This window comes from Gastrolobium bilobum, unplaced genomic scaffold, assembly GCF_033153095.1.
Source record: "Gastrolobium bilobum isolate Gb01-03AN ecotype WA unplaced genomic scaffold, APGP_CSIRO_Gbil_v1 utg2307, whole genome shotgun sequence".
NCBI lineage: Eukaryota > Viridiplantae > Streptophyta > Magnoliopsida > Fabales > Fabaceae > Gastrolobium > Gastrolobium bilobum.
In genome coordinates this window covers 219,861-345,000 of record NW_026897512.1, presented here as the reverse complement: position 1 = coordinate 345,000, position 125,140 = coordinate 219,861, and the positions used below count along the sequence as shown (strand labels likewise).

At 33.1% G+C, this 125,140-nt stretch overlaps 10 protein-coding genes across 13 annotated transcripts; 5 read left to right on the top strand and 5 right to left on the bottom strand.

Moving 5' to 3' along the window:
• Positions 1 to 12,169: 12,169 nt before the first annotated feature.
• Positions 12,170 to 20,822, bottom strand: LOC133307559 (serine/arginine-rich splicing factor SR34A-like). The gene is made up of 9 exons (XM_061508087.1): positions 20,735 to 20,822; positions 20,052 to 20,098; positions 19,917 to 19,974; positions 13,738 to 13,787; positions 13,598 to 13,654; positions 13,281 to 13,360; positions 13,131 to 13,202; positions 13,006 to 13,042; positions 12,170 to 12,333 (listed from the first exon to the last, which is right to left on the bottom strand). Exons 3-9 carry the CDS (start codon positions 19,966 to 19,968, stop codon positions 12,313 to 12,315), a joined length of 369 nt encoding a protein of 122 aa, XP_061364071.1. The 5' UTR covers positions 19,969 to 19,974; positions 20,052 to 20,098; positions 20,735 to 20,822; the 3' UTR covers positions 12,170 to 12,312.
• A 185-nt stretch (positions 20,823 to 21,007) lies between these two features.
• LOC133307558 (protein EMBRYO SAC DEVELOPMENT ARREST 30) lies at positions 21,008 to 31,402 on the bottom strand. 2 transcript variants are annotated; one of them, XR_009751043.1, is made up of 12 exons: positions 31,084 to 31,402; positions 30,302 to 30,525; positions 30,119 to 30,203; positions 29,450 to 29,520; positions 29,252 to 29,340; positions 28,886 to 29,129; positions 27,977 to 28,089; positions 27,604 to 27,694; positions 27,236 to 27,364; positions 24,060 to 24,613; positions 21,201 to 21,266; positions 21,008 to 21,085 (listed from the first exon to the last, which is right to left on the bottom strand). XR_009751043.1 is itself a non-coding variant. In XM_061508086.1 (11 exons), the coding sequence occupies exons 2-11, from the start codon at positions 30,467 to 30,469 to the stop codon at positions 22,974 to 22,976; spliced, it is 1,890 nt and encodes a 629-aa protein (XP_061364070.1). In that variant the 5' UTR covers positions 30,470 to 30,525; positions 31,084 to 31,402; the 3' UTR covers positions 21,294 to 22,973. The 2 variants fall into 2 exon arrangements, 1 of the variants encoding a protein (XP_061364070.1); XM_061508086.1 differs by lacking the exons at positions 21,008 to 21,085; positions 21,201 to 21,266 and adding an exon at positions 21,294 to 23,319.
• A 3,937-nt stretch (positions 31,403 to 35,339) lies between these two features.
• On the bottom strand, positions 35,340 to 36,864 carry LOC133307547 (large ribosomal subunit protein P1). The gene is made up of 3 exons (XM_061508074.1): positions 36,705 to 36,864; positions 36,388 to 36,609; positions 35,340 to 35,555 (listed from the first exon to the last, which is right to left on the bottom strand). Exons 1-3 carry the CDS (start codon positions 36,771 to 36,773, stop codon positions 35,502 to 35,504), a joined length of 345 nt encoding a protein of 114 aa, XP_061364058.1. The 5' UTR covers positions 36,774 to 36,864; the 3' UTR covers positions 35,340 to 35,501.
• A 1,781-nt stretch (positions 36,865 to 38,645) lies between these two features.
• Positions 38,646 to 39,764, top strand: LOC133307533 (F-box protein CPR1-like). The gene has a single exon (XM_061508056.1). It carries the CDS (start codon positions 38,646 to 38,648, stop codon positions 39,762 to 39,764), a length of 1,119 nt encoding a protein of 372 aa, XP_061364040.1.
• Positions 39,765 to 55,309: 15,545 nt separating this feature from the next.
• On the bottom strand, positions 55,310 to 58,307 carry LOC133307542 (uncharacterized). Its single transcript, XM_061508067.1, has 6 exons — positions 57,475 to 58,307; positions 56,917 to 57,064; positions 56,564 to 56,740; positions 56,389 to 56,472; positions 56,181 to 56,262; positions 55,310 to 56,032 (listed from the first exon to the last, which is right to left on the bottom strand). Exons 1-6 carry the CDS (start codon positions 57,858 to 57,860, stop codon positions 55,596 to 55,598), a joined length of 1,314 nt encoding a protein of 437 aa, XP_061364051.1. The 5' UTR covers positions 57,861 to 58,307; the 3' UTR covers positions 55,310 to 55,595.
• A 16,950-nt stretch (positions 58,308 to 75,257) lies between these two features.
• Positions 75,258 to 79,287, top strand: LOC133307552 (uncharacterized). The gene is made up of 3 exons (XM_061508080.1): positions 75,258 to 75,951; positions 78,318 to 78,394; positions 78,632 to 79,287. Exons 1-2 carry the CDS (start codon positions 75,320 to 75,322, stop codon positions 78,373 to 78,375), a joined length of 690 nt encoding a protein of 229 aa, XP_061364064.1. The 5' UTR covers positions 75,258 to 75,319; the 3' UTR covers positions 78,376 to 78,394; positions 78,632 to 79,287.
• Positions 79,288 to 79,411: 124 nt separating this feature from the next.
• Positions 79,412 to 81,740, top strand: LOC133307554 (transcription termination factor MTERF8, chloroplastic-like). Its single transcript, XM_061508081.1, has 2 exons — positions 79,412 to 79,889; positions 79,994 to 81,740. Exons 1-2 carry the CDS (start codon positions 79,616 to 79,618, stop codon positions 81,265 to 81,267), a joined length of 1,548 nt encoding a protein of 515 aa, XP_061364065.1. The 5' UTR covers positions 79,412 to 79,615; the 3' UTR covers positions 81,268 to 81,740.
• A 10,387-nt stretch (positions 81,741 to 92,127) lies between these two features.
• On the top strand, positions 92,128 to 93,764 carry LOC133307532 (transcription termination factor MTERF8, chloroplastic-like). Its single transcript, XM_061508055.1, has 2 exons — positions 92,128 to 92,418; positions 92,466 to 93,764. The coding sequence occupies exons 1-2, from the start codon at positions 92,155 to 92,157 to the stop codon at positions 93,762 to 93,764; spliced, it is 1,563 nt and encodes a 520-aa protein (XP_061364039.1). The 5' UTR covers positions 92,128 to 92,154.
• A 2,273-nt stretch (positions 93,765 to 96,037) lies between these two features.
• Positions 96,038 to 98,292, bottom strand: LOC133307551 (ribosome-binding factor PSRP1, chloroplastic). Its single transcript, XM_061508079.1, has 5 exons — positions 97,957 to 98,292; positions 97,666 to 97,812; positions 97,304 to 97,549; positions 96,609 to 96,717; positions 96,038 to 96,466 (listed from the first exon to the last, which is right to left on the bottom strand). The coding sequence occupies exons 1-5, from the start codon at positions 98,200 to 98,202 to the stop codon at positions 96,336 to 96,338; spliced, it is 879 nt and encodes a 292-aa protein (XP_061364063.1). The 5' UTR covers positions 98,203 to 98,292; the 3' UTR covers positions 96,038 to 96,335.
• Positions 98,293 to 119,524: 21,232 nt separating this feature from the next.
• Positions 119,525 to 124,205, top strand: LOC133307546 (two-component response regulator-like APRR5). 3 transcript variants are annotated; one of them, XM_061508072.1, is made up of 9 exons: positions 119,526 to 119,813; positions 120,676 to 120,837; positions 120,935 to 121,065; positions 121,176 to 121,358; positions 121,964 to 122,135; positions 122,223 to 122,315; positions 122,436 to 122,559; positions 123,063 to 123,825; positions 123,939 to 124,205. In XM_061508072.1, exons 1-9 carry the CDS (start codon positions 119,594 to 119,596, stop codon positions 124,017 to 124,019), a joined length of 1,929 nt encoding a protein of 642 aa, XP_061364056.1. In that variant the 5' UTR covers positions 119,526 to 119,593; the 3' UTR covers positions 124,020 to 124,205. The 3 variants fall into 3 exon arrangements, with proteins under 3 accessions (XP_061364055.1, XP_061364056.1, XP_061364054.1); XM_061508071.1 differs by having other exon boundaries at positions 119,525 to 119,813; positions 121,221 to 121,358; positions 122,223 to 122,559; XM_061508070.1 differs by having other exon boundaries at positions 122,223 to 122,559.
• Positions 124,206 to 125,140: the final 935 nt, after the last annotated feature.

The following is a 125,140-nucleotide window of genomic DNA, read 5'->3' as shown; positions in this document are numbered from 1 at the left end:
AAGAAGCACACGGACGAAGGTTGAACAAGCAAGCAATCTACGCGTCAATGCAAGTTCCTTCCTTCATCATTTTTTTCGTCAAACCCACACAGAACATAACAACATGTTGTCGTCCATGTTCAGCCACTTCGAGATCTTGCTGGGCCTGGGCCAGAGGTTTTCCTTGGTCGAGGGCCCTGTAAAAGATGGAAATCCTAAGCCCAATAATACAGAAGGCACTGCATCCTCCAAAATCGCCGCCAGAAAAGATCCGAATCCATCTTCAATTGCTGAAGCCAAGAAACACCCGCCCCGTTCGAGGGCCAGGTTTGCGCCTGAGTTGGATGACGTGCACTGTTTTGAATTCATCGTACCCTGTTGACGGATTAATTTCACAACGCCAATCTCAATTTGTTTATCCTCACATCATATCAAATCATATGCGATTCAATTTTTTTATTTTTTTTTTATTTTTTACTGCATAGTTATATCAATCGTTGAGAAAGCTACCTAGTGTGTGCGTGGGTTCGAATTATGTCTTTTTGTATTCTGTAATATCTTTTTTGACACTTTTTTTAAAAAAATTCGGTTATGTTTATTATTATATCTTTTGAGTAATGACTAGTCTATGTAGCGCTAGTCTCGAATGCTTTTGATTAAGACATTTGTAAAGACCTGACCTCGATGTTGTGTTGTAGTAATTTACTACTACCAGGAGAGGAATCAATAAACAAACACTAACCCCTCGATCATAAATAAGGAGTTTATTGGATTTAGATTTTAAAAGATTTCAATGAATTATTTTTTTAATAAAAAATTTATTGGTATATAATTGAAATTTTAAAAGATTGAAAAAAAACTTACGTGATATTCAATTTGGACTTTAAAAAATTATTTTAGAGTCCGTCCAAGTTCGTTAATATTTAATTAGGATTTTAAACAAAGAAAATAATTTTGTGGTATTCAAAATCTAATGATTTTAGTGGTTTATGTGACTTTTTAAGTGAGAAGTTTAAATAGAATATCTCTATCTCAATAATCCTAGAATTTCTTGATATTTTTCTATTACAGTGTCTTCTTCTTTTTTTGGTGGGTCGATCCGCTTAAAATTGAGTTCCGCCGACGTAGCTTCATTAAAGCTCATAAATAATATTTTTAGCGATTTTTATTACAAAACAACCCATACATAATAACCTAACAAGATTCTAATTAATCCATTTCAAAAACAACGTATTTTTGAGCGATATTTTAGAGTTTTTGGAAGTTTAAAAAATTATTTTTAATATATGGGTCACGATTTTTCTTCTCACAAAAGATGTAATTTTTTTTTTCAAAACAACATAAAATAGTGGGAAAACAACAAAGGAACAAAAACCCTCAAACCAATTTTCCATTTACATTAATGAAACAAGATTGATTTAAAAAAATATTGAAACTTTTATAATATAATCCCACAATACATTCTTTCGCTGTATGAAATGATTTCAAACAATTTTTGTGTCAATCGATCACTAAGTATTTGTTTTTCAAAATCAATTAAAAATAATTCAATTTTTTTTTCTAATCTTTAATGTAATAAAACCGAGAAATTCATATTCAAAATTTTCTTAGAATACTAAATGAAAATATGCATATGGTATATGGTTAGAAAACTCTTATCACGCAGAACAAAAATCCAAAAGTTTCTAAGATCAATTATAAAAAATTCCAAACGAAATTATATCATGAATCTTAGGTTATATATGCAAATTTATAAATATTTTATAAATAAAAAAGTGTGGATCTTATAATCATATATGCATAGCTTTGATACCAAATGAAGAAGATAATTTTCAATCTATTGATAAAACCCACAAGCAGAAACGAAAAAATGCTGATGAGGGGAGGGCTAATATAGATATGTGACGAGCTGGTGCTTAGTAGGACATCAAGTTACGGATTAAGAAAATTATATTAGGTTTTATTTTATTTTATTAATATCATTGTATTTCTTTGTTTTTTTTATTGATTCTTGTAATTTTGAATGTTTGTTAAAAATTTATATAATATTTTAAAATCTTATAAATTCATATTGTCCTTTTAAATCTTATAAATTCTATTAAAATAATTTAAAATCCAATCTTATAAAATCTTGATTGTTAAAAAAATCTTTAGAGTCACTATAATTCTATATAGTCTTTTAAAATCTGTAAAAAAATTATCTCAAAAAAATCTTTTAAAATCCTGATCCTTAAGCATCGTGCAGACAATTGTACGTACAAATGTTAAACGTCTTGTTATACTTCAGCCACTTCTACACCACATTTATGGAAATTAGCCCCCCTCCACACTTTTTTTCTTGGGTTATATTTTAATATTAATAAACAATTATTTCACATAAAAGCTTAAATTAGAAAGTGAAGACTCATCAATAATTTTATGTTATATCTTTCTAACAAGCCCCTTCACATTAGAGTCATTTGGGCTTGAAGTGTAGATATTGCACAAGTCCTTTTTTTGTTTTACCTTGTGCTAACTTAATTTCACTAGAAAATAGGAGGCAGTGAGGACTGAAGTCTTGACTTCGTGATCATCGGCTCTGTAAAGAAATCATCTCACTCAACAACTCAAACTGTTGTGTAGAGCAATATTAATAGTTTTATATTTATCTAACAAATATTAAATCAAAATTTTATGAAGGGAAATTTTTTTTATGGAGTAAACTTTGAATTTGGTAATGAAAAATGTGTGGCCCCTAATTCGTCCAATAAGGATTGAGCTAGATCATATATGTTTGAGACTAGTCCAATAGCTATTTGGGTCTTATTTGGAGTGGATGTTGTTGAGGGATGCCTCCATAAGATGCAAATTCTGGTGTTGGGTTGTCTTGATTGACTGGGACAATTGTGAAGTACTTGTAAGATACTACGATGCTCAAGTCAATATGTGAGCAATGAGCTTAAGTCAAGATAAATTAGATGATCATACTTGAGCTTCAAACCTATGTTATATAGTAATTGATTGTCTTACTTATGCCACATGAGTATGACGATCTCATTGGTGGATAGAAATGACTCTTGCAGACTATCACGTGTGTACGATATCTATTTGTGGGTTATGCCTTATAGGTGTAGCTGGAATCATGTTTCGTACCTTTAGCTATTGGCTACTATGGTGCTTGTTGAATTCTAAACTGCTAACACTGGTATATTTGCAAGGTGAAACCAACCGACCGGGATGAAAATGTTTCCTCATCTTAAACCATTCATGAATTGGGCTTTATATCTCATATGAGAATGGTCCAGAGAGAAACAATATCACTAAAAGCTGAAAAAGCTATCTTGAGTTTTGTTTTATGTGTGAAGCTATTATGGACCAAAAACCTGAAAAAGTGGAGGGTTTTGGCTTGTTTGAAAAAAGATTAACAGCATTCAAGTTCTCATAAGTGGTTGAGTGATTGAATAGGGAAGGGTTAGCTGAGCAATAATACTTTTTAAGTTTATTCAAGTCATTAGTGATTAATTATATTTTTTTTTCAACCCCTTTAAAATTGTATAAATTTTAGTTGTAAATATCATTTTTATTTTATTTCTTTTACAAACACATATAGTTATTTTCTTTTTTGGAGAATAAAACACATATAGTTATAACTTTTAAGGAAAAACACTTGCAATTTTGCTCCTCTTTTCTGGCTCGGTAACCTTAGCACGGTGCATATTCCAGACAACAAGAAGGAATTGAGAGAGAGAGAGAGAGAGACATGTTATAAGGAGTAAGAAATATTGAGGATGAAATTTCAACTTAATTAAGTTAGTTGGCTTATTTTTAATTAAAAATTATATTTAAAAAATGTGCAAAATGTGCTATGGTTAGATGATTTTTTTCTAAAATTTAAAACTATTTTTTCTAAATATAAAAAGCATATTCTATTTTTTTTTTAAATATTCCAAAAAAGATTCTTCTATAAATTTATCCACATTATACCACAAAAAATTCTACTGATAATTTTTTTTTAATCTAGATTTTAAACACTGCTAAAATTGAACTCTCCCAAAATTTCTCTCCAATTCCATACCAAACATAGTAAGGTGATAACAAAGTAGTATTTTGTTTGTAAATATTATGGTGTGCATGACAACCTTCCCGGAATCAATTTTTTTTTTTAATTTATGTTCAAGGAAACAGAAATGGATAGCAAACTCGTTTGTTAAAATCGTTTTTTTTGTTCCCGGGATGAACCGGTTTATTTTTTATGCTGGAGAACAGAAAAAAGAATAAAAAAATTTCTGCTTTTTTGTTCCCGGACACAAAATGAGAAACACTTATTTCTCTCAATTACTCTCCATCACTATCATCATTATCATAACCACCATCATCCCGACACGACCACCGCCACCATCCACCGCTGTTGTTGTACCACCAATGTCGTCATCACCACCACCGCAACGCCACCGCCACCATCACAACCACCACCTCCACTCATCACCACCACCATCATCGCCATCACCACGATGCCACCTTCACTAACCACCACTACCATCGCCGCAGTCACTGCCATTACCACCAGCACTACTACCATCACTGTAACCACCACTGCCATCGCTATTGCCATTGCCATTGCCATTTCCTCCACCGTCACTAACCACCACTACTATCGCCACAGCCACTGTCATTACCGCCACACCACCGTCACCAACCACCACCACCACCACCACTGTAGCCACTGCCATCACCACCACCACCACCACCACTGTCACCAACCACCACCATTGCAGCCATTGCCGTCATCGTCGCCGCCGCTACCACCGCCACCAACAACCACCACCATCACTGTATCCCCCGTCGTCACTACCACTACCATCATAGGAGATTTGTATTAAATAGATTAATTTTCTTATTTGTAGTTGATTGGCATAATCATAGGAGATCTGTATTAAATAGAAATAGTAACAGGTTATTTCATTTCTTTATTCATAGCTGATTGACAGCTAATTTATAATAGACCTAGAGTCCTCATTTATTTATATAATTACCCCAGTAGAGGAAGAATAAAAAAGCAGAAATATTCATAAGATGGCACCATTGTTTTGACATGGTATCAAAGCATTTCTGATCCAGGAACCTATTTTCATTAAACCTCCCACATCGTATTGTTCAATTTTCCTGACTCGAATTTCTTTTTGTTTTATCCATTTCAAATTTCTATTTTTCCATGAACAATCCCAAAATCTCCTCTGAATCTTCAACCCCGCTGGCCCATAATTCTAGCACTGGACAACTTCATCAGTCCGAAAAATTCCACGTGAAGCATCTCTCTAGTTGCAGTTTCTCCTTGGTTTGCTCTCATTGTGGTGATTCTGGTCATTCTAAATAAATGTGTTATGAGCTGATTGGGTATTCTGAATGGTGGGATTTCAATAAACGTCCCCGGAAGAAAATACCTGCCAAAGCTATGACCATTGTCTCCGCTACAAATGCTCCTGTCCCTGCTGCCAATTTTACTCAATCCGGTATTTTGGGAAAGTCTCTTGCTTTCTATACATTGTCTAGGAATAATATTTGGATAATTGACATAGGTGCTTCTGATTATATGATAAAAGATTCTTCCCAGTTGTTCAATCTCTGTAATTCTTCCCAATCCTTTATTTCCACTGCCAATGAGGGTACCTCAAAAATTACTGGTCAAGGATCCTTAACCCTTTCTGATAGCTTATTTCTAGACTCTGTCTTGGTTGTACCCTCTCTTGAATACAACTTACTCTCTATGAGCCAATTAACTTCAAAGCTTAATTGTTCAGTAACCTTTTTTCCCTCTCACTGTGTTTTTCAGGACATCCCTACTCGGACTACTCTTGGTTATGGTGTTAGACGTGGCCAGTTTTACTTCTTGGAGGTCCCTGATCCTAGCCATCCTTCTTTGGCTACTACATGTGCAACAACCGGTCCAGAACAGTCCCGTGCTACCATTTGGCTTTGGCATCGAAGACTTGGTCACCTTTCCTTTAGTTATCTGAAAAAGTTATTTCCTCGGTTGTTTTCCCATTTTAGTAATGCTGATTTCAAATGCAGTACTTGTGAATTGGCCAAGAGTCACAGAGTTCCTTATTTTCCTAGTACTAATAAAAGTTCTATTCCATTTCAAGTTGTTCATTTCGATGGTTGGGGCCCTGCAAAGGTGCCTTCTTTCTCAAAAGCTTATTATTATGTGACTTTTATTGATGAATGTACCCGGATGACATGGTTGTCACTGTTAAGACACAAAAGTGATGTTTTTGATGCCTTCAAAAATTTTTATAGCATTGTCCAAACCCAATATCAGTCTAAGGTTCAAATTCTACAATCTGATAATGGCATGGAATATTTAGATGGCTGCTTTATTGATTTCTTGAGTACACAGGGGATCCGACACCAAACCTCTTGCCCTTATACACCCCAACAGAATGGCCTAATTGAATGAAAAAATAGACAACTACTAGAAGTGGTTCGTGCCACCCTTTTTGGTATGAATTTGCCTAAAACATATTGGGGTGAAGCTGTTGTTTCTGTTGCCTACCTAATCAACCGTACTCCATCCGGCGCCCTTCACTTTAAAACTCCACAACAGACACTGGAATCTTATTTCTCCATTTCTCACATTCCCAACCTTGAGCCTCGTGTTTTTGGGTGAACGATGTATGTCCATATCCCTAAGGTATTACGAAACAAATTGGATCCTTGTGCTAAAAAATGTGTATTTATGGGTTACTCTGATGTACAAAAAGGTTACAGGTGTTATGATCCCATTCTCCACAAAATGCATGTCACCATGGACGTGTCTTTTCGAGAATTGGAACCATATTATTCCGAGGAAGATTCTGTTACTTCTTCTCAGGGGAAGATACCTATTACTGGAGAAGAAATTATAACTCTTCAACACACTGCTGAACCAGATGTTACCCCTCCCACGAATGATTTTGCTACGCGTCTAACACCTATAACTGAGGCATCGTCTCTAGATGTTCCTGAATCCATACCTGAGGTAAACACTAATCCTACTCCTATTTCTTCAAATAGACCTTCTATTACTAGTATAAATGGTCCCATCTTACCTGTTAGAGTGTCACAAAGACCAAATAAAGGTGTACCAAAACAACTATATGAACCAGATCCAAACTCTAAGGTCAAATACCCTATCAGTAACCACATGTCCAATCATAGGTTGTCAGAATCATATATTGCATCTGTTAATCAATTGTCTAGTATATTTGTTCCTAACAATGTGCAGGATGCTTTGAATGATCCAAATTGGAAGGAAGCCATGAATGTAGAAATGAAGGCCTTACAAAAAAAACTCAACGTGGGACCTGGTTCCTTTACCAACCGGGAAGAAACCAATTGGATGCAAATGGGTGTTTACTGTGAAGCTTAAAGCAGATGGCAGCCTTGACAGATATAAAGCCAGATTAGTTGCTAAGGGATACTCACAAAAATATTGGGTTGATTACCAAGATACATTTGCACCAGTAGCAAAACTGAACACAATTCGTATTCTGATTTCTATAACAGCTAACAGGAACTGGCCACTCAAGCAATTTGATGTAAAGAATGCATTTTTAAATGGAGACTCAGAAGAAGAAGTGTATATGGAAATTCCACCAGGCGCCAAACATGCCAACTTGAAGGGAAATGAAGTGTGTCGATTAAAAAAAGCACTATATGACCTCAAGCAATCGCCTAGAGCTTGGTTTGGCAGGTTCTCTCTAGTCATGAAGAAGTTTGGATACAAACAAAGTAATGCAAACCACACCCTATTCATAAAACATAATGGAGGAAAGGTAACAGTGTTAATAGTGTATGTTGATTATATGGTTTTGACTGGTGATGATTTATTTGAAATGGAGTTATTGGAAAAACATTTAGCAAATGAGTTTGAAATGAAAGATCTAGGATCATTAAAGTACTTTCTTGGAATTGAAATTGCTAGATCAAATAAGGGAAATTTTTTGTCACAAAAAAGTACATTTTAGATCTACTTGCAGAAACAGGAATGACAACATGTAAACCAGCAGAAACACCAATCAAAATGAATTATGTATTGGGTTTATATCCTGATCAAGTACAGACTGATGTTGGTAGATATCAAAGGCTAGTAGGGAGGCTAATTTATTTAACATACTAGGCCAGACATTGCTTATGCAGTTAGTGTTGTGAGTAGATTTATGCACAACCCAAGTGAGGATCACATGGCTGCTGTGTATCGAATATTGAGGTATTTAAAAGGGTGTACAGGGAAAGGTCTGCTTTACTAAAAAAATAATAGTCCTGGAATTAAAGGCTACACAGATTCAGATTGGACTGGAGATAAAACTAGCAGACAGTCAACTTCGGGATATTTTACTTTTGTTGAAGGCAATCTAGTTACTTGGAAGAGTAAGAAGCAGAAAGTTGTGTCTAGATCGAGTGCAGAAGCAGAGTTTAGAGGAATGGCACATGGAGTGTGTGAATTGTTATGGATTAAGAGCATCCTACAAGACTTAGGAATCTGCTACAATCAACCTATGGAGTTACATTGTGATAATAAAGCTGCTATTGAAATTGCTCATGATCCAGTTCAACATGATAGAACCAAACATGTAGAAGTGGATAGACACTTTATCAAGAAAAAGCTAGATCAAAAAATTATTCAATTTTCTTATATCAAATCTGAAGATCAGTTAGCCGACATCTTGACAAAGGCTGTATCAGGAAAAGTGTTTGAAGAAACAATTAGCAAGTTGGGCATGATTGATATTTATGCACCAACTTGAGGGGGAATGTTGAAATGAGATAATATTTGTTGAGTTGTACAATTGTTGGAATTTTAATCATTGTTGTACAATTGTTGTTAATTTATGCTACTTTAGTAACTCTACATTTCTATTCTCGGGTATGTAGCGTTATTTTTGTTGTCCAACTTACAAGCGAAATTGGGCTCAAACCTTGGTTTTGTATTTTTTATTTTATTGCAAACCTTGAATTTTATTGTTCCTTTCGAAAGTACTTTTAGCTTCAATTTAAGACTAATTTTATTCTATCAAGCTCAAAATCGTGAGAATCAATTAAACTTACCATTACTTTTTTATACGGGAAATACAAGTCTCTTGTCGTAGGAAACTTATATCTTGTGCCATAAACCCTTTGATAGTTGTGCTGTCATTCTCTCTCTCTCTCTTTTAGTAATGGGCCTCGTCACTTTGTGTCTTAATATAAATTATGCTATCTCATATTACATGAGAATAGACAAGTTCATTTTATATAGGGGAATGATCTGTTTACAAACTTTTTTTTACAAATTACAGTAAGTATGACCGATCATACACTTTTGATTGAAGTATACCGGTCATACTTAATATAGTTTATAAGAGTTTGTAAACAAAAATTTTATAAATATAACCTTCCCCTTTTATATATATATAAACCCGACTAAATCTTATGTGCTAGGGAACATGTTAATACTTAAAGTCCATTTGGTGGACAAGATCAGGGGAGTAGAATAAGATATAATATCTAATCTCATTCTTATTTGTTATTTGGTGAGTCAATAGAATATGATAAAGTTATCCTATTAACTCATATTATTATACTCTCAACCTAATAACTAATCATGACAGTGAGCTGGGTTAGAGTCAAAGAGGATAAGATAAAAAAAATTTCCCCCAAAAAACCCTTTGCCTCTTGGGAACATAAGCACCCGAGAGCTATCCCTATCACAGTCAGCCACCGCCATCAACCCATCGGCCAGTCACTGCCATTGGCTACCATCACCGTTGACGAACCCTTGATACCAGAGTATGAATTAGCATAGCGCATAAGAAGCACGTTCACTGCTACCATCACTGTCCATGATTTTTGTTCTGAATACGGTGAATTGTTGTTTTTGACTTGTCTAATGCAAGTGTATGAAGGGACTTGAGGTTTCGTGGTTCGAGAATGAAGCATTTGAAATCAGGGTGGAGATCTCATTCAAGATCTTCGTTTTTGGGTGCGAAGATTGAGATATTGTGTGTTCCCAATGTGTCTTCTAGTTTATGTAAAAGCATGACTTTTTCAACTAACTCTACTAGTACTGTCTAATGCGAGTCCAGAAAAGTCATAAGGATTGAGTTTTAGTTTATCTGACCCTAACCCATTGTTGTTTTATTGATGAGAGGGAGGATGTGATGGTTGGTAGAGGAGAAAGAGGAAAGTGCATAAGATGCGGAGCTTCGTGTCGCCATACGTTTTTGAATATATTTTATTTAAAAATTATGTTTTTAAAATTTATAAAAAAATTAAGATAATAACTAATGTATAAATAAGTGAAAAGAAAAAAAAATAGTTTAGAAATCAATTTTAAAAATAAATATATAATTTTTATAGAGGGTATTTTTGTATATTTATATTATATCTCAACATTATCTGTTTCATTTCAAACATAGGATGAGATAATATAATCATATTATACTATTTATTCAATGCGCATTAAACATAAGATAAGATATGAGTTTATTAAGCTCTTATCATTTCATACTCTTATCCAACCATGTAAAGATTATCAAAACGTTAATCACTTTAGGATTTTCAATGCCATGTCAAATTAATTATCCAAGAAATTTAAGCGGTTAGTTGTAACACCCAAAGTGCTTTTTACATATAACACAAAACTCGGTTATTGATTGTATAATACAAGCCGTGATTCCTAATAAGGATTCCTGTATACGATGCAAAGGATATTTTTCTCTTATTTTTAATACAGCTTACGGACATACATATACATAATGGGATCTATTTATCTCATATTGTATGAGATAATTATCTCATACAACAGAGATAAAATAGTGGAATCTACTATTTTTTTTAAAAAGAAAAAAAAAATAGTACACCCCACTACTTTGTCTCTATTGTATAAGACGAGAAAATTATTTTCCATACATAATTATATAAACATGGACTGTTTTCAAACTCTCTTTTTTCCTTTCTTCCTAAAACTCATAATTTTGTCTTCAAAGCGCAAACGGCATATTTAGCTTTGAATTCTAATACGCTAAAATAACGAACTGCTTTAAATTAGATTAGAAGTGAATATACTGAGCACTATAAAAGTAAACTAACTGCTAAAAAATTTTACTTAATTTTTTACTCCCAAATTTACCATCATATATAAAATCCTGATTTTACACGGACTATTGCGATATGACCACACCCATTTTCCCTTCAAACCTCAAACCCCATCCGAGTATTTTATAATCAGTTTAACCAATCCAACTTAAAAGACCTTATTACTTAACTTTGAAGATGCCTAACGCTACATTTAAATAGCCCCTAATCTAACATTTAGAAAAATAGAAATAAGAAAAACAAACGAGAACGCTTATTTTAACATTAGAAAGGTGAGTCAATTTAGTTTACAACTCATAAAAACTAAAAACAGACAATCCATAAGATTTTTACAGTGAAGATACCCAATTCAAAACAATCACACCTTTTTTTATCAAAATACTGCCAACCAAATAAGTGGAAATATGGCACAAAGGTGTACTCAGACGTATTTTTTTCATAGACATAATCTCTTGTTAAACACAATAACAAAGATCTACGCTGGTTGCACTCGAATCAACACCAAGTATCAAAACATTGTTGGCCGCTCAAATGCGGCATATTGTCACAAGATCGTAATTTGCATCGAACTAGCACTTCACTCATCCCAACGGATTAAGTTTAGATGATGGTGCGCCAGTGAATCTCATTAATTTTAGAGTAAATACCTTTTTTTATCTTCAGCACATTTTACGATGCCCGTTTTAATCCCTAACAAATAAAAAAGACCTATCGTGATTCCTAAGAAATTCAAAATAGACTCATTTAGTTGAAATCGTGATCTCTCACAAATTCAAAAAAGACCCATATTAGTCCTTAAAAGGACTAAAATATGTCTATTTTGAATTTCTTAAAGACCACGATGGACCTTTTTATTTGCTAGGGACTAAAGCGGACATCGTGAAATTTCCTGAAGACCAAAAAAAAAGTATTTACTCTTAATTTTAAAATAAATTTCCTGCTTGCAAAACTTAAAAAAACATTTAAAATACATTATCAATTTCATACTAACTCGTTGAAAAGTGCAACCGGTAGGCTGACATCCAACATTCTTGTTTAAACGAAATAAAGCCAAATTGGTAGCAGCACATCAAACAAGTTTAGGCCCTACAGAATCAGCAAACGGATGAATTACCAAGAAAACAATTCTGGTACATTAATGATTTTCCATCAAACAAATTAAACCAACTCAAACATAATGCCAATACTGCCCAAGAATGGGACAGTAACTCCAGAGAACCACCTGCTTTGATCCGTAAATCAACCGCTACCTGACAGCACCTGCAAAAAAGTTCATGCTTCTTTTAAATAACCATTTCAACCCAAAACCTTAAAGTATTGAGTGAGGGCCTTTTCAATAGTTTATATTATTTTCTAAAACACCCCCTCACGCAAGAGCCATTTGGGCTTGAGGCGTAGATATTGCATAGTCCAATTTTTTTTGGTTTAGCTTATACTTATTTAATTCCACAAATAGGGGGCAGTGAGGATCGAACTTGTGACCTTGTGATATTGAGTAGGGGCTTTTTCAATAGTTTATATTATTCTCTAACACTTCTTAATTCAGATATAGATAAAAAATTTCTATAAGAAATGTAAAAGCAAAAGAAATATACAAACATGAACTAAAACAAGCGTGATTTACATTCTGTTTCGGTAAAACAAATCAAAAGAAAAAATGAATTTATCACTCAGAAGTTCAATCCTCACTTGAACTTCGAATAAGCATGTTATAAAAACGTGCTTTTTATAACACTTAAAATTTCAGTTGTTCCAACTTTCTGTAATCTTAGTTCTAAACAAAAGAAAAGAATGCGTACAAAGTCGAGAAGACACAAGTTAAATCCTAAAATACATTGATTTATTGGAAAAAACTTTCAATTTTTGAATCACTACTTCAATCAAAGAATCTTATGGTGATTATCAATCAGTTAATTTAAAAGTGTTATATACCTGGCGTGGAGATCCAGATCGTGAACGTGATCTTGGCCTGCAAAATTGAAGAAACAATTCAGGTGCATAAATATGGTAGATTTAAAGCAACACAACCATATTTAACAAAAGTATGCTTTGTGTACCTGGAAGATTTGATTGGTGATGCTGATCTGGATCTAGATCGTGACCTAGACACAGATCGCTCCAAAGATCTGCTGCAGAATGAAACAGGACCTTCCATAAGTAAAAGTAATGTCTAAACAGGACAATGAACAATAAGAAAGTGGCAATACCTTCTAGCCCTCTTTGGACTTCTGCTCCTGCTGGGGCTTCTGCTGCGGCTCCGTGAACGACTACTCTCATACTTCCTCACCTGCACAAATACCACTAAAAATTATTGTCCACAACTTTTATTCAGGCATAACTCTCCAGAAAACACTTCTTCACACAATCCATGAAATAATCCTTCACTTCGTGCTTTAAGTGAGGGTGTGCAAGATCTTTTTATAGAAAAAAAAATAAAGATAAAAGAAAGAAGAGTGCAGGATCTATCAACACGTAAAAGTTGAAGTTTACACATGCGAAATTTTATAAATATAGATCTAGTTACCCGAATATAAGCTCTAGCCCAAGGATTTCTAAATTCAGTGTCATCCAGTTTCCGAATCTGTGAAACAGAAATGTTAGGAGAGAGATGGAAGTGGAATCTAGTAACAATCTTGGTATGATTCACCAAGATGAAAAACTTACAGCATATTTCATGTCGTCATAATTAGTGTAGTCAACAAGACCAAAAGTCCCTAAACAGAGATCAATAGTATGAGTAATAAGCCTTTAGCATCAAAATTTGCTGAAATAAGAATACATTATGTAAGTTCTAATGTTAGAAGTAACCAATTCATATAACAAAGGCTTATATAAGTTGAGGCACCAGTACATGACAATCTCCAGGAAAACGCTCCCCCACCTTTCTAATCATTATATATATATAATCAACTGATTCCATAGAATCTTAATTCAGCATAAGCAAACATCAAAGAATGAAGTTCAAATGGCATAGATTGCATCATGCATGAAAAACCAGTAGACCAGATTATCTACTATGCTTGATGCCCATTAAAATAAATGCACTGATGCATGGACTAATACAAAAGGGTGTTACATGTATTATATTTAGAGCACTCAGCTCCAAGTCTTCAATCCTACAAATTGTAATTTACCAGCTTAATATCATTCCAGACATACAGAAATTGGAATCATTCAGGTTATTTGAAATTACTAAGCTGCATGTTTGATCATTCTCTTCACACATCATACTTATTGAGATTCTGAGACATAAGTAGAAAATCCTTTCACAACTAGGCCAGATATTAAGAAGACAGACACCACAAAACTAGAGTTATAAAATAAATAGGGCATTAAATTCTCAGCTCTATTCATCTCTCAAGTCTCATCAAAGAAGTGTGATAGGAACCCCACTAATGGTTTATCATAAGAATGGCCACAGGGAATTATTTAAGAAGGATGAGTCAGCTAATAAAAGGAATATTCAAGAGGTAAGGTTGTTGGAAGGCTCTAATTCTGTTAGAAGTGATGAGGTGGCAAAGAGAGAGTTTGGTGGTTAAAAGGCAACAGGGAAGGAAGGAGAGTCATCTTTGGGCATTTGGAACTTTGGGCACCTTAGGGTGATTTGGGAGAGACTAGCTGCTCTATAATTCCTCTAGAGTTTTAGCTTATGTAATTAGGATCAGTCACTGTAATTTGTCTCTGTTTTCCATTTGTAATTGTCTTTTGGTTTCTTTGCATTCAGTGTAGAAAATTAGAATTCAAACATGTTTCCGTTTTTATTTCCTATTAATTAGGATTGATTATGATTGATTAGGATTGATTATGATTGATTAGGATTTATTGTGATTGATTAGAATTGATTGTGATTAGGATTGTGATAGGATTGATTAGTCATCGCTTAGTCATTCTTAGCGATTCTTTCTTGTATAAATACTCACTCATGTAATTTATTCAATATCAATATACAAAAACCTCTTTTCAATATGGTATCAGAGCGGATTCGTTCCTACCCTAATTCAAATCTGAAATAACCATCCAAACACTTCCATCACCGTCAAACACCTCCTAAACACCGCCTTGAATCTGTCCAACACAGAAACCTAGTTTACTGACCTCCGATAAAAAAAGTGAGGTGACCATTCGACTCAGAAGGATCCGACGAGTCGACCGCCGCTGGACCCATCGCCGTCAGCCGCTGCACGCGCCACCACGCGCCGCCTTCCAGACGTTTTTTTTCCGTCGCGACTTGCACAGACCTTCTCGCCGGCTTCTCCCCTTCCTGTTCCAGAGGTCAGATCAAAAGTTTACAAAACTTGATTTTTCATCAACGGTCAACCCTTCTCTTTTTATTCATGGCTTCCTCAAAACACTCTTTTTATTACCACGAGCAACCTCCTAAGGCCACTAGTCATGTGGTCCAGCAAGGTACAACTTTCCATGTTGATAGTCAAAATCATTGGATCCTTGATTCTGGAGCCTCTGATCATATGACAGGTAATCTTGGCTTGTTTTGTTCATACACTCCATATTCTGAACCTTCTCGGGTCAAGATCGCCGATGGCAGTTTTTCCCAGATTGCGGGACACGGAACCATTAAACTTTCTGAGCTGATTACTTTGACATCAGTTCTTTATGTTCCTTCTCTGACTTATAATCTCATTTCCATTAGCAAGCTCACCTCTGAGTTGCATTGCTTTGCTAAATTCTTTCCACATGGTTGTGTTTTTCAGGAACAGGACTCGGAGAGGATGATTGGCAGTGGTAGAGAGGATGGTGGACTTTACTACTTTGAGGAGGATGTGACTCATGAAGCTGTTTTCGTAGAAAAAAACTCTATGTTTCCTTTTGATTCATGTAATGATGTTATGCTGTGGCATCGTAGGCTAGGCCATCCAAATTTTATTTATCTTCAGAAGTTGTTGCCAAACTTATTTATTAATAAAAGTCCAAGTTTGTTTTCTTGTGATATTTGTCAACTTGCCAAGCATACTCGTGCTCATTATCCTTCTAAAGTTCACCATGACTCTTCCCCATTTTCCTTAATTCATAGCGACATATGGGGTCCAGCCCGTGTTAAAAATATTTCAGGTACTCGATGGTTCATTACCTTCATTGATGACCATTCTCGAGTTTGTTGGGTGTATCTTCTAAAGGATAAGTCTGATGCTGCATCCGTGTTTAAAAAATTTCATGCCATGGTTCAAACCCAATTCCAAGTTGCTATACAAATTCTTCGTACAGATAATGGCAAAGAGTATTTTAACTCTATTCTTGGAGAATATCTTTCCCAACATGGCATCCTTCACCAAAGCTCGTGTCCTGACACACCCCAACAAAACGGAGTTGCGGAAAGAAAAAACCGACATCTCCTTGAAGTTGCTCGGGCTCTTATGTTTACCACGAGTGTTCCTAAATATCTTTGGGGAGAGGCAGTTCTCACTGCCTCGTATCTGATAAATCGAATGCCATCTCGCATTCTGAAATTTCAGTCTCCTCTTTCTAGTCTTGTTCGTATCTTCCTTTCCTTCCGAGGTGTCTCCTCCTTACCTCTCAAGTTATTTGGTTGTGTTGTATTTGTCCATATTCCCTCCCATCAACGGTCTAAGCTTGATCCTAAGTCTCTCCAGTGTGTCTTTATTGGTTATTCTCCTACTCAACGTGGCTATAAGTGTTATTCACCCTCTCTTCGTAAGGTCTTTGTCTCTATGGATGTCACTTTTTCTGAGAATGACCCTTTCTTCCCCTCGACTTCTCTTCAGGGGGAGTCTATAGGAGTAGATGAAGATCAGTCATGGGAACCTATTAATGCCACAGTATTACCTCTACTTTTGGAAACAGGGGGAGCTACAGAATCCTCACCATCAGGAGCCTCCTCAAAATGGGGACAAGTTTATAGCAGGCGAAAGCCTCCTCAAAGTGTGAATAACCCAGAGCCTCTACACTGCCAGGATTCTGAACCATGTTCTAGTTCCAGCACCCCAATACTTGAGTGTCATGGTGAAAATGATCTACACTTGCCCATTGCTCTCAGAAAAGGTACTCGATCTTGTACTACTCATCCTATTTCTAATCATATTTCATATGGACAGTTGTCCCCAGGGTTTCGTGCTTTCAATACTATGTTGGATAGTACAAAGATACCGAGAAATATACATGAGGCTCTCAATGATAAAAAATGGAGGGATGCTGTCTTTGAAGAAATGAATGCTTTAGAAAGAAATGGAACTTGGGAGATAGTGACCCTACTCAAAGGAAAAAAGGCAGTAGGATGCAAATGGGTGTTTACAATAAAATTCAATGCAGATAATAGCATCAACAGATACAAGGCAAGATTGGTTGCAAAGGGTTTCACTCAGACTCATGGGATAGATTATCATGAGACTTTTGCTCCGGTTGCTAAAGTCAATACCATCCGAGTTCTCTTATCTCTTGCTGCCAATCTAGATTGGCCTCTGCAACAGTTAGATGTGAAGAATGCATTCCTAAATGGTGACTTACATGAAGAAGTCTATATGGATCCTCCACCTGGTTTTGAAAAGGGAAATGGATCAGTGTGTAAACTAAAAAAGTCTCTATATGGATTGAAACAGTCTCCCAGAGAATGGTTCGACAAATTCACAGCAGTCAAAAGAAGAGGCTTCATTCAAGCACAGACTGATCATACTCTCTTCCACAAACACTCTAAGGATGGTAAAATTGCTATTCTTATTGTATATGTAGATGATATAATTCTTACAGGTGATGATATTGAGGAATTGAACACCTTGAAGAAATTTCTAGCAGCTCAATTTGAACTCAAAGACCTTGGCACTCTCAAATATTTCCTTGGTATGGAAGTTGCTAGGAGCAAAACAGGCATCACTCTAACACAAAAGAAATATATTCTAGATCTTTTGTTGGAAACAGGAATGTTAGGGTGTAAACCTGCTGAGAAACCTGTGGAACCTAATACCAAGTTAGGTATTGAAGATGAGAATGAGGTGGATAAAGAACAATATCAGCGATTGGTTGGTAAACTAATCTACTTATCTCATACGCGTCCTGACATTGCCTTTGCGGTGAGTATGATTAGTCAATTCATGCACTCACCCAAGGAGAAGCATCTTAGTGCAGTCTATAGGGTGCTTAGATACCTCAAGAATACTCCAGGAAGAGGATTATTCTTTAAAAAGGGGTATAAAAGGACAATTGAAATCTACACTGATGCAGATTGGGCAGGCTCATCAGTAGACAGAAGATCTACCTCAGGCTATTGCACCTATGTGTGGGGAAATCTTGTTACTTGGAGAAGCAAAAAGCAAACAGTGGTTGCAAGTAGTGCTGAAGCAGAATTTCGAGCTTTAGCTCATGGAGTTTGTGAAGGAATCTGGTTGAGAAGACTTCTTCAAGAGTTGAAGATTTCATATTCCCTACCAATAAAACTATATTGTGACAACAAGGCAGCTGTTAGCATTGCTCAAAATCCTGTGCATCATGATCGAACAAAGCACGTGGAAGTTGATCGTCACTTCATCAAAGAAAAATTAGATGATGGAAGTGTGCATTTGATATATGTTCCAACCAAAGAGCAAACAACAGATGTCCTTACCAAGGGCCTACACCGTCCAGCATTCGAAGACTTGATTGGCAAGTTGGGAATGATCAATATTTACCTCCCAACTTGAGGGGGAGTGTAGAAAATTAGAATTCAAACATGTTTCCGTTTTTATTTCCTATTAATTAGGATTGATTATGATTGATTAGGATTGATTATGATTGATTAGGATTAATTGTGATTGATTAGAATTGATTGTGATTAGGATTGTGATAGGATTGATTAGTCATCGCTTAGTCATTCTTAGCGATTCTTTCTTGTATAAATACTCACTCATGTAATTTATTCAATATCAATATACAAAAACCTCTTTTCAATATTCAGCATTATCTTCAGTGAAATATACTGAAAATTCAGATATTTTCTGGGCCAAACACTGCGCATTCTCTTTGTTCTCTGATTATATGATTCAGTTTCTATCAAAGTGCCTTGGGGAAAGATTTTACTTTCACATGAAAGAAAGGAAACCTCTAATGAGGTTTTTTGGGATTGGGAAGGTGGACTTTAGTCCCTTCAAATGGTATTATGAAATTAAGAACAAAATCAGATATGATGCCGTTGAGGCAAAATTTAGATCCTTGCTATTTTAAGTCATCATTGGGCTTATATAGCCTTGAGGGTAGAGAACTTCACCTATGAACTGTGGACTCCAAACTGATAATAAGGATGATTACTACTTATTAGAAAGTGTTGCAGGTTAAAAGTAACGGGTAAAGATTATTTTGTCCCTTCATTACAAAGATAAACAACAATTTTAAGGAGTTAAGCACCCCAGTAGAAACACAACAAAAAGACATTAAAAAACCTGTGCCTACTAAGAGAGCCGGCTTTCATTTTTATTATGCTCCTTTCTTCAATCTTAATCTTACTATTTCAAACAATAGAATCTGAATCATGAACATTCATTTTGCATTTGTATGTTCCTAGGTTATTAAATTCAAGTCCCTGAAGTCTCATAACAATATTTTTATTTTTCATATAAGTTGACTTTTGCTGATAAAAGGTATAGAATCTAGGACAGCTACCGGCAAATTAAGCTTCAAGAACTAAATTTTGCAATGAAAACAAGCAGAACCCAAAATTAAAACAAAATAAAGGGAGCATCCAACTACATTATTTATGTTTTATTAGGCCGTGATTTCTTTTATATTTCTCAGATGTACCGAAATATACAAAGCATCACAACCTAACTCCAATGTAAACATAATAATTCATGGTAACAGTCTAATAAAAACATAGCAAAACACAAACAAAAATGGAAGTTTACCTTCACTATCACGGGAAACCTCAGCAAAACAAACATCACCAGCTTTTCGCATATGATCCTGAAACCAAATATTCAAAACATAGTTAAGTGATTTAAATATACTTATTGATTTTTTACGTATGAAAATTCCAATACCTTCAAATCTTGCCATGATGCAGAAGATGGGAGTCCACGAACAATAACTGTAGACAAAAATATAAGGTGTTACACAATATCATGAAAAATATGAAACCAGTAATACCTTGAATAACTAGGGTCGATTTGTAGTAATACACATAAAATAGTTATCTCGTAGATTACAAAACATATAAAGCAAAGAAAACACATGCAAAACAATTTTTTGAAAATGGAAAAACTTATACATATGCAGTCATAGTCTCGGAGCTTGCAATGACTTGGAATGACAAATATGCATCTAAAAAAGTTTGAATTCTTAGTTCAAAAATGATAAAAATAAAATTAAAAAGCAAAATGGGTGAACAGTCTGAAGGAAAAAATCATTTAGCATATGCTCCTAATCCTTTTCTGTATCGAAGAAAAGGATTCTCCAATTAGACACACAGATATTCAGAATGTCATACTTGTACACATACAGTTTATAGTCATGGACCATGGTTCCAAAGTTCTAAGCATTAAGACTGCCTTGTAATGACTTGGAATGAGATACAAACAAAAATTCATTTCTTAATTCAAAAATGAAAAATATAACATGAAAAAGCATAACTAAATGGGTAAACAGTCTGAAGGAAAAAAATCATTTATCATATGCTCCCTATCCTTTTCTGTATCAAAGAAAAGGATTCTCCTAATAGACAGACCTCGATATTCAGAATGGCGTGAGACCCCAAAACGCCCCCCACCACCTCCATCACCGCCGCCGCGGCCGCCACCGCCACCACCACCTCCACCACCACCTCCACCTCCACCTCCACCACCACCTCCACCTCCACCTCCACCGCCACCGCCACTGTATCCCCGTCGGTCACTTGATGATGGCCCTCTACTGCCATGGGCAAGCTCCACCTACAACAAGAACATATTAGACACCAAAAAAGTATTTATCTAACAAGAAAAAAGTCAGTACAGCTCCTCACCCTTAACCTACAACCATCGAAGTTGTATCCATCTCGACCCCGAATTGCTTCTTCTGCATCTCGAGCATTGTCAAACTAGCAATGCCAACAAAAAAGAAATAATCAAATGGCAGAAGAAAAGATAACCACACACGTACACAACCAGAGAGAACTGAGCACAAACAAATACAAAAGAGAATAAAGACAATACCTCAACAAAGCAATAACATGGAGGGCGGGGAGGGATCTTCAATTCAATATCCATTATACGGCCATACTGCAGAGGGAATACCATTGTAGCGCAACTACATTAGTACACAACTAGGACAATCCTGAAAGGTGTGAATGGTGCTTTCTGCATTTCTTAAGACATCAAGAGCAGGTGGAAGATGAGCTCCTTTTTATCCTTTTTCATTAGTTAGAAGATTGTCACCTAACAATAACCATAATCCTTTGTGGTCCATCCCATTTCCAAGATGACTTTACTTTGGGTTTGAAGTAGCAGAATTATGCTGCACAAGGAGGGAGTAAGCTGATTTGAGATTAAAAACTCCATCGTTGGACAAGTTCAAAATAACTCAATCTTGGGAATAACGATCTTGTGGGGGCATGATGTTAGCAATATGATCTACTGCTTCCTTAGGAATTAAGTGCTGGAATTTGTTCCAGTCCCAACAGCCCTGACCATTAACAAAATCAACCATCTTTAGACACAACACAACAGATTAGGTTGAATTGGTTAGGAGGAGAAGTTGCTCAAGGTTGGGTAGCCATTTATTACTCCAGAAATGAGCTAGTTGATCATTTCCAAGTAGAATCCTAGAAGCATTAGTAATTTTGTCCCAGTTCAGTGAGATTCCTCTCATTTATCTTGGGGATAAGGTCCATGCCCAATCTTGATATGTGACTTTTTAATGATCATGACTTGATCCCCAAAGAAAGCTCCTCGTGTATTTCTCCACCTCATTGCACGTACCCAAAGGAATGAAACTAGTTGGCATGGAATAAGAAGATAGAGCTCCTAAGACAGGTTGAGCCAGGGTAAGCCTTCATGCCAAGGAAAGGCTATCTTGATTCCAAGAATTAAGCCTTTTCTGAACTCTGGAAATTATGTGGTGAAAGGAAAATCTCCCTACTCTTTTTGTGGTGTAAGAGAATTCCTAGATACTTGTTCAAATCAGATGTGAGATCAAATCCCAAGGCTTCACTTATTTCACAAGCTCTGTTATGATTGACATTTCTTGATAAACAGAATTTGATTTTTTTTTCTTGTTTTGACTTTTTGACACAAGGAACAACAAAAATAATTGAGGGTGTCTTTAATGATTTTAGCTTCATCGAGGGAGACTTTTGCGTACAGTAACAGGTCATCCGCAAACTGCTATTCATCACTAAGTTGTGTTAGACTCTCCATGCATACAAATATAAACTAGTGAAAGAAAGAGGAATGTCCTAAGTAAGATGACCGCGACAACGAACATCCACATAACTAAAAACAGAGAAGATATTACAAAACAGAAACAATTGGAATATAAACTGTAGACACACAATCTTGGAAACTTTATCTGTTGTGCTGCAATTAAGCCGACGGCTGATCCTTTTTCCTTCATTTTGTAATGTGTATGTTACAACAAAAATTCTGTTGGAAGTGGTAAGTATAAAGTGAAAAAGAAAAAAAGAAAAAGAAAAATGTTCTCTTTGTCCACGGAGAAATAACCCAAAATTAATGAAAGAATAGATTTGAATAACCCATATGCTCAGCAAAGATAGCATTGAGACATGTACGTCGCCGAAGCATGTTATAACCTATGCCTCTCAGAAATTACGGAAAAATTGGATGCTATATAACTATAGGCTATAGCTACGATATGCTCATCCACTTTTAGTCATTTGGATCCATTTCCACATCTTGATCCCACTGTGGAGTCTGATTGGTTTTGCCATCGACTTTATCAGATTCAGATTCATCAACAAAACCATTACTTTAATAATCTGGCAGACCATCGTCTTCGGATTTGACCCCTTCTTTCCCCAATGAACCTGCCTTATCAGCACTCTGCATCCATTTGGGGCACTGGTCTTCGTCTCCATATAGAAACCGGCTATCCTCACCTCTGACACGATTGGCAACCTTGGTAGAAGCTATTCTACAGGAGCATTCTGGAAGTGGATGTGAAAGGAACATAGCTGGTTTTGACAAGAGAGATTGCCTTATGAGGCCTTCTTCTGTCATACTTTTGTTAAGATGTTCATGGACTAAAATTGTCCAATTATGCTTTGGATGGTACAAATTTTCACGAGTGATGTTGAAAAGTTCCGCAATAACTTTCCTGTTGAAGACCAGATAGAGTAGTGTCACAATAAAATGTAAAATGCAGGGATATATCGATAGATAACTTCAACAGAGAAATTTCAACTACTAACTAAAAACAAAAGCAATCACGAAGGAATGGAAAGTCATCACACTAATCACTTCAGATACAAATGTGCATGCAATTCTCGAGACATCAACTGACACAAAATCAAGAAAAAGAAAAGATGACTACATTCAAAATGCACATGTGGAAAGGAGGGAATACCATGCAAACATTTGATTATTTGGCTAAATGCGATGAACAAGTACAAAAATGTACAAAAATTTTACCCAGGAAGTTCCACAGTTTGCTATAAGAGAAGTGTCATGTCTAGTATTGATTTTCAACAATTCAAATCTGACTCGTATGAATGTCAGAATCCAAACATAAGAAAATTGTAAGAGTGTTCGTTAGATAAATAACATAGGATGAGCCACCTCTCTGGAAGGCATTGCTAGTTATCGAAGTGGAGTAAAAGGTATAAATGTGGTTTGTCCTCCCTACAAATTTACCCTTTGCCTCCCCCCACCTTGTTCCAGCCCAAAAAGCAAAACTTCCTGAAACTATGCCATCTTTTACAGCCTTTTCAACTAAGCAACTAGCCATTTTGGTTCCGTAATAAAATAAGGGAATTAAATGCTTTTAATGAAACCTATTTATATCGTACCTCCTTCATGAATATCAATAAATTAATTCCAACTCCCAGTGCATTTTACCTGTCTGGTCGGTATGTTCTAAAAGCAGCATTCTCATACAGTCGATGTCCCATGACAAGGCTTGAAAAATCTGGCCATCCACTGCCATCATTGTTAAATCCAGGAAAGAAGACATCTGCTTCCAACGAAACAATGTAATCAAGCGCATCCCAAAGTAATCTGTGTGCCTTCATCCTCAGATCCATAGGTGAAGGATCAGGTTCTGTAGGGGTCTCAGTGATCCAACCATACCAACCTTCTTTTTCATGTCGGTAAATTGGTCTATCTGGAGGTGGAGGAAGAGGCCGAGGTCGAGGACCAGCTCTCTTCCATTCTTCTTTAAGTTCTTCCTCACTTTTTGCAGGAGGTGGTTGAAAAGTATTTTGAGGAAGAGGTGTTTCTGGTCCAACCAAGTCAGACAACTCTTTCTCACTGCACAAGGAAGTGCAGTCCACTATATTGGAAAACATGGACCGCAAAGGAATCAAAACACGTTGACCTCCAAATGTTTCAGAACCAGCCAGGTAAATGATTGTTTTGGAAGGATAACCCATTACTCGAAGGAGAATGCCAACCTGCAAAAGTTGAAACAGCCAAAAACCAACATGTAACCTCTGTATAGTAAAATTTTGAAATTCCAAAAGACGATCCATATTTATTCACAAAATTGGAAGCAATGTTCCCAAAAGGCCACATTATTTTACTACATTTGTAATAAAATTGGTTGCCCTCAGCAGAGGCTGAGATCCCACATAGTCTCCTGGGAGCTATTAGCATCTTAGAAAGTTGCTCTATGCTAAATTGGACTCAATCACATATAACTAGATTTTGTACCCATGCGATGCACAAGTTTGTAAAATATATAATGTTCTATTCTTACATTATTAATCATTCAAGGTTTATAAAAAATAATATTAAACAAGCTTACTATAAAAAAAACTACAAAAACCACTCCCCGTTAAACCCGACTAGTGAGTGTGGAGTGAAGGAAATCCTTGTATGCAACCTTACCCTTGCATAATTGCAAAGAGGCTGTTTCCTGGATTCGAACCCATGACCTTTCAGTCATGAAGGAACAGTTTACTATACATTTCAATAAATAGAATACCATAATTTACTTAAGGAAAAAAAGACTAACTATCAACTTGGTCCTCTAAGGGTTGCAAATGACATCAAAACGGCCCTTCTATCAGGTTACCATTCATCAAAATACTATGGTAATAGGAATGTATAAAAATGTTTGGAGGGCTAAATTGATAGTTTAAACTTTAATGTATAAAAATGTATATTATATTTTTCATATACTACGGTAATCACATTAATATATATTGAAATAATGAAAACTATTAAATATGTAAAAATAGAAAAATAAACTTCATTTACTAACTTCACAAAAGGACTGAATCCTAATGTGTTTTAATTTTGTACTAATGTTCAATCAAAGTATCAAACCCAACAAAATTCTTTATAATTTCAACCCCATACAAAGAAAACAGAAAGTTTGAGATTGAAGGGAAATACTTCCACCATCACATTCCCTTCCCATTCCTAAATCTTAAACTTTGTTTTGTTAACAAATTTTTAAACCCTTAAATAAGGAAAAATCTTCATTTGTTACCAATTTTCCTTCAATTCCCTTATCACTATTATCAGAATACACATTGTGGTTGGGTGATGGAAGAGCCTAATACCATTTTTTTTAACTCATAACCTAGTCTTCATATTTTTCATTTTTAATAAAATATTTTACCCTCAGTTGTCGGACAACAAACTCTAGATTCTGATGCTGTATCTGTAAGGTGCTCACTGGAACTAAAATCTATTACAGTTGTTGGCAAGGAAATTCTGGAGATGAGTTGCATTAACCTTAGTATAGAGAGGCCTTGTAACAAGTTTAGGTTGACTTTAAATAATTCAAACTTTCCCAGTATACAACCAGGGACTTTGTACTACAACTATTTGTGAACGATTTGAATTTCATTATTTTCGATTTTAAAGTTTTTGATCAAAATACTTCTATTTCCTTACTTTAGTCGAACAAGGTATTTGTGTTAACGTCTTAATTTACTTCATCCAACCACAAAGTTAGGCATCAAGATTAGGATATGTACTGATTTAGAGATGTTATGGTTCCAACTTCCGAAGGAAAGCCACAGCAGCCATTTGAAGTTGTCACCATGTGACCTGCGGTCATGTGTTTGAGTCGTGGAATTGGTCTCTTGCAAATTAAAGGTAAGCATGCCTATTAGAGACCCACATAGTGGGTCGAACCCTTCTCTAGCACCAGGCTGCCCCTTCTTATGGTCCCAGCATCCAACGAATAACAAGTTTAATGTACTTCTTTAGGGTTCATCTTCCTATTAATATTAGAAATAAAAACACCTTGGATTTAATTTATAAAATCCTAATTATTGTCATTACCTCAGGGTTGACTCAGCACTACTAATTCCACCCCACCCCACAAAAAATAATAATAATAAAAAAAATCCTGAATCACCTCCACTCCTTTTTTCTCTCTCCTTATAACTACTTCAACTCCATCATTATCATCCATGAATTTGTTACTTAATCTTTTAGTTCAATAGTTTTATCTTATTTGTAGCCCTACAAAAAAGACAAAAGTTGATAAGGATAGTTCATCTTTTCTCACGTGTTTTTACCAATTCTTCAAATGGCTCCAAAATAGATTTATACATTTTTATAGAATGAACCACAATTTCCTCTTAGAGTAAGTTAGTCATAAAGGCAAGATCATAATTCTGTGTTTTTCAAAGTGCATGAACTTGAGTGAATTACATGCAATATTCTAGACAAGTTCAGCAGGCATTTAATCAGTTCACATGAAATGGACCGCCCTCTCCCATTAATGATGGTATCTACTACAAAAACTTGAATATCCTGTTTTTTGGATCTGTTCAAATGCCATTTACCTTTTAAAATGGTTGCAAGGAAGTAAGAAATTAAATCCAAGCAAACAGTATCTGAAAAAAAAATCTATTTTGATTATACATTAGTAGAATCATTCCTTAAAGATGCTAAAACTTTGCATACAAGCATGACATCCATTTGTTGGTCATTCTCCTCAAGTGCAAAAGGCTATTTTAAGAAAATATTAGAAGCGACAGCAATTATAACTGAAAATAGCACAAGAACCACATCTTCATTACCAGTTAACCCTAAGGTAAAATTTAGCATACCTCTTCAGGCATGAGCGGACATAGACCTTTATCTCTTCGCAAGTGTGAATCCACATTCAATTCCTCATCAAGAATTCCTTCCTTTATCATTTGAGCCCTTCGATGTTGTATGAGTTCAGTGTGTACGTCCTAACAAAACAAAACCTTAACAAAATAACAGGAGAAAGGAAAAAAGAAAAAAAAAGGACGGACAGAGGAGGAAAAACTGAACATTGATGGCTTAATTCAAATATTACCAATTTCTAATGTACTCTATACTACTAAAAAGAATTTAGAAGAAATGATCCCCTAAAAGATAATGCACTGTAGAAGTAGAACAATAGCTCCATTAGTTCAAGGCAAATACAAAAGAGAAAAACAGAGCAAACCTGAAAAAGTTCTGCGCAACCATTGTATGCCAAGGTTTCTCTCAGTAAACCAGGATTGAATGCTAAGAAGGGTTGCCCCAATGCTCTTAACCTTAAAAAGACAGCAGAAATCTCTTATTCATCAACTCCATGAAACGTTAGTGACTTATGGACATAGCATGACCACCATACAGAAAATCCATATAAAACTCTACCAGCAAGCTAAACCCTATAATTTCTAACCCTCATATTCTATGTCATAATAAAGCAGACAGCATCACAAATTTTAAAGATCCCAAAAAGGAAATTTGGCAGTGGCCAAAAAGCAAGGGTGTAATCTATGTGATAATAAAGCAAATGCAGATCAATTTGTTTAATTGAAAGGTATTCATACTTGTGAACCATCCGACGGCCAAGCATTTGAATTTCTGGACGAAATTGAAGGGCATGGAAAGAAACCCTGCATCTTAGCCTCTGAATCTCTGCCATGCTAGGAGGGAGTATTGACTGCAAAAATGTATATTGTTCTCAAGTTAACTCTAGCAACTTTGAAAAAATACACATGCACAAAAAAAAAGTGTAAGAATGGAAATTCTAGTATCTAAGAAGCTTCAAGTACACTAAACAAGCAATGCCCATGGGACAGTGAAAACACAACATAAGGAAGCATTTGAATAGAGGGAAAATGCATGGGAAGGTTACGGTGATGGCAAAATGCTGAAGGAATTAAATCCCTTCCTTCATATTTTTAAAGATCAAAATGTATTTTTTTTTTATATATACAAAAAAAAAAAGGATCAAAATGTAGCAAATAAAAAGAAAATTGACCAACATGCAACATGCAAAGCCCAAAATATATGATGAATTTCTGGGAATCTAAGAATCAAATTATCAAGCATGAAGAATTTGATAGAGAGTAAAAGTTCTCCACTTCTTATATGCATTTATTAACTTGTTCAAACTTTCCTGGTTTGCATAAGAATGAAGCTAAGCTGATAAAGTATATCAACATAAGTACAAAGTCCATGACGAGTAAAGAAGTCAGCAATAATCACACGAAAAGAGATGCCAGGCCAATAATAAGATCTCAAGCAAAGGTTACTGCAAAACTTCAAGATTCAAACTTCTAAGCACTAAGTACTTTTGATAGCATTCAAAGATGAATAATTTACTAACTTTCTTTTATATAGATAAAGTTATCCACAAATAACAAAAGACCGATATTTCCTGCAGTAGACAACAGCATCTACAAGACTGCAACAATAACTTAACTTTAATTGACAATTTCAGAATATTGGAATACCTGCAGAGCTCCACCATTGGCAATAATTAATCCAATAACCTTTGATTTCTTTAGCTTTGGTAAGATTTCTTTGATGTAAAAGTTTGAAGAAGCTGAACTTGTGGGTTTGAATGTAGGAAATTCATTTCTTCTTCTCCTTTCAATCAAACTTTCAGGCAGGGTCTTTGCAATGATTACATCATTTTTGAGATATGCTATGAACTGCTCCTCATTATAAAGATAGGAAAAACTCTTGAACTTTGAGCTGAATAAAAATTTAAAAACAAATAAATTATGTATACATGCATCATAGCAAGAAAATATTAATAGCATAAAGCACAATGCCGCATTAATGAGTAATGACTGCAGAAACCATGCAGTACCTACCTAATTCCTTTTGCGCGAGTACTTTCTTGAATTTCTGGAATGACAAGGGTAGCATTTAAAAGCCTAGATATGGCGACCAGATCACAGATCTGTAAAATCAAGAAAACTGTTGTTAAATTACAAACAATAATAGAAAATGACTTTTCAATCTTTAAAAAAAAAAAGAAAAAAGAATTCTACATATCTGGTGGATCATACCGATGATCTTATCTTTGCGAACCCACCAGAAACTTTTGCATAGATGAAACCATTTCCCTGCTCCTTTGGAACTACAAAGAAAAGAAACACAAACTTGAAGTGGAAGATGTAGAGGATGAAATCAACACACGTATGAAAAATGAAGGAAAAATATATAATTTTAATACAGTGAGTACAACAGCTCTCTGTTAAAAAATTTCAAACATCAAAGTCACAAAAAATATTAGCTCAATAACGTACATCCTTAGACAAACTTAAATTCAACTCAAGGTTATCCTACAAATCTTTAGTTTTCGACTCTAGTTACACTCAAATAAAAATGTTTCAAAACAGATAATAAGCAAAATCTTATTTTAAAGATCTTTTAAACAACGAAAGTAATTTCTATGAAAAATTAATCATCTCCAAGATTGTATAGAGCACAGATCCCCATAATCCAGATTCTAGTTACTTGATAATACCTATTGCAATGGAAAAAGAGTACGGGAGATTAGTTCTTAGAACTTATATATGTCAGTGAAAACCAAAAACAGATCATAATGATGTAAAATATTTACACTTCAATAAAGTTTTATGCCATATCCACTTAACTACAAATGTAAATTGCATATTTCCATTCCTCCCATGTCTCCCTAATAAAGAGCTAAGAAATTTGAGCAAAATTTTTACCAGAATAATTGCTTCTAGCATTGGCATTAGGCTGCAATGCTTCCAATGACTTTACGGAACCCCATAGCTTCTTATTCTTTATACCCTGTAGCATTTCAAGCAAATAAAGTCAAAATAACTTAAGTGAAACACAAAAGACATGACCATACACGTGCAGCGGATACATGTATAATCCAAACTAACCTGTCTTCCCAACATGGAAGCAAAATCTTCGGAAAGAATAGGCAGTGCTTTGTACTGCCCTATGTTAACAGTCCACAACTTTGTCAAAGACAGATGAATGATGATAGATGCCACAGATAAAGTGAATACAGACAGAACAACCCATTTTATCTTAGTTATGAATGCCATCTTGGCTCAGTGACACAACATCACCAACCAGCTGACTTTGAACTTAGCTGCAACATCTACAAGAAAATGTACCAACAAACTGGTTCATCAAACAAACATACAGCACAGAGCACAAGCACAGAGTTGATAAGTACAACATCCAAAAAGAATGTTTTACATCTGTGTACCTCGATCCAATTACCAATTTCATCACAAACTTCATTTAATATAATTATATCCTTCAAATGAAAACATTTTTCATAGTAATCCTAATCCTAATCCTAATCCTAATCCAACTGCCAAAAGGATCGAAACCAGGAATTACTCTAAACAAAAATTAAAAATGATGTTACTGAAAAGACACATTGTTTAACTAGTCAGATCATAAGAAAAAAGTGGATGACATACGATAAAAGTCTTGGGTGAAAAAAAATTAAAAAATAAATAAATGAGAACCAAAGCAGCATATGCATATATCATTCGGACATAATGAAACATGCAAACACAGTAAGTGCTTGACAAATAACAAATAAAGGCACATAATCTGAGATAAAGAATTAAGCGTATGCAAATTGGCGTTGACCAAATAAGATAACTAGGGATTTGCTTCTTACAATACAATAAGAAAAGCGTACATGAAATTAATTCCTTTGGAGCATGCGGAACGGTGCAATTTGGGGAATAGCAAAATAAGAAAGTTTTGCACTCAGCAAGTGGCTTTGGGAGTCTCAGCTGGATGCTCGATTGGATCTCCTTCTCAAGCGCTCTTCTTCACAGTGTGTGTTTGGAGTGAGATGTGTTCTTCTTCTCTTGTATGATTCTGGAATCTGGAATTATAGTTTGCGTGAATGCGGCTTCTTCGATCCAAGATCACGCTCACGCTCACTATCATGGATCTTTTATTCAACTATACTCTCCCGTCTTTTTGAGTATTCAGTTGAGAACATTCTCACTATCATCGATTCATGAATGGTGAAACGGAAGATACCATCCTAATTACAAATTTTAATTGGAATAAATTGATTCACGTAATTTTATTTATTTATTTTACAATAGAAACTTATATTGGTAACAATAGGTTTCAGATTTTTATAATAATTAAGATTATTTCATCGAGGAAGGTTATACTTATAATTTTTTTTTTTATAACTTTTTATAATCATACATCGTAACTGTTGATTTTCGTTAATCAACGGTTGTTATTTATTATGAATTAATAATTAATTAATAAAATTAATTTGCGAAAATCATAACCGGTGATTGACGAAAATCAACGGTTATAATATATGGTTATAAAAAAAAAAAATGTAACTATAACCTCTCCCTATTTCATTACGTTATTTGCCTTAAAATTGTTCGATAACACGTTTTGTATTTTTCATAAAACAACCCTTTTGCTTTCCCTGCACTTCACTCTTTCCATATGCCTTTTAATGCGTATAGCTGAGATTTTTTTTACCTCTTTAATCTATTAACAGGGTCTAGTAAAAATAAAAATACCAATTGCACCCTGAGTTCATGAGAACTTGTTATTGAAATTTTTTATCATTTTTTTTCAGGCGTTATACTTCATTAAAGTTTTGTTATTTATTTTCGGGTTGCTTTGATAAATTGCATTTTAAACGTTCCACTATGATTTGTTTCCTATTGAATTGCAAAGTCATTGGCTCTTTTGCATTATCATCTTTGATAATTTGTTCATTTTGTTTCATCATCTTTCATATTTTTTTTCTTTTGTCTTCCTCACCTTTGATAATTGTTATTATTAATCAATTTTTTTTATGTAGTCTACTAAAGTCGGCAATGTAAAAATAAATAAAGAGAATTTGACTCGCCGAATTAAATTTATAATAAATGTATAAATTGAAGTAGATCTATGTAAGTCGTAGTGAACTTTGTTAAAATAAAAGCAAATTCCACACCAAAAAAAAAAAAACAAATTGATGAGTTTAATGAACAATTCTAAAATAAAGGAATCAAGTTTCTCAAGTTTCTTGAGATAATCTTATCTCCGGCTACTAAATCATAACCGTACAAAGATGGATAAATGGTGATAAAGAAAGAGAGAGAAAAAGAAAATCATAACCATTCAAAGGTGAATCAATTAATATAAAAAAAAAATAAACAAAACGACGTAGTTTTGTGGTGGCCGGAAATAAACTTATCTCAAGTTGTCGGAGAAATGTTTTTCCCTATATATATATATATATATGGAAAAAATATTTCTCAAGCAGCTTTGAGATAAGTTTATCACCGGCTACCCAAAACTACGTCTTTTGTTTATTTATTTCCTTATATTAATTGATTCACATTATGATTCCCTTTTTCTGTCTCTTCTTTATTACCATTGATCTATCTTTGTACGGTTATGATTTGGTAGCCGGAGATAAAATTATCTCCGGCAGCTTGAGAAATAATAAACCTATATATATATATATATATATATATATATATATATATATATATGAGATGAGATCCTTTGACACTGGTGTCAAATTTAAAGTTTGACACATCATCTGAGAGCCGTTAGATCAAAAAAGATATATATATATATATATATATATATATATATATATATATATATATATATATATATATATATATATATGGGGCAGATTCTTTTTACACCGCATAAGACTAACAAGTCTTACACCACATCTCAATCGTTGATGGACGGAAATTATCGGTTGGTATTTGTAGTATAATTAATGATTAATTAATATTAATTAATTCATATGATTTTCTAAATTATAACTGTTGGATGTAGTAAAATTAACGGTTAAGATATGGTGTAAGACGTGTAAAATGATCCTGATCCTATATATATATATATATATATTGAAGACAAAAACTAAAAAAAAAAAAAGTAATTTAGCTGGTTTCCTTTGTTTATTGTACATGAAAAAGTTTTAAAAAAAAATTAAATTAGACATAAAGCCAATTTTAGCAAGTAAAAGTAGAGCTGATATTGGATCTAGTAAAGGTAGGGTATCTAAACACCCATTTAAGTACGCGATCCCATTCTTAGTCCGGTAGACATATTGTTAAACATCTCCTAGGGGTATCTAGTGGGAATTGGGTATTTAATGATTCTTGACATAAATAGGGATTTTACCTAAAATCAAAAATAGGATAAAAAATTGTAAAATGTAAAATTTTACCGTAAAAAAAATCATAAAAGCGTTTGTAATTTTGATAAAATTGTTATGATTGAAAAAAACCATAAAATCGTAAAATTGCAGATTTAAATCGAGATTTTAACTAATATGTACCACAATTTTATACTTGTACTTGTTCATTTTTAGGGGGTTTTAATTAGGCGTATTTTTTACACTTGTTTTTATGGAAATGAAAACAAAAGCTAAAATTTTCATATAATATAAACATTTAAAAAAACTACAATCGTATCTATATAAAAGAGGGGAAATACATTTTTTCACTTAAATACGTTTTACATTCTAAGTAATTATTTTTTGATTTAAGAATTTTTAAAAATGAAATAAATTAAACAATAAATATCATAAAACCTTCCAAACATCCTTTACTTTTTTTCTTTTTTTGGAGATAATCCTTTACTTATTTTATAATTTATTATATAGTTCTCCTAATTTAGAATAAAAATAATATCACCCCTTTTCTACTCCTTAAAAACTTTCCGTACAACATTTTCCTAGCACTATATGCTAAACAAAAAAAAAAAATAGATTTTATATAAATTAAATCGGTAGTTAACCGATCCAAACACGCCCAAACATTTTGTTCCCAGTTTCCCACCAAAAATATATTTACAAAAACGCAAAGAGACACCAAATAAAAAATGGGTTTGTTTTTTCTACGATAGATAATTTATCTACATTGAGTCTAAAACATCATTTTCATGTGAAAATCAAGATATTTTTGTATTTATAATTTATTTCAGGGTTATAATTAGGAATGTAAATAGGCTAGGCTAGACTTTGGCTTAAATAGGCCATGTCTTTGTAAAAGCTTATGTAAGCCTCAAATTACAAATTTGACCTCATCTATATTTAAAAAATATAAGCCTTAGCCTAGAGCTGTTTAAGTCTATTAAACATTCAACAATTAAAAGAATAATTAAAATAATATTATTATAATATTCAAAATTATTAAAATAGTAATTTTATTTATTATATTTTAAATAAATAATATAATATAGATTAACATGTAAGCTTATAGGCCCGACATTACAAAAAAAGTCTATAACCTATTTTCTAAATAAGTTTTTTTAAAAGTTTAAGTCTGTTCTATTTTACTATTTATAATAGGCCAAACCTAGCCTAATATAAGCTAAGCCGTAAGCCAACCTAGCTCATTTACACTCTTAGTTATAATAATCTTTTTCATTCTATTTTTTTAATTTTTAACCCAAAAAAATATCATTTTAAAAACTCTACATTCACTGTAAAAACATTAAAACCATGAAAAATAACTCGTAACCCAAACTCAACCATCACAAATAAAGAGCAAGGCCTTTTAGCCTAAACGAGAACATAGTCATTGCCAATGATGCTTCCCTTGCTAACTCAAATACTAAGGACCAAGAACTCATCAAGCGGCCGTTCATAAAAAATAAACGAGAACTTAAGTTTATCTTTATTTTTACACCGTCGGCTTAAAGAAAAATAGAACAAAATAAATGCAACATCGATATACATTCTATTGCAAGGGGTGTGCCATAATCCCCGTATGATTTTTCCTATAAAGTATTGTTAACATTTATTATCAATGTCGACGAAAAATTTTGTTGGAGGTAATTTTTTAAAGGATTTAATGTTTCACCTTTTGCTGAAAAAAAAAATTCTGGCACACTAAAAGTGAATGGAGAGACATGCCTAAATATGATGACAAACAGAATAAGAAAATAAACAAGTCAATCAGAAATTCAGATGCCACAAATATATTAAAAAAACCCACCAAAATTCAACAATTAATTATGATAGTCGATAAAAATTTTATAGAACAAAACAAGTTTCATTCACCCACCCCTCATTAAAAGGAGTACTAGTTTGACTACAAAAACTAAAAGAAAGACCTAATCAAATAAGCTGAAACCCATGTCATCGTCACTTTCTTCCTTAGGCTCTTCCTGCAAACACAAATTCAGAAGTGCAAGTTCAATAATAAAGCAAAAGCAACTTTGAAGACAAAAATAACCAAATTCAGCTATAAACACAAAAATAAGTAAGTTAAGCAATGAACACAAATTGAGGTAGCGGTAAGTATGTTACAAAAAAATATTAGTATACCCTAAAACCTAAAAACAGAGAATGATAAAGCACATTGCAAAAAGGAAACACATCACTCGAAGCACAACGCATGCCACACAGAAAGCTGCGAGATTGTAAACATAATTCATTGTTAATGGTAGATTAATTGTAAATATAATATATCCAAAGCTGTCCATTCTTTAAAGGTGTATAATCTTAACTCAATAGCTGTAGTTCGTACAGCATCAAGCTATGATACTATAACAAACTTAGAAGTTACTCAAAAAGCTTTAATGCTTATGATCATTCTTCATTCTCAAATTTCAATAATAAATTGTTTTCTACTATTTCATCATTCTTCAATCTGTTCCAATATTGTGGTTCATTTGAGTTGTTAGAGTGAGCAAATATGGAAAACAATTGTTTTATGAAGATATGTGATCACCCGAAAGCACAATGAAGCCCCTAATTGGCAAGTCAGGTACATATTTATTTATAACTTAAACGCAGCTAATTATACAAATTTCTTTGTCCCACAACTAGATCAGAACATAAGTCTACTCTCAAACCAGTAACAAAAGCCAGCAAAGTACTTCAGATCAGATCCAGAAAAATAAACACAATAAAACTAACAACGCATCAAGATTAATATAGCATTCTCGAGTATCATCTGAAAAGATGAATATTCATTAAAGGAATCAAAATTTGTACCTTCTTTTCCTCAGCGGCAGGTGCTGCAGCGGCGGCGGCACCACCACCGCCGCCACCGGCGGCAGAAGGAGCAGCAACAGCAACGGCTGCACCACCACCCGAACCAGCATTCAAAACAAGGTCCTCGACGTTCCTCTTCTGAGCAAGCTTAGCGAATAGGCTGGGCCAGTAGGATTCAACGGTGACGTTAGCCGCTTTCAACAAAGCGCTAATCTTTTCCGCCTATAAAACAAAGGGTTGTTATTAGAACACAGAAATCGAAACCTGTCATGGACGGATCAAAAAAACGAAGAATGGTAAGGAGATAATAGACTCACGGTGATTGGGATTCCATCATCGTGGAGAATCAAAGTGGCGTAGGTGCAACCCAACTCGCTGGAACCCATTGCTGAGCAGAGATCCAATTAGGAGCTTTAGTGGCACAGAGAGTCAGAGACGATATTAGGGTTTGGAAAGTGAGAGCTGCGATATATATAATGTTGGCACGGAGATGATCCACTAGGGTTTCTTCTATTTTGGATACCCATTACATTACATGGGCCTTCAAATTAATTTGGGTTTTTTTTTTTCCTTTGGCTGAAATTATATATCCAAACAGGCTTGGGCTAAGCTGTAGTATAATGAAACATTTAATTAGGGCCCTGCCCAATACATCAAAAAATTTATAAAGGCAGATTGACTAAAAAGGTATTTAAGAAAGGGAAAATTGTTTGTCCTTTTAAATGACACAACTTATATCTTTTCACTCTCACAAAGAGGTGGGATCCACACCTTTATATTTTTTGTCCACTCTCTCTCCTCCTTTATCTATCTCATTCTCTCACTTAAAATGACACAACTTTACATCCTTTAGAATGATACACACTTTACCTTTAAGAAAATCCCAAAAGAATGTATAAAAAAACATTTTACAAAAGATTGAGAGTAATATCATTGTACAAGATGTCATTTTTATTTTTTATTTTGGTACAGGAGGAAGGCACTAGCCCAAAAAGAAAAGGAGACTAAGGATCCATTTTGATGGGTTTTTTTTTTCTTTCAAAAGCTGTTAAGAAAAAAAAAACTTCTCACTTTAAGTTCATTTAGACATTTATTTTTTTAAAAAAATAGAAATCACAAAAAAAAGTCAAAAATTTACTTTTTTTAGAAGCTAAAAATTTTAACTTCTAAAAAAAGTAGAAGTCAAAAGTTAAATATTTATTTCAAAAATTAAATATTTTTATAAAAATATAAATAACTTTAACTTTTATCAAAAATACTTTTAAAATAAGGAAGAGATAAAAGTTACTTTTTCTAAAAGCTCAAACAAACAGGCTCAACAAAGTAGCCTTTGAAAGGCTACACATAATGTCTTTAGTAAGTAAATTACATAAACTTAGAGGAGGCTCCAACAAATCATGATATATTAAACTAGTCGTAGAGCCTAATTGTGCCAACCAGTTAGCACATGAATTTGCTAATCGAGAAACGTGGTTGCTTTGTAGAATCCAATTATGGTTGATCCATCTTCGAATCCAATGTGGTTTCCTAAGATGTCATTTTTTTAAAATAAAAGTGAATTAATATTGTAAGATTATAAATAAATGACTCACTAATAGGAGTATTCAAAAATTTCTCCAAGATCTGATTCATTCTCATTCCTCTTACTCAAGTTATAATGTCATTTTTCTCTCTTTTTATTTTCTCTTATTTGTCTCCATTTACATTAATGTTACTAATTCAATATTATTTTTTAGTAAATGTGAAAGGAAAAAAAAAATGACTCAATTGCATAGGATAGGGACGAATATAATCCCAATAGGCACAAGGCCGACCAAAAGAAAGAGGTCCAATGCGCACGAGTTCATAGAATAAGGATCAAAAGATTCAAAATCTCTCTTTTTAGCTTACTTGCATCCGTGGGAACAATGAACAATTTGGAGAGGGCAACTATGCGACGGCAAATATAAGATATTAAAATGGTGATGGAAAAAGAGAGCATAAACATATATATATATGAAGAGTTGAATGCTGATTGTTGATTGTGATATGCTAATAAAAAATGAATATATTGCTTATTGTAATGTCATATGAGATTTTCACATTGACATTTGTGGATTTAATCTACATTATCAATGATTAGTTAATGAACGGATTGAGTTGAGATTAATTTTAAATTAATGAGGGATTAAATTAATAAATTAATATATAAGAAATTAAGGATGAGAACCATAGTCCCAAAGAATCTCTCTATCACAATTATTCATCATCAAACACTAATGAACTTACCGCTGGAGATTATAGCTGAAATACTTTCATGGTTACCAGTTGATGCTATTCTGCGCTTACGTTGCGTTTGCAAGACATGGTACTCATTCATCAAACAACCCCAATTCATCAAACTCCATCTTCTTCATTCTGTTAGAACCCTCAATCCCAACCATGGCATGCTTATCTTTGAACAATCGCGTTACGAGAATGGAATCCTCTGTTTAACACCCTTTGATGATGATGCAATCTCGGGCTTCCCTTTAAGGGTTCATCTTCCCTTTAGAGAAGATCGTGTTCGAATGTGTCATTGCGATGGCCTTGTTTTGGTCACCAAAGCTTGGGCCAATGAATGTGTGCTTTGGAACCCAATACTGCGGAAGCAAAAGATGTTGACTTTACCTGGTTTCGAGTGTCGTGGATTTCCCGGTAGTGTTGTTTTGGTGGATTTTGGATTTGGGTTTGACTTAGAAAGTGGTGATCATAAGATTGTTAGGCTAGTGCTTTATGCTGATTGGTATATATATGATTATTGCAAGCATAATATTTGGACCTCCGAGGTTAAGGTTTATTCTTTTCGGAAAAATTCATGGACAAAGGTTCCTGACTTGCCTTTCAATGATTTAAAGCTTTGTACTCCCTCAGTACATGCCAACGGTGCTTTACATTGGTTGGTTTGTGACAGGGATTCAAGCGAACGGGTCAAATTTGTTATTGCTTTTGATCTTGCAAATGAAGGGTATCACAAGCTTCTTGTTCCATTTAATGTGGAACGTGTGTCTCTCTCGTGTTTGACTGTTCTGGATGGCCGTCTCTGCATGTGTCTGAATGATAATGCAAAGGCTCGTCAAGAGGTTTGGTTGATGAAGGAGTATGGAGTGAATGAGTCTTGGTGTAGACTCTTCATTTTTGAAAATTGTGCATTGCCTTGCAAGCCATTGGTTTTTTCCAAGACTAGTGTAAAGGTGCTTATGGAAAAGGAATCCAAGGAACTATTTTGGTATGATCGCATCAGTGGGGAAATTGAAGAGGTCAAGATTAGTGTTATGCCTTTAGGCTTTAAAACAATGGTCTGTGCCAGAAGCCTTCTCTTGCTTGATGGTGATGGTGTACAGGATGCTCAATTGTAGAGCTAGAAGAAGAGGTTAATGACATTACCCTTATCCTTGGTAATTGCTTTATGTACTCTTTGCAATATTTTAGTGTGGGATTCAGTTAGTTCACTTTAGTGTGGTATGTAGGTGAATGGGTAGTAACATAGTAGTGTAGGCATACTAAAGTGTTGTTGTCATTTCAATATCTCAATTATTTGTGCCTTTAACTTTTTATGATTTTACAGGGATTATAATCTGCTGGAAGGTCTTGAGTTGTGTAAAATGCTATAAAAGAAGAAGCAAGGACCAACACTGAAACACAGCAAACTTTTTTTGTTTTGTATTTGCTTAATCTTTTGTTTCTAGTAATTTATGAATGACTGTCTCTTGGTTAAGAATAGCTTGTTTATATGTTTAGTATATGAAAGAGACCTTATCATCTTTGCACTAGAAATTGCTAGTTTCTTCTTTATTATCATCTGCATTTAAACTAAAGCTTTATTCAAATGTGGTAATCACAATCTGAAATGTCTTTTATGCAACGTGCATTTGATATAAAAATCCAGTGAGAATTCAAGGCTATATACCGATGCGCTAATAGTAATGTTATTGTCCTGAGATGTTAATTGTATGGGTGTCTGAATTTGGAATGGTTGGTTAAAAAGCTATACGAAAATTTTTACATCCTGTTGAAACATTCCTACATAATGAAACTGGTTGCAGCCTTAGGTTGCACATAGACCTGTTTTCCGTCAGTTCTTATCAAACTAAAAGCAGACTAAATTTTTTTCGGCGGGTGTTTGATACAAGGTATTTTGTAGGATTCCCGAGAAATTAAATTTTTCTAAATTTTTCTAAATTTTTCATTTTCGGATATTATCTTAAACTGAATGTTTTTATCATATTTATGAAAATCAAGATTCCTGGATAAATTTTTTTTTCCTCTACCAAACGCTCCCTATAGAAAATTGTGGGAAAAATAGTTAAGAACTTTACTAATAGTTGTGTTTAATATTATTTTGTGAAACTAAGTTTGATGTTTGATGGTAAAAATGATTTAGTTTACAAGCACATGGATCAAATAGCTTACTTAGTAATTTTGAGTTCAAGTCCTAAGTGCGCAATTGTGTTAAGAATTTGGTACGAATAATTTTGTTGTCTTTTTAGTCCTGCCACAATGGAATTGATCGATTAATTGATGAACTATGATAAATCCCAAAATAATAATAATAATAATTTATTGCATACTTGAAGTTGAGAGCTCAACAAAGAAGTTTTAAGGCTCATAATGAATCAAATGCATGTTAGTTTTGGCCTCGAATCAAGTTTGTAGTGTAGATTTTGTACGTTCCTTTGAAAAGTTACCCTATGTCTATTTTTCCAAGCATGGAATTTGATCCTTGGTTTTTTGTTGGATTTATATGGGCTTTGATCTTACATTGAACTTCTTTGTGACTTTCTTTGGGCTTTATAGATATTTTATTATCAATTAAATGAAAATATTTTTGAGTCATTTTAAAGGAGTTATTATATAATTTTAAACGTGACATGATATATATACCTGGGATGGTGTATCATATAAGCCTATAAAATTTAGGATTAAACCGATTGAGGTGTGATTCCCCCACTAAGGCTTGTCTTTGCGCTCACCCCCTCTGTTGCATGCGTTGATCTCGGATCTGGCGGAGCACTCGAGTTATTGAATTTAATTAATTAAAAATTTAATTTTATCATTATACATTAAATACAAGTCTAAACTAATTTATCAACATACATTAGATTCAAACAAGTTCATTAAAATATATCAAAATACAAATCTAAATTTTAAATTTATTTTCAATTCCACAATATGTCCAAATTTTCAAGAAGAAATTAAGTTTGACTTGGGATATAGTAAGAAAGTTTCTAAATGAGTATGGATAATATGAAAATTTCTTAAGCAAATAATAAATATTATTTAAAAAGATATAATTTTAGTTTGATTTGGATTAGATGAATTTTTTTAATTTGGATCAGAAAATCAATCAAGTTCAATTAATTTATCTCTTTTTATTTTAATTTTTTGATTCAAATCTTTTGGTTTTGAACACCCCCATGTACATCTTATTTATAAGACAGACTCAAGCATTGGATATATTTTTGCTTAATTATTGTCATAAGATTTAGGATTGAGTTCTTGAACTCTTCTTTCTTTGGATCTATGCAGATTCTTTTTCTTTTTCTTTTCGGATACAAATCTATGCAGATTCTGAAATCCTTCGCCCCTGGATGAGAGAAAGCCCATTAACTTCAGCAAGAGCCGTATCCTACATATAAATATCATAATTATAATATAATAATTATTCTGGACAAACATAATATATTCCATAGGTTGTAGAAGATGAAAATAGAAGTCAATCTTAATTCAAGATACGAATCATTGATAATGAGATTTATTTAATTAAAATTCTAAATCCTACTTAGACTCTCCGATCTTGAGGTAAACTTTTTCTATAAATACAGATGTTAAACCCTTATATATTCATCTTGATTTTACACCACCACATCTCTCCCCAATAGCACACACGGTCATCATCGATGAATCAATAGCTACACGGAATCACACCATCAACAAGCACAGGTAAATTTTATATTCTATCTGAACAATAATATTAGTATATAGTTGGTCAAGCACATATAGAGTCACCAAGAAAGTGATCAGAAATTCAATTGAATCAAAGTTGGCTTACTCTCTTTAATGACGAGTCAAAAAGGACGAAGGTTGAACAAGCAAGCAATCTACGCGTCAATGCAAGAGACTTCCAGGCCAGTCCTGAGTCCACGCGTACAAAGAAACTTCACGAAAATTCCATATGAATCTTCCACTATAAATACTAACCATCATCGCTTTATTCATGCAGGCACACCTAATTGATCACCGATTAAAGAAGCACACATATCAACAAGTTCCTTCCTTCCTTCCTTCATCGTTTTTTTCGTCAAACCCACACAGAACACAACAACATGTTGTCGTCCATGTTCAGCCACTTCGAGATCTTGCTGGGCCTGGGCCAGAGGTTTTCCTTGGTCGAGGGCCTTGTAAAAGATGGAAATCCTAAGCCCAATAATACAGAAGGCACTGCATCCTCCAAAACCGCCGCCAGAAAAGATCTGAATCCATCTTCAATTGCTGAAGCCAAGAAACACCCGCCCCGTTCGAGGGCCAGGTTTGCGCCTGAGTTGGATAGCGTGCACTGCTTTGAATTCATCGTACCCTGTTGACGGATTAATTTCACAACGCCAATCTCAATTTGTTTATCCTCACATCATATCTAATCATATGCGATTCAATTTTTTAAATTTTTTATTTTTTACTGCATAGTTATATCAATCGTTGAGAAAGCTACCTAGTGTGTGGGTGGGTTCGAATTATGTCTTTTTGTATTCTGTAATATCTTTTTTGACACTTTTTTTAAAAAAATTCGGTTATGTTTATTATTATATCTTTTGAGTAATGACTAGTCTATGTAGCGCTAGTCTCGAATGCTTTTGATTAAGACATTTGTAAAGACCTGACCTCGATGTTGTGTTGTAATAATTTACTACTACCAGGAGAGGAATCAATAAACAAACACTAACCCCTCGATCATAAATAAGGAGTTTATTGGATTTAGATTTTAAAAGATTTTAATGAATTATTTTTTTAATAAAAAATTTATTGGTATATAATTGAAATTTTAAAAGATTGAAAAAAAACTTACGTGATATTCAATTTGGACTTTAAAAAATTATTTTAGAGTCCGTTAATATTTAATCAGGATTTTAAAAAAAGAAAATAATTTTGTGGTATTCAAAATCTAATGATTTTAGTGGTTTATGTGACTTTTTAAGTGAGAAGTTTAAATAGAATATCTCTATCTCAATAATCCTAGAATTTCTTGATATTTTTCTATTACAGTGTCTTCTTCTTTTTTTGGAGGGTCGATCCGCTTAAAATTGAGTTCCGCCGAGGTAGCTTCATTAAAGCTCAGAAGTAATATTTTTGAGCGATTTTTATTACAAAACAACCCATACATAATAACCTAACAAGATTCTAATTAATCCATTTCAAAATCAACGTATTTTTGAGCGATATTTTAGAGATTTTGGAAGTTTAAAAAATTATTTTTAATATATGGGTCACGATTTTTCTTCGCACAAAAGATGTAATTTTTGTTTTCAAAACAACATAAAATAGTGGGAAAACAACAAAGGAACAAAAACCCTCAAACCAATTTTCCATTTACATTAATGAAACAAGATCGATTTAAAAAAATATTGAAACTTTTATAATATAATCCCACAATACATTCTTTCGCTTTATGAAATGATTTCAAACAATTTTTGTGTCAATCGATCACTAAGAATTTGTTTTTCAAAATCAATTAAAAATAATTCAATTTTTTTTCTAATCTTTAATGTAATAAAACCGAGAAATTCATATTCAAAATTTTCTTAGAATACTAAATGAAAATATGCATATGGTATATGGTTAGAAAACTCTTATCACGTAGAACAAATATCCAAAAGTTTCTAAGATCAATTATAAAAAATTCCAAACGAAATTATATCATGAATCTTAGGTTCTATATGCAAATTTATAATTATTTTATAAATAAAAAAGTGTGGGTCTTATAATCATATATGCATAGCTTTGATACCAAATGAAGAAGATAATTTTCAATCTATTGATAAAACCCACGAGCAGAAACGAAAAAATGCTGATGAGGGGAGGGCTAATATAGATATGTGACGAGCTGGTGCTTAGTAGGACATCAAGTTACGGATTAAGAAAATTATATTAGGTTTTATTTTTTTTTATTAATATCATTGTATTTCTTTGTTTTTTTTATTGATTCTTGAAATTTTGAATGTTTGTTAAAAATTTATATAATATTTTAAAATCTTATAAATTCATATTGTCCTTTTAAATCTTATAAATTCTATTAAAATCATTTAAAATCCAATCTTATAAAATCTTGATTGTTAAAAAAATCTTTAAAGTAACTATAATTCTATATAGTCTTTTAAAATTTGTAAAAAAATTATCTCAAAAAAATCTTTTAAAATCCTGATCCAATACATCCTTTTGGTCTTGTATTTATTTGAGCATTGTGCAGACAATTGTACGTACAAATTTTAAACGTCTTGTTATACTTCAGCCACTTCTACACCACATTTATGGAAATTAGCCCCCCCCCTCCACACTTTTTTCTTGGGTTATATTTTAATATTAATAAACAATTATTTCACATAAAAGCTTAAATTAGAAAGTGAAGACTCATCAATAATTTTATGTTATATCTTTCTAACAAGCCCCTTCACATTAGAGTCATTTGGGCTTGAAGTGTAGATATTGCACAAGTCCTTTTTTTGTTTTACCTTGTGCTAACTTAATTTCACTAGAAAATAGGAGGCAGTGAGGACTGAAGTCTTGACTTCGTGATCATCGACTCTGTAAAGAAATCATCTCACTCAACAACTCAAACTATTGTGTAGAGCAATATTAATAGTTTTATATTTATCTAACAAATATTAAATCAAAATTTTATGAAGGGAAATTTTTTTTATGGAGTAAACTTTGAATTTGGTAATGAAAAATGTGTGGCCCCTAATTCGTCCAATAAGGATTGAGCTAGATCATATATGTTTGAGACTAGTCCAATAGCTATTTGGGTCTTATTTGGAATGGATGTTGTTGAGGGATGCCTCCATAAGATGCAAATTCTGGTGTTGGGTTGTCTTGATTGGCTGGGACAATTGTGAAGTACTTGTAAGATACTACGATGCTCAAGTCAATATGTGAGCAATGAGCTTAAGTCAAGATAAATTAGATGATCATACTTAAGCTTCAAACCTATGTTATATAGTAATTGATTGTCCTACTTATGCCACATGAGTATGACGATCTCATTGGTGGATAGAAATGACTCTTGCAGACTATCACGTGTGTACGATATCTATTTGTGGGTTATGCCTTATAGGTGTAGCTGGAATCATGTTTCGTACCTTTAGCTATTGGCTACTATGGTGCTTGTTGAATTCTAAACTGCTAACACCGGTATATTTGCAAGGTGAAACCAACCGACCGGGATGAAAATGTTTCCTCATCTTAAACCATTCATGAATTGGGCTTTATATCTCATATGAGAATGGTCCAGAGAGAAACAATATCACTAAAAGCTGAAAAAGCTATCTTGAGTTTTGTTTTATGTGTGAAGCTATTATGGACCAAAAACCTGAAAAAGTGGAGGGTTTTGGCTTGTTTGAAAAAAGATTAACAGCATTCAAGTTCTCATAAGTGGTTGAGTGATTGAATAGGGAAGGGTTAGCTGAGCAATAATACCTTTTAAGTTTATTCAAGTCATTAGTGATTAATTATATTTTTTTTTCAACCCCTTTAAAATTGTATAAATTTTAGTTGTAAATATCATTTTTATTTTATTTCTTTTACAAACACATATAGTTATTTTCTTTTTTGGAGAATAAAACACATATAGTTATAACTTTTAAGGAAAAACACTTGCAATTTTGCTCCTCTTTTCTGGCTCGGTAACCTTAGCACGGTGCATATTCCAGACAACAAGAAGAAATTGAGAGAGAGAGAGAGAGAGAGAGAGACATGTTATAAGGAGTAAGAAATATTGAGGATGAAATTTCAACTTAATTAAGGGTTAGTTGGCTTATTTTTAATTAAAAATTATATTTAAAAAATGTGTGAAATGTGTTATGGTTAGATGATTTTTTTCTAAAATTTAAAACTATTTTTTCTAAATATAAAAAGCATATTCTATTTTTTTTTTAAATATTCCAGAAAAGATTCTTCTATAAATTTATCCACATTATACCACAAAAAATTCTACTGATAATTTTTTTTTAATCTAGATTTTAAACACTGCTAAAATTGAACTCTCCCAAAATTTCTCTCCAATTCCATACCAAACATAGTAAGGTGATAACAAAGTAGTATTTTGTTTGTAAATATTATGGTGTGCATGACAACCTTCCTGGAATCAATTTTTTTTTAATTTTTGTTCCCGGGATGAACCGGTTTAATTTTTATGCTGTGGAACAGAAAAAAGAATAAAAAATTTTCTGCTTTTTTGTTCCCGGACACAAAATGAGAAACACTTATTTCTCTCAATTACTCTCCATCACTATCATCATTATCATCACCACCATCATCCTGACACGACCACCGCCACCATCCGCCGCTGTTGTTGTACCACCAATGTCGTCATCACCACCACTGCAACGCCACCGCCACCATCACAACCACCACCACGATGCCATCCCCACCACCTCCACTCATCACCACCACCATCATCGCCATCACCACGATGCCACCTTCACTAACCACCACTACCATCGCCGCAGTCACTGTCATTACCACCGGCACTACTACCATCACCGTAACCACCACCGCCATCGCCATTGCCATTTCCTCCACCACCACTTCCACCACCGTCACTAACCACCACTACTATCGCCACAGCCACTGTCATTACCGCCACACCACCGTCACCAACCACCACCACTACCATCACAGCCATCACCACCACCACTACCATCACAGCCATCACCACCACCACCGTAGCCACTGCCATCACCACCACCACCACCGTCACCAACCACCACCATTGCAGCCATTGCCGTCACCGTCGCCGCCGCTACCACCGCCACCAACAACCACCACCATCACTGTATCCCTTGTCGTCACTACCACTACCACCTCCACAGTCACCAACCACCACCACCACCACCACCGCAGCCACTGCCATCACCACCACCGCCACCGCCGTCACAACCACCACCATTTTCGCAGCCACCACCGCCACCACCATCGACACCATTACCACCACCACCGCCCCCGCCGCCACAACCACCACCACATTATATGGAAAGGAAAGTGATAATCCGAAAAAAAATTATGCTTAATAGGAATTATTTTTTATTATATTATTTGTTGTCTTATCAAACGCAATTCTCATTCTCAGAATAAAAATAGAACATGTTATTAAATACATTTTCTTTCTCAGAAACTGTTCCAAGGCGCAGAAATAGAAAAGAATTATTTCTTTTCAGAAACAGTGCCAAGAAACAGAATGATTGTCATGCACACCCTTAGAGTTAGAGGTGTTCAAAATATCCAAAAGAACCAAACCAATCCATAACCAAACTACTTCATATTTTAAAAATCGGCTATTTTTAAAAATCGATTTCATATAAAATTGTATTTTATTTTATAAAATGGTTATTTACCAAACCATAAAAATAATTAGTTATCCACGGTTATCTATAACCAAACTTCTTTACAATTAAAGAACCAATAAGTATTATATTCTATCATGCCTATTATATTAGTCAATTGACTCAAACTTCCAAATAATAAATAAACAGAAAAAGTTGAGTAGCTCTAGTAGAAAATATTTACTTAAAAAAAATTACACATAAATCGAAATGTCACATCCTAAGAAAGCACTTCTTATGTAACGTAACAACTTTTTTCCCCAAAAAAAAATAGCCACATATAGACCTCCGGGTAAACTCACAACTTGACAAGGCGAAGGCTTTGAAATGACAAAGATGAAGTTACATAATCATAAACAAAGACGGAAACGAAATTAATCAATTGGCTTAACATCTATGAGATGTTTAAGATGATGAATCAGCACCATGAAAAGGACAACTCACAATGAATTTACTTATTTGTTCTTTAATTGTAGAGCAATTTGGTTATGGATAACTAATTATTTTTATGGTATGGTAAATAACCAGTTTATAAAATAAAATAACGTGTACATATTTACAACTATATTTTATTTGGTAAAAGATATTTAATCTTTGCATTTCAACAGAAGAGTGAGAGAGAGATCTTTGCAATGGTGAGAACAAGAAATGAACAATTATATCACAGAAGATTCAATAGAAGAGCGAAAGTTATTAATTACAATTTAACCGTACTTGATGTTACAATTGAAAATACGAAACTTCAATTTGTCAAAGCCCCACTGATATGCCTCCAACATATATATGATTTTAAGCCAAAAAGAGAAAGAATCTTGATCACTCTTGGATAAAAAGGGCTATAATTGTTATTAAATTGATAAATCTCAATCAGATATCTTGTTACTAATTTTCTTCTAACTTTGTAGGAAAACAGGACAAAAAGAAGCCCAAATTAGAAGCACAAGTCTGAAGCCCCGCACTATTAGCGCGGAATAGGCGCTAGTAGCGCCAGAAGAACTTTTTAAGACAGAACCTCCACGCTACTAGCGTGGAACTGGCGCTATCAGCGCCAGCCAATTTTGCCAACCGCGTTATCAGCGCGGGATTCACGCTAGTAGTGCCAAGCTACTGATTCAAGAACAATACTCCCACGCTATTAGCGCGGAACTGGCACTAGTAGCGCGGGAGGTGCGTGGTGATTTTTAACCTTGATTCATACTGTATCAAAGGAGATTGGACCAAGATATACGATGAAGATTTGATCAAGATTTCTAAGCAAGGGTACAAACTCTATAAATAGAGACTCAGACCCCAGACGACAAAATCTTTGGCTGGAGAGAATTGTGAGAATTCTTGGAGGCTCACGCTGGAGATCAGGATTCCGATGGAGTTGAAGACCGAAGACCATTGATCTTCCATCTTCTTCTTCTTCTTTTTTATTGCTTTCATGAATACTTTTTATTTATTTAATTTGTTTAAGCCAGCTATGTCTGGCTAGTTTCTTTTTGTAGCTAGGATCACGGACCCGATGCGAATCCTTTATATTTTTCTGTTTTACAATTTTTAATCAAATTCATATTTTCTTTCCATTCTTGATTAATTCTTGCATGCTTTTTAATATTATTGTTTTTAAATTCTGTTTTAAAATCCCAAAATCAATTACTTTCACAATACAAACAAATTTTCTTTTCCAACTTAAGGGGGAATAGTTGAATTAATACTTGGTGCATTAATCCTCGAGGGAACGATATCTTACTTATCACTTTATTACTTGAAATGAACGGTATACTTGCCGATTTCGCAACACCCACTTTAATGCATATTGCGTTCTATGTAATAATTATTAGCAGACAATTACATGAACAAATCAATATAGCATATTCTTAACTGGCAACCTTCATTCGCAAAATAGCATATTCTTAATACTATATTTTTTGGTTTTTCATTTATTTAAATACTGATTAAATAACTATAAGTTTGAAACACTAGGATTTAGCAACGCTAATCTGAGGAAGTACTTATCAATTTCTATAAAAATCATTTTGTATTGAGAGTTCTAAAACAATGAAGATTCTTGCAAGAAATAGTTGGTCAACTACTTATAATAGGGAGAAACAAACGACTACTTATAAAAATAGCACAATTCATCAAAAACTGATTTTGAATTTGTTAAAAAACTGATTTTGAACTTGATAACCGATTTATGGTTTATAACCGATTTTGATTTAAAACCGATTTTGAATTAAAACCGGTTTTAAATCGGTTTTAAATCAAAACCAGTTATAAACCATAAACCGGTTTTGGAACCGGTTTAGAAAATTAAAAACCGATTTTAAAAGAAGAAAATCGGTTCAGTTTGAAAACCAAACTGTTTAAAACCGATTCGGTATCGTTTTTGTTAAAATCGGTTATGAACCGCTCCATGCACACCCCTACTTAGAGTACAATATAAGGGGAGGTTATACTTACCACCAGCTAAATTTATCAACCTTACAATCAATCTAATCACCGTTAGATTAAAAGTAAATCTAACAGTGATTAGTTATCCCTTATAATCTTAATTTTTTCTCTCATATTCCCTCTCTTTCTTCCTTTCTCTCTCTAATTTTCCATCCACACACTCTTTCTCTAGGTTTGACAATCACCTCTCTCTAATACAATTCATTAATCGTTTTAAATTGTTCCCTCTCTATGTTTGGTGTAATCTCTGATTCCTTTGTTGCCAAGCTTATTTTGCACCCCCGTCAAATTCCTCCAAAATAACATTTTTCAGGTTTGTTCATTGCAAGGTTATTAGATTAATCTTCTTCTTTTTTCACTTTGATTTGGGAATTTAATGTTCCGGGTTTCGGTGGGTATTCCTTCATGTTCTTCAGGCTCTTTTGATTCCTTCCTTTTCTTCATTTAATTGATTTGATCATTGATTTTTCTGATTTTTTTATTGATTACTTGAATGATTCGATTTTCGAAGTTCGAGTTCCATTGTTTCCTTAATGTTCTTCTTTTTTCAAGTTTGTTCATCACTCGAGTTCCATTGAGCTAATCTAAAATCTTTCAATATACTTACCAATCTATCACACAATCCAATTTTTTTGCCTTTCTACGCAAATCATGAAAAAAACAACTTTATCACAACGCAGAAATCCAAGAAAAATGAACCAAAAATAAATAGAAAAGTAAAATAAAATTTACTGTATAATATACCAAAAATAAAAAGGACAAAAGCAAAAGAGGTAAAAATAGGTGGCATGTTGGTGATTGAATCGATTAATGAATTGTATTAGAGAAGTGATTGTCAAACCTAGCGAGAGAGAGTGAGGTGGACAAAGAGGAGATGTGAGAGAAAAAATTAAGATTATAAGGGGTAATTAATCACCGTTAGATTTAATTATAATCTAACAGTGATTAGATTGGTTGTAAGGGCGGTAAGTTTAGCTGGTGGTAAGTATAACCCTCCCTATAATATAAATCATTAAGAAGGCTCTCACCCAATTGCTTAAGCTTTTGTGTTGAAATTGGTTCTTTACATGATATCAGAATTTCTGTGTTATGGGTTCGATCCTCAGCGCCCTTCACTTTCTCTTGTGAAATTTCTTAACACAAGTAGATGGATCTATGTATTATCCACCCTTAATGCCCAGTGAGCTCTCGTGTGAGGGGCATGTTAGAATATAACATAAACCATTAAAAGGCTTTATTTAATAACTTAAGTTTTTGGATTGAATTATTTTTTTACAATAATTACCTATTTTATTTCTATTTAGTAGTAAGTATAATATGAAGAACGTGCTGATTTTATTTTCAATAATTAATTTGACCAAATATTCACACACATGATGCATGCTATTTGTTTGGTGCCAAAATTGTATCCTCCTACTTTTTTTCCCACTGTCGACTTGAGCCCATTTCAATCGCATGGCAGAAACCGACCACGACTCCAATGGGTGCATCTTTTTATAGGAAATAATTGTTAGATGTTAGTTGATTAGAGTCAACAAAGAAGGGAAAACTTCAGTTTTCTAGAAAATAAGTATATATAAAAATGGAAAAAGGTGTGTCATTTTAAATGACACACCTTATATCATTTTATTCTCACAAAGAGATGGAATCCATATTTTTAAAACTTTTTCACACATTCTCTCTTATGATTTATCTCTTTTTTCACTTAAAATGACACAACTCTATATCTTTTAAAATGATACACATTTTTCCCGTATAAAATACAGCAGAAAATAAAATAGGAAGAAGACTGAACAATAAGGAAAAACATTGGATTTTGAAATTGCAACTTCTTAGCCTGCGCCGACCTTGGAGGATCGGAAAAAGTAAGAGCTAAATGATTGAGATGGTTACTTTCTTTAATGTTGGTATATGCACTTCGTGCAAGGCTATGTGTTTATCTAACCAGCTCAATAAATACTTACCTATTTTGTCATTGTGAGAAGATTATGAAAAAAGTATAGAATTTCTCTCATCTTATAAATACACATAAAATCTTTTTGTAATACGTTAGAGATTTTGAAGCTTAAAGTTTAGAATTTGTGAGTATCTCTAGAAAAAAACTTGAGTGATATTTTTAGATACGTTTGAAATTACCATTATTATTAGTGAAGTTTGATTATATCTCTAGTGTAACTAGAAAAACTTGACTTTTATAATCTTCTTTTTTATAGTAAAAGAATTTTTGGATTAGTATTCTGCAATTTTTACTTCTTCACATTAAAAAAAAAAATTCATGTTAAAAATTTGTTGTGTCTCTCTTACTTTGCATACTTTTATTTCTTTGCGTGTTGGTCGGCCTAGTAACTACATATTGACTTTAAGTGGTGTTTGGTTCCATTCTTTTCCATATTTTTCTAGGCAAACGAAGTTTAGTTTTTAGAAAATCAATGTTTGTTTCAACAGCTTTTGACCAAAACTCATCCGTGTGAAATGCATAGCTTTTTGAGAAAGATATGAATTTGCAATGTTTAGAAACCGAATTTGAGGGTGATTTTTTTGAGAAAATTCGGATAAAGCACTGTTGACACACTTTTTGTCATATATTTCCCTGGTAAAATTTTGTCAAACCAAACTACTTTTTTTTAACTTCCTCATCTATTCAACTTTCCCTATGGATACCTAGTAATTAAATTTCTCTAGTATTCTTAAAATTTATCTTCGACCAAACGCCCCTTAGAGTGCCCGAATTTTGAACTCTGAATTGTAAATCATTTTTGCGCTAATTTGAAGAACCGGCGTCCCAACAGTGGACCCCGTCCCAACACTAAATGCATGCGGTTCTCAAATTTGAATGACATGGCTTTCTTTCTGCAAAGCTTAATGCAATGACTTCAAGATAGGGTTATCCTCATATCAAGCTTGCTCTTATTTTGCACATGGATGGAGTATCCAGCAACGGGTAACTTATATTTACCACTCGCGATATACGATTTCCACGGAGATAATGAAATTGGCATGATAAAATAATGAAAAAGAAAAATAGAATCTACATTTTCTCGATCAGTAATATGATGACATTGGAATTATATGACTTTATACTTATATTAATTGTTGTAATTTATTTTATAAAAATGATTTAAGAAGATAATTTAATATCTTTCCAACGAACTCATATAAATACGTAAGTTAATGTGAGTTTTGAGAATTACTGTATATAGATGTATTTATCAGATTAAGACCTGATTGACAAGCATGCTAGATTATTAATATAAGGCCAGGTGAGCTTAAAATTCATGATGAATGGACATTAGGTTATTGGCGTTGTATTAATAGTTTAAGGTCTTCAATTAACTACATATGGTCACGCTTCTAAGCACTATTAAAGTGACTGTTGTAATTGAGAAGGAGTTTAAGTGAAAGACTTTATCTGCTCTTCTTATCAAATTGATTAATTGACAATACTAATTTTAAAAGGTATGCAAATTATATGTTTTATTAATATATTAATTCCTTCTGTAGTACTTTGCAGTAGGGTGAATAAATTCAGTAAAATAAAAAAGGATTTAATGTAATTTGTTAACGCTTGGGGGGGAAATAAAGGCTTGTTACAACAGTAATAAAGCAAGTCGTGTTGTGATATATGTTCCTAAATTCCTTTCATTTGAAGTTTACTTTTCACAAAGTTCAAGACATCCTAAAGACATAAACCTTATTGGCTTTTTATTCATTTCCCCACTTTATAGACCATTGTTTGCTTCTCTTTATCACCAAGGCATCTTCTCAAATTTCTCTCTCTCAACCATATATGTGGCTGAAAGAAGGCTAGTGGTTCATTGCAAGAATTCAGCTTTCAAGGGGAGAAATGGCTATGGGAAGTATCTATGCAGTTGTGCCTGCTGTTGCTGCTGCTGTTGGATTTTATTTCATCGACAGAAACTATATCAAGGTAAGAAAGGCTACATACATGTATTTCTTTATATCAGCATTGAACAACGTTAGGGTATGTCAAGGTTTGTGTTTTTTTTATATACCTAAAGTTCAAGATGTCTCATCTGTAGGGAATCGAGAAAGGGATTTCGGCATCCAATCCAAAATTGATACCAGAAGTGAAAGAACAATCAAAGACCCTGCAAAAGCCAAAATTGGCACCACAGCTCGATGGTTTGCATTGTTTTGAAACCTTGGTGATGAATTGAATTCTCTTCAAGCTGTTTGTACCTAACTAGTGCTCATTGATGAATGGAAAACTATATATTTGGTACTTATTTCCTCCCTACAACCTCAACCAACTTTTTTCAATTTATTTCAAATCACATCCAGTTCCCTCTTCACAAGGCCAAAGATTTGAAAATGTTGAAGAGAATAACAAGTGAAACACACAAACATCAGATATCAGTAAGAAAAAAAAATATTCATAATTCATAATGTTACATCTATATTTAAGCTTCAATATTTACAATATGTTAACATGTCATATGTCTAAAAATGAAATGAAAAAGTTGAGAGAAAAGAAATTATATGTGACAAAAGCATCTCAACCTGAATTTCTTTTTTCTTTTTTTGAAAATTTTAAAAGTTCTAAAAGACCAAATGTCTGTGTTGGTGTGTTTTTTTATTTAAAATTAAAATGTGTTTATATCGCGTTCCCTATGTATTTATATCATGTTCCACCGTGACTGACCATTTTGATTAGTATTGGTAGTATATCATGTTAGACACATGAACTAAATAATATGTCCGTGCCATACAGGCAACGATAGATGACAAAAGAGGAATGTATCCCTATTTAGTATTTACACAAAACGAACAATAAACCGGGATCATCGGTATGTATGAGCCTCATTAGCTTGATGAATAATTATATAATAAGAGGAAATGAGAAAAATGGATTTTTTTTATTGCTTCTGAGTTTATACAACCATACACACAGCCTTGAAATTCTGTAGTCTTGACCAACAATTATTCATGGTCCAAGAAAAAAAGTTGGAAAAATCATCAATTACTAGCCCCACCAAGCAAGGGACTTTCTCATTTACCTTGATTTTGTTTTTTAATTATAAATGATTTCGCCCTAAAAAGAACCTCTAAATTTTCAAGTAATATATAAGCTACAAGGAAGGAGAATGTCTATCATCCAAAACAATGGCATTCAAGAGATAGCTTCCACCTATAGTTTTACTATCTTCTACCTATATTGGCAAATCTTCTAGCAACACCAAATATAACATACTTGGTCACTAGTCCCCTATCAAGACTACAAGCAAGAGCAATTGCACCACCAATGACTAGTATCTTGGGTATATTCACGCCCTGTGGTTTGTCAGCAGGGATCACACTTTCAGTCTCCGATGTATTCTCAGAGGCTCCAATAGATTGCAAGTATTCAGGATTTATTTTTGTGTTGACCTGAGCCATAAAGGCGCAACGAGAGAGTGGAGCTCCAGAAGCTCTTGCATCTTGATAGGCTCTCAAACCAGGCTCAATCTTCTGGACTGTTCCCCACATCCCTTTCCGTACTCCAAGCTTTGCAATTTCCCATGGAATACCCATTTCTTCATGATGGAAGAGTAAAACTTCACATGCAGTCAACTGGCCATGGCCTCTCTTTGATTCCACTGTCAACAAAAACAACATATCAGTCATAACAAGTCTAATAGTGAAGGAATGGTTAGTTGAAAATGTGGGTTACAAGAGAAAACTTCAAATTCAAAATTAAATCTTATTTGATTGAAGTAATTGAATAAATAGGATATAGAAATAAACCTGCTCGAATGCACCAACTAGAGTAGTACACGTCAACACGTCTTGGTTTGTCATGTCTTGGGATTGAAGGACAGTCTACTCCCTAAAAGAAAAAAATTGGAACATCAATTAAAAAAGAACAACAATGTAATTCTGCAATCGAAATATAACCATCATCAATCATTATCTTCAAATATTCCAATAGAAAAAGAGGACATTCTTCTTATACCTTTGTCACACAATAGTATGATCTTCCTGATTCCCATATTCGACGACCGATTATGTATTCTCTGTCTTTACAGAAAAATGGGAACTGTACCACATAGAATAAGCAACCATAAGCACATTGAACCAAGACAATAATTTACACTTGAATAGATAAATCAATTGCAGAGGATTTGCACCTTCCGTATCCATTGCACTTTCATGGTTCCAGTAGTGGGACACTCTTCTATGGTTGCCGACCTTGCAAGCATGTCATCCCATCTAGGTCGGAACTCATCATCCCAGAATAAGTCCCTCACTATCTCAGGAGTTGCATCCTCAAATATAGTACTGCTTCGATATTCGGGAGGCCCATTCTAACAAATCAGCAAGACAAAATTCATAAAACTAATCAGGTAATTTGAATAAACCCAAATTTTTTCACAGATAATAGCGATAGCAATCATCTACTGTATTTTAGAGATAATCATTTTAAATTAATCTAAAGAACAAAACTCTTCAAACTAGCAAAACAACCAAAAAATTATCATACCTTTGGTTCTCTATGCCATGCTTGGTATCTCATGGTCGGGGTAGAACGATCCATCATCTGTATCCAAGGGAGACCTCCATCTTTCTCCTCCACAAGCTGGCATAGATGATGTAAATCCTCCATCGTAACAGCATCAGAAGTTTCTTCACTGGATTGGGTGGACAACATAGTAAGCAAAATGAGAAATAACGTGGTATGGTATACTTATATCACATTTAAAGATTTGAAGAGCAATGACAGTGTACAAACTACAAACCATTTATTCAACCCAAATATTCAAACTTTTAAGTTGTCAATTTGTCATTCAAATGGATGCAGACTGAAATAACAAGTCAAAAGCACCATCCGTAGACTGATTCATGGAAGGGTTTAATTTTAATTTAATAAATTAATTAGTGTTTCACATCTTAATTCCGCAAGGTAATAAGAACAATAGCCCCAATTCCTAACAACATAAATGAATTCAAAATATAGCTCTAAATTTATACAATTATTTATCCAGATAACTGAAGATTGGTAAAAAAAAATAAAAAATAAAAAATAAAAAATGCTAAATACCTGCAGGAACTATCGCATTTCATCGGTGTGGAAGAGGAAGAGGAAGCCTTTTTATCCGTTTCTTTATTTAGGGCCAAAGATTCAGGGTTTGGACACTGCATTTTGATAGAACTAAGGCAAGGAGAAGAAGCATAGCTTTTCATGGGCGAAAATCCAGACTTTGAAGGCGAAACCGAGGATGGTGATGCAAAATCCAAGGACTTGGCCAGGGAACTAGTCAATTTTTCTTTCCCTATGCTCGCCCATTTTGGTCTCCATAACCATCCAACAACAACACCAAAGAAAAACGCTACCAACATAGGACTAATAAACACGACAATCGCTGCACCCACACCCAATATTGCGGGATTTTCCAACATATCATAAAAAGGCTGTGGCAAAGCCATAACAATAAGAAAAATAGAATTTCCAAAACCTAGAAGGAAAATTAAAAGGGAATAAGTAAAAAATCACCAGCAAAATCTGTTCAGCTCCTTACAAAAGTTCTTTTATTTTTTTTTTTTATTTTTTTTTTCTGATAAAAGTTTAAATGGGGTTTGTAAGAAGGAACTGCAGAAGATTCGAGGTTAAGAAAAATCAGGCACAGGAAACGAAAAGGAGACAAATTTGGCGAAAAATCAGAGGGAGACAAAGACAAAAGGATATTTAGCGTAGATGGGTAGATTGATTAAGACACGTAGGGTTGAAATGAGAGAAGAAGAAGAAGGAGGTGGGTTTGGGTTTGGGTTGGGGTTTCAGCCTAAGACGACGCCGTCGTGGGGCGTAGCATCAACAATGACGGTGGTGTTGGTGTGAGTTGGAGTATTGGTGGATAAAAAGGGATAAGTGTTATGTAACCAAAAAAAAAGGGATAAGTGTTTTTGAAGAGCCAATGAGCGTGTAAGAGAATCAGAGGACAAATAAAAAAGAATGGTCTCAAACGAAGAGCGTGTGAATTTAACTGGGAACTTGGAAGTCTAACGTTTGTCAATTTGACGGTGTTTGTTTGTTTGGTTGGTTCTAGGAAAAAAGCAAGTGGACGGAGGCAATTCGAGACTAGAATTGCATTGGTTTTTATGTTTTTTTTCCTAGGCCTTGTTTTTCACGTTGTGGGAACTCGTTTTTCTTACATTTTTTATGTTTTAAACTTTTTCATGTGCGATTATTTCATTATGTTATTGGATTTTATTAAGGGTTTTGTTAGTCTCTTTTTATATAAAATAGTTATCTTATGTTGTAGGCAGAAAATAAGTAAGTCCTATCATTACAAAGTAAAGAAAATAAATGGAATGCGAAAATCAAAATGAAAGAACACGAGAGAAGTTACCTTATGTGAAATGAGAGTAATATTTTTTTATTAATTTTATATTGTAAAAAAAACTAAATCCATTCCCGCACTAATAAAAATTTGTAGGTTCCACTAGCTTAATAAACAAAAGGAAACACAGCAATTGAAGGGTATTGTTTTTTCCTCCCGGCTAAATTTTTTTTAGGAAACACAGCAATTGAAAGGTATTGTTTTTTCCAGGAGAAAAACAACACCCAATGTTATTTCTATAAATTTAAAAAGTTTTTAGGACAGAGTACTCATATGATGAGAACATAAAAGATTATATGTAGTTCCCCATTTTGCACTTGCTAAGTTTTTTTATATTAATTATGGATTTAAATCTTTTCACGTGAAAAAACATAATATGATTATGTGAAAATTATAATCATACAAAGGTAGATCATTGATAATAAAGTAAGAGAGATAAAAATATTAAAATAGATAATTATAAAATCATAACTGTTGTTTCACCTTTGTATGATTGTGATCTTTTAACATGACTATATTGTATTTTTTATATCTAAAAGGATACAAATCCATCAATTACACTTGTATTGAATAATGCTCGTAATATATTATTTGACATTCTCTTTCTAATTTACTTTTAATTAATGAGTAAATTTCATATAAATTTTCCTAAATAGAGAATAAACACAAATCATGTACATTTACATAAAATTCATAAAATAAAAAATATATATTTAAAATTAAAATTAAAATTAAAAAAAAAATTCCTTTTTCCTTTGCCGCTGTCTAGTGTCTAGCAAAAGTTTTCAACACAAACAAGGTCCGATTACGGCGCCGACCGGTTTTGATAGCTAACGTTGTACAATTAGTCCTTTGTTTCATATTACATTATATGACTTGGCTAACGACTGTTGGTAGAAACCTTTACCACCAGCATGCGTAAAAAATAAAAATAAAAAAATCATGTCATATTGGTGTAAGGCGACATTGACTTCATGTTTTGGCTTGAGAAGTGCCGTGAAAAGTACGGGCGTAAGGCAATGTAACAAGATCTACAACTCTTATATATATAGTTTTTTTTTTTTTTTATAACATTATATATATAGTTAAATAGAATAGGATTAGCTTTCCAAAAAAATTTATTTAAAAAATAGTTTATAATTTTTTTTATAAGTTGGACCTATACTATATTATTTATTTTAAATAAAATAAATATATAATTATTTTAATAATCTTGAATAATAAAGTAATATTATTTTAATTATTTTTTTGCTTATTAAATATTTAATAGGTTTAACCAGACTAACAAAATTAGGTCAATGTTCTTATTTTTTTAATATAGGTCAGCCCAAACTTATAATTCGGATCTACATAAGGTTTACATATTAAGTTAAGCCTTGAATCGCCGGCTTACTAGAAAGCCCAATATGTGACACCACATGGGATGATATGATTACTATAGGGTGTACTCAATGCAGCAAGACCAGCACTATACAAGGCGGTCCCAATACAATGAATATATAATGGGAGAAGGGGAGACATACAAAGACTATGGTAGCTTTCTATCTTGACAGAGTAACGGCTCATAAAAATTCGTCCTCTAGTGTGGTGAGAAAAGGGGTATATATAGGTTTCAAGGTGATGGCAAGATATGCCAAATCAACTGTTGTGGGGAAGACGAATAGGAAGGCCTTTTGCGGCCGTTGCTATGTGCCATGTAGGAATAAAGTCGAGAGAATGATATATTGGATGTCATTGGAGACACAAAGGGAGGAGGGAGTCCCCCAACATATGACATTTTAGTGTCTTACGTTGGAAAACTGATTTGCTTTGTAGGCTTGATAATAGTACCAACTGGGTGGTGAATTTAGGGTTGAGGTGATTTGGGTCTTCAGGATCGGACCTGCCCTATTGGACTAATACTTTGGGCCAACCAGAATAGGTCTAAAATATTTTTACAACTTATTTAAGTCAAAGTCTAACTTAGCTTATTTATACCCCTATTATGAAAAGAGATAACCTGGCAACGTTAAAATAAAAGTTATGCATTATTCAATGAGTAGGGTTATATTTACAAACTTTATTTTACAAATTTACAAACTACACTATGTCTGACCGATAATACTCTATTCAAGAATGTATTACCGGTCTGACATAATGTAATTGTAAGAGTTTGTAAACAAAAAATTTGTAAATATAACTTTACCTTATTTGATATTCACTTTACGGGAAAAATTAGGCAATCCATCCTCTTATATTTTTTTCAAAAAAGATTAGCACTCGATCACCGATCAATAATTAAAATAATAATTTTGTGATGTTAACGTATCAATAAACCACTGAAAATTTTACAATCATATTTAAAAGAGATATGCAAGGATATATATATATGGAGAGAGATCATTTGACTCTAAAGTAAAATTTATAAGTCTTGTTCCTTATCTCAGCTCTTATTTCCGTCCATCCAACGGTTATAGTTTAGGAAGTCATATTAATTAATTAATTATTAATTGCATTACAAATAACAATTGTTGATTTCCGTCTATCAACAACTAAGATGAGGAGTAAGACTTAAAAATATTATTCTGAAGTCAAAAGAACTCTCCCATATATATATATATAATTAAAGATGGTGTAGCAACCATTTATCTTTCATGTTAAATTTATGGTTAAAATTAATATTATTAAATTCGAATCAATTATCGACTCTCAAAGTAATAATTAATGAATAACTATTGAATCATTTAATCAAATTTATGTAATAATGCAAATAGGGGAATCATTTTAGCATCTGTCCCATAAAATATTTTTCTGCCACAGACACAATAAAAATGAGCTCCGTGTTGATATTTCTCTTTTTTATCATTTCTCTCTCTAAAATGTTTATGTCTGTAGCAGAAAATAATTTCTACCACAAATGCAGAAATAATTTTCTGATGTAAATAAGTATGAAATTAGAAGTATTATGAGAAACCAATAGAGTTAGTTTAGGGCTGATAAACTTTTCCTCATTTTTTTTTATACAAGTGAAAATTGAACACATAATCTAATAAAATCTACACATACCCCTCACCATTAGACTAAACCTAATGACTCTTATTTCCCTCATTTCTTAAACTACACATGTCAATCTATTTTTGTTTGATCAAAGTTCATTGTTATTTGCTTGAGTAAATATTAGGGCATTAAATTAGCTAAATTGACCAAATTAACATTAAAATACAAATTATTGTTAAATTTATTAAATTAAATAATATTTAGAACCATTAATAATTATCAATTGTCTCACACAAATTTCTAAATCCTTTTGAAAATTTAAAAGCATAAAATTATTATCAATAATAATAATATTACTTTTTTTTGTTCATCAAAAACAAGGAAATAAAAAATAAAAAACTAATTATTATTTTTGAATTTGTAGAACTTTAAAAATATAATTCTCATTTATTCAATGCTATTATGAAATCCTTGTAAATATAAAAATATCAAATTTATTATTTATATTGATAATTTATTATTATTATTTTTTCTTTCCGTCAAAAAAATTTAAATTACTTTTTTTTTTGTAAATAAGGATAACAAAAATAAAAAGCAATTTAGTTAATCAACCTTGGTTTAGTGATAAAAGTTGGATGCATCACTCATCATGACCCACTTTTGATCGTCAGGTGTGCATATTTTCAAACATTTTACACGGAATTTCTAAAAATCAATTTAACTAGAAAATTCATGCTGGTTAAATTCCGGTTTAACAATTTACAAAAAATAAAAATAAAAAAAATCCGGTTTAACATGGTTCAGAAACAGTTTGACAATTTCATAGCGGGTCAAATATAGATTTGTTCCAGTAATTGGACCGGACTGATTGGGTACTGATTTTTAGTTGAACACTAAGACAGACTAATTTGATAATGAGTCAATACATAACCCGATATGAAAAGTATTTTAAATTTTTTTCATGAAAATAATAAGGACCAATGCTTAAAAATTGAACTTTGGTGGACGGTATGTAATCTTTAATCGTTTTCTCTGCAAAACGTTCTCTTATATTTCTGAAATCAACTTCTTTCCTCGATTTTTACCTTTTCAACAAATTAGGATAAGTCTGTAAGGTTTTTTACTTGTACATAAATATATTTGCTCAACTATCACACTGAATTAATTATTAAATTATTTCAACTACTCAAGAATTTAAAGTTGATGATTTGCCGAAGTAATCAATCAACTAACTGTTAAACATCTTTAACTATGAATTTAAAAAAGAGTTTGGCAAATAGTTCATAACTTAAATTTGTGATTACGCAAATGCATCGTAATTAATTTAGTTTAGTAGTTAATTAATTTATTCTATGTTAGATGCATGAAGGTATTATCATATACAAATAAAATCACCCCTAGACGTAGTGTTCGAAGTTCTAACTTCTAACACGGGACAAACAGAGAGTGAGAGCTAGCTGTTGACAGAGAGGGAGGGGGAAAAAAATAAAAGATGATAAATTTTGTGTGAAATCCGCTTAAATTATTATTAATTAGTGTAAATATCTTTAGTGTTTATAATAAAAAAAATAGCTGTCGCATTCAACTAGTGAGTTGGGAATGAGCTTATAAAAAAAAACTAAGTAAAAAAATAAAGAAAGCATAGTAAAGGAAGATAAAAACGGAAAGGGAAATAAAACATATGAATTAGTAAAAGTTGAAGTTCTTAGGAGCATTCACGTTACTACATATTCAATTGATATTTAATGCCTGGTCAACGATAGATACCTCTGTTATGCTTCGAATTGGAGGGGGTAAGCAATTCTCACCAATTGGTCCATGTTCATGTAGTTGTTACTAGATTATCAAATTGGTGAGTCAAGTCTAAATTGTGCTTTCTACAAAGGAGACATGGTAAAACTACACGAGCAGCACAACGTATAACTAATATAATTGTTTAATTAACTTTATGGTTTGAGGAAACCAAAGTGGATAGTTGACACAAAGGAATTGATCCCAAAGGGTGACTTGATGCGTCGATTTGAAATATATATTTCAAGTCTAATCTATGGTGTAACACAAAGTATACAATAATAAATTGGGTCATCAAACACGGTTTTGAAGTATTGTTTATTTCCTGAATGGAAACACGCATTTTGACCAAAATGACACTAAAGACTAAGGTTGCATAATGAGAAGGGAGAAAAATATCCACACCTACCATGTTCCACATGCATTATTGTGATGAAAGATTGATCAAGCGAGCATATGCTAGCCGCACTGTCTGCAACATATATGTGGAGGCTGACACTACATACATAGAGAATAGTTTGCAACAAAAGTGTTACAAAATAATATAAATTATTAAAAAGGTTCTCACTTAATATCTTAAAGTTTTGGATTAAAATGATTTTTTATATGGAGAAAGATATTGTGACAACCAAGTTGTGTTACTACCAAGTGACTACCAATCAATCTCACCGTTAGATCGATTATGTTGATCCAACAGTTATATTTATTTCCATCTTTGTATGATCATCCATATTTAAAGTGAAAACATTAAATATGGGAAATCATAACCATACAAAGGTGAAAATAAATATAAAGTATTAAATTTGGAGAATCATGACCATACAAAGATGGAAATAAATATAACTGTTGGATCCATATAATCGATCTAACGATAAGATTAATTGGTAGTCACTTGGCAGTAACACAACTTGGTTGTCACAATATCCTTCTCCTTTTTATATAGTATCAGAGTTTCAATGATTACAACCCAAGTGTGGTGGCTCAGTTGGTAGCATGGGGACTGAGTGGTGGGAGAGGACTTCAGTTCGAATCCCACCAAGACCATCTGGGAAGGGGCATAAGTACCGTAATCCTTGGACTCGCACCCGAACTCTGGATTAGTCCAATAGGTGGCTCAAAGAGTCGAATCTGTGGGGATACCAGGAGATTCTGATTCGCCTCAAAGAGATAATTAGGATCAGTTTCCAAAAAAAAGTGTTTCAATAATTACAAGATCACGAGTTCAATTCTCACCTTCCCAACTTTCCAGTAAATCTGTGACTTAATAATCAGCACAATTTTCATCGTTACTCCTAAAAGTTGAATGTTACAGCTGAACTTACTGTAGTTTTTTTTTTTTTTTTTACTCATGTACATACGTTAAAAGCCTCTTTATATTGTGAACATCACAGTGCTCTTAGATTGATATAAGTTATGAATGATTTTTCTAGTATCATTACGTGAGCTAACTAATTGTGGGCCAACTAATAATCATCACTAGATTAATTCAAAAAATAATTAGCATATACTATAAGAAATCATTTCAACCCAACAACTTAAGATGGTGGGTGAGGCCTATGATGCACCAACACTGACACGGGACGCGACACGACACGACACGCCGACACGTTAATTCTAAAAAAGTCATATTTTGTCACGTTGGGACACATTTTGATATTAAATAATATTTTTAATATATATAATATAATCTTAATATATATAATCTTAAATCCACCATTGGAAACTTTGCTGACGTGTCGCTCTGTCCTTCATTCTCAGCTTTGTGTTCACACTTGAGAAGAGTTTGAAAAGTTGCCTCTTTTAGAAATCTTTTACTTTTCGCAAAAAAAAAATTGTAAAAAGGGTGGGATAATATTTGAAATTTAAAATTCATTGGTGGCAGACAACTGTATAACTTTTCCACTATTTCCTGCATCGGTAATGGTGAAGTGTATTCTACAAGCACTCATATAATGCATTGAGTTTTTGTATAAATAGGAAAGTGTTGCTTCTTCTTTTTTGTCTTTCCTGCATTTTTTTTCTATTCATGTGTGTAGGGATTGTTCTATTGGTATAATTTTCGGTTTCTTTATGAACAAACCCTATGAATTCGTTTTCATAAATTTTCTACTGACACTGATTTATTCATTTTTTAGGGTGGAAGAATTCATGATATTGTGAGTGGTTATTTACATATTCAGCGTCTTCCACCTTCCATTGTTTCGATCCACCACTACCAAAAAGAGATCTTTATTCACAGTACTAATTCATTCTTCTTCCACGGCGGCAGTGAAGGTCTTTATGCTTCCAAAGTCACCTCTTTCAACGACACTCAACCTTTGAAGAAAAGTTCCTCAATGGTAAATCCTTCATCAGGTATTCCTTCTTATCTCTTTGTTGCCTCGATTTCACTGCCATTAATAAAATAAAAAATATTTAAAAATAAGTTAATCTAACTTCTTCTTTCATTTTCTTAGCCACCACATCTCATTTTCTCAGTGCAGAGGTAAGATTTGTTTTTTAAATCGTAACAAAATTTTCTCACTGCATCTCATTGTTCTTTGTTCCTTTTGAATTTGTGAATCTGAACTTTTTTTTATTGAATAATGTTCAAAGCTCTGCATTCAAAGATTTGTGTGGATAGATCTGCATCTGTTATGGCTTTAAAGTGAAAACAATTAAAAGGTAAAATCATAGAATATTTTTCTTAGATCTGATCTGCATCTGTTATGGTTTTTTTATTTTCCCACTTCTCTCTCATTTTTCTTCCAATTCATCTTTTGCAATCAATCTTGAACCTGAAACCCTCTCGATCCCGCTCCGACCTTCGAGCTTCCTCATCTAACCCATCGGAGCAGATCATGCAATCGACGAAATGGCAACTCCCGTTCTCGTCCATGAAACCACCTTACATAACTGTGACGTTAAAAAATGAGACGTTCAGAAAGGTGTGAAGAGATACATACAGAGATTATCATCGTCTCGCCACCGACCACCGACGAGGCTGAAGCAATCGTCGTGAAGTCTCCCGTCAGTATATCCTTATTTTATTTTATTTTAAAAAAAAATTTGGATATTTTTATATATTTTTTTGGTGGCTGCTGAGTTTTTAGAATGATATTATTATATTTTTTTTGAAGTAGAACAAAAGGCTTACCGATGTATCTCATTTGATGATGCATAATAGTCAAATGAGAAACAGATTGAGTTTCGTCCTTTTCTCTTGGAAGTGAGTCGAGAAAATTGAAATATATATGACTTTCCTCTTCATCAAACCTGTCTGAACGTTGACCGCGTGTCGAAAAAAGTTGTCCGCGTGTCGGAAAAACGTGTCAGAACGTGTCAGAGAGTTGACCGCGTGTCCCCAAATGTTGACCGCGTGTCGGAGCGTGTCCGTGTCGGACACTTGTCAGACACGCAAATTTTGAAAATTTTAGCGTGCTATGCAAACGGCAACAATAATTTCATTCTTTTTTCTCTGGACATCGCACGGATAATTCACAATTGCATGTTGATAGTTAGAGGTGGCAAACTAGGCTCGGCCCGAAGGGCCGGCCCACCAACACATTTTTATAGTTAAATTAAAGTTTTATACTTCTTTTTTTATAATTAAATTCCTAAATCTGATTTTAAATTTTGTAAATACAAATTTGTAAAATTCAAAATATTAATGACACAAATTCTTGCAAAAAAATAATTATTTATATAAAACGGTGACAGTTAAAGGTTGCAAACTGGGCTTGGCCCAGAGGGCCTGCACGCCCCGCCTGCCAACACGTTTTAATTATTAATTTAAAATTCTACAATTCTTCTTTTATAATTAAATTCCTAATTCAGATTTCAATTTTTGTAAATACAAATTTATAAAATTTCAAATATTAACTATACAAATCCTTTCAAAAAAATAATTATTTACTATTATTTTGTAAATTTAATTGTAATAAATGAAAGTTCATCTCTGAGATAAAATATAAAATCCTAGACGCAATTATAAGAGCCTTTTTTGTGAATAAATATAAAAATATATTACATGCTAATAGTTATAGGTGGCAAACTCGGCTCGGCCCGGAGGGCCTGCCTACCAAATGTTTTTATAATTAAATTAAAATTTCATCCTTCTTCTTTTATAATTAAATTCCTAAATCTGATTTTAATTTTTGTAAATATAAATTTGTAAAATTTCAAAACAAACGACGCAAATCCTTGCAAAAAAATTATTATTTATTATTATTTTTTAAATCTGATTGTAATAAACAAAAGTCCATCTCTGAGATAAAATATAAAAACTTAGATGTAAATATAAGAACTTTTTCGTGTGGATAAATATAAAAATTTATTACATGCTTTATATAATGCTGACAATTAGAGGTTGCAAAGTGGAGTCTGTCCGTAGGACTGACCCGCCTATATTTTTTTGTAATTAAATTAAAATTTTGCTATTCTTCTTTTATATTAAACATAATAACTCAAAAATTTGCCAACTCTATATGTACAAAAAGTTGGAGTTAGGTAGCTAACAATATTGATTTAAATAAAATGCAAAGATATATTTTTATGATTTGCATTAACTTTTACGAGACAGACAAACAAATTTCTTTTTTTCCCGTGCAACGCACGAGTTATACTTAATTTTGAAGGAGTTTTTTTATGTAGGGTGCTGATTTCTAACATTATCCAAGAAAACTTAACGTTCTTAATGAAAAATTCATTTTATTTAAGGTCAACGTAAAAAAATAATTTGGATTCATATAATGAGCCAAGATATCAAGTTTCAAGTGTTTGAAGCAGCGAAGCTATTGTCACCTCATTCTTTAAGTCTTTGGTGGACCCAAATGTATGTTTTTGCTTTTTAAAAATTTATCATTGTGGGTTCTTTATATTGTTACAAGTTTTTAGCATGTGTATTGATTTGATGCTGTTTAGACACATTTGTTCCAATGTAAGCAAAAAATATGATTCATACATGATCCTTTGGTTAATTTGCTTTCAAATCCCTTTCAGACAACGTTTTTTGGGTTCTAAAAAAAAATAACCTTTTTTTTGCTGAGATTATTACTTCTGGGTGTTAACATTTAGCGTAATTTATTTAATGAGCATTTGCATTTTGTATCGTAGGCATAAATATGATGGTAGAAGAGGATGTCCCTGGTAATGTATAAACATATAAAATCACATGTTTGGTATGTGTTGAACCCATCCCTCCAATAATTGCTATAGAATGACACTGAATTAATAGCGTTTTCTTATTATAGGTACAAGCTGATCTTTTAATTTCATATTTGCTCGGTCTGCTTGTTACCTTGATTTTATTAGTGGCTGTTATAGTTAGCAATAAGTTGTATGCATTTTTCTTTTTTTAGCCATCCTCATTTTAACAGTCTACTATGTCGTATTTATTTTTTACATAACTCATCGAGTAGATAACTATATTTGATTTGCATAATATTAATAACTCTGGATAACATATTTTTGTTTATGGTTGATATTTGCAAAGTTATGTGTCAATACTGTAGTTTTTCCACCTGAAATATAGAACAAGATAACAACAAAGGTTTTTGTAAGTATATGGTTTGCAGTGAGATTAACCAACCACGGCGGACGACAAATATTTTGTTCTTTTTCCCCGTGCATCGCACGGGTAATTTACTAGTTTATATTTAATACATATAACAGTCCATAATAAGTCTTAAACAATCAAATATTCAAATTTCATAACATAAATATAAAAAAAAAAATTCGTACCTTATTATCATGTCAAATTTCGTAACAGAAAAAAATGATTTATAAATTATTTTTTATGTTTAGTTAATAAAATAAATAAATAAAATTTAGACCTAAAAAAAAAATGTGTCGGAACGTTGATCGCGTTTCGTAAAAAGTTGACTGTGTGTCGGAGCGTTGACTGCGTGTCCCAAAATATCGACAACGTGTCGAACGCGTGTCGGTGTCCGACACGTATCCGACACGCACAAATTTAAAAAAAGTGTGTGTCCATGCTTGTTAGGGTGAGGTTATATTAATAATTTTATATATCTCTAACATGTCCCTTACAAGAGAGTTCATTGAGTTTGAAAAGTGATTAATGCATCAAACCCAATTTTCATGTGTTCTAATACTATATAAAGAATCATTTTAATCCATTAGCTTAAACTGATGAGTGATGTTATATTAATGATTTTTATATATCTCTTGACAATTATTACTAGATTTACAAGGTTTAAATAGAGCAATTATCTTTCTTCCGACCAAAAGATTAAAACAAATATTTGCTAATTAAAAGTAGCAAATGACGACAATTATCTCCGCCAGAGTAGGGATAAAAACAAATTGGTTTGCCAAACTGATAGGGACAGAGCAGAGAAGGTGGCCTTCTTGCATTTTCTAACATACCCCTCCATTTGACAAAGGTGGAAATAGAATCCAACTGTTCAGACCAGATGATGTTAAAAAAGAGGCCTAGCCTGCTGGACAAACCAAACACAAAATCTCCAAATACAATTATTGTAACCAATTATTACATGTTTTAAAACAATCTTTCCCACTATATTTAAGTGTATTGTCTGTAAGTTAACTCACATGTTGATAAGTTCAAAGCAATTGAAACTTTTAATTAATAATATTGAATATTAAACTATGCGTCACAAGAGTTACACAAGTCATTTTTATTTGTCTAAAAATTTAAGAGGTGGATAAAATCAAGACGAATAGCACCATAATTAGTAACTAGTTATGTAATCATTTATTGATGCTTCATATACGAATGATGATTTTTTTTTTTTTTTGATATTACATGAAATCGAACAGCAAACCTAACATCCCCTAAACACACCCCACCACTAGGCTATCCCTAGTGGTAGAATAAATGAACGAACGAATGATGATTCTCTAATTCTTATCCATGACATTTCTTACTAGTATTATTTTACTATGGATAGGAGATGTGACGGAGAAATAATAGTTGGATGAAAGAGAAATATATCTCAGCAATGCTAACAAAGTATATATTCTTCATTTATTGGTGTGTAATTTTTGCAGCGTGATTATCTACATGTATTATTATAATAATCTATCCTAAAAATTAATTTAGTAAAAAGTTTCCCACTTCTTGCCGAATAATCCGTCATTAACTCATTTGGAATAAAAATAGAAATTATCTTCTTTGTTTCTGAAGAGTAATCTATCTATACTTAATTCTAATACTTGTAACCTAGAAGATTAAGTCTTTAACTTTTATCAATTTGTAAAGAAATTTTCTAATTATGCGCCTCTACTTTTTTGAGTTTGTTGTGTTTTTTGTCTGCCTGGAATTTAATTTTGTCGTTTGAAGACTGAAAGCGAAATATGAACAGAAACACAGGGAATTCAGAACGAAAGAAATCCTCAATCATCTCATTTTCACATGTCATGAGTATCGTGTTCGTTAAATTGTTGGGAATTCGTAGGCTTATTTTTAACCGAGTAAATATTTTTTTTGGTCCCTAACAAAAAATATAGTTATCATTTTAGTCCTTTATAAAAATAAATTAGTCAGTTAGTCCCTAACAAATTCAAAGTGTACCCATTTAGTTGAAATCGTGGTCCCTTACAAATTCAAAAAAACCCATATTAGTCCCTCAAAAGAACTAAAATGGGTCCACTTTGAATTTGTTAGGGACTAACTGACTAATTTAACATTATAAGTATAAACCCCTTATTTTATAGCGGTAGGTTATATTTACAAATTTTTTTGTTTACAAACTCTTATAAACTATACTATCTTCTTCCGGGAGAACACTGGTTACACTATGTTCTCCCGGGAGAAAATAGTGTAATTTGTAAAAAATTTCAAAAAAAATTTGTAAACAGATCATTCCCCTATTTTATATACATACATTTTAATCATGTTACTGGTGACAAAAGTACTGTAATTTTTTTTTTTGGTAATAAAAAATATCGTACTCAATATTAATATGGGTGTTATATTTACAAATTTTTTTGTTTACAAACTACACTATGTCTGACCGGTCATATACTAATTAAGAGTGTATGACCGGTCATACTTAGTGTAATTTGTAAAAAAAAATTGTAAACGGATCATTTTCCTATTAATATATATCAAACATTATTTATAATATACACATTAAAACATAAATAAAATGTTTGACATATCGAAGTATTTATTATTAAAAAGATATCTTTTGCCAAATGCTTTAAGAATATTAATCAAAAAAACATTTATTGAAAATTTTAATTATTTAAAATAAAAAATAAAAAATCTAAGCCATAAAAATTGATATATCTTATTAGAGTTTAATGTTTCTGTTTTTGTTAGGGAGTGTTTGGTAGAGGAGATATTTTTTTAACTAGGTAAATGTGATTACCAGTAATATGGTAGAACAATGAGTTTGGTAGAAAAGTTAAAAAAAATTGTTTGGTTGGTCAAAATTTTATCAGAAAAATTGGGCTAAATTTTGTGAGTCTTTATTTGGTTGAAAGTGAAATAATGATAGACAAATATGTTGAAATACCGAAAATAACCTTTGATATTTCAAAAATGTAGACATGTGTACTTAGAAGAGGGTAATATATTTTTTTTTTTGGATAACAAAAAAGTTTAAGTGGGGTTAGACATTGGTATCTCAGTAGGGTCAGAGAAGACCCTCCAACCTCTTTGAGAATTTCTGGGAGGGATTACATATCACCCACCAACAAAGTCCTCACATCGGCCAGCGAGGTTTGAACCCACGCCCTTGAGGGGTATGGACCAAACCCTTAGCCAACTATGCCCACCTTTGTTGTTTTAGAAGAGGGTAATACTTTGCAATTTAGCTAGTTTTCTACAAATACCACATTCAAAGTGGTAAAAATCTATCATGATTTGCTATTGGTTTTGCACATGTTTGGCAAAGGATGGGGAAAAGAGAAGCATAGCTTAAGTTTTTTAAATCTTTCTACCAAACAAAGCAATCATGAAATACCAATTCAAGATAGATGGGGAACCAAATGAAAAGCTTGAACTAAACGCCCCCGTATGTAGCAAAAGTTTCTCTATCACACAAACATAAAAATAGGTGGGTCCCATTGTAAAGAAAGAAGAGAAAAAATATTAATGAAATCCATTCAATTTTATATAAGTGTGGCATAAAAACTTTTTCTATAATAAAAAAAAAATATTTTTCCCATCTTATTATTATTTTTATTTTGATAAACCACATATGAGAAGAGTCAAACTTATTCAGTCGGGAACATTCATATAATGGTTGGGCTAACTCTTTCAAAGAGGATTTTTTGTATTCAAAATACTTGAAACCAAGATCTTACTTAAGCGAAATCAAATATCTATCTCTTTCTCACACACACGCACACATATGTGTGTGGGTGTGATATGATCAACTTATATCGGTATAAGAATAACAAGTCTTACACCACATATTAATTGTTGATTTCCGTACATCTAACAGTTGAGATTTATTATAATTAATAATAATTAATTAATTAGACTTAATAATTCTAAACTGTTACATGCATAAAAATCAACTCTTCGATGCGCTTCGTGTCTCTGTTTGTTCGTCCTTTTCATGTAGCTGATTTATGTGCAGCAGTAACAAATTTTTCATATATATATATATATATATATATATATATATATATATATATATATAGGTTAAAGTATTTAATGAGGGGAATTATAACCATATAAAGGGTGAAAACATTAAATATAGAGAATCATAACCATAGACCTATCATCGTTGCACGTGCAACAACTTTAAATATGATTTTACATATATAGATAGATAGATAGATATACATATAGACGTATGATACTGGTGTTAAATTTAAAGTTTGACATGTAATGTGAGAGTCGTTAGATCAATGGTGTCACATGCTTACAAATCAGAGTCGTTGATTTTTTTATCTAACGGTTGTGAGATAATGTATCAAACTTTAAATTTGATATTGGTGTCAAAGAATCTTATATATATATATATATATATATATATATATATATATATATAAGGTAGGAGGCAAAAAAATTAATTTATTGTTTTTTAATAAAAAATTACGAATAAGTAATTGTTTTAAAATTAATTACGAAAATATAGCAGTCAAACACGCCCCAGAGGGGCGTGACCGGTTGGAGAGAGACACGCCCAATGTTGGGCGTGACCTCAGCGTGACTCACGCCCACATGGGGCGTGACCAAGTTGGAGAGAGACACGCCCAATGTTGGGCGTGACCGAGGAGAGAGACACGCCCAATGTTGGGCGTGTTTCACCAGGTGCTGCCACGTGTCACAAAAGTCAACAATTTGACCGTAAAACTTTGGAAGTCCATAACTTTTGACTCGGGTATCCGAATTAGGTAATTTTTTTTTATTCCACATAACTTTTCGAAATCTACGTAATGACACCTAATTTGACCTATTTTGTCTGTCACAAAAAAATTTGAATTTACAACAATGATACCATAATTATTAAAAATGACATGACTTTGTTACCTTATAATTATTACTAAAAATAATCTAACATTTTTATAATCATGAACAAAAACTTAAAAATCAAAATAAAACGAAAAGCACTCAATTAACTTTTTAATATAAATTATTCGATATTCTGTCACCGACAGATGTTAACTTTTATTAATTATAAATTTCATAAAATTCTTCATTCAAAATTTTAATATATATCTCAATAACATACATAATTAACCTTATCATAACTTACCATAATCATAAGGATCTTTATTATGAATGTTTCTAATCATAACAGTGGTTTTCTGTCCATTAATTTTTGTTTAAACGTTCTTATGGTATCATTATTGTAAATTCAATTTTTTTTTGTGAGAGACAAAATATTCCAAATGAGGTGTCATTACATAGATCTCGAAAAGTTATGTGGATTCAAAAAAAAAATTACTTAATTCGGATACCCGAGTCAAAAGTTATGGACTTCCAAAGTTTTACGGTAAAAATGTTGGTTTTTGTGCCACGTGGCTGCTCCTGGTGAAACACGCCCAACATTGGGCGTGTCTCTCTCCTCGGTCAGACAGTCACGCCCAACATTGGGCGTGTCTCTCTCCATCCGGTCACGCCCCTGTGGGGCGTGTTTAACTGCTATATTTTTGTAATTAATTTCAAAACGACTACTTATTCGTAATTTTTTATTAAAAAAATAATAAATTAATTTTTTTGCCTAAGGTAGGATCCTTTCACCGTGTCAAATTTGAAGTTTGACACCTCATCTTACAACCGTTGATTTTTCTGATCTAACGGCTCTCATATGAGGTGTCAAACTTCAAATTTGACACCGGTGTCAAAAAAGATCAATGGTGTCACATGCTTGCAAATCAGAGTCGTTGATCTTTTTTGATCTAACGGCTCTAAGATGAGGTGTCAAAATTAAAATTTGACATTGGTGTCAAAGAATCCTACCATATATATATATATATATATATATATATATATATATATATATATATTTCTTAATTAAAAAAAAAAAAAAAAAACTTCGAAAAACTTCGATGAACGTCTGTCAGTAAAACTCGTACAGAAAAGTATTCACCTTTTTTTTTTTTCTCAAAAAAAATAAAAAAATTCTTTGTTTGATTTTTGTGTGTGCTATGTATTGGTCTGTTTGGTGCAGAGGGTATGTGCAATCAACATTTCCGATGTTTGAATTTTGAAACAGAGGCAGAACCCGTCACTGTCCCCACGTGTCAGTCACCGACGAGTGACTAGCTTTCCCCTTTGCCATTGTCTCCCATTCACATTCACTTGTTAGGAATTTCCAATTTCTCCAGAATCTTCTCTTTCCTCCGGCCACCATGCTCTGCTCGGCTCGAACCGGAAAATCCGGTTCGAATTGGCTCGACCGGCTCCGGTCCAACAAGGGAATCCCCACCGGCGACGACCTCGACCTCGACTCCTTCCTCCTCACCACCCATTCCCATTCCCCCCAGCCCCGCCCCAATAATCCGACCCGGACCCGCCCCTCCGAGATCCACGACCCGCCAATGAGCACGCTCCTCGCCGAGCTTTTCAACATGGGCAACGCCACCCTAACCCAAACCTCGAAGAAATGCCCCAGGAAGCAGACGAACCCTAAATTCTTCCTCGCTTCTTCCTCCACCGACACCCGCAACGTCACCGCCGGCGGCGGCGCTGTCCCCTCCACCCTAAGCGATGCGGCGGAGGCAGAAAGAGAAGAAGAAGAAACAGCCGTGGATCGTGGGGAGGAAGAGGAGGAGAACGACAATGACGGAAACGAGTTGAAGGGTTTCACGAGGAGTGAGGTGACGGTGATTGACACGAGTTGTACCGGGTGGAAGGTGGACAAGTTCGTGTTCAAGAAGAACAACGTTTGGAAAGTCAGAGAGAGAAAACCGAAGACCAAGTATTTTGCGAAGAAGAAGAAAAGTAACGGGACCCTTGATATCAATGGAATTGAAACTTCCAAGTAAGAGCGTACGTATGTTGTGTTTCACAAATTAAGTTACTTTTTTGTTATGTTTTAAACATGGAAAGTTATTCATAACTAATACTAATACCCTTTCCAGCGCTCTGTACAACTATAGAAATTTTGCTTGCGTTTAATTCTTGAACTGTGTTATTTTTACTATATATGATCAGCGACGCCAATTTCTTTCCTCTCTTTTTTTTGTGTGTTTCTATGTTGGGGGTTGCTGTTATGGAATGTCTTTGTTGTCTGAACCGTTATTGCATGCTGGGAAAATGATGGTGTCTTTATATTTTATGTTGGTTTCGGCATATTGCTCCTTTTCCTATTCAAGAGTTGTGCTGCTGTGGGAATTTAGAATGATAATATCAGTGCTTGTTTAACTGTTTACGTTGGTTTCACCATAGGTTTAACTTAGATTTGACAGCGTTTTTTTGAACAATTAAATTGCAACTTCTGGTGCAATATGGATAAATCTTTAATTTCCTTGCCTTTTATTATGATTTCATGGGATCTCACTCCCTATTTCATAACCCTTTCTACCCTGGGGTTCGGTATCTTACCTAGAATTTTCTCTTTTAGGTTTGTTTCAGATACCATCTGATTTCCTGTTCTGATTTTGTTATGTTAAGCTTGATAAGGTTAAATGTTTGTAGAATTAACCCTTAGAGAATTTCACGCTGCAGCTCATATGATGGAAATGTGGGTGTTATTTAAGAACTACGAAAAATTGATAAATCTTCTCATTACAGATTCATATCTAATTCCTTTCCCATGTTCATAATCTTTGCTTAAGAGCACTTTGTGTGCTCAATTATAACTTAGCACTGTAAGTTATTGAAGTCTAATATTCCATGTTATTTACAATTAATTAGGTTCCAATATCAGAAATGTCAGTTAAATTTTATGTGACATTTAGAAGCTTGTGGTGTTGACAAGGGTAAATTGTGTTAACTTCGGTAAAAATTTATTACATCCACTGAACGAACTTGATGGTATGTTTTAAGCGCTTTGTGTATATTGAAGCACATGGTGTTGAATAAAAGGTTATAAGGCTTGTATTACCAATTGAATCAGAGTGCTCCTTTTAGGGCAGTCGTGTTCAGCTTTTTTTTTCATTTTCCATTTTCCTTTTGCTACTTAATTACTTGAACAAGAAAATATAAACCACTCCTCATTAAACCTCGACTAGCAAGGGTAGGGGATGATGGAAATCCTTGTAGGCAGTTTTACCATTACACATTTACAAAGAGATTATTTCTTGGATTCGAACCTGTGATATTTCAATCACAAAAAAACTGACTTTATCCAGGCCTGTCCTCTTAGAACCAAGACAATATAAGGGGAAAAAATATATATCTAAATATAAATGGAAAAACTGCCACCTTGCAAGGGTGGAGGTTGATGTCGTGCTTATGGCCTCCTAACTGCCTTCTATTGAGAATATTGTCCTAATTCTCTTTTTGATATAGGCTATGAGATCTGTTAATATCACTTGTATTGTCCTCTCTCAAATATAAGTATGATGATAATTCCTTTAACTACATACTACTGTTGTTGGTTGACAACAACACCTGACAGCCATAAGTAAAATGAAAAGAAGGAACAAAAGAAGGTAATGTCATGATGATTAATTTCGCTGCTAGGAGACTCTGTTATGTATAAGCTTCTAGCTGTGTTTTGATGATAAACCCCTCTGAGCAGCTCAGTTTTCTTTTTGCTCTTATATTAAGCTGTTCATAATTAATTTGAGTAATGATACTCTCACACGCATCTCACTCTTTCTCTAGAAGCCATCGTATATTGGACTAGCCCTTTTAAACTTTTTCTAAATGTCTCAAGTTATTCACATACAATCATTATGGCACGGTTAATCATCATCTATAATTTTGTCCCTTGCCATAAAAAAAAGAGAGGATTGCATAAATTCCAATCAATATTATCGTCTTTATATTTTTTAAATGAGTTTTAACACATGTTGCAATTGAGCTTGAAATTTCCATGTGTTTCAAGAAATTCAGGCTGTTTTAGTTCAATCTGCATACTCTCGCATCATTAGATTTATATGAATTCTGTTCTTGGTGGTCATTTTGTTTTAATATTACCATTCTATACCTCCCTCTCAATTTCCAAGCTTTTTGAGAAATTTAATAAGGCATCTTTATATTGTCTTGATCTAGAATTGAGACCAAGCTAGTTTTCTGTCAACAGCTGTTGATTTGTGCACCGTGCTGTTAGGGAATTCCCTTGACTATGGACATTGTAAAATTTCTACCAGTTTGTCTTTGGTGATATTTAACTTCGCTTCGAGTACACATAGTTGTGCAGTCCTGAGAATTTTATATTTCTTGTGCTGCTACATTCAGGGACAATGTAGTCAACGTGATAGGAGAGAAGCCTGCTAAGACACACAAGGTGATCTAACGCCTCATCCCAAAACGAGGCAAGTGCACTTACTGTGAGCTGCTTTGTGGTTACTGATTTTTCTTTTGATGCTTTAATGAGGCTATTTTGGTAGAAAGTATTTGAAGAGTAGTGAAAGGAGTGAGATTGATGTAACTAGACTACAAGGTTGTCCGAATAGATCGATCTTCTTCCTTTCATTTCTACTCTTCAAATACTTTTTGTTTCTACATTGATGAGAAATATACATAACACCTTGCAGGTTCTCTTTTTCCAGGTCTTCCGAAAAATCTGGAAAGAAAAACACATCTGTCATTTTAATAAAAGCCATTGCTTCATATAAAAGTGCAAAGGAACAAGAACAAAGTCTAACAATAGCTAAGAGAGTCAGAAAATAATTGAAGTCTTTACAAGCCATTTACTTGAAATTTTAAGTTGGCTGCAGCAAGTTATGATGCAGGCTTCGCCTAGATGCTGTATGGCGGTGGCACTATTGGTCTTCCATTGGCATTTATCAATTAAAAACAATGTTTATTCTTGAAAAGAGCTTAATTTGAGTCACTTTTGGAATTCTAAACATGCATTGTAGTGTCAATAACATTTACCTTTGTAAATGTCTCTTCCATTTTCCATTATTTGAAACATTATTTCTTCAATATATTTGCAGCTTTATGTTACTTCGTCATTTTTTACTAGAATTTTTTCTTGTGTCCGATGGAACTCATACTTTGGGATAATTCTTTTAAAGCTGAATTGGTTTAAGTTCAGCTAAGCCATTAAGAAGTGCTAGTGGGGAGTGCCATTGTACAAAAAAATTGGATTAAGATCATCTTATGTCACTAAATAATATGAGATTGTCACGTTATGAGATAAAAAAACATAAATAATTATAATTGAATTTACCATTATTCATGTAGGCTCTAAATTAAGGGGTTGTATTTGTTAAAATGTTAACATTTATGTTAGAATATTAGCATTTAAATTAGAATATCGGTTAAATTAATCTTGAGGTTCTTGAACTGTTTGGAAATTTTTAATTATTTTTTTATATTTTAGAAGTTTGTACTAAAAATTTTTAGTTGGTTCCTGCCATTTAAATACTCCTAGAAATTTTTTGTAATAAATTAAAAAGAAAATAATTCTCCAAGTTCACTTTTTTTCTTTTTTTTCTTATCCTTATTATGGTCCGTGATTGCATATTTGCACCTCCAAATAAACCATACGCGCAGAACCATTGTGATTTGAGCGCCACTTTGCAGAAATGGTGTTAGCACTCGCTCTGTTCACAAATAGTTCATGTTCTTGTTCTTCTATGATGTTTCATCCATACCCATTAAACCTTTCGCATTCCCTTCAACTCTCACTTCATTCATCTTCAACCTTGTATCCTCAACATGAAGCTCAAGCCTTGTTCTCCGTCACCAAAACGAACATCAAATCACAACCATTCAACAAGGAGTGTTTCCGATCCTCCGTTCATGCATTCTTGCAGTGCTGCTGCAGTAGCTCACTCGCCATTACTGACGTTGAATTAGGTGAAAAACTCTCTGAGTCAAATTCTCAAACATATAAAATGCAGCTATTATAAACCCATGTACTGTGTCATGTGTGTCCATTACTGACTCATGTTTTGTTTCAGGGACGCTCTTCTCTTTGTTTCGAGAAATGGGGATTGTCTATGAGGAAACTCAATTGCTCTTGCTCAATAACCCTGACCTTACGTTGGTGTCAATGGATTCATTGCGTGCTCGGGTTCTATGTCTACAGTCTCTCGGGTTGGATCGTGTTGCCCTGAATTACTTGGTTATGAAGCGTCCAACTGTGCTAACAGATAAGGAAATTGACACCTTGTTAAACTTTTTGAGAGATGAATTGGAAGGACAGCTTGAACAAGCACAGCTGAAGCGCTTTTTATCCGTTACTGAACCAAGATTCTTTGTGGGTTTTCCTCAAAAGATCCAACTCCTTGTTGATCGAGGAATTCCTGTTGATAAGGTTGTCCATGTGCTTAACAAAATAAATTTGACAAAGGCACTTTGTCATAGGTCAATGGATGAAATTGATAGGATCATAACTTTCCTGGAGCCCTTTGGTGGTATTAGTTTGATTATAAGGTGGCCTGCAATTCTCAACTACGATTTGGATAATCAGCTGATTCCAAAAATCAAAGTCCTAACTCAGCTTAATGGTGGAGATGTGCGTGACGTTGGGAAAGTGCTGCATAAGTTCCCAGCAATTTTGAGTTATAGTGTGAAACATGTGGAGCAACATGTTGAGCTCCTTAAGTCTTTTGCAAACCTTGATGACCAAGAGATATTTAAGTTAATACTTGAATTTCCAGCTATAGTTACTAATAGCAGAGAGAGGAAACTGCGTCCTAGAATACAGTTTCTCAAGGAATGTGGGTTAGATTCAGGTGATATCTTCAAGTTCTTGATTAAAGCACCTTTGTTTCTAGCGCATTCATTCCGTGAGAACATTGCCTGTAAACTTGTGTTTCTGGTCAAGATTGGGTATAAATATAGGACGAAGGACTTGGCAATGGCAATTGCATTTACCACCAGGTCAAGCTGTGAGAACATACAGAAGGTCATCACTCTATTTTTGAGTTATGGGTTTTCATGTGAAGATATTGTTAATATGAGCAGGATGCAGCCACAAATATTGCAGTATAATCATACTTCATTAGAGAAGAAGATGAAGTACTTGATAGAGGAGATGGACCGTGACATTGAGGAATTACTAGTTTTTCCAGCATTCCTCGGTTACAAATTTGACGACAGAATTAAGCATAGGTATGAAGTAAGAAAGAGTATAAGCGGGGGAGGAATGTCTCTCAATAAGCTTTTAACTGTTTCAACTGAGAGATTCGACAAACGAAAGAAGGCCTCTGCTCTAGGCAATCTGAATTAAAATAATGGCGAGTGTAAGTTAATTTATTTTCCTATTATTCCTTGTGCCTCAAGGTCTTTCCCAAGAAACGTTACTGGAAAGAATAATATCATTTCCTCAACACTTAGAAGACAACTATCACCACTACTTAGGTGTTGACAGAAGAAAAAAAAAATGAAGTGAAACCATCTACAGTCAAATATAAACACAGGCAATTGTGACCTTTGAAGCTATAGCGTGTTAGAAGCAACATTTTTCTAGTGCAAAATACCTTATTTTTCACTGGCAACTGTTGCGGATATTTGCTGCTTGTGCTGTGAATATACAAACGACAAGTTGATTTCCTTTAAGCTGTGAAGATATTGGTTTTGTTTTATCGTGAGGACAAGTAACCGAATCAATAGACGTAGTTCAATTAGACTAGTTATTCAAAGTTTGCGGCTTTGTAGAAAGATATATCGTTGAAAGACACCTACCGTTACGCATTCCTAAAAATGGGTTACTGTCATCGGAATTTCGGCTATGGTGTGTATGTATATGTGGCTAGCTTCTCTCTCTACTAATAATTGTTTACTAACCAAAATGTTATAGTATTAGTATATCTTTGTTCTGTGGCATTGAGGAAGACAGTAGAGAAGGACCTTGTTCTGCCTGAGGCAGATGTGTCCGACCGTAGGTCGTAGGTCGAGTATTTGATGTTGGATCTAGTGTTTTCTCTCTAAATATTTATGAGTTAGGTACCTTGGGAACAACGAATCACTAAACACTATACGATGGCCTGAGCCAGAGGGGGTGTGTGTGCATGTCGTGATTGCATAAAATAGAGTTTTGCTGATTGGGCTTCTCGTAAGTATGGGCCTTTTTCAGGTCCATAACAGACCTGGTTTCAGAGATTTTCAGAAATTATTCCAGTTGTTTATGAAGATCAAAGATTTCATTTTTTGAGGAGGATAAAATGTCCGTTTTGCTTTTTTAAGAAATTATTACGTTTTAAAGTTAAAAAAATTGAGTCACCAAATTTTATTTGGAGTTTTGCTGAAAAGGAATCAAGGAAAGGAGTTTTCTGAAACCACGTCTACAAGGATATCCATTATTTACATCCTCTGAATAGCAATTACGTATACGATTTTGTAATTTTATGCAGATAATGTAGTATAATCTTCGTACCTTTTCTAGATAAGAGGATGAAATACTTGATATAATAGAACGTAGTGATATTGAAGAGTCAATGGTTTCTCCTGCATGTGATTACAAAAGTCTATTACACAATTTGAACACACAATTTAAGCAGTTATGAAGTAAATAAAGAGAATAAAGAAGTTTAGGCATTTACCTCGAGTATATACCGCAAAAAAGCAAGAGTACAATGGAAAAAGAATGTCTCTCTCAATGTGTAAGTTTAGCTAAAGTTGTCGATCTGATTTGCAAATTGGATTCTTAAGAAGCTATTGAACGATAACTGGGGTAACTGTTGATTTACACGAGAATACGTAAAGAACCTTGGGATACATCCTCTTAAAAGCTAGCTCAAAGGGTGAGAGTACCCAAGGCCTTATAAACTCTACATTAGTTGTCCATACAACTAATGTAGGACTATATATCTCAACACGCCCCCTCACACAAGAGCTCATTGGGCTTGAAGAATTGATGATGCAACAGGCCCAACCTACCTGTACTAAGAAATTCCACAAGAGAAAGTGGGGTGTGCTAAAAAATTCCAAAGAGAAAGTGGGGGGCGGCGAGGTTTGAATCCGGGACACAACACGAGGCTCTGATACCATATACCATGTAAATAACCAATTAAATCCAAAAACTTAAGCTAGTGGGTGAGGATTTTTTTAATGGTTTTATATATCTCAACATGCCCCCTCACAAGAGGGCTTGAAGTGTGGACAATGCACAGGCCCACCTACCTGTGCGAAGAAAGAATTCCACTAGAAAGAAAGTGGGGGGCAGTGAGGATCGAACCCGGTGCACCGAGACTCTGATACCATGTAAAGAACCTTGGGATACACCATCCCAAAAGTTAGCTCAAAAGGTAGGAGTGCCCAAGGCCTTCTAAACTTCACATTAGTTGCCCATACAACTAACGTGGGACTATATATCTCAACAGAATATACTGGGTTTACGACGGTTGTGTACCCTGGGGTACAGGAATTGCTAAATCCCTCCTTAAATATGCATCATATCTATACCGGTCCTAATGCTCATTTATTCACGCCATTCACTCATTTCACTGGCAACAAGGCTTTGGACGCATGAATAAAATTAGCACTCTATTGGACAAAGACAATGTTTTCAACATACATTTAGGGAAGGCAACACGAGTAGATTGGCTAGCCAATTTCTCTCTTCTTCAGTATTCAGAAGAACCTCTTATTATTTTTAATCAGATTGTTCTTAGCTGATTTAGTAGTTGTAGCTGGAACTCGTTGTATTTGTTTGATTTCATTGTTTTGTTTTACCTGGGCTTCACCCTTTAATTAAACAAAAATTAAAAATCTTTTCGTCATAGAATTTTTCAATTTCCAGGCTTCCATCGAAGGATCTTTGCCTCAAATGAGAATTTTTATTTTTATTTTCAAATGTAAATATCTAGTAACTAATTTCGTATCATCTGGAATTATTGCACGATGACTCTATTGTTAGAAATATTTGAATGCGAGTGTGTGAGCAGTGGTAAGTCTCACATCGGTTATAAATGTACCAAATAAGAATCACATAAATGCAAAAGACCCATAGATATATAGCTTTAAAATTTTAAGTTGAGATATAGTGTCAACTCACCTATCATCATTTGGCTTATTGGTGAAAGAATCATTTGTAAAAGATTGTGGACTCTCCCATATACCAATTCACATAGTAAAGCACAAATATATCTTTAATTCCCTTTATTGTTTTTAAATATCTAGTAAGTAAAGAGTGGAAGATATGCAATAATATTATAGAATGAGATGAAAAAAAATTATTATACCATTATTTGAATATTTTATGATGGAAAAGAATAAATTTTTTATTCTATTGTGTATAAAGTAAACGAGATGATAAAGGAATTAGTGAATAACAAGTTGATTTATTCAATTTCATCCTGTACCCCAAAAGAAAAATAAAAGTATAAAATGAAATAAATTAAATATATTCTATAATGTTGCATTATATTCCATCTTATTACAAACAATTTAAATAATAACAATTAATACCGTTATGTCCAAAGTTTGAAATTGAAGGGATTGTATTTGTTTATTCTTTTATGATGTTGATGTTTTGTTTTACGGTAAAAGTTATATTTATAATTTTTTTATTTATAAATTAAATTATATTTTATCGGTAAGATATTTTTGAGTGAAATCTTACTGGTAAGACATATTATAATTTATTTGTTTGTTAAAAAAAATTGTCAATATAACTCTCCTCTTGTTTTGTAATGCAGTGTTAAAAGATGCATATCAGATATCAAATGATGGTAATTCAGTTAGTGCATGAGAACTGAGCAGTGGAAAGAAAATGGCTTCCATTCGATTTCCACATACTACCTTTGAGGGGGCTTAAAATCTTTATTCCTGATTCATTCTGCATTTCAGATTAGTCTCGTACTGGCTCAAAAATCATAGTTTATGAGGATATTGAAAAAAATCTACTTATCTCAAAGAGATAATTAGTGTAATATTTCAGAAAAAAACAAAAGAAGAAAAAGAAGACGCAGATCAGGTGGGAAACTGATTGTGTGATCTGAGTAACATATTAGATCCGTTATGCATGAAACTGGACATGACTAAGTCAATTTTCACCAAAATTTGTGACTTTGGCAGTCTATACAAAACTTCTCGGGTCATGCACTAAAAATATTATAAACAAGTAGTTTGTTTTCTATAAAGTTTTAAATGTTTCAACAATTGGTCCACGTTTAATGGCTGAAATTTTCTTGTTATTTTTTCAATCATCCCGTCAAACCAAACAAGTTTTCCCAAAAGTTGGGCATTCTGGATTTTCATCCAGACTTCATCTTCATAATATCATTTTAAAATTGTTGGAAAAATATAAAATTTACAAAATGAGTGTCTGGTTTCTTTTAGAGTTATAATTTTACTCATTAACAAATAATTATGAAAACTGCTTTGTCTTATCTTATTTTTCTCAAATTAAAAAAAAAGGAAAATAATAATCTTAATATAAAAAATAAGACAAAATGTTTTAAATCAAAGATTTTCTTTAATTTTTTTTAATAAATCCAGTTAATTTTTAGAAAAAGGAATCAACTTTGTAAATAAGACAGACTCAACTTTGTTGAATTAACTAGAACAAAAAAGATTCAAATCCCAAAACACCTCTAAAATTTAGGCCAAAAATTCAAAGTGACTGGTGTATGCTTTTTATGCGAGTTTTATATCTGGGTTGAGTTCTTGATAGAATTGCATGATACTAGAGGGTTCTTTTTATGCATCATAAAGTGACAATATATGTGACTCACTGTTTACTCGTCTCTAACACTGACGTGACCCCTTAACAAATTTCAATTATTAACCGAGAAATGTCACATTCAATATATATATATATATATGGACTTTACATCTCTCATTTTAACATGAGGTTAGAAAATCTCCTACACACACATAATTTTAATGGGTCCCACCATAAACAAAAAATAAAAAAAATATTGCACGCAAAACGAACTCTCACTGACATGAGAAAATAACTCTCATATTAAAGGAGAAACTGTTTTTCGTATATATATATATATATATATATATATATATATAGGGGTTTGCATTTGTCATTTAACATGACACAACAAACTTTCCTACACACACAATATTTTGTGGGGCCCACACTTTTTGAAGAAAAAAAAATTACGGCACGCAAAACGAATTTCTATAACATTACACAATCATTTTTCCTATAACATAAGTCTTATAAAATTCATATATATATATATATATATATATATATATATATATATATATATATATGTATGGGGAGAGCTATAGTTACATTTTTTTAATAAATTCTTACATATTATACTATATAATAGGGATAATATATTGCGTGTTAGAATGTATTACCTTAATATCTCTAGTACATAGTATAGTTTGCAAACAAAAAAATTTGTAAATATAACTTTCCTTATATTTATATTATACATAAAACTTGAAATGTAAGTGTTATTGAAATTGACTTTATTCTAGAATATTTAAAGTACATACGGGTGTAAACGAGACAAATGGTTTGTTAAGGACCTACAATTTAGTTGCCTTAACTCGATTCATTTTTAAAATAGTACATGTTTGAGTTCATTGAAGTAGGGGTGTTTGCGGTCTGGATTGGATCGGTTTTGGAAGCAAAACTCATCCGATCCAATTCCTTCGGTTTGATCATGTAATCATCCATTCGGTTTAGATTTTTTTTAAATCCGATCCGATCCAATCCAATTTTTTTCGGTTTGGATTGGATCGATTTTCGATTTTTTGAATATCCTAAAATTAGTTTCATGATTATTATGCAAATAATATTTTTTGTATATATTGGCTTTGTAAATTATTATTTTTTGAAATACAAAAATATTAGTAAACAATACTATAGTTGATGAGACGTGACTAAATTTTTTCTTGGGTTTAGTTGATGAGTTAATGAGTCTTAGGTTTAGAAATTTCTGGGCTATAAGGACCAAGTAAGTAGAGGAGAATTAATATATTGGATCGGTTTGGATTGGATCGGTTTTCATCAACCCATCCGAAAACCGATCCAGTCCAATTAAAATTTGCGGTTTTTTTTCGGTTTTCGGTTTTTCGGTTTTCGGTTTTTCGGTTTTCGGTTTATTCGGTTATCGGTTTTTCGATTCGGTTTCTGCGGTTTGAATCGATTTGGATCGGTTGATGAACACCCCTACATTGAAGGACTTGTTTAAAAATCAAGTCACAAGTTTATTTTAGCATACATGTCCTTTAAACTTACAGGTCCAACTTCTATTTTTTAATAAATAATATTTTGTTTTTAAAAAAATTATATATTCTTTTTTATAAAATAATATCCTGTTATTTATCAATATAATTAATGTCTTGTTATATTGTAATAAAATAAAATCTTATAATTTTTCATAATTTTTTCTCTTATCACTTGATAAACATGTTTTTCTGAACCTTAAATTCCTTCCCCATCACCGCTATTCCATGCCCTTATTGTTTTGCTTTGAATTAGGGGTGTTCGGTCTGGATTGGATCAGTTATGAAAACAAAAATCATGTGATCCAATCCCTTCGATTTGATTATATAATCATCCATTCGGTTTGAATTTTTTTTTAAATCCGATCCAATCCAATCTCATTTTATTCGGTTTGAATTAGATCAGTTTTCAATTTTTTGAAAAGCCTAAAATTTATATGATTATTATTGTGCAAATAACATATCTTTTATATGTATTGGCTTTGTAAAGTTTGTATGATGTTTATTGTGCAATCTAGAAGCATAAGGTTACGATAATCATATTTTCAATATAGTACAACAAAAAGTTGAATTACCATCTTTTACCTCCAATAAGAAATTTACAATGTGGTTGCCCGATATATGGAGTAACCCAAATTTTCATTCTATAGAGGAGGAGTTGTACAACAATAACTTATGCAATAAAAATATATGATGTATTTTACCCAAAAAAAAATATAACATAGATCAAACACAACCTACTTTCTTTTGAAATTAACAACATTGTTTACAAAAGCATAAAAGCATTGTCAGCAACAATTAGACATTAAGGTAGATTTTTGAAACTGAGTATGTTAATATGGTAGTATGGCTGCATACTGAGCTTAAGGGCTGCTCGGAACTGCAAGCAACCAATATAGTATGGGTAGCCTGCCTTGCAACTGCCTTGAAGGTATCGACACCTGCATCACGAATAGCTTCAAGTAAATTACTTTTATTCAAGTAATAATTATCATTTGCATGAAACCTGTTGAACAGTTTAGAGTATACACGCAAGGACAATAACAACCGCAAATAAAAAAACTAGATAGTGTAGTTCTCATAAACAAGTTTGTTCTTACATCATCAACTTTTAATCAGAATTCTCGTCAAAATCGTCATCAACTTCTGTATTTGGAGAAATATCTAAAATAATTATAATAAAATATTGTTAGTAACTTAATAATTAGAAGATAAAAAAACATGATATAAAATAAAAAAATATTATACAAGTCAAATAAAATAAATTACCTATCTCCATCTCCATCTTTACAAATTCTTCTATAAGCTCCTCTACATCATTGGAAAACAAAGTGGACCAGAACCAATTTTGTACACAATCTTGGGTTTAGAATTTTGCTATATGATTTTGGGCTATGATTGGGGGAATAGGCTCAACTAGGTAGAGGGCAAGGTTGGGAAATCATTGGATCAGTTTTCACCAACCAATCAAATTTGATCCAATCCAATTAATTTTTGCGATTTTTTTGATTTTTTGATTTTTGATTAATTCGGTATTAGGTTTTTCAATTCAGTTACCGCGGTTCGAATTGATTTGGATCGGTTGATAAACACCCTTACTTTGAATTACTTAAACTCCTATATTTTTTTAATCACTTACCCTCCAATAATTTTTTTCATATAAGTCCATTTTTAACACCGTTAGAATTTAATTATTCTATCCATTTTACCTTTCCTAGCTACTATAGGGTATCCTTTATAATTTCTAATATGGGTCCCGTTTTTTCTACAGCAATGGTAGAGAAGAGATGTCTTAAAAATGGGACCCACTAGTTTTTTTTTTAATAAAATTATCATAATCTGTGTCGAATCCTCGTAAAATAAAAAAAAATTGTGTCTGTGGTAGACAAAACTATTTCTCAAGTAAAGGCAGAAATAATTTTTCCTTCTAATATATCTAGTTTGTAGTGCAAATAACATGACAACTTAATATCTAACTTCTTTATGTTAAATTAATTTAATTTACAATATTTCTTTTGCATTTTAATGAAGGGTTCATTATTTCTCATGTGGTAAGAAATAAATTATTTTCTACTAGTTTATTACCCGCGCAATGCACAGAGAAAAAAAGAAATAGGATTGTTTGTCTCGTGAAACTTAACGCAAATTTTAAAAAAAATTATAAATAAATTTTCAAGGGCACAATTATTAAAGAAATAATTAAAAGATAAAATAGATAAAGAAGCAACAGTAAATCCCTTGTAAGAGATTTCAGGGGCATCTATCTTTGTTTCTCAATCATTCCCCACTTTGCAGAAAATGAAGAATCAGTCATAGAACGAAGGTTCGGGAAAAAAAGAGGAATATCAAAAGGTTTCATAAAATAATCAGGATAGACAGATGATACATATAAATTAAAAGAGACTACCATGTGGTTTAGAAAAAAATAAAATAAAATAAAACAAACTTCCTGATACATATAAATTAAAAGAAGTCAGTTGAAGTATAGATACATGAATAATAAAAAATTTAATGACAAACATAGTTTTACTATGCAGAATGTGTCTCTTCATTTTATTTTTTAGTTGAAGATGATTTACCATAAATGTATTTTATTAAAAAAAATTTCGTAATCAAACAAAGGAATAAATTTTTCCAAATTTGTTGCCAATTTTTTTTTCCAAATTTCAAGTAATAATCAAATTATTGTATATTAATTATTGCAGAAAATTAACTTCAGGAAACGAAGAAGAAAAATAAACGCACAAAAATTAAATTATATTAAATATCATAACGTCAAATTATTAATGTTTAACCTCATATTAAACGTTAGATAATCATCCACAATTGTTCACTCAAATGTCAAATAAATATTAAAACATTGTTTATTTTCTAACTGTCTAATAATTCTAAATATATAGTTCAACAATGCCCAGAACAATGTTGATGCTACACAACTTCTTTCCCAATAGCTCTCTATCCATACACAACTTCCCTTTCTCAAGGAAGGTGTCTCCGACTTCAGCAATAGGTCTAATTAAAAAAAATTGTTGGGATCTCTATACCGAATTAATGATATAGAATATAGAAATAATATGTAGTAAAAAATTATAAACACACAAATAATGGGTAAGTATTTAACTTTTTCTCTATCTTAATTTTTTTTTTAGGACGATTAACTAAACAATTAAAATCTTCTTCCTTGACAGCATCAAAATTTATAATCAACGATGACAACAAAGTGAGGAAAGCATCACCAACATTGGCACTATCACATATTTGACTCTCATCATCCTAGTAAAACATTAAAATTGTATAAAATTATGAAACGTTATAAATAACGCAAAAAAATATTTAATTGATAAAATCTAATTTTAATTGAAAGATACCAGTGTCGCAAGCATTATCAAATACTGCTTGATCTTGAAAATTAAAAAATATTTGTAAAACTAATACAAAGTATTAATATAATCAAATAACGTTTGAAAACGAAAAACAACATACATTCGGGTCAACATGCTGACAAACACAACCATTTTTGTTTTTCTACTGGAGACAACATGTTCACGAACTTCCTCAATTCCTAACGGTAAACTAATGACGTCTACAAAACAAAGATGTTGAATATATGATAATCTTAAAAATAAAATAAATAAGTGAGTAATATTAGAGACAAAATATATTACCAACTAAATAAGGACAGTCAGGTGCTTCTTTCTCAATAATGTCAAAATCAATAAAATCGAATCCATTGTTTAACATTTGTCCTCAAGTTGAAAGACAGACGATAACCATGCCTAGTTGGCCTTAAATTGTCTCTATTTAAACAACTCAAAAATTTATGATAAAATAGATATCTCCTTCACGAATTTTATTCCAGACTTGTAAATAACATTTCACACTAGCATGGACCCTTATGCTACAAAACACACACATTAATAAAATAATGAAAATCAAATTATATCATTTCACAGTAGTTATGCCATATAGAAACCAAAAGTATTACCTGTTCTTCCAACAGAACCATCTCTACATTGTCATCAAAATATTTTCGATACAACTTAGGAACAATCCAAGTCCTAACCACTCTAACCTTAATCCTCCACTCCTCTTTGGTAGGATTAAAATTCTCTATAAAATCATATTTGGAATACATAATGCACAAGAATAGCTTGAGAAGAAGAAGAAGAAAAACATATAGAGAATAGAAGAAATGTATGCATAGAAGTCAACTCTCCAAAGAATGGAGTAATTTTCGGCTAGGATTTTGGATAGAGCAAAATAAGAAAAATGTCTCATTTAAATAAGAAAAAAAAGGAAATTAAATATGATAGTTAATCAATCCCTGTATTAGTGCCCCTTCACTTCCCAATCGTATTGGGTATATACTTTTTTTTATCCAATAAATCCAATTGATTAGTTTCTCTAATTTTATTCGATCAATCTAATTAATTGATTTCCTTAATTTTCTTCATTGTCATCAAATATAATTTCATGACTATATTTAAATTCAAATTTTAAAATTAGAATTCAAATTATTATTATTTAATTTAACATTTAAATTAATTAGATTGCACCATGGATTAAGTATCACTTGACTCATGACACATAATTTAAATTTTATTAGAAACTTGCTTAAAATAGAAAGTTTACACTTTTCAAAATAATTCAAATCATTGTATGAATTATACGTAGCAAAACTTTTCATAGAATGACTCTTAATTATAATACAGTATAGATATACACATAAAAATGTGTAAGACCAATATTTTCTCTTTTTCTTTACTCTTTACACAAGTTATATAAGTGCTACACATTTTTACGTGCGTAAAAAATAAAAATTATTTCCAACCAAACATAAACCTTTTAATGAATTAAAAAGAAAAATTTCTCATGTCACTTACGATATCTGGTTCACGAGTACATATTTGCACCTTCAGATAAACCGTACGCGCAACAACATCCATCGTGATTAGTCTGCCATTTTGCAGAAATGGTGTTAGCACTCTCTCTGTTTACAAATAGTTCATGTTCTTGTTCTTCAATGATGTTTCATCCATACCCATTAAACCTTTCGCATTCCCTTCAACTCTCACTTCATCCAACTCCATCCTTGTATCCTCAACAAGAAGCTCAAGCCTTGTTCTCCGTCACCAAAACAAACATCAAATCACAACCATTAAACAAGGAATGTTTCCGACCCTCCGATCGTGCATTCTTCCAGTGTCGCTGCAGTAGCTCACTCGCTCTTACTGACGTTGAATTAGGTGAATAACTCTCAGAGTCAAATTCTCAAACATCTAGACAGCAGCCATTATAAACCCAGTGTCATGTGTGTCTCTTATTGACTCGTGTTTTGTTTCAGGGACGCTCTTCTCTTTGTTTCGAGAAATGGGGATTGGCTATGAGGAAACCCAATTGCTCTTGCTCAATAACCCTGACCTTACATTAGTGTCAATTGATTCATTGCATGCTCGGGTTCTTTGTCTGCAGTCTCTCGTGTTCGATCGTGTTGCCCTTAATCACTTGGTTATGAAGCGTCCAACTGTACTAACAGCTAAGGGAATTGACACCTTGTTAAACTTTTTAAGAGATGAATTGGAAGGACAGCTTGAACAAGCACAGCTGAAGCGCTTTTTATCCGTTATTGAACCAAGATTCTTTGTGGGTTTTCCTCAAAAGGTCCAACTCCTTGTTGATCGAGGAATTCCTGTTGATAAGATTGTTCATGTGCTTAACAAAATAAATTTGACAAAGGCACTTTGTCATAGGTCAATGGATGAAATTGATAGGATCATAACTTTCCTAGAGCCCTTTGGTGGTATTGGTTTGATTGTAAGATGGCCTGCAATTCTCAACTACGATTTGGATAATCAGCTGATTCCAAAAATCAAAGTCCTAACTGAGCTCAATGGTGGAGATGTGCGTGACGTTGGGAAAGTGCTTCATAAGTTCCCAGCAATTTTGAGTTATAGTGTGAAACATGTGGAGCAACATGTTGAGCTCCTTAGGTCTTTTGCAGGCCTTGATGACCAAGAGATATTTAGAATAATACTTGTATACCCAGGAGTCGTTACTGCAAGCAGAGAGAGGAAACTGCGTCCTAGAATACAATTTCTCAAGGAATGTGGGTTAGATTCAGGTGATATCTCCAAGTTCTTGATTAAAGCACCCTTGTTTCTAGCTCATTCATTCCGTGAGAACATTGCCTTTAAACTTATGTTTCTGGTCAAGATTGGGTATAAATATAGGACAAAGGAATTGGCAACTGCAATTGCATTTACTACTAGGACAAGCTGTGAGAACATGCAAAAGGTCATCTGTCTATTATTGAGTTATGGGTTTTCGTGTGAAGACATTGTTACTATGAGCAGGAAGCAGCCACAAATATTGCAGTATAATCATACTTCTTTAGAAGAGAAGATGGAGTACTTGATAGAGGAGATGGACCGTGACATTGAGGAGTTACTAATTTTTCCTGCTTTCCTTGGTTATAATTTTGATAACAGGATTAAGCATAGGAATGAAGTAAGAAAGAGTATAAGCGGGGGACGAATGTCTCTCTGTGAGCTTTCAACTCAGAGATTTGGCAAACGAAAATGAAGGGGAATAAGTTAAATATATTTTTCCTTTTGCGTCAGTTTTGCTGCCCCTAGTAATTTCCTGTTATTCTTTGTGCCTCAAGGCCTTTCCCTAGAAACATTAGTGGAAAGAGTAATGATACGGCTGTGATTAATATGGTAGTGATTTGTTTCTCGACTTTTGAATCCTTTTGTAACTTTTCTCACACCTCACCGTTGGTCTCTTGGGCAAGCAGGTCTTGGTGAGATTGTACCGAAGAGTGGGTTTGACTTGGGTTTTTATGGTTATGTAGGAGTTCATACAAATATTGTTGCCGAACTTAAAAAGAGTTACTGAGCAGGGACTCTTGTTGCTTCAGAGGTAGAAAATCAGTGTTTGATTTGTGACTTGGATTCTCAAGAAACTATTTGAACGGTAACTGAGGGTATTACACGAGAACATACAGAGGTACACGAACTGCTAAATCCCTCGGTAAATATTATTTGCGAATGGCATTTATTCATGCCATTCACTAGCAACAAAGCGTTGGACGCATGAATGAAATTAGCACACTTCTAGGCTAACAAAATCTTTGCATCCTAGTATTTTTGCAACTTTCATTCTATACCCCTAATTGGGGTAAGAAAAATAAAAGTATTAAATGGAATGCAATAAAATATATTCTATCAGATTGCATTCTATTCCCTCTTATTTTAAGCAATTTAAATAATAACAATTAATATCATTTCATCCATTTTCATTAAGCATAGCTCACAGCTCCAATTGTAATGCAGATACCATAATGCTTCCGCTCAAGCAGGTAAAATCACCTTCTTGGAAACTAAATTAAACATTACTCAATTTTTATAACCATTTAGTTTTTGCATGATAAAAATTTGGGTGGACCTAGCAGGCATCCCTACTGTGAAAATTTTCCAATTCAAAACTCATACCGGCCGATTTGTTTCAACCGGAAATAGCAGATTTTCCATCTAGAAGGCATAATTCCATTGCCGTGCAATAGTGGTGTTAATAAAACCTAGGGATACCATGGCAGCATGTATATGACTCGTCAGAAATCAACATATATATAGAACAGCCTGATAAAGCAGCTTCAGGTTTCAATCTTATAAAGCAGCTTCAGGCCTCAATGACTCAATGTAGTAGCAGCATTCTCTTCTGATGATACTTCACAAGAAGCTTCTTCACTGTTAAGTCGGGAACTCATTGAGTCACTGGGCACCGTTATACTGCTTAAATGCTCCTGCTGCTCTCAAATCAGTCATAAGTGAAATTAAAAGTTCCTTGCTTAACTAAATATTCATTGGAAGAATTTATCATCTTAAAGCTTTAACTAGTGTATGACATAGATACAACTGATCCTGTATATGACATGGTTTGCAGTAATCCACAATTTCCCACCTTATGGAACACCTATGCCCTGCCCAGTGAACAACACTAAGCTAGACAATAACCTCCATTCAAGAACCATTCCATCTCCTACAACCGTAACTAGCACTGTCGCAAATTTTGGACCAGTTGACTCAATTTATAAGGCTGTTATAGATCCTCCACTTTGGTATATGTACTCATGCTGGTACATAGATGTCTCCCATGGAGGGTGAAGTATGTTGATATAGGGGTGTCCATAGTAGCAGTGGTAGAGACCAAGGTACTAGTGGAGCTTCCCATGGTGCATAAGGGGGGGCGGGGGGGTGTATGGCAAGGATGGCTCTACCAAGTGGGTAGAGTGACCGCATAGTCAAGAGTGGAGACCAAAATCCCTTCTCCCTGTGTGAGGGGGATATTTAGAGAGGAGAGTCCTCTTTTGGGGGAGACCGTTGGTCCTCCCTCTGCTGTCTCCAAGCCGACATGCAGCTCATGTCAGTGTACAGGGGCAGCTGTGCAGGAAGGGGAATGCCCCAGTGGTGAGCCTTTATGGCTTGCCATGGGCGCCTTCTAGAAGGTTCTACATGTGGGCTTAAGAGATTGGACCCAACTGATGGGCCTGAGGTGTGGATCCGGAACAGTATAATTATAGAATCACAACCAGATACATTATTTTTCAACTCTACATTAAAGATCAAAAGTATAGCAGTACAACCAGATCTATTAAAGATAAATCTTACCATCTTATTCCATCACATACCCTTCCGTCAACAAGACTACTAACTAGAAAACTCTCTGATTGTGTCCTTATCACATGGATTTCTCTTGCCAGCCAACATTTGCCTAATCAACTGTACACAAAACACAATAAAATTTGCTAGACAAATAAAGGGCTGAAGGAAAATATAATTAACATTTTATGGTGTAATCTGAAAAAAGCAATAGACATGAAGCAGACAAAACTAATGATAAAAGAAAGTAGGTTGCATTGTTAGAGGAAAGGAGTACTCTGGACATTATGTTCAGTACACAAAATGATGTATCTCTTTCATTTTACAATCACTAGTCACCCAAGTGTACATCATACTTTAAAACCTGGTTTGCACTTAAAGCACCAGAGCCTCCATTGAAATTGCTTTATGACTATAAAGAAATTTCCGTTAGTATCCGCTAATCATGTACAAGCTCGCACGTTCTAACAAAAAGAGTTTTCATGAATGCCTTTCATTCTTTCAGGGATGGTTCTCTAGCTTGTTCAACCACTGCAGGATCCAATTTCTCTGGTTCACCATCTCCTTTGGGTATAATGAGTCCATAACCTCCTTCTTTTCTTTTGTATACAATATTAATCTCCCCTGAAGCAGAGGGAATCCATTTAGTTCCCAGAATAGCAAAAAATAGATTATTGATACTAAAAGGAGAGGAGGAAGGGGGGGACCAAGAAAATGATGGGAGAAACAACGCCAAACGAAAGACAGCTAAACAGTAATTCCTCACCAGTTCCTTCATTTCGAAAAGCGTAGAAGTCATGATCAACATTTTCAAGCTGCTCAATTGCATCATACACAGACAATGGCGGCATGTCAAAGTATTTTGTGCGGACAACCTGTAAGACAGCCTCACAACTTGAGTAGGTGCAATGCAAGGAAACAAAAAGAAAGCACAATCTCATGATAAGCAATAATATATCTACCGAAAGAGAGCACAAGAGTTTTCCAATATGCATGCAAGATTTTGAATCACTCGCAATAAAAACCCCATCAAATCTACTTCCAAACCAGACAATTCCAATTTTCTATTCTGTGTGAGTAGAACAGTTTCACTTTGACTTCTAGAATATATCACAGCCTAATATTAGGTATTTTTTGTGGAGGAGGGTGGGAGTTTTCCTGGTCTATTGGAGAGGACCTCAATCTTCTTTTATGGAATCAATGAATACAGTGTAGACAAATAAACATGCAGGAACCCAATTCAAGATGTGCACACATATACGAATAGGGACTTATGCAGGGCCCTGATAGATCAAATTTGAGAAATAGATAAACAAAAGCCAAAATCTAGGTAAGTATAACAAAGCAGACGAACGAAGTAGGCATGACATGGATGAAAAGGAAGCTAAAACTAAAGCAGAGATACAATGAAACTAAACAAGAACAATGATAAGTATTAAGCAGTAAGCACTAACTACCAACCTCGTCAGTTGATTCTTCCTCCTCCTGTGAGGATATTTCATCCTCATCCAGGGGTAGTTGCTCAACTGGCTCTCTAACCTTCAACCTATTGAAACCCTTCATGTGGCGACCATGATCTGACTCCTTTTCCTTTATCTTCCTCAATTTCCTCTGAATGATTGATGACACCAAATCTATACTTCCATAGGTAGTTTCAGCATCTTCCTCAGCCCGCACCACTCCATGCCTCTTTGTAAACAAAGTCACCTAATGCACATTGGAATCAAAGAATTGAACCCCCACTTGGTGTTTGAGTATGTTATAATGCTGCAACTCCATCCCAGATTACAAAGATTGAAACTTGAAAATGGAAATAGGCTTACCTCACATCTACGGGTCCTGGGTCCTCGTCCAAACTCTCCTCCTCCTCGAATAGATAGCCTCACATCAACCTCTCTCACTATGTGGCTGTGCTTCTGAATCGCCTTCCCCACCTTGTCCTCCACATGCTGCTTCACCACATCAGTGAGCTGAAAAACACCAAGACAGATAGCAGATTAGTTCAAGTTCAAGTTCAAGTTCAAGAGAGCTTGAAATTCTTGTTCCGAAATTGTTGCTTTTTTTTGTGAGTGATGAATTGAGGTAGTGGTGTTGCTAGCATGGGATAACCATACCTCAAGATTTTTACCCTGTATGATCAATTTGACGGAAGAGAGTGGACCGTCCCATGACATGCGAACGCCACGTTTGGTTGTGAGTGGGGTGGCATTGGCAGCATATTTGAGCCTTTGGACTTGACCCAAGAAAGTTGTGGACAAGTGAGGCGGAGCAAGTAAAGAAAGTGTACAAGATAATGATGATGATGGTGAAGGGAGATAAGAAGGGCGAAGGATGGTGTGGAAGTTAAAGGGTGTGGCCATTGACAACAACAAGAGAGTGGATGAACTGGGAAAGGAAGTTCGAGGGGAAAGATTTTAAGTATATAGTTGAAGGAAGGGGATGATGATTTTAGTGACAATGAGAGTGACAGCATTAAGTATACGGTGTGTCTTTTCTTCTTGTCGGATGAGGATGAATATTCAAGAAGCAGACGTGGCCATTTTATCCATAGAGATTCGGGTGACCCTATTCTCTCTTGTAATTTCTTTTTTTTCTTTATGAAAAAGGCCCAATACCTATTTTTGTGACTCTGGCTCTGGCAGAGTCCTCATAAGTCTCTCATAACAACTTCATTGGATTCGGAGAGATGTGAGAATTAATCTTACCACCCTTATCTGGAGATTATTTTTTGTGCATTTGTAATAGGTACATTTGTCATTAAATAAGTGACATTTAGATAAAAAAAATATTTTTCTTTTCTTTTCATACAACATGAGAGTCATTTTTCATTTTTTATTAGATAGATGCACTGAGAGAATGATACAACAATGATACCATAGAGATTTCCCTTCTTCTGTGCGCCAACTCTTGCCACTAATGCTCTGATGATGTATATATAATCAGGTCAATTGATTCTAATCCTACGTGAATGAATATAAGGACCTAAGAATGTTTTTATGAGTATATAGAATATTATTAGGATTTATCATCTATCATTTAACATGACCATAAAAAGTTTTCTAGACACACAATATTTTGTGGGACCCGTAGCAAAAAAAAAAAAAATTTGGCACGCAAAACGAATCTCTATAACATAACACAATCACTTTTACTATAACATAACTCTTATAAAACCCATATTATTATATAAAGACTTTCTGAAATTTTATGGGTGGAAATGAATATGTTTCCTTTTAGAGATGTAGTATACTAATGTAATAGTAATTTAGTGAGAAGAGATATGAATTCAAGCTCAACCGTGAATCTCATAACTCATAAGGAAGATTGAAAATTAGGAAAAAATATTGAACACGATGACTTTTGAAGTTGTGTTTCAGTAGCATAACAATAAGGTGGATATTTTGTGCATAATGGTCCTCGCTGAATGGCGTGTGCACGGAGAATATGATTCTATTTTATGTAATGAGACAACATTTATCTTACTTAAAGAATATAGGAATTGTTATCAAAAAGAAAAAAAAAAAAAGAATATAGGAATTTATACCAAAAAAAAGAATATACGAATATGATTTTTTATATGGGCTTTAATGACCGACCCAATGAACTGGATCTTTATGGCCAATCCAGAACATTTTCAAAATTACTTTTTCATATAGAAGACTAATTAAATAATTAAAAAGTATATAAAATGATTTTTAGATCTTCTTGTATACTTCATTTAATGTTTGTGTTTTTTACTATTTTCCTCAATTTTTTAAGGTGGCAGTTGTCAAAATAAGTCGAGTTTGTTTGCTAAATAACTCGTGTGAGTACTTTTTTGTGATAGTTCGTTTTTGCCTTCCCTACATAGGACCATGCTAAGATATTATTTTTGCTAACCCAATTAAATTTAAGCCAGTATGATTGTGCAAAAGACAGCTATGTTAATGTTTTCAGAAATTGTACTAAAAAAAAATATTGTTTTCAGAACTAGATCCAACAATGGGCCAGACTTCCATTATAATTTACAAGTTGACTTTGTTTGATTTTAACCGATTTAAAATGGTTTTACCATGAATCCAGTCATAAAGAGTGCTGAACCATAATTGATTGAGTGATTGATTCGCTGTATAAACACATTAAAATGTTCAATGACAACATTAAATTTATGAATTAAACAGGAAATGTCATTTTATGACAATTTGCAATTTAAGAAAAAAAGATAGGGAATAAAAAAATATTTATTATCATGTTAATTACTTAAAAATACTAAATAGTTTTCAAACTTTTAAAATATTAAATATTTATTGTTCGTAAATGCATTTAGGGGATGTACACTACCAGATTTGTTATGTTAGAATTCTTCAATCAAGGTCATCTGCGGCAGAGGGAGGATCTAAAGCAAATATTTCAAAGCCCAAATCAGAATAAGTACAAGACAGGTTGAGTTGAGTTGAGTTTTAAAGAGCATGTTGTTTGTTATACCTAAACCCGGTAACACTTACAATAGAAACATAGCGTACTATGGACATTGTGAACTGTATTCTTTCTCCCCTCATAATTGCAATATAGGGGAGAAATTTGTTACAATTCTCTTATATTGAAAGTTATCACCTTAGAAGATTTCTCCCCTGGTTTGTGCAGATTCACAATTATAAGAAAAAATTTCCTACTAAATTTTTGACACAATTATATATCCAAAACTTAAATTCAAAATTATTGATAACAACCTCAATGTACGTATTTCGTGCTAATCATCACTTTCTACATATTTGTGATGTATGAGTCAAATGACTAACTAGGCAATGATTGTGTTGGCACCAAACCATCACCCAAAATATTGCAATACATAAAATAGCGTGGGAAAGAGAGAGTGAAGACATAAATTTACCAATATTCATCTAATGTGGGTTATGTCTAGCAATATTCGTTATATTCTCCTCACCGCACTCATTATAAAGCACTATATTTACAATAGGAATACAGATAGGTTTAGAAACTCAACCTTAAATCCTAAAATCAGTAACTATTTATGAACCCAATCACAAACTACTAAAAATAAAATTAAATAAACTAAAGACTCATAACAATATCAAGCCTCTGTGGATGAATGCGAAGTATGAGTCATATCTAATATTTTCTCACTTGGCAAATGCTTCGCATGCTTCTTCAGTCCCAATGCAATTGTACATCATTCAAACTTCTCTAAATTCACGGCCTTAGTCAAAAAATCGCATTATTCACCTTTGGGTCAACTTTCTCTAGCACTACAACCTTGTCTTATATCTTCTCTCTGATAAAGTGGTATTGTATGCCTATATGCTTGGTCCTTGCATGGAAGCATGGAAGCCTGAGTTCTTAGCCAAGAAAATAGTACTCTAACTATCACACCCAACGACCATATCTTCTTGCGTAAAACAAAGCTATTTGCACAACCTGCGCAACCAAATAACCTCCTTGACAGCATGTGTCAAGGCTAGGGGTGATAATAAGGCCAGGGGCCTTAGGCCCAGCCCGTTTTGGCTCGACTCAGCTCGTCTTTTTTTATTATTAAGTCCAGATTTATACTCATGCAAAAGCTTTTTTATTTAAAAGGCCTCAGGCTTCCATAGCCAAGCCCGGCCTTGAAGCCTTGGAGGCTGGCCCGTATATATTAAATTTATTTATTTTTTATATTTTTATATTAATCATTTTAACATCCTTTTCTCAGTTTTCTGTCTCTGATCTATCTCTTCTCCCCGATCTAAGTCATCGTCCCACCAACAGGTAAATGAAGTCATGTTCATCATCTATTTTTATAAGCCATGCGGATTCCACGGCTTATAATGATGCTTATGGCGGCGACCGTGGAAGAAAATTTAATGTAAAATGTGGAAGAAAATTTATTGGTGGGGTTCAAATCTAGTGTAAAAAATCTACAATATTAAGGAATGTGGAAGAAAATTTAATGTAAAATATCTAGAATGTGGAAGAAAATTAAGGAAAAGCAACGTAAAATAAAGTAAAGGTGCTGTTGTTATTTTGATTTTTTAATATTAATGTTTTCTTATTATAAAAGAAACAACTATTATTTTCTTACAAAAAAATACATATCAGTGCATGATTAATGGGCTAAATACTGCTACAAATTGGAAGGTAAGGTTTTTATTTTTAATAAATAAACAGGCCACAGGCTTGAGACAGGCTTTTATTTTTTGTAAACGAACCAGGCCACAGGCTAATATTATATTCGTAACAGGTAACAGGCTAATGCCAGTCTGACACGTTTAAATACAGGCTTGGCCCGTTAAGATCAAAGCTCGGCTCGGCTCGGCCCGTTAACACCCCTAGTCAAGGCCATGTACTATGCCTCTATAGTAGATAAAATAATTATGTTCTACCTCTTACCCATCCAACTGATAGTTTCGCCGAATAAGGAAATAACAAATCATATTGTAGACCTTATACTATCAATGTCACCTCCCCAATCAGCATCCACAAAGCACTTCAACTTTAATAGTGATTAACCCCTTGAGCCCTTCAAACCTTCAAGGAAAACCCAAGGGCAGATGTACCACGAAAATAATGGAACACACGTTTCACTGTCATCGAATGCTCCTTTCCTGGCTTGGACATATACGTGCGCAATAAAGGACGAGTACAAATCATTGTATACATCAAACTCCCAACTGCACTAGCATAAGGAACTGACATCATCGCTTCTTTTTCTTCTTTAGTCTTGGGACATTGGTCAATTGATAACTTTGAACCTGCAGACATGGGAATCAACATTGTTTGCAGTCAATCATATTAAACTTCTTCATAACATCCTATATGTACTTCCATTGACTTAACCACAACCTTCCTTTATCACGTTCCCCCTTAATTCGTATGCCCAATATCATATTCGCAAAGCATAATATTTCATTTCAAACTACCTTGCCAGCAGTCATTTGACAGTGCTGATCATCTTCAAGTTGTTCCCAACAAGCAACTTGTCGTAAACATACAAGGTTAGAATAACAAAGTCACTTTCTAGTTTTTTCACATAAACACAATGATCAGCATTACAATGATTAAACTCAAGTCTCAACACATAAGTATCAAATTTCAGGTACCACATATTGGGATATTGCTTCAAACCATACAAGCTTACAGACTAAGTCTTCTTTACCTCTTATTACAAACCTTTCTAACTGTTTTATATAAATAAACTCTTCCAAGTCATGCAGTCTCCATATCCAGTTTCACCTTAAGATCATACTGAGCTGCCACAAATAAAACAAGTCTTGTGGAATTTAACTTTGCAACAAATGAAAACACCTCACCATAATCAACTCCTTTTGTTTGTGAATATCACTTTGCAACCAAACAAACCTTGTAATTCTCAACCTTCCCATTAATAGCAACCTTTTCTTGAACACCCACTTGCAACCAATTGCCTCCCCATCTGCAGTTAGTTTCACCAAACTCCAAGTTTGGTTTTTAATCAGAGAGTTCATCTTATCTTCCTTGGCCTCCCCCACTGTTTGGCATCCTTTGAACTCCTGGCTTGATTTACAGTGCTCAAACCATCACCTGTAATACTCATGGCATAACTTTAATTACTAGCATAAATGATATAAGTGTTAGGTGTATATGTCTTATATGATTTTCTTTCCCTCACGGACCTCCTCAACACTAATGCTTCAAATTCAGCCTTGGCTTCAGAATCTACATATTCTACCCTGTTATATTCAACAACCTCAGAATTTGAATTTTTCACTCCAACTTGTGTGTTTATTGCATTTTATTTCAAACCAACATCTAACTCCATTATTTGTGGCTTTTCAAGAGCTTCCAGAAAAATTTGATTCGGCTTGGATTCCCTGAATACAACATCTCTATTGTAAGTTACACTTTTAGTATTTAGATTCCACAACTTATACCTTTTAACGCATACTTGTACCCTATAAAAATACATTTCTCTTATTTACTGTCAAGAATTCTTCTTTTCTCCTTGGATATATGAATATATGCCTCACAGTCAAACACTATGATATGAGATACGCCTGACCTATTCCCAAACAGTGCTTTAAACAAAGTCTTATCCTTCAAAGCCGATGTAGAAGACTTGTTTTTTCATATAACAAGCAGTGGACATTGCCTCTGCCCAAAACTCAGCTGTCAAGCCTACACCACTCAGCATACTTCGTGTTTCTCTATGAGAGATCAATTCAACCTCTCTACCACCCCATTTTGTTGAGGTGAATAAAGCGTGATCTTTTGCTTTGCAATCCCACTGTTCGCACAGAATTGATCGAATTTTGCTTAACAAAAATCCCTTCTATTGCTAGTTCTTAGCATCTTGTTTTTTCTGTCAAATTGATTTTCCATCAATGCCTTGAACTCGTGGAATCTATCAAACAAATCACCCTTACTGCGTAAGAAATATATCCATACATACCTTGAAAAATCATCAATAAAAGAAACATAATACCTTAATTTTTCATGTAACGCTATAGGTGTGGGCCCAAACACATCGTTGTGTATCAAGTCTGGTATCCCTTTAGCTCTTCCTCCTATGGATTTAAAAGACACTCGATTTTGCTTCTCATATAGGCAATGCTCACAAAATCAAAAACCCATAGAACAACTTGGAATTTCGTATACCCACTTCTTTGATGTCAAAGTCTCCAGACCTTTTCCACAAATATAACCCAACCTCCTGTGTCATAACATTGTAATGTCCTCCTCCTGTTCAGATATGTAACTCTCACATTGTACACTGCGTGACCTAGTAATTTTCACAATTTACCATGACGTTCTCCTTTTGTAATTAACATAGCTCCCCGTGTCAGCTTGCATCAATACTTGTCACTACTGAATTTGATACCCACATTTGCCATACTTCCAACGGAGATAAGATTTATGGTAAGGCACATAATATGCATCACATCCGGCAAATTCTTGATTATTCCATCATTCATCTTCATCTTTACCTTCCTACGTCCCATGATCTCATGAGTCATGTCATCCATCATTTTGACCGTATCGCCAGAATATGATTCATAAGTGCAAAATCAATTCCTATGATATGTCATATGAAAGGATGCTTTAGTATCAATTATCCATTCATTACAATCTCTATGAGAGTCAAATGCCATATACAGATCTCCTATGTTATCCTCATCATCTTTCTTTATATTAGAAGATGACTCATCCCATTTCTCAAGACCTACGCTTTTACTTCTGCAATTCTTCCTCAAGTACACAACTTATTTGCACCTCCAGCACCTTACTTCAGATTTATCCCTGGGTTTTGACCTTCGTAGATTTACCTTTGCAACCAAACTTTGATTTTTCACTACTTTTCCCTCTAACAAAGAAAACCTCATTAATGGTACCTTCAAAACCTATTATTCTCATCTCCTCAGACAATAAAGCAGCAACAACAATCTCAAAAGACAATCTGTTAACACTAGTACCAATCGAACAATGATATTCTACCAAGAGTTTGGCAGTGAACACTGTAAAGTGCAAGCTTGATGCTCCTCATTCAGGTTGACATCTATAGATGTAAGTTGTGCACAGATAGTAATAAATCCATTTAAACATGCAGAGAAAGAATCATCTTCACTCCTTATTATATTATACAGTCGTCTTCAAAAGAACAACTTAGTCACGAGTGACTTGCTTTGATAGAGACTTCCCAGCTTCGTTCAAAGATCCTTTGCGGTCGTCTCAGTGGTCACGTTCACCATAATGTTATCTGCAAGGCATAACCAAATTAGATTTCGAGCCTTTCAATCATCTTTGGTCCATTTTTTCAACTCCTTTGACTCGCCCACCTTTGATGTTCCATTATTGACAGTTCTCATTGGTACAATTGGCTTCTCATCTTCAATCACGTACCACACCTCTTTGTCAACAAGCAAAGCCTCAATCTTCAATTTTCATTACTCAAAACCCTTTCGCTTTAAAATTTTCAACCTCAATCCAGTATTGGTCGATCGACATCCTTCACATATTAACTTCGCAAATTTCTTTAAGCTAAAAGAATCCTAAATAAGCGAAACCCAATCCGCGATAGGAATCCTAATAGTAGAATCAATGTTCTTAATACCAAATGTTGGCACCAAACAATCACCCACAATGTTGTAAAATATAAAATAGTGTAGGAAAGAGAAAGTGTAGACACATATTTACCCTGATTTATCCAATGTGGTCTACGTCCAGCAATATTCATTATATTCTCCTCACCACACTCATTATAAAGCACTATATTTACAAAAGTGATATAAATAAGTTTAGAAACCCTAAATATTAAAATCAGTAGCTATTTATGAGTTCAAGCCCAAATTATTAAAACGAAAATAAAATAAAATGAAATACAATAAACCCAAGATCCATAATATCAGGCCTACATTGATGAATGTGATGTATGAGTGATATTTGGCTAAGCAAGTAAATTAGTTAGGTAGTTCATGCGGTTAGCCACCAAAAGGATTTTTAAGATATTGAACTAAGTTATTTTTATTAGTTGACCCAATTGTATTTTACATTTAATAACTTTGTTTATTTCTTAATCGGTGTCTCCAAGACACATTTAACAAAAAAATTGCATCAAGTGATTCTGAACCAATTTATGCATCATTCCCCACAAGTACTTAGGAATTCTGGATGATATTTCTTATAAACTAATTCTAAGTATTCGCATAATTATGACTTAAAAATATATAATTATTTATATAACCATGATATGTCTTAAAATACATCTTATGCTCGTGTGTCGCGAAACAAGTCCCATGGATGGATATTGAAATGAAATATTTATCCCGCTTATCAAACAATATTTGGTGTAATAACAAAAGCAATTTCAGGGCGGAGGCAGAGACAGTGCAAAGTGTGGCACGTCTTGCACATGATGGTGTCTCCGTGGTTGCTTGCACCGAATAATTTATGTTTACCCATCCTTTTTGTTGTTGTGACGGTGTCTTGTTTTTTCTTCTTATTAACCCTTTCATTGCTTAAATATTTATAATTTAATTCATCAAAATATTTTATCATTTTAAAAGATATAATTTTGTGTCATATAAACGACCATATTTTAGTATATATTTGTTAGATTTGTATATTCTTTTTTCTCTTAATTCTCTTTTATAAAATTATGAGAAGAGAGAAAGAAAGAATATAAAAAACCAACAAATATGCATTAAAATACGATCATTTTAATGATGATTTTTTTTCATAAAAGATATTTAACTTAAGAAATTCAGGTCTATTAGCTAAAAACCATGGTTATTTGAAGACTTTTGAATCTTTGATAGATGCAAATCCTATACTATTCAAGAATACGTACCAATCTACTTTTTTACCCGTGTTATGAATGATAATATTTTATACTAAAATTTTGATTCAAAATTTTCTTAATTTTCTATATTTTTTATTGTATATGTTATTATCTTTCCATTAATTTTTTGGCAGAAATTTTGTTGTTGGCATATTGAATATAGAAATTAGCATAGTTACTTCATATTTTAGATGTTGGCGTTATTAATAAATTACCAGTAACTAACATTATAAATCTTAACAAGATTGTTTATATTTTTAAGAACTGCTTTTAATGGATCTTTGATAATTTTCTTTTCAATATTATCCTCCTCTTGACGAAAATATAAATAAATAATTATATACTAACGTCTGAACCTATAATTTTACATAAATTATTGAAATCACTCACCACTAACCTATTCTTAATGATTTAAAATTACTTTAAAAAAAACATATTTACAATATAACCCTCTTCCTGAATATTACTAAGTCAGTCATTTCACATAACTCAGTTTGAATTCTTATTTGGAGTAGTATTTTTTTATTTTAAATAATTACAAAATATCCACTTATTGCTATTAATATATTTTTGGAGAAACAAAGTAATAAAAAGGTAATTGTCCAATTCCAACTTTATATATCATATTTTAAAAACGATGAAGGTTACAATATCTTATAACCATATCTTAACCGTTGATTTTCGTCAATCAACGATTATTATTTTTACAAATCAAACTCATTAATTAATTATTAATTCGTAATAAAAAATAATCGTTGATTGAAGAAAATTAATGATTAAGATATAATTATAAGAGGTTGTAAACGAAAATAATATATAAATATAACCTTCCTTTTTTAAAACTTATATGGAAACATCAGAGGTTCAATATAAAAAAAGCTTAGTGATAGACAAGCATGTGCTGTGTGTGGATATCCACACAAGTACACAAGTTCGAATCATAGATATGGCAATTATATAGATATTGCTACATGCTACAAGTCATATCTTTGTGAATATTCTAACTCTAGCATAAAGTATTTTACTTTGGGATAGGATATTGTGACACCCAAGCTATGTTACACTCATGTGACATCCAGTCAATCTCACCGTTAGATCGCTTATGTTGATCCAACGGTTATATTTATTTCCATCCTTGTATGGGCATGATTTCTCAAATTTAATATTTTATATTTATTTCTACCTTTGTATGGTTATGATTTCCCATATTTAATGCTTTCACTTTGAATTTGGGAAATCATAACCATACAAAGATAGAAATAAATATAATCGTTGGATCAACATAAGCGATCTAACGGTGAGATTGACTGGATGTCACATGGGTGTAACATAACTTGGGTGTCACAATATCCTATCCCTTTTACTTTTATGTTAGAGTTAATTACTTGGAGTAAAGCAGGGACTTTAGCCATGTTAGTTACTTGGAACCTGGTTGCAAGAAATATTACAGTAATTACCTCGATGGAATTAACGGGTTTGATTAAACGAGGTATACTACCTTCTAATTGCAATAAAAAAAAGAGAAAGTGCGTTTGCGGCATCTTTGTGTTCAACTATACGAGAAATTAAGTTAAATATATTTTTACAAAAGTTTTTTTTTAAAAAAAATTTAATAAAGAAAAAAGAAAAAATTAATAAGTTCTCAAGAGCAGCTTGGCAGGTTATAGTTACTACCTCTTTTTCTTATTATCTCTTACTACTAAATTTTAACCGTTGATTTTCGTCAATCTAACAGTTATATTAGGTCATATTTATTAATTAAATATTAATTTACAATAAATTATAACTATTAGATTGGCGAAAATCAACGATTAAAATTTAGTAGTAAGAAGTAGTAAGAAAAAAAGGTAGCAACTATAACTTCTCCCTTTAAAAAATATACTATTTTTTCTTATATCATAAAATTTATTATTTCCTTTCAAATTCTCATTTTAATCTTTTATTTCAATTTTAACCCTTAACACCATAAAATCTATTCCGAAGACTTCTCATATCTTCTCCTGTTTTTTTACCAAGGACAGCGACGTGGTTGAAATTTTAATAGGTTTGAGGATGAAAATAATTGAGATGAATCATCATCTTCATTGCCGAACAGTATGCGTTTAATTTCATGTATAATATATTGTCGTGGATTATACTGTGGAATTACCTTCATATATATAATTAACTGTTTTAATAAATACAAATTATTATAAATTTTTTTATGAATTGAAATATTAATATATAAATATAAATATTTTTATTTTTTAATATATTAATAAAAAATAATTTTTTAACAAATTTATCTTTTTATTTTGAAAATATATTTATCTTTTTGAAATTTCTTTAATAATATCGAGACTGATAATTATATATCTTTTATGATAATTTTAATTAAATATATAAATTATTGTATCAAATAATTTATTTATGACTTAAGCTTGAAAAATTTTTAAGGCAAAAAAAATCATATAATCACCATACAACTTTAATTTTATTTTTTAAGTTCTTAATTTTAGTTTTAACTTTTAAGTAAAAAGAAGCTAGCCCAAACAGACTCAAATATTAAACTCTATAATTATATTTTGAAATTATTGCTAAATGATAATTAGTAGTAATTAATAAATATGATTAATTTATGAGTCGAAGTTCCGAAATTTAAAAATGACAAAAGATATATAATTGATCGAAAAATGACTGCGTTTAGATAGTTTTTAAAAAAAAAATTATGATCCACTTCTTTTTTTAAAAAAATTCAAAATTTATTCGTGTTAATTTACAAGAAAAATACTAAAATTACTATTTTAAGGAGTTTTACTATTAAAAAAATAATAATTATGATAATTGAAATAAAATAAAATAAAAATACACATACGGTTGACAAAGTATAGTTAATTGGTCATTGTATTATGACTATTGCTTTCATCTAAAAATCATACGAGAGAACGAAAATCTTTCGTCTTAAAAGAAAAACTGCTTGCAAATATAATTTTCAAATAACTTTACTGTAAGCTAGCTCCCAACAAAAATTAATTTGGTAAGGTAATTTAGAAGCAATCCCTTCCATTCCAAAATTTGGGTAAGTTATTTGTTCAACGTTGCATTGAGTTGTGCTGCTTTCATTTAGCTTGCAATCAAAAAGTTCTGGACAAATTTAAATGTCATCGCCATTTGCACATGCTCTCATGCACGTGGCTTTCCACCTGTTTACCGAATGCGGATTGCAGAACTAAACTTTCTTTCTTTACCTTTGTCGGGTTAATTCGGGAACCACACCACTTGTAAAACTTATCACATTTAGAAATTTCACAATAAAAATTAGGAGATATTCATTTATGAATGTACTTTCGTTTTATCGTCAGTCAATGGTAGATTTGTTACGAATTCAAATGTAAATAATAAAGTATTATCGAAAAGAAATAAGTTAACTATGTGATATATAAATTAAAGGACTTAAAAATATGATATCTTAAAATTTTTGATTAAGATATATTGTTACAGTCAATGGAGAGAGAGATAATTGAGAATTCAAATACGAGTAATAAAGTTATTCATCGAGAATGAATGAACTACACATCGATGGATCGGATTCGTATCATGATGGTCAGATTTGTGACCAAAATGCTATATTTTATCAATTTTTTTATCCAAATGTCATGTTAACAATATTTTTTTATTAGACTACCACATGTCATAATTCGTTACCACGGGTACTGAATTTCGTGGCCAATAATTTCGTGATATGTGACCATGTTGCAGACCAGATTCGCTACCAGGGATAGCGAATTATGACACATCAGCTTTTTCTTACGAAAGTGTGCCACGTGTCATAAAATCATTGACGAACATAATATGCTACCAGTCGTAGCCATTGTTGTCAAAAACTAGTGTAAAAACGTAAAAACGTAAAAACTAATGTTTTTACTAGAGTGGTGTGTGTTAAAACTCAAGTAAAAATTGTCATTGGTAAAAACTGGTTGAAACGCTGCATAAAAACGTAAAAACTTACATTTTTACCGTTTTTACTTAAAACTAAAAATTTAATAAAAAAAAGATTTACAAAAAATAAATAAATAAAAAACCTAATTTTCGTTTTCCCAAAATAATATTCACTGTATCTTAATATCTTTTTTTATATATATGTTTTTTTGTAATTATGTCTTATAAAGCTGCAATTCTATTATAAGTTATGCTATGAGAATTGTTTTGTGTTTTTGGTTCATTGTGTGCATTGAAAGAAGTAGAATTATATCCTGATGAGCGATGATCCAAAATCTGCAGAGTGTATAAAGCAGTTAGAGCAGGTTGGTTATTCATTACTTGTTAATTATCATTGTTTATAATTTTGATACTTGGTTATGAAAAATAATTTTCCTTTTTAGATAGATAAGTGGCTCAACACACATGTTCATCATGTGATATTTTTTAACTTGAATATATATAATTTTGTATCTTGACGTTAAGTGGTAGAAAGTAGAAATTTTACGTTTCGTGTCGTTTCTACGTTTTACGTTTCTACAACCCCTTTCTGTTTCTACGTAGAAACTCGAGTTTGACAACATTGGTCGTAGCGAATTATGCTTATGTGGCAATTTGATAAAAAAGTATTGTTCGCGTGATATTTGGATAAATTTTTTGCCAAAGTGTGGCATTTTAGTTACTGTTCCATGATGGTTTGAACTTTTTTAAAAAAAAAAAAGTGGAAAAAAATAAAATAAAATAAATGAGTTAACTTGTGAGCGGAATGGATTGTGTTAAAATTATCAAAATTTCATTTTTTTAAAAAAAATTATGGATTGACACATGGGTGAATGCATAATATTAAGTTGTGTCATTTATTTAAACTCGTATATAACCTTTTTTTTTTTTTTTTTTGATAACAACATAACCCATTTTATTTCACTTATCGACACGACCCATTTTTTGACATATGATATCACCAATCGACTCAAAGATCATGATATATTTTATCACTCTTAATTAAATTATTTGTTTGTCATGTGGACAGCTAGACCTATATATATATATATATATTAAGGTTATATTGACAAACTTTTTCTTTACAAACTATACTATGTCTGATTAGTAATACTCTACTCAAGAGTGTATTACCGGTTAAATATAGTGTAGTTTGTAAGAACTCGTAAACAAAAAATTTGTAAATATAACCTTATATATATATATATATATAGAAAGTGTGTGTCATTTAAAAAAATGTAAAGTGTCATTTTAAGCCCTTACAAAAAAAAAGTGTCATTTTAAACGAGAAAAAGAGATAGATCATGGGGAGAGAGTGGACAAAAAAAAAAGGTGTGTGTTCTACTTTTTTATGAAAGTGAAATGACATAAATTATGTCATTTAAAAGGATAAATAATTGAAAAACATTATATTTTGATGATGAAAATTGAATTTGAAATAGACCTCCACTTCTAGATCTTTATGTTAAATCACAGGATAACAAGTAAACTGCAGAAGGAAATATTCAAAGCAAGTTTCGAAGGTAAAGATATTTTTTGGAGCGTTATGAATTTTAATCAATAAAATTTATATCAAAAGCTTGCCTAGGACTGCATTTCATACATAAGATAGTGTGAAATTTAAAAATAATAATAATGATAAGAAAAGAAAAGCTGAATTATTTTTTGGTAAAATGCTGAATTTTGGGTGCTAACTTGATAAAAAAAATTCCTTTATTACCCTTATATCTCTTACCTGTGAATTATCTTTTGTAGTCCACAGCCCTTCATTTTTTTTTTTTTTTAAACGGTCATGATCATATTTTTTATATCAAGGGCATCATATTTAAAAACAATTCTCAATCTCTAATAAAACAATAGAAAAAAAAAAGAGGAAAGAAAAGAAAAAGCGAGAACCCTAAAGAAGCGATCGAGAGAAAAGAAACACTCTGAGCAAGAAGAAGATTATGAGCGAGAGAGAGAGAGTAAAAATTCATGAGAGCGTTAAGTGATTCATCTAGAGATCCACATGAATCTTTCTCTGAATCAAGAGAAATAAGAGAAGTTTGAAAGTGATCAACCTTGCGACATAGTGATAGCATCAAGATCAAGATTCACGCGAAGTGGGCAAATCAAGTGACGATTTATTTTCTTTTTCTTAAAGATTTGTTTTGAGGCAAGTTGATTCAGACAAGGAAGGATATTTCTTTTGAAAATAAACCAGAATCAATCATTGTCATATGTTTGATCGCTTCAAGCTCCCAGGTGAAATCTAATCAAATCGCTTGAAAAATCCTAACCTGCTTTTTTTTTCAGTAATTCCAAGTTTAAAACTTTTTGTGTCTGCTGAAAACATCTTGCAAGCCTGAGTTAGTTGAAGAGTTTTTTTCATGACTGTTTCTTGATGATATTTGTCGTAAGCTGAAATTTTTTTTGAGATATCTTTGTTAAACGATTTTGTCTTTCTGGTATATCATTGACTGAGTTACATCTCCATTTTTTTAAAAAACTTTCTTTGTTGATTAAATCAAAATTTATTCACTGCAGTAATGCTGTTCTGAATTTTATACATGAGATGTAATTTTTTTTGGTGACTGATTTGCCGTTTGACAAATAAATAACACTGATGTTATAAGAATTGGTGTTGTACCTTATATTCTGGAATATAGTATAGCTCGGCTTTGTTATTTTACTCAAAAGATTGTCAAGCTGTATCTAATTGGAAACTTTTCACTGAGCCGTGATATTTTTTATGAATATTCTGTTTGGTTTGCAAAATCTATATTGATTGACAAGTGTTAAATGATATAGATACAGTGAATTAGTTTTCTGGCTTAATATTTTAGTAATATTTGTTAAGCTTAATCTGCTGCATATTATCTGACATTTTGCATCATTCTAGTGAGCAAGCCAGAGATTTAAATTTGTTGATTGATCTTATCATAAGCTCTTTAAGAATAAATTTCTGTTTTGCTAAGGCTTGAATAGCCTTGTTAAGTTGGTTGCTTGAGTTGTACTAGGTGTGTATGACAAGCACCAAGGGAAGACCTACTGCTTGGTTTGAGCTTAGGCAAGTCAGTAGTAAAGTCCTAGCTTACCTTGGTGTGAGGTAAGGCTCAGGCAAAGAGTTATCTAGGCTTGAGTGGGATACTCAAGACCATAGGTGTTTGAAGTTGGTTTGGTTGGAATCAACTTGTATATTTTGTGAGAGTTTATTTTCTGGTTTGAAAATAAGTTGTAATTGAATATTGTAATTTTTTTAGTGGAAGAAAATCCAAGAGCATGTTGCCTTGGGACTGGATGTAGCACCTCTTTGAATTTAGAGGTGTGAACCAGGATAAATACCTGTGTCATCTTCTATTTCCTATACTCTTTGTTATATTACCTGTTTGATACTTTTAAGCTGAAATATGAATTTGCTGCTGCTGCTGCTGCTTAATTGATAACTCTGATATTTTTTTAAATTGGACTGAGTTACCACTGCTGCCTATATTTTTTTTGTTGAGAAATTTCTGAAAGTCAAGTGTTTACATACTGCCACTATACTTGATTAATTCTGAATAGCATTGTTATTTTTCTGTTTTAATCAAAGTAATAAAGCGGTGTAAGCAAACCAAGTTGGCACTTGGTGTAGTTGTTTCTTTGTAATTGTAAAATTGCAGAAAAACTAGATAACCCTATTCACCCCCCTCTAGGGTTATTTCCAGCTTCTTACTTACATTCTTGGTAGCCACTTGGATAACAATAATTATATATATATATATGGTAAAATCATTTTTGCAGCGATTTTACGTACAATAACTATAGGTGCATGATTATGATTCTCCACATTTAATGCATTCATCTTTTGTATGGTTATGATTCCTCGCATTTAATGTTTTCACATATATATATAGGGACATGTTATATTTACAAACTTTTTGTTTACAAACTCTTACAAACTACACTATCTTCTCCCGGGAGAACACTAATCACACTATCTTCTCCCGGGAGAACATAATGCAATTTGCATAAATTTATAAAAAAAAATTGTAAACAGATCATTCCCCATATATATATATATATAGACACACACACACAACCACGTCAACCTAAATTATAGTGTGCGTTCGATTATGGGGGTGTTTGGTAGAGGAGATATATATATATATATATATTTTATTGGGAATTTTTTTTTTGGAAATATGATGAGACATTTTTTACTCAGATAAGTTAAGAAAAGGTATTTGATAGGTCCAGAATTTTTTCAGAAATGTTGGGTTAATTATACTGATGTTATGGGGAAATAAAAATACCATGTTTCAGATAGTATTTTCATTTGGGATTCTCTATTAAAACTGAAATGATGGAAAAAAAGTTTCCTGAAAATATTTTCAGTTTTCTTATACCAAACATTGAAATTTTTTTGCCCCATCTCACTTTCTCAAAAATTTTTAAAAAATTTCCATACCAAACGTCCCTATAACATATGGGAAAAATATTTCTGCAGTTAATGCAGATAAAATATCTGCATTTATTCTCAAAACGACGTCGTTTTGGTATTGAAATCTTAAAAAATTATAAATATAAATACTATTATAACCTTGAAATAAATTAAAATTACAAAAACAACATGATTTTCACTCGAAAACGATGTCGTATTGGCTTACTGCAGATAACTGCATAAGCGAACCCATAACATATTTCCTAAATTTTCAAATTTCTAATAATATTAAATTATTTTTTGAATAATGTTGTTAAATTGTTATTGCTTTTTAATTGCTTATTCTAAGAAGAATTTGGGACATTGACCAATCTGACATCCCTTTAATAAAAATTTATCAGAATGCCACGTCTGAATTTTTTTTGCTAAAATGTCACGTCTCAATCTCGTTGATCTGACAAACGTGAATGGACTGAACACGTGACAACGTCTGAATGATCCATCATTCTAGCTGAGCAGTCCAGCGAGAATGACATAATGCTGACACGAGGCAAAAGTACAGACATCTTGTACTTTTGCAGAAAATGCCTGTACTTTTGCCACATGTCAGCATTCTGTCATTCTCGCTGAACTGCTCAGCTAAAATGGTTAACTATTCAGACACTACCATGTGTCCAATTCATTCTCGCTTGTCAGATCAGCGGAATTGTGACGTGACATTTTGACAAAAACTTTTTCTGGCGTGACAATTCGATAATTTTTTTTTCTAAAAGGTAGCAATATAGCCATTGTCCCGTAGAATTTATAAATAAATTAAATTACATAATTAAAAAATTCTATGCAATGTTGAGAATTTAAATTAATAAAAGATGTACTACTAAGAATGAAAACCTCGATACACGAACAATATTAATTTTATATTTATTATTTAAAAATTGTAAAGATGTATGACTAAAAAAAAAGAAAAGAACAAAAATTTCGACGCGTATATATTTTGGAAATGGATCCTTTTGCAAGCCGAGGGTATATTCGCATAAAAGGCTGTCAGGTTCCCGTTAAACTAAACATATAATTTGGTAATTTATAAGCTAAAAATATGTTAAATCTATTCAATATTTAATAATAGCATAACGTATTATGAGCTTTGTCTTGGAATAAAAGTAAAGTCAAATAGAAGTTAATGGGAACTTTTGTATGATATTTTATAGGAGTGGATCTAAAATATAATATATTGATGTGAAGAATTATAACCATATAAAGATATATTAATAGTGATAAAAGAAGAAAAAAATAAAATATAAAAATAAATAATTATAAAATCATTACATTGATTTATCTTTGTATAATTGTAATATTTTTACATAATCATATCATCATTTTTTTAACATGAGAAGATTCATTTTTATTATAGTAGATAATTTTCTGTTTTTCAAATTTTTTATGTAAAAAAATCTCACAGTTAAACTTGGACCTATTAAAAACATAATCACACATACGAAAAAAAAAACATAATCAAGATGTTGGCACTTCATACACACACATACGGAAGAGAAAAAAAAAAAAAAAAAAAAAAACTCGTACGAATAGTTCGATTTCTTGCGTATGTTTGGCAACTCAAATATCTCAATATTTTTGCATACAGAGTAAAGGCTTAAGGGAAATTGATTAATAAAAACTAAGCACGAGAGGCACGTTTAATTTACTAAAAAAAAAGAGATACTATGATATAAAAAATTATATTTTATTTATCTTTTAAAATAATATAACTATTGAATAAAAATTAATTCAAAAAACACAACAAAACTCTTTATATAGTTACCCATTAATTTTATGGGTACCATTGGTTTGATCAATGCACCCAACAAAAAGAATTTGCATAAGTTAATAATACACATACAAATAAAACAATTATATTTGATTGCCAATGGATAGAACAAAAAGAGTTATATTGTCAATATTTTAATAGTTATAAATGCTCAACATACTTACAAAATATTAATATAATATCTTTCATGCTTGATAAATAAGCCATAGAATTAAAAAAAATAAAGAATTAATTAAGAGATAGTTAATAGTTTCTCTTTCTTTATTGTTATATGAAAAAAATTTATATAACAATAAATTTGTATGTATATTAACTTATGCAATTTTTTGTTTTTGGGTGCATTGATCAAATTAGAGGTGTTCGCGATCTGGATTGGATCGGTTTTGGAAGCAAAACTCATCCGATCCAATACCTTCGGTTTGATTATGTAATCATCCATTCGGTTTAGATTTTTTTTTCAAATCCGATCCGATCCAATCCAATTTTTTTCGGTTTGGATTGGATCGGTTTTCGGTTTTTTAAAAATCCTAAAATAAGTTTCATGATTATTGTGCAAATAACATCTTTTGTATATATTGGCTTTGTAAAAAAAATAAAATTGAAATACAAAAATATCAGTAAACAATACCATAGTTGATGAGACGTGACTAAGTTTTTTTTTGGGTTTAGTTGATGAGTTAATGGGTCTTGAGTTTAGAAATTTTTGGGCTATGATTGGAGAAAGGACAAGTAGGTGGAGAATAATTAATATATTGGATCGGTTTGGATTGGATCGGTTTTCATCAACCCATCCGAAAACTGATCCAATCCAATTAAAATTTGCGATTTTCTTTCGGTTTCCAATTTTTCGATTTTCGGTTTATTCGGTTATCGGTTTTTCGGTTTGGTTTTCGCGGTTTGAATCGGTTTGGATCGGTTGATGAACACCCCTAGATCAAATCAACAAAGTGATCAATGTCTTATGCCCCTTTCCAATATTGAATTTGGTAGGGATCAAATTAAGGTCATTTTTTCATACTGCTCAATTTTATTGTACTAACTGAATAACCATCATTAAATAAATAAAGATATTTTGGTATGAATTGATTAAAATTAGAACTTCAAGAGTTATGATAAAAAAAGAAAGAAGGGAATAATGAGAGTTATAAAAGACAAAATAAATAAATATAAAAAGATAAATAGACAATCACCCAAAATAAAATAACCCAGAGATGGAATGAGTGGGAAAGGTTTTAATAGAGTTGTTACGGAATTCGGAGATACGACTTGGATTAATTAATTAGTTAATCGTCACATAAGACGACTCCCTGAAGGTAACAAATGGAACATCGAAAAGTGTCCCTACGTTCAATTTAACATCATCCCACTTACCCACGCGCATGATAAACACGCACACTCTCTCCCAACCCCATTTCTGTAAATTCGACTCAAAACAAGAGAGCAATCGCCGATTCACTAAGAGATATGATCCAACAAAAGAGCGAGTAACGAAGAGGTTCTCACTGGGCGTGTGAGGACTGAGGACTTCCCCTTCTCGTTGATAGCGTTTGACAATTTCAAAGCCACAAAAAAAAAGACATCCCCTAGGATGGAGCCACGTGCCACTGTGTCGTCCATGCGTTTCGTGGCCAGCCTTAAAGCACTCAAAAATATCTTTGCGGGTGGGTTTAATTTTAAACCTTAATATCTTTCTCCTAATGGGCCCCACGCAGCGCCAAATGTCTCGCACAAAAAATATCCTAATGCACACATGTATTTTGATATTTTGGATTTGGATGGAACTGAAAGTGAGAAGAGAGAACCAAAGCAAAAAATAAAAAAATAAAAATCAAGAAAGAAAAAAAGAGAGGGTGAAATAATATCCACCACCAGGTAGCACCAACCACGAGAACCCAATGGGTCTCATGCTTTAGATCTTTGGTCGAAAATCAGATCTGATTGATGACGTGGAATACGTGGGCCAGCTGCTTCCATGTCTCTAGATATTTTGTGCGACGAGGATATTTTCGACAGCCGTTGGATGAGAGGGGAGGTTTAACGTTGGTGTCTAATCCGACGCCGTAGGATTCATATACTGTTAAACTTAACGGAGAGTCATTCCTTTAAGATATTATTGCCTTTTTCTTTACTTGTGTTCCTTTTCACCCTCCAAATTTGGTTTTCGGGGCAAACGAGATATCAAGTTGTGTGCAGAGGTTTTGGTTCTACACAGCACCTGGGAGGGTTCTGATACTATAGTGTGTATTCTGGTACTTGGATTGATTCGTTTGTTGAAATATGGGGGAAGAGATGTTGTGTGGTGAGAAGCTAGTGATGGAAAGGCAGAGGGAGGAGGAGGAAGAGGAAGAGAGTGGAACAGGTAGCAGAGATGAATTGAGAGGGTTGATGAGGTGGGAGAAGTTCTTGCCGAAGATGGTTTTGAGAGTGCTCTTAGTTGAAGCAGATGACTCCACCAGACAGATTATAGCGGCGCTTCTTAGGAAATGCAACTACAAAGGTCCTTTACCTTCTTTTATTTCTCTTGAGTTCTTTCCTTTAAGTTTATTTATTTATTTTCATTCAGCTCGAGCTAGATATGGGGAATTGCTTGCTTCTTTTTTTGGTCAAGATTACAATTTTATTTTTTATTTTTTTCACTCTTTGGTTTTTTTTTCTAAAAACAATTTGTTGGTCTCTGCTCAATTTTTTCTTTTATGGCTTGTGTGCTCAATTGCCTACGTTCATAAAAGCATGTAGGTCTGATTTTTCTTCGGTTATACTTCCGATTTTCAGGGCTGAAACCGCTAATTTGATTTATCTTTTCTGAGGTCCGAGCCATTAAGAGTATTAACCGGACCCAAAGTTAAGGGGGACAAAAAAAGTTATTTGTAAATCAAAATCTTCGAACTGCAAATTTGAGTAAGGATTAAGGAGATTTTTTTGTAACATAAAGTGTACGGGCAGCCTCAAAGCTTACAAGGATTTTATATAAAAAAAATTTAGGGGGAAGAAAATAAAATTTGTGTGCATAAATCTGGGCCTTTTGTTTGAATATTTTTTTTCCTTATGAGAAAAAAAAAATATATCTATATTCTTACAGGGATGTGATGGGGAGGATTTAGGTTCAATGAAAGTCTAAGGAACTGATGGCACCTTTCAACTTGCTTTATTTATTTAGTAAAGGTCTTGGCAGTCTGTAAACAACAGGCTTAAGCCATAAACATGATACAATTATTTTCGATCTCTATTTCCCTTTAAGATTTTCTATTATCTACTATTTCTTCTTGTATGAAGCTTGTAATTTGAAAAACGTAAGTACTCAGAAACTAATTACATGCTCTTAGAACTTCAAAATAACTTTGCTTATCTTTTTTGTGCAGTGGCTTCTGTTCCTGATGGCTTGAAGGCATGGGAAATACTCAAGGGAAGACCTGGTGATATAGATCTGATACTGACAGAAGTGGATTTGCCATCCATATCTGGCTATGCACTTCTCACACTAATTATGGAGCATGAGATTTGCAAAAATATCCCTGTCATAAGTATGATATCAAAGATAAATCTTCTAGCAGTTACTGAAATTTCCCACTTTATTAATACTTTGATTAATGTTCTGCATTTTTTTTATTGCTTTTCCAGTGATGTCCTCACAAGATTCGGTTAGCACGGTATACAAATGCATGTTGAGAGGTGCTGCTGACTATCTTGTTAAGCCCCTTAGAAAAAATGAACTGAGGAATTTGTGGCAGCATGTTTGGAGGAGACAATCAGTAGGTCTTCTTGTCACTCATTTTTTCAGTTCTTTTTCCCTTTTCTTAAATACTCGGATGTTATTGACAACTAGTTGAAATTTTAATTTATTATTTATTTGCTCTGTCAGTCTAATACTGGCATAAATGGCCCACCTGATGAGAGTTTTGCACAGCACAAGATTGAAGCCACTGCTGAAAACAATGCTGCTAGTAATCGTTCAAGTGGTGATGCTGCTAGTAATCGTTCAAGTGGTGATGCTGCTTGCATTCAGAGGAATAAGGAATTGATCGAGAAAGGAAGTGATGCGCAGGTTAGTTTTCCAGATCTAGAAATTATTATTTTCTATATTATTGCAGTTATTTGAAGACATTTGTGACAAAGGACAAAGAACGGACATAGTTGAAGTAGATTTGGGATGTTGTCACCAACTAGTCAACTACCATAGCCATGGCCTTTATATGTAATCATTTTGTCATTTGTTTTCAATGTTGTAAATATTGGGTGTATGTTGTCATAGTACTGTAGTCCGACATAATTTATCTTTTCATTTCTTTTTGCTGGTTAATTCATTGCGAGTGAGAAGCTTTTTTTAAAGCTGCAACGATAATGTGATATTACATTCAGAACTGTCTCCAATGTTGATTCTTTTGCATGTTTATTGCCGTTCAGCTTGGAAATTCTATCATATTTATGTCTGAAATTGCCCACCAGTTTATTCTTGTGTAAATTTTCTTTTCAACTTCTTTGCAAGACTACCAAATCTTATCACCTTTAGTATGGTAATAGCCATCTAGAATCTAGATTGATCAAGTCTAAGTCAATGTACTCCAAATGCTTAATGTTTTCCATGGGATGTTTGCCTATTTTTATAAGCATCAAGCTAAAAGAAATCTGCATGTTTTCTGTCTGTTGCAGAGCTCTTGTACAAAACCTGACTTGGAAGATGAGAGTGGCCATGTCGATAAGGTTCATGAATTTTCTCCGTTGAAATGTAGTGAAGCATTTCCAAGTGGAGCAAAGGCACAAGAGGTTGAAACATGCATTCGTTTAGGACAGACATTAATCATGCATGACAGTCATGCTGGAGGTATATTTCTGTCCCTTACTGCAATAATCTCTTGTTGTTCTTGACAAGGAAGAATATCTAAAATTAGAGCAAACTATTATTTTTTAGGATTAAATGTGGGTATCTGCAAAAATGGTGAGACAAGCACAACTAATGGCAAGGACGCTGATCCTGAGCATTTTCGGAGTGCTAGCATCAGCAGTGAGGCTCATGACAATCACTGTGTTCAAATTAAGTCTTCTAAGGAAGCTATTGACTTGATTGGAGCATTTCATACTCGTGCAAACTGCAGTCTGAGAAATTCCTCAGTTGATTGCACAGGCATGTTTGACTTTTCTCCACAATTGGATCTTTCCCTCAGAGGATCTCATCCCAGCAACTTTGAGAATGAACTCACTGAAGAAAGGCACACCCTCATGCATTCGAATGCTTCAGCTTTCAAGCGGTAACTGCTAAAATCCCTTGTTATTCTTATTTTTTCCTTTCTATTTTAAAATTTTGATAGTTACTTCTAGTACTCATAAACTAGTAGAAATCAGTCCTTTGCTTGTAAATGGCTACACATCTTTCCTTATTTAATTAGTTTACTCTAAAGGAATTCAAGGGATGCAGTACCTTAAACAAATTAACGAGTGTGGATATATCAAACCTCCCATCTAAATTATGTAGTACAGGATTTTGAGTTTTGTTATAAATACCAGGTGAAATATATTAAAAAATGGTAAATATTGAGTGATCATTTTGAGGAACTTCAAAAGATTAAATAATTCTTGGAAATATAAAATGAAAAGTTTTAATAACTAAAGTTACATAGTTTGATTTGTTTCTTCCTTAGATAAGGGGGAAGAAGCTAATAAGTTTATGAATTTCTTCATGTGGCCTCTAAATACTTTCCTGCCCTGTTGAATTTCTTGTGTGTGTTTATTACTGAAATTGAGTTTCGTGCAGGTATACTAACAGGAAATTGCAAGCCTCACCTGCAGTGCTAGTTGACTTCTCCAATCAACAAAGAGAACAGAGAACAAATGGAGAGAAAAGTATCTCCTATATTGCTACTGGCTGCAACTCAGACAATTCCACACCTAGTATGCAAAGATGTATTATGTCTCCAGCTACAGCCCAATCAAAAGAATCTGAATTCGCAACCTCACACTCACAGCAAGGGCATTCTCTCCCAATTCCAGTAAAAGGTGTAAGGTTCAATGATCTATGCACACCCTATGGTTCTGTACTTCCTCCAATGTTCCAAACACAGTCTGGTCCCCCATCAATGCCAAGTCCAAGTTCAGTTGTGCTCCTTCAACCAACCTTTCAAGTAAATGCATTTTATCAGTCAAATACTAAAGAAAACGGTTCAGAGCAGCTTTATGAACCTCGTGGTCAAAATGGAAACAGCGCCCCAAACCACATTGTGTACACCCAGGAACTCAGACAAGAACATGCAGAGGATCGTGGACATATCTCACCTGCAACTGATCAAAGTGTATCCAGTAGTTTCTGTAATGGAAATGCAAGCCAACTTAACAGCATAGGTTATGGAAGCAATTGTGGAAGTAGCAGCAATGTTGATCAAGTTGCAATTGTGAGGGCAGCTTCAGAGGGTAAGAATGAAGACCTCACAACCAATGGAAATTCTCATAGATCAATCCAAAGGGAAGCAGCTCTAAACAAGTTCCGCTTGAAACGCAAAGAAAGATGTTATGAGAAAAAGGTTCATATCACTATATAAGCAAATCTGCATAACCTTTTATTAGCATGACTATCATTGTTTCGAAAAGAATTTTTCTTCTTCTTGTGCTTACTTTTTGTTATGCTTGTTAATAGGTTCGATACGAGAGCAGAAAGAAACTAGCTGAGCAGCGTCCAAGGATAAAAGGACAATTTGTGCGTCAAGTGCCATCTTAATCCTCTTGCTGCAGAAAAAGATGACAAAGAATATGATCATTAGCATATCTGACTCACCGGATAGGAGAGCATGAATTGTTAGTTTAGTTACTTCAAAATTTTGTTTTCCTGAATCCTTGAATACCAGAACCACTTGATCTGTACATGCTTTCTAAAACCATTTTTTCTCATTTGCCTTTCATCTAGATCGTGATATATAATATACTTAATGTAATATATCATTGTAATTTTATACAGTTTAATAGAGATCTTCGTGCCTCATTATTTATTTATTTATTCAAGGAATTGCTTATTTATAAGGACTCCTATGTAAAATATGATTTTTATCAATTTAATCGTTGGCTTATAATTATTTATTATCCGTTTGTTTGTGTCAAATTTTATAAAGATTGAACAGCAATAAAAATATAATTAGATGATTTTATTTTCATATTTTTTAAAGGTATGTCATGTTAAATATTAATAAAATATTAAATAATTTTATATGATACAAAATTTCAATTCTCTGAAATAAAATTATTTAATAGTGTAAGAATAATTTTAGTTTACTATAATGTAAGTTAATTTTTTCTCAAATTTCTCTGGTTTGTTCTAAATTTGTATCTTTCTAAAATTTATTTTCAGTTTCCGTAAAAGTGATCACTGATTTCTCAAGCAAACTTTTCTTGAAGAGTGCATTAGAAATAATTTCCCCAAAAAGGAGAATTGAAAAATGGGAAGAAAAGCAACTTCCATTTTCCCTTGGAAGCTGCATCATATCAGAACACCGTCTACCTTTTAAATTATTTCGAAGTTTGTGATGAAGATGAGATATTAATTTGTTTTAAAGAAAATTATGTTTATTTATTCTGAAATCGACTTCGTTGTTGGAATGGAAAATAATATTTTATCGAAAAAATCGCAAATCATGCTTTCTCTTATTTATTGAGTAAATATTTTTTTTGGTCCTCAGCAAATTTCACGATGCCCACTTTAGTCCCTAGCGAATAAAAAGGTTCATCCTGTTCTCTAAGAAATTTAAAATGGATCCATTTTAGTTCTTTCGAGGGACTAATATGGGTCTTTTTTGAATTTGTGAAGGATCACGATTTCAACTAAACGGGTCCATTTTGAATTTTTTA

Coding starts and splice junctions, on each gene's coding strand:
- LOC133307532 (XM_061508055.1), top strand. CDS start 92,155: ATGGTGTTAGCACTCTCTCTGTTTACAAATAGTTCATGTTCTTGTTCT. Junction 92,419..92,465: donor GCTCACTCGCTCTTACTGAC/GTTGAATTAGGT, acceptor TCAAACATCTAG/ACAGCAGCCATTATAAACCC.
- LOC133307551 (XM_061508079.1), bottom strand. CDS start 98,202: ATGGCCACACCCTTTAACTTCCACACCATCCTTCGCCCTTCTTATCTC. Junction 97,550..97,665: donor CCAGGACCCGTAGATGTGAG/GTAAGCCTATTT, acceptor AATGTGCATTAG/GTGACTTTGTTTACAAAGAG. Junction 96,467..96,608: donor TTTTCGAAATGAAGGAACTG/GTGAGGAATTAC, acceptor CCTCTGCTTCAG/GGGAGATTAATATTGTATAC.
- LOC133307552 (XM_061508080.1), top strand. CDS start 75,320: ATGCTCTGCTCGGCTCGAACCGGAAAATCCGGTTCGAATTGGCTCGAC. Junction 75,952..78,317: donor AATGGAATTGAAACTTCCAA/GTAAGAGCGTAC, acceptor TGCTACATTCAG/GGACAATGTAGTCAACGTGA.
- LOC133307554 (XM_061508081.1), top strand. CDS start 79,616: ATGGTGTTAGCACTCGCTCTGTTCACAAATAGTTCATGTTCTTGTTCT. Junction 79,890..79,993: donor CATTACTGACGTTGAATTAG/GTGAAAAACTCT, acceptor GTTTTGTTTCAG/GGACGCTCTTCTCTTTGTTT.
- LOC133307559 (XM_061508087.1), bottom strand. CDS start 19,968: ATGCGAAAAGCTGGTGATGTTTGTTTTGCTGAGGTTTCCCGTGATAGT. Junction 13,361..13,597: donor GGGCTAGAGCTTATATTCGG/GTAACTAGATCT, acceptor GTATTTGTGCAG/GTGAGGAAGTATGAGAGTAG. Junction 12,334..13,005: donor GATCTGGATCTCCACGCCAG/GTATATAACACT, acceptor ACTTTTTTGCAG/GTGCTGTCAGGTAGCGGTTG.
- LOC133307558 (XM_061508086.1), bottom strand. CDS start 30,469: ATGGCATTCATAACTAAGATAAAATGGGTTGTTCTGTCTGTATTCACT. Junction 29,521..30,118: donor TGCTAGAAGCAATTATTCTG/GTAAAAATTTTG, acceptor TTTTCTTTGTAG/TTCCAAAGGAGCAGGGAAAT. Junction 24,614..27,235: donor GTCCGCTCATGCCTGAAGAG/GTATGCTAAATT, acceptor CAACTTTTGCAG/GTTGGCATTCTCCTTCGAGT.
- LOC133307547 (XM_061508074.1), bottom strand. CDS start 36,773: ATGGGTTCCAGCGAGTTGGGTTGCACCTACGCCACTTTGATTCTCCAC. Junction 36,610..36,704: donor ATGATGGAATCCCAATCACC/GTGAGTCTATTA, acceptor TTTGTTTTATAG/GCGGAAAAGATTAGCGCTTT. Junction 35,556..36,387: donor CTGCCGCTGAGGAAAAGAAG/GTACAAATTTTG, acceptor TTGTGTTTGCAG/GAAGAGCCTAAGGAAGAAAG.
- LOC133307542 (XM_061508067.1), bottom strand. CDS start 57,860: ATGGCTTTGCCACAGCCTTTTTATGATATGTTGGAAAATCCCGCAATA. Junction 57,065..57,474: donor AAATGCGATAGTTCCTGCAG/GTATTTAGCATT, acceptor CACCCAATCCAG/TGAAGAAACTTCTGATGCTG. Junction 56,741..56,916: donor CATGGCATAGAGAACCAAAG/GTATGATAATTT, acceptor CTGATTTGTTAG/AATGGGCCTCCCGAATATCG.
- LOC133307546 (XM_061508070.1), top strand. CDS start 119,594: ATGGGGGAAGAGATGTTGTGTGGTGAGAAGCTAGTGATGGAAAGGCAG. Junction 120,838..120,934: donor CAAAAATATCCCTGTCATAA/GTATGATATCAA, acceptor TTGCTTTTCCAG/TGATGTCCTCACAAGATTCG. Junction 123,826..123,938: donor AAAGATGTTATGAGAAAAAG/GTTCATATCACT, acceptor GCTTGTTAATAG/GTTCGATACGAGAGCAGAAA.
- LOC133307533 (XM_061508056.1), top strand. CDS start 38,646: ATGAACTTACCGCTGGAGATTATAGCTGAAATACTTTCATGGTTACCA.